The sequence below is a fragment of the Idiotropiscis lumnitzeri genome, chromosome 13 (assembly GCF_059441095.1).
Source record: "Idiotropiscis lumnitzeri isolate Australia: NSW breed Sydney's pygmy pipehorse chromosome 13, RoL_Ilum_1.0, whole genome shotgun sequence".
In the NCBI taxonomy this organism is placed as follows: domain Eukaryota; kingdom Metazoa; phylum Chordata; class Actinopteri; order Syngnathiformes; family Syngnathidae; genus Idiotropiscis; species Idiotropiscis lumnitzeri.
In genome coordinates this window covers 14,733,250-14,847,671 of record NC_142403.1, presented here as the reverse complement: position 1 = coordinate 14,847,671, position 114,422 = coordinate 14,733,250, and the positions used below count along the sequence as shown (strand labels likewise).

The following is a 114,422-nucleotide window of genomic DNA, read 5'->3' as shown; positions in this document are numbered from 1 at the left end:
CACAATAGATGTAGTTAATTTAATATTCACACTTTTTTTAGCTAGCTGGGAAAATAAAGACCAGGGATGGGAAACTGGCCTGCGATGATTAATTTATACATAATATATATGAGACGTGGGACTCGTATTGCATCACATTCTTCCAACTGCATGACCCATATGGTACATAGATCAGATTATTTCCAGACAGTAAACAAAGGCAGGCTAACGCCACGTCGCTGTGTACTGTACTGTCAATACAGGAAACACTGCTGTTGGAAAAAAAAAAAACGGGGATTTTCCACTGTATTCAACAGTTGCAACAATTAGCCTTGGGCACAGGTGGTGAAAGGACTCAGTCTCAACTTGACCTTTGCATACTTTTTATTTTCCATGTAGTTCCAAATCCATTTGGATTGAGGCCAACAATAGATTAATAATAATAAGAGTCGACAAGTTACAAAAGGCCGGGATATTAAATAATAATAAAAAAAAAAAAAAGTATTTTTACACAATTACGCAGGAGTCTGTCAGCCACAGTGAATACACTCCGAACTCGATGAACCCGTCGACCCAGCAAGGTAGTCGGCGCCGCATGCCAGCTTCAACTTGCTTTCTTCTTACAAGCTATACCGCTTGGGCCTCTTTAAGCGCCAAGGAAAATTATTAGCAAAATTTTTTTTTTTTAAAGAACAACTATTGTTGGAACTAAAACAGTCAGGGTAGTCCCAAGAGGCTTATTATAAGCTGTATTAGCGCAGGGATAAGTGTCATATTTCAAAGACTCCTATGATCAGCTTTCAGCTCCTCTCTAAAACGCGACAAATCGCTTTTGTATTATTCAGAGAAAATTTCATTTAAATTTGGCTTTGTATTCATTTTTGGCAGAGGAAAATTTGGGACAACACATAGGCAACAAAAGTGAGTACCCCCCTCAGGGAAAATGTCCAGAGTTGGTGCCAATTAGCCACTTTCAGAGCAAATACTGCATAATGACACAGGTCGCAAAGCCAACAGCTCCAGATCTTTATCGATAGTGAGATTACAAATCACTTTTTGTTGTGCCTGCAGGTCTCTTTGATGCTTAGGTGAACCAGCCAAGCTTGAAATTTCACATTGGATCATCTAGCCGGCCACATTTCTCGACATTTTTAAAACTATTTAGCTATTCACGTCATTACCTCGTCTCCACATTTCTCGACCATTTCTTCAAGTCTCCCATTCTACATTTCAACGCATCAATTAATAGACAAATTGAAATCTATGGGTCAAGAAAAACTTACTAAACAAACCAAAGTTGGAAAGCAAATGCTTTATTTCTGAGATAGCAATCCAAAAACATGTGAGACAAAGGGTGGCCAAAACGGCTCACAGACGAGCCAACTTTGAAGCCTTCAAATGACAGCCACCGGAGGTTTGCGCTGTAATCGTCATGTAAAAAGCGGCCAAGCGTGAGATGATTTGGCACATCCTTTGTTTTGATGGTAATTGGAGTCATTACTGAAATTTGAAAATCAATGAAGCCAATTTACATGTACAGTGCTTAACAACTTTATTAGTCCACTGCTCATTAAAAAAAAAGTTTGAGAGTTCTTGACATTTGACTATGACTTCAGGCATGATGGATTTTCAAACTGAATTTCCTTTCATTCTATCATGTTTAAGATAATTACAACCACCATATAACATGTTTTTTTCTGTTCGGGAACGCTTGTAAATAATAGTTCGACGTCTAAAAGTTTTAACACAAGTTGGTGCATGCCGTCTGTTTAGTGTAGCGAGCATCGTCGGAAATGCCGAGCCGTAGTTGGGCGTGTTCGTTCGATTCAACTTGTAGAATCCGGTCGGGCTGGCGGGACAAATGATCACTGTGATTGGTTGTCAGCTGGCGAATCAATGCACGGGAAAAGAACGGGAAGTGACGAATTCTATGAGCTATTTCTCATGAATTAAATGAACTTTACTCATTTTAGCATATGTTCTATGGACATAATGGCTGACTGGAGAGAAAAGCGCGAAGACGAAATAATCACTCTCATTCGGGGAAAACCGCCGTTATTCGACATCACCGTGAAAGGCAACGCAGTCACTATCGCCGCCGCTGGCAAGGAGGGGTACTACATCTGACGCATATGGGCGGGCGGTCCGGAGTAGTTGGTGTCTCCGTGGGTTGTTTGGCGTGTCGAGGTCTTTCATCAAGAAATAAAGTACTTTACACAAAACTAGTAAGAGTCGTTACAAAATGTGCCATCCACCTTCCTTGATGGAGAATCCTAAGTTGACATGATCATCAAATTTTGACAATGTGCTTTTTGCCGCAGCTTGGGAGTCCGCAAACTAATCAGCCGTAAATCATGTCAAATCATTTACAAACACAAAGTGCATACCTGGTGTGCATACATGGATAGGCGCACTAATACAAAAACACAGTAAGGCAATTAGTTCTACCTACCTTAAATCTGACACCCCTTCATGAATAGAGGCGATTTTTAAGACCCAAGCATACTGTACCACCTGCAGCATTATCATAATATTGTAATATTGCGGACGGACCCAAAAAGTTGAAGAACCTTTTACAGATTAAAAAAAAAAACATTTTGGTCATAACAATGGCGTTCATTTCGGGTTGGTGATTTAATAAATTCATTAAGCACTGTAAAATCAAATGTATCACTTTGTCATAGCTGAGAGTTGATCTCAAAAGTCTGCGTTTCACTTTTTTTTTTCAGGGCAACAGAGTCCGCGGGGTTTTATCTGTACCCGTCATCAAGAAACGCAGACCAGCTGAGATCCAGTTCAGACATTACGCAAGTGTGTGTGTGTGTGTGTTGCCGAGGCAGCGCATTGGCTGGTTAAAGCCAAGAAAAAAAAAAAATCTCAATGAGTAAGTGACGTTTAGTACGTATTAGTGACGCTCGAATGAAAAGGGAGTCTGCCTGGCACAAACGTGTCTTCCCTCCTACTTGATCTTCTCCAGGACCGAGCGCACCTCCTGTGGTTTGTAGCCCCAAGGCCCCATACCTCCCTGCAACACACACACACACACACACACACACACACACACACACACACACACACACACACACACACACACACACACACACATCTCCGTAAATGCTCATCAAAGCTGGGTGGTAATACCGTACGACATCGACTCCATTACAATAACTTAAGCAACTTTTTGGGTGAATTCTACTTTTTAGAATACTTTTCAAAGCAATATATATATTTTTTTACTCTTATGTCATTTTGTGAAGAAGAACCTACTTTTACTCCGTTACGACCACTTAATATTCGGTTTGTTATTCTCATCTATTCATTATCGTTTGTGTGTTAGTCACGTGACTGTATCACCAATCCAAAATTAATAACCAATAGCGACTCCCCCATTTGACCAATCAAACACAAGCCAGGAAGTCACATGACCACACACTAAGGACTGTATTTTTGTGACCGGCGTAAATTCTGCGGCGAGGCGGGTGAGACCCCATGTTGGTTAGCGCAGGCCAGCCGATCTGCCAGAGGGAGGGCTGCGCTACTGTGGTAGTGATCGCAGCCAACTTCAAGACTCCATCCAAATATGAGGATTCTGATGAGTCGAACCTCACTTTTCACATATTTAGGAATGAAATACCATGTGTTTCTCTTCTATTGTGATCCCATTTTGCCTAAATGAAGTAATATATTCCTCGTTTTCTGTCTTGTTTCTTTTGAAGTCCATTTTTTGGGGGGGGCATGAGGAACAACAGAAAAGACATGAATGCATTTTCTATAAAAACAATATAAGGAGCATCACGATCTTTTGGCATGGCTCGTGTCAGCCTGGGATCGAGCCAAAGAATTCCTGAGCTAATTGCATGAGCCAAGGGACGTTGACACCCTCTTGGCCGAGCTTGTAATCACGACATTTGCATGGAGGAAGGAGGCTGCCAATGGAACAGGAAAACACTTCTTTTCTTCTTCTATAGGCAAACATTAACATTTTATTTGCCGATGTTTCATCCTCCTTGTCTTGCTGAGCGAGCCGAGCTTGTTGAGAGGCTGAGCGCGCGGACGAAGACTGGCAAGATGGCACAAGAGAAGACTCAAAATGTGAGTCGTCAGCCGGCCGGGTGTTCCCATTTCAAGGATGGTGCCATCCAGCCAAATATTCCCACTTTCGGACGTCCGCTCGAATAAACGTCGGTAGCTTTCCCGCATGTGCGCTCTCCGTGTAGAATAAGGAGCGTTGCATTCGGACGAGGGCTCACCTTGTAGAGGACTTTGCCTTTGTGCAGCACGTAGAGCCTCTCGGGCAGCGCGCCGTACTCTTCGGAGGCCTTGTTGCTCATGTGGTCCACCACCACGGGGCAAAGTGGATCCTCCTTGATGAGGATCTGCGCCGCTGCCATCCTGTCCTCCAAGCTCTTGTGCTTGCGCACTTGCAAATTATTAGTGAAGGCCCAACCATCTGAAACACAGAGTACCTTAAATACATTTATTCAGGTTCGGGGGTATGTCCCAGGCCACCCACGATAGTTGAAAGCTGATATAGCAAAACCATTAAAGAAATGTAAATAGTTTTTCATCAATCTGTCGCCTCAAAGCCTTTTTTGTTAGAATTTGTTCTGTCGCTAAGTGCTTGCTCATGTGTGGTTCAGTTGGTTGTCTCACAAAATCAATTAGGAGTGTGGTTGTTGACCGCCTTGGCGTGTAAAGAAAAATATTTTCGGTTGTGAATTGGCGCTCCAAGTGATAAAATTGTCTTGACTTGCAGTCTCAGGTGGTGAAGCAACAGCCGTTCCGTGATCATCATGTGACCGACCTAGAGACATTAAGATCACTTAGGATTTGGTTTGACAATGTCTTGCACAGTTTTGGGACGCTTTCCCTGAAGCAGGTTGAAGAGCAGCGGCACTCCCAGCGACTGCATTCAAGACTCCATCAGGATTTGTTGCTTTGTTGCGTTCAAGTCTCCTCAGCTTTGGCGGTTATTGTGGCCGCGGATTGCCAGATGTTCTCCTGAGACTCGAAGCCACGCAGCCACCATCAGTTGAAAGTCGAGCGCACTAACCAGCAGGCTAAAAGCGTGTCATGGAAACCACCCGTCCCCTTCTATCATTAAAGATAGATCTTTTTAATCATCTTCAATATCATTTTATCGAGTTTGGGTTTGAAATGTCCATTTTAAAGTACAGTCCTCATTTCTTGATTAAAAAGATGAATGGTTTTGAGTGGCTGGAATGAATACATACACTGCCAGCCCAGTAAAAATGCAACTTTGCCACAGACAGCCATCATTGTCGGCGAATGACTTTAACGGTAGAAAAAGTTTTGAGATGATTTTGAGTGCTTGGTTGCATGTGCTCACCGCTTGAGTGCGCCTCGTTGATGTAAACGACAAGGAAGTCGGCCACGTCCCCGAAGTCCCGGACGAGCTGCTTGAACAGGTCCAGCTTGAACATGAACGGCGGTCAGGTGCAACTTCCAAAGTTCAGCACCAGAGGCCTCGAACCTGTATGTACAACAACACGGATTTTCACGTGCACTTCATCGTCATGGATGGAGAGTTCGTTTTTAATATTTTTTTTAAAATCTTTTTAAATCCAAAAGGTTTTTTCTACACTAAATAATTGGTTCATTGTCTTATTGCATTTACTGCCTTTGTTATTGTTTTGACAGTCTGATTTTATTCCTGATTTTCACTTGTACAGCACACAATGCAGTTGATTATTTTTACCAATAAAAATAAAAAAATACTTTAAATTCAAATAAAAGGTCAAATAAACACTGGCACCATTTAATCAAACAATTCTTGAAATGCCTAATTATACCATTATGACAGATTTTTTTTTCACGTCACCTAATGAGCAGTTCCGAGTTTCTTTCTTTTGTTTAGTTTTTTTTCCGCGTGAAGTTGGACGCACCTTTGAGGAAGTTGCAGATGCTGCTCTGGCGCTTGTCCATGGTGACCACCGGCGAGTCCGGGGCAGGCTCCCCCACGAACGCCTTCTGGCCCAGGGACGACCACATGTGCTCCGACGCGTATTTGACGAAGGCACAGGTGAGGAAGGTGGGCCCCCAGTCCTCGTATGTGAAACTGGGATTCTTGTTCATCGTTGTCCGCTCGTTCATTTTCAGGATCACCTTCTTGGCCAAGGCTGGCGAAAACGCGTTCACGACGCGAAGGACGAGGTTCGCGCAAATCACGAAGAGCAACATGGAGGCCGTGTAAATGTACAGCCACACTTTTTGCACAAACATGATTGCGGTTGCTACTCTCAAGTCCCCGAGTGGGAAACGAGTGCGAGGAAATCACAGCAGACACGCGTGATGCCTTCACGGAAGGTGTCCGCTTCCGCCTTCACGAGTGACGCCTTCACGCGCAGCTCGGAGTTTTCAAAGGGACTTGTTGCGTAAACTTATGCAACAACGTGGACGCCCTCCTCCGGGAAGGTTTAAATTTTGCTGGGATGGGCTCTTGAAATGATGCAGGGGGCCACAATTTTTCATCAGGGCTATTGGGGGTGGGCACATATTTACCACGCACTTCTTAATCAGATATATGACAAAAATACAACTTCACAATATCCACAAAATACGTGCTCACGTACAAAACACGTGCTTTTAATATATAGCATTTTTTCAGAATATATTTTCAATGCATGTATAAATCCTAACCTAACAACAAATGGTCGGAAGCAGACAACAAAATAATCACAAACTGTCATTTTTTTTCCAGTACAAAAAACTATCTTGCATACAAATTACCATTTAAAGAATGGCACAACAGTAAAGCAATAATTAATTTTGTGTATTTTTTTCATAATTTAATAATAATAATATTCAAAATCCACCCAAAATTATGAGGCTTATTTTTTTTGTAGTGCAACTAAGACACACCTGCCATCTACTGGTGAGTGGTGATATTACAACTTAAAACCTCTGATGTACATTTTCTACGAAAAGCCGCTCCTCCCAAAAACAAAACAAAGAATAAAAAAATAAGGTATTTGCTTTTAATTATTGAAAAAAAAAAATCAATGAATAAGCACGGTAGCTACAGTCGATTATATTCGCAGTTTCAGCACCCACAAATTTGCATATTCACTGATTTTCCCAAAAAAGGAGACATTTTTCAAAAAAATCCTGTTATTTTTCTAGATTTTCTGTCAATCAGGAACGTCCAATGATGCTTATATATAATTGCAAACACCATTGACGGTATAATGAATAGCGGTGACATCACCATTTAAGCAATGGATATTGAACGCAAATCACAGAGCAACAGATGTAAACAGATAATATAACAACAGGTGTATATTCTTTATCCTCTGCAAAGAGTGACTAATAACTGTGTATGTCGGGATTATACTACCCTGCAGTGGCGCATACGCCAGACGGAGCAGCACAACGTCCATTCAATTGCAGCAAACACTGTTGAATTGGTTAAATTCTATTGAATTATGTCATTATGTAAAATAGAATAACCGCCAGACCGCCTGTCAATCACTCTCCTCCGAGTCGTATTTGAAGTCCTGCATGATCTCGCTGAGCGCCTCTTGGGTCTTGATGATCCTGAACATTCCAAGCACACAAGAATCTCACATATGATTAGCGAGTCGCGTCGTAACCATGGCAACGGCGACCAAGCTTACTCGTGTTTAAGATGCTGGATTTTTTCCCCGCAGGCATCCTGGTCTTCTGGGTGGTCCTGAGCCCGCTGCCGGGCCAGCTGCAGCTGAGCTGTCTGAACGCAAAATAAAACGAAACTCCGGTCTGTCGAGGTTCGAGTCCGAAAAAGTACACGTGATATTTTTGATACTTAAATAATGATGATAAAAAAAGTTATTGTTCGCCAAACAGTGCAGTGGCCAATTTCACAAAACAAGAAAATAAATATTGTTTATTTAGCAATAAACTATTCTTCTTAATGGATTTTTTAACTGTAAGTTAAAAATGACATGGTAAATTTTGGTATTTAGCGAACAACTGAACTATACTTAGGCGGTGATTCTTTGGACAACCACTAGAGGGTGCCTGTGCACCACCAGTGATGAAGTACAATAATAATAATAATAATAATAATAATAATAATAATGCCTTTATTAGTCCCACAATGGGGAAATTCGAGATTCAAACCCAGGCCTCCTGGGGAGACTGGGTCCTGAACGCGGCGCCTTAGACCACTCGGCCATCCTGGCAGCCAATAAAAAATGTAACTTACGAGGATAGATGGGTGCAAAACATACATACCAAATGTTTCCTTCCTGTGATGATAAATTGAACATACTTATCTAAATTACACATTTTATGAATGAAAAAAAAATGATATATAAGTGGGGGAATAGCGCAACTCAATTGGAAGAAGCAAGTCAGTACCCAATCAGGATATCATTTGCATACGAAAAGACAATAATAGCTACCAGTGGGAAGAAGTTGTATTTCTTTGTGAATGTAACACTGTGTTGAGTAGTGTATTTTGTAAAGTTCTGCCCTCTTGTGGTGATTCTGAAAATTAACTAAAATTATTATGAGCACTAATATTAAACAAAAATGTGTGGCTTTTATGAAGTACTGGTGAATTTAAATTATTGTCTACATTGTGAATCCTTTATTGGCATTTTTGTTGGGTGTTACTATACTGTGCAAAACAAGCATATTTATTTAGGGTTTCATTTTTCAAGCAAATTTATTAGTCTTTATTAGTTTGTATTTTTTCTAAAATGCTTTGTTTTATTTGAGTTTTTATCAGATTTGGTTATTTTTTTGGTTGAAACCTTGGTAAAAATGCTTTGACATACCAGTTGGAGCTTGTGCTTCTCCTTGCACTGCAGCTTGTCAATGTGATCGGCGAGGTCGATCCGATCCAAGTGGAGCTGGAACTTGTCCTTGATTTCCAGAACTTCCTTGGAGATGCCGCTGAAGGCCAACGTGATTTGGTGCACTAGCTGCTTGTAGTGCTCAAAGTCATAATGGGGACCCGTCCTCAGGTAGGCCTCATGACCGCTGCAAACATGGGAAGTGATAGTTTCACTTAATTGGGTCGAAAATAAGGATTTGTGGATGACAAATAATGTATCTTTCTTCATTTGTCTATACCAAAAGACATTAAGTGACAGGCAGAACAATTAAATGTGGTTCTATTTCAGGCTTCCCCAACCTTTTAATGAGACAAGAAACATATTTTACTTAAAAAGAAAAATGAGAAAACGTATAGCGCGGATATAAAAAGTTTACACACCCCTGCTCAAATGCCAGGCTGTTGTGAGATTTAAAAAAAAAAAAACGAGACCAAGATAAATAATTAACATCTGAATGTTTTGTGCTGCTAACGCTGACTGCCCTCCACCTTGCCTAAATCCGCGTGAAGAAAAACTCAGGCCATGCTTCAAGAACAATAGCAGCAGTACACACAAACATACTCCTCAAAGAGTCGATAGGTCTCCAGACGCTCTGACTGCAGCTGGTAAAACCTTTGGATCAGCGCTTTGAAATCAGTGGAAACCTTCAAAAAACAAACCAAAAAAAAATATTAGAACTAAAATGTTATTTTAAAAATGAAAGGCACTGGTGGGAAGTAAAGTACCAATACTTTATTTATCACTTCAAAAGATTTTTAATATAAATGATTTTTCAGACATCTGTATGTTACACTTTTTTTCTGAGCACCACCAGTCGTTGTTTTTTTCTTTTTTACTCAATGAAATACATTAGAGAGTATGTACTTTTTTTATTTCACTCTTAAACCATTACTTTTACCAGTCATTTCTTATACACAGCTCAGTACTTCAGTAAATAAACTCAACAGCACACTAGTGAATTAGCTTAGCTGCACACGTGTATCGCTGCAAAATTATCTAAAGATCACAATGAGAAGTTCTTACCATTTGAACCAATTGAGAAAGAAACTTTGTTGGCAACAATAATGATACAATAACGTCACATTAATTCTAACGCCGACAATCACGTTGTTTCGTTTTGAGTCGAGTCATTTGACTTGTAGAGGCACATTTCCGCGTGGAAATGACGTCACGCTTGTTTTATTTTGAGTGGCCTTCATAATAATAGTAATAAAAAAAAACAATCTGACAATATTTAATCGTCCTTCCATGTATTTGACCATATAACGCACCAGAAATACTTATGAGTTCATTAAATAACTACTGTCAATATGAACGTTGTTTTTTTCCAGTTCCAGACGAGAGACTTGGCAGAGCTGGAAATGATGTCATGCAAATGTTGGTCGAATGACCTTCAAAATAAAAGCAACTCGGACATGAACGAAAATCTCCCCTTTTAATTTTCCCCCCCGTAAAACCCGTTGTGAATACATATACACGAATTTATAACGAAGACACAACGATTATCCTTAAAATTTGCTGCTCGTGTTTTTTTTTCTTAGTTTCACCCCACACACTTGTCGGCGTATCCACTTGATTCTACATCATGATAACGACAGTGGTTGGGTATACTAAATTGCGTGTTGTTTACCAAAAATTTACTTAAAACCTTTGTTAAAATATAATAAAATATATTAACTTTATATATTATTATACCAATCCGTATTTGTTTTTCTTCAATAAAGACGTATAAAAAATACTCTTTAACTTACGGGTGTGAAAGGTGACATTCAATCATGTCTGCAGAAGTACAGTTGATGATGATGTCACACATTAGTTGCATGGGGGTGGAGGAGAGGTGTCGGTTAAAGCTCCTCGTCTGCATCCGGGGCACTGCCCGTGAATCGCGTCGCGTTCAATTCAGCACCACACCGGGCTGAACAGCGACACGAGGAATGTCGGTGGTCGACTGACCGACGTACGCGGCCGGGGGTCGGCTGTCGGCGCCGTGTAAGAGCAGCCTCAGCATCCGATGCCCCACGTCCGACCTCCGGCATCCCGTGACATGCCAGCCCGGGCGAGGAAGGGGAAGCTCCGGGCAGGAGGGGAGCAAGCGCGTGGCTCACCGGAGAGGCAGCCCTCGCGGTGAGCGCCGCCTGGATCTGGTGGCGGTGGTCCCGGCGGCAGTGGCTGGTCGCCATGGGCTGCATCCAGAGCATCGCCTGCAACAAGCCGCGCGTCCGCAGGGAGAACGTGGTGGTGTGCGAACTGGTGGCCACCATCGACCACCGCCCCACGGCCGTGGAGGAGGACTCGGCCATCGTCCTGCGCTACAAGACGCCCTATTTCAAAGCGTCGGCCCGGGTTGTCATGCCGCCCATCCCGCGCAACGAAACCTGGATGGTGGGCTGGATCCAGGCGTGCACCCACATGGAGTTCTACAACACCTACGGGGACGTCGGCATGTGAGTGGGGTGGAGGGGAAATTGACCCTATTATTTTCCTTTTTTTTTTTTTAAATCATGGGTGTATTTTTTTATTTTGGGTCTAATTGAAAAAAAAAAGAACTTTTGTATCTTACTAAATGTATCCGTAACGACTTATTTGAGGTTTTGTAATTATTTTGTCTTAATATTTATCATTTTGGTTTATTGTTTCTGTAATGTATCTATTTATTTAGGGTGGTCAGTTTTTTGTGGCATTTTTCTCAAAATATTAGTTACATTTTGTATTTTTACTCATTTTTTTTATACCAAATTTTTTAGCATATTGTGTAAGTTTCTTCCAATATCTAATAGCCTTTCCATTTTTTTTCATTCATTTATATTTATATTAATTTATTTTTCCAAGTTATTTTCACATTCTTCCATCACATTTTTCATGTTCATATTTTTTAGTTTCTGAAAAAAAAAAGCACTTAAAAAGTCGATTAAATATTCTCATCAACAACCTCCCCATAATTCCTGGCTCCAGTTTACGCTAAGATATCTAACTATTAAGCATTGGATCAACTGGAAGCCGCCAACAGGAGCGCCCTAGAAATAATTCAGTGGGTTGATGCAACAAATAGCGATGCTCGCATGCCACTTCCTGTTGACTGTACGGCCAATTGCAGGGCACATTCAAAATAACAAGCTTTCACACTTTCATTCACACCTCACACAATTCAGTCTTCAATGAAGCTCAATTGCATTGGAATTTGGAATTACAAATCACAGTAACAAGAACACAATGTGTGGGCGTGCTTCTGAATGCGGGAGTCTCACCTGCTGCGTGCACAAATGTTCCTCTTGATGCACAACAATGGATGACTTTATCTAAAAGATCAGCGCTCACGCAGACACTCGGCGTAAGGTGTTTGATTCACGTAAATCCAAACTTTTTTTTTTTTTACCTAAAATGTTTTGATTTTCTTGGAATTTTCCAAGATTTACAGTAGTGAAATCCTTGAAGGACTCCATGTGACTGCTGTCGCCCCCCCCACAGGTCAAGTTGGGAGTTGCCCGAGCTGCGTGAAGGCCTGGTGCGGGCCATCAGCGACTCGGACGGCGTCAGCTACCCGTGGTACGGCAACACCACCGAGACGGTCACCCTTGTGGGCCCCACTTCCAAGCCATCACGCTTCACCGTCAGCATGAACGACAACTTCTACCCCAGCGTCACCTGGGCCGTGCCGGTGAGTCGATCTGACGAGCCCTCACTGACTGACATCAAGCGGGACCAAAGCTTCACCACCTGGCTTGTGGCGCTCAACGCCAACTCCGCGGAGAAGATCTTGCTGCGTGCCATCAAGTGGCGTATGAGGGTTGACATCGCAGTGGACCCGGCCCGGCCTCTGGGCTCCCGGGCACGGCTGGTGGGCCGGGTGCACCAGGAACAGCCGCGGGTTCTGAGCCACGTGGAGCCTATCCCGGTTAACGCTATGGGGAGGCCCAATGCCAATGACGCCCAAGTGCTCATGTGGAGACCCAAAAGGGGGCCACCAGTTGTCGTCATACCGCCCAAGTAGAGCTCATCGCAGGAAGCCCGTTGAGCGTTTAGTCCATATTATTGACATCCATGTGCAAGTATGCCTTCATTCCGACCTTTTAAGATAATTCAACGTATTAGTAGAATAAATAGGGATGGGTGAGTAAGGACACTAGGTATCGCCACGGGGCCGGTACAAGCCTTATTTCAAGGTATTGAGTACTCGATGCCGATACCAGCTACAGATACTTAAGGCAAAAAAATAAAGTCTTCCTGGGCAGTAGTTGGTGCCGTTTGACACAACTATAAATCATCAAGTGTGTCAGAAAAACAGGAAAGTTCACAATTATCTGTCATTGTGTTAATTGAAATTTCACAACTGCTAGTGGTATTGGTACTTGGTATTGGTATTGATGAGTAATCAACAGTGATTACTCATACTGGTATCGGTCTGAAAAAAAAAATGGTTCCACTTTTGGCCAACTAGTACGCAATTAAACCTTACTTGTAAATTATTGAGCGGCAGTAGTAACATGGCTAGTAATACTAGCCTCCTGGATCCGACTAGTAGCACCAAAATGCTCAAACAGCTTTCCATAAAACAGTTTGAGCATTTTTTACATATTCTTAATATTCGGATTAAGGTCCATGTACTAGTACATGCTTTAACCTGAGTGGTAAGACAATATTGCACTAGTAGAACATTGAAGGTATACCAGTATAGCAATTTTGTCTTTCCAATAATCTTTTCCCACTACTAGTGCCACTTTTGGCCAACTCGTATGCAATTCAACCTTACAAGAACACTACTAGGTGGCAGTAGTAAGACTACTTGGCCCCACAAGTAGACATGCGTCATGCACTAGTACCCTTAAGGACTCCTCTCCTCTGTGCACCAAAATGCCGAATCAGTTTTCCGCAAAAATATTTATTCCACAGCCTTGCTCTCTATCTTAACTTTTATGTACTAGTACACTCTTTCACCTCAAGAGTAAGACAATTAGGCATACCAGTAGAACAAGGACATAGTAGTAGAACAATTCAGTTTTTTTCCCTACCACTACTACTACCACCACTTTTGTCCAACTAGTACACAATTCAACCTTACTAGTTAACTGGTGGGCACTAGTATCCTACTGAATCCTACTAGTTGCATCATAGTGGCCACATGTAGTTTTACCTTACTAGTAACGTGTAGTTGTCGTACTTGAGATATGATCTTAAGCTAGATAAAGAAGAAATGCTCAAATGGCTTTCAATAGTCCAGACTGGTTTCCTTTTGTTTTTTTGCGGGGTGGGGGTACAACCGCCTTAACTCCCCGAGCTGCCTTGGATGATCCAGAAAGCAGAAAAGACCTCTACCGCACTTCAGCACAACTGAGCAACCATCCATCCATTTTCTATGGTCGCGTATGAAATAGAACCGATTCCCGGACTGGACCAAGATTAATCAAGCTTCTATTAAGTAAGCCTTAAAGATGACACTGGGAGGTTCTGCACTATACAGACGACAACGCCAGGACAAAGGTGTTCCGTCAAAGCCAATAAAACAGACTGAATGAGCGCGTCAATCTCGATACATTTTGATGAGTACTTTTCAACGTGTGAAGGTTGTGTGTTTTCTACAATGGAGCTTTGTTACACGAGACTGCCTCAAACGTTGCTCAAAGGACACAGCGTGGACTTCTTATATGATTGTATTCTTATTTACAGCCAGGGAGTCCTCTGTTTACGACAGTCTTTTCTTCTGAACCAACAAATATCGTTATTTGAAGTCGCAATGTATGTATGCTTACGCTGTACTGACATCATAAATATTTGTAGGAAAAACAGCATTTTAGGTTAGCTAATTTAGCATTTTAATTAGTATTTTGATTTGCCAATTATCTTACCCAATTTAGCTAATTTGGCATTTTTAAGCTAATGCAGCATTTTTTTAGGTAAAGTGACATTTTATTTTAGCTAATTTATCATTTTTTTGCTAGCTACTTTTAATTTCTTTTTTAGTTAATTCAGCATTTTTTGGTTATCATCTCACACAGCTACGGGATAATATTTTGGGAAAATGTAAAAACCTGCTTATAGCAGCAAATATTTTTTTCTTGCTAATTTAGCATTTCATCTTTTAATTTTTAGCATTTTAAGTCAGCTAATGTAACATTTTCTGAGCTAATTTAGCATTTTCTGTTCGCCAGGCGTACCAGCGCCCTCTGGTGGCCGGCTGTCACTGGCCTCCTCGAAACATTTACTTAAGGTTTGGAATCATCAATTTTTTTTTTCCAGACTTCTACTTAAGTATAGAGTGTGAGTACTTTTACTACCTGACGAAAAGCGCATGCTCCCTAAATCTAAAACAATCCAAAACTAGTAAAATACAGCGGTGTAACTTAACCGAGCGTGCCTTCTTGGGCCACGTTATGACGTATCTTCATTCTCACGCCACTGCGCAAATAAGTAAACGAAGAACCCCCTGGGTGTATATTTTTCGAAACGATTGCGATGACCACTTTTGAGAAGTTTGATTCTGGTCTTGAGAGGATGTTATGACGACGAGTCAGGAATGACTGAAAGATTTTCATGTTTACACTGAGAAAAGAATACCTCGATGGGTGATTGTATTTTGAGGGCCTCAGCTAGTGAAGGCTGCTAAATATGACATTTACTTGCAGTTATGATTTAGTTTTTGTAAATGACATTCACAATGGGGGTGAAATCAAATTGAGTGTATTATATTTAACGTTTGTACAAATTCAGTATATTAGAGTCTTTAAAAGATGATTATTAGTTTTGATCCAATTACTTGAATAATATAGGGATAACCAATAGTATACACAATTTTATTAACAATAAATTAATATTAATAATGATTGCATTTTTTTAAAGGAAGAAAAACGTTTCATGTTACGAGAATGAAGCTTGTTTTTGTTTTTTTAAAGGAAAAATGTCATCTTTACCAGAAGACATATTTTGATGGAATATAGATTCGTAATAGTGCAAGAAGTGGGTCATAATATGATAATATTACACCTCTTTTTCTGGAAAATCTCTGAAATAAAATGCGCATTTTGTACTGGGAAAAAAAACAATATATTCTTGACAAAGATGCTTTTTGGTCTCACTAACTGGAATACATAATGCACCTTTTGTAAAAAATAATGATCATAATAATTTAATATAATACTAATGAAGGTGTACATTTGAACTTTTTTGGTCTTCAATGACGCAACATAATTTATTATTTTGCGGGCCCTCAAGCTATCGCTTGGGGACGCCAATGATTTAAAATGACTTGACGATTTCAAGTGACGGTTCACTGTATCGGCATTACGTCGTGTTACAAATGAAGCACATCAAACTACAATTCTCTCAAACTGTCTGGCGTGAGCATGCAGTGCTTCGAAGTTCATTAAAACAAATGCCAAACACATTCAAGAGTCAATTTCTTCTTGTTGACAAATTTTTAAGAGATCCCAGAAAGTTGGTTTAAATTGACTTTGGATATGTACGACTTTAAAGAAGTGTATTTCAGGCTCGCTTGTAAAACGAGAACAGCAACATGTTCAACAATTATTGTGTGGATTACTGTAACCTGGACGACTGACAATATATACGTAAAAAAAACAACATTTTAGCAAAAATATAGGCCTATTTTTATTGATTCTGTGGCAGGGATTTGGCAAATTTACAACTTAATTTTTTTTTAAAGTGGAGAGACTCTGAAGAAAAGTTTTGCGATGACTATATTTCTGTATTGCAAAAGTTTTTTTTTTTCTTTTTTGGGCTGGGTTGCAGCATAATGAAAGATGACCGGGATGAGGCGCACCCCGAAACAGCACAAGCAGTCGGACAAGCTTTCCCACTTTATAAAAAGATTCTCTTAAGAGTAATTCAGACATCATTGTAAGCACACCGACAGAACAAAACAAGAATAATCATAACAGTCAAATCATACAAGTAATTGAAGCTTTTCAAAATAAAACCTCATAAATCTCTGATCAGCATAAAAAAAAAGGGGGGGGGGTGACCACATTTTCAACCCGACATTAACCACAATAAATTACATGAGCCAAAGGAATTGTCATTTAAATCTACTTAGATTAATTTATGTCATTATTTCAAAGGCGTCATTATTTACATCCACTGTAACCGACTTAGTATCTTAGTAACAACTTCAGGTAATGGCTCTCAAGTGTTTCTTAAGTGCCATGTTGAGCAAATATGGCCATTGGTTGCCTGGCAACAAGGCAAAATGGCCGCTTCAATGCCCATAACATTTTCCAGCACCAGCGTTTACCTTGCGACTCCATCCAGCTCTGGGAGATACTGAGACTCGCACGACTGAAAGCCAATTCAGAAAACAAGTCAATTTGCGGACTCAAATTTCACAATATCGGGCTTTTGGGTGAAATTGCATACATCAACAACGCTCTTTTAGCAGTAATTTAGGCAAACAAAATTAAAAATAAAATACAGAAACTTATAACCAGATCGGTTTCTAGAAAGTTCACTTTGGTTTTTCCTCCTTTGCTTCTGAACGTCGTTAGCTGTTGTGTGTGTAAAAGCTTTTAGTTGCTGTGTATTTACTTGTGTGAAGGAAATGCGTTTCAGAGCTTAGAGGAGGAAATTTCACTCAAAAGCCCATCATTCCGAACCTTTTCTGAATAAAGTGGAACCTCGGTTTTTGGGATTAAAAGAGAAATTTATGAAAATGAAAGTCATGTTTCGCATGGGAAATTACGTTAAATCAATTAGTCTGTTCCAAACGGCCCAAATTATCCGGAAAAAAACATTTGTTGGAGGATAAGTACGATAGTTTAACATACAGATATCGTTCGGTCATATTGCGTAAAAAGAGTTGCAAGCTTATGTGAAGAAGTCATGCAATAAAAACTGACAGTGGTCTCCTCGGCAGCACTCCGGCAAGTTGGGCGTAACAAATCCTTCAAAATAAAAGCAGTTTCACCACGCATTCTCTGGCCCCACTGTGGCTTGCTTAGCAGTCACGCAAAATAATTTTGAGTCGACTGCGATATGAAGCCACAATGGGGCCGAACAAAGCACGGGGAAACTCTGCTATCATACTGGGGTGCTTTTATTTTGAAGGCCGGACTTTTGACAGGTTGCAAAAGTTGCCTGTCAAGCAGACCAAAGGGGGCTGTTATTATTTTTGAGGCAATTTATCTTACACCTTGTCATCTGTTGAAGCCTTTTTCCGAAACTTACAAAATGATTTGGATCAACTCGTGGGATAACAGCGCAACGATTCCAGGAATGTCCAAGTTTTTTTTTTTTTTAAATACAAAAACAGAGTTGATGAACAAAAACTAGGTTGTAAACCCAATCGTACAAAAACTGAGGTTCCACTCGAATGTATGTCCTATGACGTAACTTGGAAGCCGTTCCCAGTACGTTCCCACATGATGACATTATTGCGACAGACGGCGTGATTATGCAAAATTTGTGATTTTCTTCTCCCAGCTGAGGCACTTAAGGTGTAGCCAGCAATCACGCTTGACCATTTTTTTTTTTTTTTTTTACTTCTTCCTATATCCCCTCACTTCCCCCTTGACTTCATTTTGGTCCTACAGGGCCCGCATTCGTGTCAGTCTCACGCCCTGCTGGGGTTGGAGGGTTTCTTGCCTTTGTAGCCGTAGAGGAACGTGGCGCCGATGACAAGGGCGGCTCCCAGGAAGAAGAAGCTGCGGACGACAGGGACAAAAGATGGCCAATTGTTTGAAGGATTACAATTTCCATTTCGGATTATGTTCAACTCATTCACTGCCGCTTGTACCTGGTGGGGTCAAAGTCCTGGAGCCAAAAGTAGGATATGAGCGTGGAGAGGATAATGGAGAGCGATGTCGCAAAGCCTTTGAGGATGTTGTCGGCGTACTTGATGACCGCCGCGATGACCAGACCACCAAGTGCCTGGCGGAAAACAAACACACGTGCACACATGGACGGAATCGGGTCGGAGGCAGTCAGCAGCCAAACGAGACTGACCTGCAGCGTGACCACGGTGCATGTGACGGCGTTATAACCCTGGAACATTCCTAAATCCATCACTTTGTCTCCGTCAAAGCTTAGCATCCCCACAAAGCTGAACACCAGGCAGAACATCCCTAAAATGTACAAAATGCATTGGAGGTTTAAGGCTCCGTCATTTATTATCATTATTATTACACGTTTATTAAACAAAATAAATCAAATAAAAAAATCAAGTTGTTGAATGACGTAAAATAGTTCAATTCAATGATCTCATTTCAATTGTATTTTACTGTTAATGATTAATTTAATCATTTCATTAAATATATTGCTCATGTCATTGTATTATTTGCAAGGGAAGAAAAGCTGCCATAGATTAAATCAGAAGCGCACACCCAAACTAACGGACTGACCGAGCTGGATGTTACGGATCCAGACGCTCTGTTTGCTCTCCTTCAGGATCTTCTCAAAGTAAACGCCGGCAAAGCCACTGGAGCAGCAAGCCACCAGAACGGCCATGACGCCCACAAACTGTGAGCCTGCCGATGTTGACGCCTTCTCCGCCACCACCGAGGAATCTGAGGGCCACTGCAGATAGAAGACAAATGCATTTGTAAGATATCCTAGGACGAGCTGGAGACAGAGCCACTATTTTCTAGAAATCACGAGTTCACACTGATTCGGGTGTTAATGATTTCAAAAGCAACGACTGTATTTTTCCAAATCGTTGAGCATCACCGGAAATGGAGAAAGTTGTCAACCTACCTGCACGAGAGCCACTCCGGCCATGAGGATGAGCAAGGAGAGCCACTGGTAGACGCCCAACCGGCGTCCCAGCATAAACACGGAGAAAACAGCCGTGGTCAGGATCTTCAGCTGGTATGTGAGCTGGCGGATGGAAGGAAGGGAAGAAGCGGCCAAAGTGAGCGGAGAGGCCAAGAGCGGAGCGGCTTTGTGGACGTACCTGGTAGGTGGCGGCATCCAGGTTGGATAGAGCGACATAGAGCAGGTTGTTCTGCAGGGTGTAGATGCCCGAGGGGACGGCCAACTTCAGGGTTTCCATGGGCTTGTGGGCGATCTCCTGGCGGAGAACGCTGTTGAACGCTCGCACGCTGTAACCTGAGGCGGGACAGTGCAGCAAGGTTTTCAATTAGTTAGAATATTTTTATGTTGTGTCTGCTTTCCCTCTCCTCTAGCCTTATTGGAAGTATGATAATAATGTCCGTCAATTATTTGAGGATTTCCGCAGGTAGGGTTAAATGGCGGTTGTCCATAATACGGCGTTTCGGGATGAGGCAAATAGTGAAAAGTGGCGACCCCAAGTGGACGCAAATCATAGGTGCATTGGCAGGATTTTTTGTCCTGAGGTTTTAAACTTTTTCAGTGTTTCAGTTTTCGTTCTTGGTTTCAGCCAAGACGTTTCATTTCAATGCATCCCTAATTATCGGGGTTGTGCAGTGGTGGGCGGAAAAGAGCTTCTTTGCTGACCTAACATAACCAAAAATCAAGGAATCAGTATCAACTCAAATTTCCCCATTGTGGGACTAATAAAGGACATCTTTATCTTTTTATCTTTATCAAATTACGATACATTTTTTTGGTTTCCCCCCCCCCCCAAGATTATACATGATAATTTTATTTTCAAAATTATTCTTCACATTCATGTTATATTATATCACAGTGTTGTATTTTGAGGGGAGAGTTTTTATCCAATCAGAATTTAGCTAGCTTGTGTTGCCAGAAAGATTTCATGATACGCCTTCAGAATGAACCGTGCTGGCGTTTGTGCTGCGTGAGTGAGCGGGCTCTTATAGTTGATAGACAGTTGCGATAGCCAATCAGATCGCGAGTTGGTGACAGTAAGGAATTCTCGCAGGCCTTACGAAGACGAATTGAGTCCTGTGATTCAATTTTGACTTGTGAGAGGGCAGCGGTATGCAGAATCAACAAATCCACACTAGACAGACTTACTCTGCGACCGTTAGGAAATCCCAAATATATTTGTGTTTTTTTTTTTTTAACCCACAATGGGTTTGTGGATAGCATTTCCTCCCAAGTATGTGTAAAGTTTGGCTTTGTGTATTTACACAGAACATAATGAGTCCGTCTGTTTACTCACTGTGGTCTTTGAAGACGAGCACCAGACAGATGACGATCTTCATGACCTCGGCCACCACTACGGCAGAGGAGGCCAGGTACCGCGGTCCCTCCGCCTGCAGAGTTCGGGAGTAGCGCATGATGAGCACCAGGGACGTGGTCTGGAACACCAGCACGGCCAGAGAGAGGTACTTGAGCCGGGATGAAGCCATGCCAGCCACTCAGTGAGGAGCCTGACGATAGAGGTCAATGGTCAATTCAGTTTATTATTTTAGTGTTTCTATGTCTATCCTTACATTCAAAACCACGCAGAAACTTAACATACAGTATATGTTAACTCCATTCTAGATAGGACATCCTCACTAATAACTACACGATTTACTCTTGGCTCAGTTCCACCATATGAGGTGGAGAAAAACTGTAGGGTGCTGGTTAACTCTAGAAACAAGTGTACTGCCAATGCTTATGTTGAGGAGCTGTTGTATCAATAAGTTGCCCGCCCCAAGACGATCAGACCAATCCCAATGAAAGATTACAAAGAAATAAGTATGATGCATAGTTTTAAGCCATGCGCTTGCAATAGATAGTCTTACTTTCATTAATAAAAACAACGCGTCACACATTGGACTGTTTGCTGGCCAATCGATTTCAGAGCGTTTATTCCACTTATGGCTTGGGTTTAACGCGTTAAGCAAATGGAATTTGGAATATAAAAAGTCGCGCTTTTGAGGAGAAAACAGTTTGACATCTCTGGAATACAGGAAGGTATTCTTATTCGTAAGTGATTCTACAAAGGATGACTTCAAAAAATTAAAGCTAAGGCAAACAATGAAATTGCATCTCACTTCTCGTCCGCCCTGACACAGCTACAAATGTTGCTTTCGTTTCGTTCCTTCTTTCATTTACGTCCTGTCGTCCGTCAAGCGGTCCTGGACATCCACCATCCGCGGGGACTCGCGCATTATGACGTACGCAGCATCTTCAAATGGCAGTTTAATTTAAACAAGCTATGCCAACACGGGAAGAGTGGGCTGAACGTTTGAGATCGCTACATATTGTTAAAAAAACAAAAACCGTCATTTCCGTGTGTCTTTCTTCTTCGTTACGTACTCGGTTGGATTGGTGCTTTTTTTGTTAGACTGCCACCCACAGGCCAGTTACCAAACTGCACCATACAATTTGCTTGGCATCCTCAACCCGACTTTAATTATCAAGCACTTGAAAATAATCGTTTCATCCGATTTGCAGTCCACGCAGAAGAAAACAGTCACACAATCAGTCGAAAGCCTGGATTAAGTGTTTTAAGAAGAAAGTGATTTCTCACTCAAATAAATATAAACGATCTGATTTGAAATTAAAGAATGGACTAAAGGAGCAAAGGAGGAACGAATAAAGAAAAAAAGAAAAAAGATGGGAATCAAGGAACCAAGGAAAAATGAATGAAGGAAGTATGAAAATAATGAATGATAGGAAAGATGGAAGGGGGGGTAAATAAGGATGGAATGAAGGAAGGAAACGGGTTCATCACCACTCGGAGAGTTTTCCTAACCCCGGTCTTGAAACCCAAATTTACGGCCAAGTCCCAAATTATTCACTTGTGGTATTAATAATTCGGACTGCATATATAAATAAAATAAAACAACACACAAACATCTTTGATGATCCAGGCTTTAATTGAGAAGAAAAACTTTTTTTAACGTCACCGGAAATGGAAACTTTGGTTGATCTTTTTCAACAACAGTCTGAACTCTAGCTTAACCAAACATGTCCGCGACTACTTCATATGGTCTAAGAAAAGAAACATGTATATACACAGACTTTATAAACACAACTTTTGCCTGCTATACGTGCAGAAATATCAACTGTCTTTCGTGGAAATTCAAACCATGACTTGCTTGATTTTATTGTCAATCGCGACCGTTGTTTTGGATGCACAATGGTAGGCAAAAGCCATTTAAGCAGTTATTTCATATTCTTAACCTTAATGTCCAGATACTACTACACTCTTTGTCTTCACTCCTAAAACAATTAAGCAGAATGATGGCCTTACGAGTAACATTGTGTCCGCTTTTGAATGATGTTTCGACACACTGGTTGAACATGTTACAAGAGAGGCAAAACTACCAGTAAAATATTGATCCTGCTACTAGTGTGCAGGAGAATTCTGATGTGTGACAGTAAGAGTTGGGACTAGTAGTTTAACTAGTGTATTTGTGTAGTTTACTCGTTAGACTTAATAAGACCAAAAGTGGAGAAAAACATTACTAGTAGGACGCCGTCATTCTACGAGTGTGCGGAATCATTTGGACTAGTACCTTCAGATGATTATCAAGGTCAAGGAATAAATGCTCAAATGGCTTTTCATAAAGAAAAGCACTTGCAGTCACAAAATACTTTGATTGACCTCTAGACTTGGCTTATGCATCATGACAACTAAAACAGACAGACAATGATTGTAACTAAGCAAAAAAACAAAAAAAGGTTACATCGTTTCGGAGAAGAAATGAAAAAAGAGGCAGTTTTTAAAAAAAAAAATCATAATCATTCAACAAGTGCGCGCTGTATTCATATAAAAAAGTAAAAAAAAAAAAAAAAGTAAAAAAAAATCTTTGCCAAGTAAAATCTCAGACTTTACAAGCAGAATGTGCTGTGCGTCCATGTATGTTTCAAAACACCGACAAGAAAAAAGACAAAACGTCCATGGAGCTTTGCGACTATGATTGTTGTTTTTGTAACATAAACTGCCAACATGCAACATGTAAAAGCTTCAGATGGTCTCATGAGTAACAAACAGGCGATCAGTCCCACACGCTTGGCCAAAAGAAGAGTGGTTTCAACATGAACACACATCATGGCATAAATATAAGAGCACTGGCAGAAAAGATTGATGCATAACATCCCCGCTCCCCATCGCAATGTCCATCTCGGTGCATGTGATTGGAAAATACCAACAAAAAGTTGATTGCCAAATGAAACTTGTGTGGGTTTGGTTGATCTACGTGGAGTTTTTGGTATACAGTGGTGCCTTGACATATCCATTTCTATATCCTCGTTCATATCATATGAATGTTCCGCTTTGAAGGCAACTGGCCTCGTCAGTGACGTCAGGAGATGGAGTCTGGCCGGCCGGTTAGTCTGTGTGAGCGTCTGGGCGTGAGTCGTGGCTTGCAGCAGCTACTAGTGAGTGTTCTCATTTTGTATTTGGGGTAAACTGCTGACTTTATCGCATCAGAAGCCAGCTTGTAACGTTAATTTTTTTTGCCTTGCGACACAAAGCAAAACAAAATAAAAAAAAAACACTAAGTTAAGGCACCACTGTTTTTGATTTCTAGCTCAGGAGATTTAAGGAACTATACACAAGTTTTCTTAAGTGCAAAGAGAGACTGCTCTAACATACGATGGGAACAAAGGAAGTGACTACACGTCAACGTGGAAGCGCATAGAACCCCCCCCCCCCCCCCCCCCCCAAGAGTCATTCTTTGGCTGCTTGGCCGCACGCCTGCCCGCCTATGCAAACACCTGCCTGCTCCCCAGGGCAGGCGGCTGCTGGGACGCCTGCTGCTGTGCCGGCTGCGCCTGCGGCTGCAGCTGCGCCTGCTCGGGAATGTGCGTGTGGCGGGCGGAGGGCAGCGCGTGGTGGCCGTTCCCCAGTGGAGTGGGGCTGGTCGTGACGTCGGACCAGTCCGAGTTGGAGTGCGGCGAAGATGACGACCAAGGGTCCGGGGATTCGGGCGAGGGCGTGAGATAGGGGTGCTCGCTGGGAGGATGCGGCGGATGGCCGGGGGTGGTGCCCTCGGAGCCGGCGGGGGTGAAGCTGTGATGGGAGGGCGGTGTGGGGTACTTATCCACCGGGTTCTGCATGGGCGGATATGAAGGCAGCGGCCCACCGTGGGTGACGGTGTGGGGGTGCTGCATGGGGTGGGGAAGCCCGATGCTCATCTGCTCAGGCATCTGGTAAATCAAGCCCTGGCTGCAGCGGAGGTGGCCGGATCCTGGTTGGGCATTCTGCGGCTGGGCCTGAGTCACCTGAACGTGGCCCTGCTGGGACTGCTTCAGCATGCCTTGGCCTCCGCCGGGTGGCATCATTTGGAAGGTGACGATGGGAGGCAGCTGCTCCCGACTCATGGTGACGTTCATGGGGGACAGCATGGGGCCCCCCTGGCCGTGGTGTTGGGCCATACCACGGTGTGTTCCCCCCATGGGGTGCGGCACCAGGCCGAACATGTGGCCGCCATAGGCGTGCTTGGTCATGCCCACCCAGGCCTGCTGCTGTTGCTGGCCCAGCATGTGACTGACGGGGGGCAGCATGGGCCTGGTTGCAGGACTACTCATGAGTGGTGGCGAGTTGGCGGTGCTGGTGGCCGCACCGGACGCGTCGCCCGCGTATGAGTGCGGCGACTCCAGGGAGTCGACGGGTGACATGGTAACGGAGCTTTCGGGAAGTCCTCCAGCTGTCTTGACACCGTTTACGCCACCCCCGCCGCCACCCGCTGGCGGGCCCTCCCCTCCGGCGGGCTTCTTTCTTCTCTTGGCCTTCATGTCTTTGGGCTCCTTAGCTCCTCCGCCGACACCTCCCATCTTGGCGCCGCCCCTCCGGCTCTTTTTCCCCTGGGGGCCGGGACGCATGCCGATGAAGGCGGCTCCGTTGGCCCCGCACATCACCGAGGAGTTTCCGCCGATGTGATTGGCTCCGTTGTGGGGGCTGTGAACCAAATTGTACTGGTCAAGCAGGCGCACTATGTCGTGGTGCATTCTTTCTTGAGCCGTGTCTCTGGGGAGACGATCCAGGTGGTCGGTGATGTCGCGGTTTGAGTAGTGGTCAAGGAGCACTTGAGCCGCCTCAAAGCTACCTTCTCTAGCTGCCAGGAACAGCGGAGTCTCCTCCTGAATGAAATAGTTCATCAAGGCGTCAGGTTGACTTGTCCACATTAAAAAAAAAATGTTTAACACATCGAGTGGTGTCTTGACTTACGTTTGATTCATGACATGACGAGGCTTGAATTCATATGGCATTAATTTAATGACGTGAAAATTGGTAGGTGCTGAGTGTTTAGCATGAGTAGACCCACAAAAAAAGCCTCAAGGAAAACACACAAAGATTTTGGGTCATTTTACTTCATTCCAGGATTTTTTTTGGGGCAGGCAGGAATTACTTAACGTTATTTCAATGTATTTGAATGGGTAAAATTGAAGTAAATTGAGTTACAATTTTGGTGACCGAGCAAATTAAACCCTTAAGTCAAGGTACCACTTTTTATGGTTGTACACCTAAATGAAGACAACAGAACCATATTTGAACTGACCTTATTGTCCTGCATGTCACGGTTGGCTCCGTTCTTCAAGAGCACAAGCGTGGCCTCCACGTTGTTAACTGCTGCAGCCCAGTGAAGAGCGGACTTGCCTAAAATGACAGAATCATTACAAAAAAGTTAACCCAGACCTACTAGGGATGGGTCCGTAACGATACGATTGGGCCAAAACCAATATTCGCCTTATTTTAAGGTATCGGGTACTGTGGAGGTTGCCGATACTAGTCACCGATACTTCAAGCAAAAAAACATAAATAAATGACTAATTCCTGATCATCAGTAGTTGGCGCTATACTTATATTATACATACATATACATATATATATTGGTGAATCATCATCTGCGTCAGAAACAAAAGTCTTTGTTCACTGTGTGTTGTCATCGTGTTACATGAAATATTATCTTATTGGTACTCGGTGGTATTGAACATAACTACTGATAATAATATAATAGTTTGACTGGATATTTGCGATTTGTTTCTCAGAGACTTTCATGTGGCATCTTGAAGCCAAGGAAATATGTTGAAGTGAGAAAAGAAGGCGTATCTATTCGACAAGCTAAAGCCGTCTTGACGGCTTGACTTTTGCCTTACTGACCATGATCATCGACTGCATTGATGTCAGCATGGCAGTGGATCAGTTCTTCCACCATGCCCTCCACAGCCAACCTGGCTGCCAGTACGAGTGGAGTGGTGCCATCATTCATTTTGGCGTCCAGATCTGTTGCACGATTGCGAATGAGAATCTATGAGGAAGAAAATATGCACGGAGAGAAAAGTGATCACTGAGTTCATGTCGCTTAGCAATTTAATAAAGACCTTTTCGTTTTCGACTGACATTTCACATGAGGAAAACTGTGACGTCATGTCCACGAAGGATGATGTTGAAGTCACTCACCTGGAAGACTCCCTGCGCGTCCGCCGCCACAGCGGCATGCAGAGGGGTTCTGCCCATGTTGTCGTGGGCGTTAGGATCAGCGCCGGCGTCCAGCAGCCTCTTGGCAGCGTCCGCCCTGGCGTAGCGGGCAGCCAGGTGGAGGGCCGTTTCTCCCGTGCGGTCCGTCTGAGCCATGAGCGAAGCGCCCTGTGCGATCAGGTCACATATAACACTCGGCCCCGGTTCATCGCCTCCGCTCTCTTCTTCCTCATCGCCGGGGAACGAGCAGTCGGGGCCTCCGCCGTTGCGCAGTGAAGCCAACATCAGCGGGGTGAAGCCATCTGGAAGAGGAGAAATATCAGAAATCAACATTAGTAGGAAGTAAGAAACAAAAAAAGCCTGTAGACTTAAAGACTTCTTGTGTTCTTACCAGGTCCTTTGACGTTGACATCCAGGCAGTCTGTATCCACGTCAGCTTGTGGCGGGGTTAGGATGACGTCAGCGGCCTTGCGATGTTGGAGGGTCCATTCCCTTCGATCAACCCCTGCGTCCGAAGTCATCAGCAAGGGCTTGTCCTCATTCTACCAAAAGGTGACGTGAAGTTGGAGTGTACATCGCAACCACCATGTTTGTCAGCGTATCTCCTCTTGTACTCACCCTTGGAATCTTAGCCGCAACCTCATCTTCCATCCACCTCTGGCCCTGACGTCCATCCATCATGGCTCCATCCTGGGTCTTGAAATTTCTGATGAAAGCATAGAAGTGTCGCCGTCAGGCAGCAGGTTAAGAAGAAGGAAATACTAAACCACGGCTGGATTTACACGACGTATAATTTCTCCTGGATCAGCACTTCTCAATTGTTCTCATCCCAGGACCGATATATTCCTATTGTTGCCACTTTTAAAAGAAGGTAAGAAAAAACGAAACTGTTGTTCAGATGTAGCTTTTGAAAAACGATGTATATCATAACATTGCAAAGTGCCTTTCACAATGAACACTGTTCAAATGAAATATCACAACTGCAAAAATATATAATTTTCGTGATTTCCGCCACACCCTTCGATTTGCAATGCAAATGCCTTGGGCATAAAAGCTTGTCCAGGTCTGATATTGTGTAAATCCAACATAAGAACTACACCAATAATTGCAGTTATCACTCCTCATTCAGCTCCACTCACTTCATGTCAAAGTCATCTTGACCAACAGGTTCTCTCCTCTTGTCATTCTTATTGGCCGAAAAGCCATCGGGCAGCCACAACAGGCCATGTTTATTTTTCCTCTTGACCGCCAGCATCCCCAACACCACAATGAGCAGAATGATGACAAAAGCAACGCCGATCACGTACATGGGAAACGTGGGCGGCTTGTTCACCGTCAGGTCACCTGGGGGTTAAACGGGAGCAGTGTGACGAGAGTGTAGGCTCTTGTTGACGAGAGCGGACAACAGCTTGACTTACTGTTAACAGAGACGAGAGGATAAGGCAGGTCGGCCTTGATGTGCGCCGCTGCGATAAAGGAAGCAGCTTCGTTGGTGTTTGAGAAACAGTCTTCGGATTTCTGGGAACATTCCCGGTTATCAATTTGTAGGTGGACCACAGAACTGACAAAAAAAAAATATTACACACAATTAATGCTGAGGAGTTTTAGAAAGTACTCGGTCTATGAGATTCTCCTTACCCTATAACCTCTCTCTCCATCTCACGCTTGCTTTTGCCCCTTTGTAAGAGGCGCCCGTGCCCATCCTCCGGCCCGTAGTATGGGTACACCATGGGTTCCTTGTTCTCATCCAGCTTCACCTTCAGGTTGGTGTGTAGCAGGGCTCCCAAGGACCGCAAGAAACCACGCAAGTCCTCAATCAGCTCCTTAGGCTGAAGTCGAACCACGATAACCAGCGTGCCCTCGATCACTTTGGCTGGAGTGTCGGTGGCGCAGTCCAGGCCGTCCCAGCCGCAGGCCTCCGTGTTGCAGCTCCAGTCACACACGAGGTTACCGTAGTGGTCTGGACAGTACTTGTCATACCTGAAAAATTTGTAGTTGGATGTTAAAGCGCTTAGGTCTTGTTCGATTTGACTATCCAGGTTTGTGGCATGAAGTTTGTAATTAACGCCACATATAAAGTAGCCATTTGTTTTAATTTCTTTTTTTGTATTTTATTATTACTCTATTTTATTTTAACAAAGAGCACATTGTAAAACAATCTGAAAAATCAAAATGACATTAATCTGTTCCAGCTCCACATTGTGCTCCTTCTATTGTATGCGCCGTAACCATGACAGAGATGGGGTCGCATGCCAAAAGAGTAATATTAATCTCATATTAGCAGTAACATTAGTCATTAGGCCCAAAGTGAACTTCCATTTCTTAAATTAAAATCAAAATGTAATTCTTCTTCATGGTCTCTGTTGTGCAGAGCGGGCTTCATACATGGTCTGTTTTTTACTCATTTTGCTATCTTGTCCGTTTAATAATAGCATAATGTGACCGAGACAATTACCATCTTGACATATGTCAAGAGTCCGATGTAACGGAGAGAAGCTGGTCATTTTTCAAAATAAAATATTTTTTCGGCCTCAAATAATAAATAAACCGGAAGTACTGCAGTCCCGGGCAGCGGCCCAGTGTTTGGGTCCACTGCGGTAAGCCATGAAAGGTCTCTTGCAAAAACTAACAATATTACATGAAATTGCTCCTTTGTCCAAAAATTTATAAAAATGTATTCGGGTAGAAAAACTTTAAAAAAAAACTTTCATGTACAAGTGAAAAAGAAACATTTTTCCCAAAATCTATGCTTAAACCCAGTTTTCCATTTCATTTTGTATTCAGCAGGCCAAAAGATGCAATTTGATATATTTTTTTCAAATCAATGGAAGGCGTGACATACTTGCAGGTGCTGGGCGCATGTTCCTGGCACTCAAAGCTATCAAAGAGGCAGCCAGGGTTGTCGCACTCCTTGTCGCAACGTCCGTTCTTAAAGTAATCCCAGCAAGGAACACTGGCGGTGCAGTTAACCCAAGGCTGCTTCCAGTTGAGCGAGCAGTCTCCGCCGTCCCATTGACACTCGTGGTTGTTACACTGCGTGTCGCACACTTTATCCCCCGACTGATGCTCACACTGGAGATACGGGCAGGAAGGTCTGCGTGGCACGGACACTTTGTTCTCGCAGTAGCGTCCGGAAAAGTGCGTGGGGCAGCGGCAGATGTACAGATACGGGTTGGAAGGGTCGTTAATGCAGGTTCCGCCGTTTTGGCAAGGCGTCGGGCATGTCTGCTTGCTCTCGCAGTGCGGCCCGCTAAAGCCTGGTTGGCACTGGCAATAGAGCTGGCCCACGGGTGACTCCACGCAGTTGCCACCATTCTGGCAGTGGAGCTTGGCACAGCTGTAGCCTTCCAGATCACTGCAGTTGAATCCAGCGAAGCCCTAAAAAAAAATGTAAAAAACAAAAAAAGTTTAGACATGTTTTGTAAAGTTGTCGTCAAAGCTTTGCGATGGCACGTCTAGGAAAGGACATTTTATTATTATTTGCAAGATGCCCAAAAATAATTTACTACTTGTCTACCATACCTCTGCCATGATTTGGCCCTCTGAAGCAAGCATGAGAATTAAAGAAGGGGACGAGGTTAGTTAAGAGAAAAACAAGCATTAAGTGATAAAAGTGCAATATGAGGAAAAAAGTGTGGGAAATAATAATAAATGAAGTGTTTTGAATAAAGAAAAGATAACACTGTTTTGGATGAAAAAAATACAATCTAATAAATAAATGAAAAGAAATAAAACTGGTTTGGTTTAATTTTTAACTTGTTTGATCCACAAAAAATAGCCCAGAGCTCATCCCTGGATTAAAAAGGAAAAACTACCACTTGATGGTTCTGCTGAAGAACTGACATGGGCAAACTTACAGGAGGACAAGAACAGGTATAGCCATGGACGGAGCTCATGTTCATGGCGCAGACGCCGCTGTTATGGCACGGCTTGGACAGACACAAATCTACCATGGACTCACAGTGGCGACCTTAGGAAAGAGAAGACACATCAGAGGAAAAATGAATGCAGCAAAAACAGTACAGTGAACACCTGCATATTCACCTTTAGCAATTTACAAATTTATGTACATACATTTACGCACATGTATATGACATTACTCTAGTGCATTTTTCATCAATTAGGTATTTGCGTTATTTTCACATCTCTAAAAAGCACAACAGAGATCAGCGACTGGCGCTTACCTGTGTATCCAAGGCGGCAGCGGCACTGATAGTCATTGACAAGCTGAACGCAGTCCAGGCTGCCCGCGGCGTGGCAGGGTCCGGACAGGCATTCGTTCAGATCGCCCTCACAATGTTCTCCAACAAAGCCCAGCGGGCAGGAGCACGTGTATCGTCCTATTCCGTCCACACACTGACCACCATTAAGACAGCGGGGCTCCCACGAGCCAGGCGTGGGCGCGCAATCGTCAATGTTTACTTCGCACTGGAGTCCTACACGACAGATGACGAGCAGATAATGCGACATTTAAAATCTGGTCCGTTTTGAGAGGGATGGTTGAAGTTAGTCGATGGACTCACCTTGTGTTCCAGGCGGGCATGCACAGGTGAAGTGGTTGATGAGGTTGATGCACGTTCCTCCATGGAGACAGGGCCTTGAGTGGCACTCATCAACATCATACTCACAGTTCACCCCCTGGTAGCCTGGCTTACACTACAGAAACAAAACGTGTGTTAAGGACAGTGGTGGGGCTTTTTTTGTTGGCTGAAACGCAATCAGAAGCACTGACCTACACTTACAACCTTGTATAAATTTAATCCCAATTGTCGAATCACTCCATTTGGTGTGTTTTTTTTTTTGGGAATTGAAGCTAATCAATCCATTAATTAAAAAAGTGAGATTTTTATTAGCTATACTGCTTCTAGTAGGTAGAAAAACAGCCCATTTACCATTTACCATATGGATAAGAGATTTTTTTAAATTTTTATTAGGGCCAATAAAATTGGATGGATTCGGAATTGATCCCGATGTTGTACATAGACAGTTGTGCACCGTTATATTGCGTTATTGTATAGTACTGATGGTTTCTAAAATTGCGACATGATGGTGGTGATAATAAGAAGAAGATTGAGTCAGAAGGCTCAGGTAGTAAGTGAAATCACACCAAGTGCAAACAAACAAAAAAAAGTGTACTTACAACACATTCATAAGTGCCCTGATAGTCCTTGCATGTTGCACCATTGCGGCAAGGATTAGACTGGCATTCATCGACCATGTCTTCACAGTAGCTACCCGTGTATCCTGGCTGGCACTGACACTGGTGGGAATTACCCACGTTCACGCATCGCCCCGCATTTTTGCAAACATTCTCTACTTCCAGACCTACGGAATCCACAAGAAAGAATGATTTCAGCCACCTAAAAGATTGAAGCCACAAACGTTCTGGGACGAGTGTACTCTGTACACGATTGCAGCGATTTGCTCACCATTCCGGGCGGCAAAGTCCTGGCAAGACATATTGGGCACGTCACAGTAAAGTCCAGTCCATCCCATTTGACAACGACACGTCCAAGAGGTTGCGGTCTGAGAGCAAGAGCCGCCGTTGTGACAGCGCACTTGGCTGCACAAGTTGACAAAGTTCTGTAAACAGAACCATGAACAAATATTTGAGTCACTGAAGAGACTACCAGGGACAGATCTTAACATGAGAGAGTACAGCGCATCGTAAGGTGTTTCAAAAGGCGCTAAAGCACGTTTTTTAGCCAAGAGGCCAGGTGAAAATACATAAATAAATCAGTCAATTCACAAGGAGCAAAATGCCCCAAAAAAGGTTTTATGGTGGCAGTCTAACAACATTTTGAAAAACTTAGAAGGCAGCAAACATCAGTGAACAGATTGTGTTTGTTCTACTCTAATTTCCCTCCTCAAATAATCAAAGACGGCTCATACCTGGCAGTTTTGTCCATTGTAGCCCACAGGACAGGTGCATCTGTAGGTGCCCAGGCCGTCTGTGCAGGTGCCGCCATTCTTACAAGGCTGGGAATCACATTCGTTCTGCTCATACTCGCAGAATTTGCCGTAGAAGCCGGGACGGCAGCGACAGGAAAAGGTGTTAATGTCATCAATACATGAGCCGTTATTCAGGCATGAACTGTGGGGGGGGGCAGAGGGAAAAAAAAAATCAAAATCAAAAACAATGCTTTGACTGTGAAGGGAAGGGATATTGGGATTTGGTGTGAAATCTTTCAACCAAAAGCATAAGCGTCATTGTACAAGAAAAGCTAGTTTGGGTGACTCATATAAAGTACATTCATTCCGCAGCTCACCTTTCGGTGCATTCTTGGATGTTGTGTTCGCACAGAATTCCATCAAAGCCTGCCCGACACTCGCAGACAAAGCTGTTGACATAATCCCGGCAGTTGGCGCCGTTCCAGCAGGGTTGGCTGGCACACTCGTCGATCTCGGTCTCACAGCGGCCCCCGTCGAAACCTGGGCGGCACTCGCAGGCAAAACCTCCCACATCGTCAACGCAGGAGCCTCCGTTCAAACACGGGTCTGAAGAGCGCAGAAGAGAGACGTCTCATTGAAAGCAAATAGAAATTGCTCATGGAAAAGTGGATCCAATAAAGAAATCCTCAGGGAACTCCCTCGGTATTTTTGTTGCTTTTAACCCACTGTTTTCTGTTTTATTTATTTATTTATTTTTATTTTTTTATAGGATACAGGCAAGTCTGAATTCAGTCTTTTAGTTCTTTAAATAATTTGGGAAGTGTAAAACTACATGACAGATTGTCACCTCTGAAATGTATCCTGGCTATAAATGGCGGTTCACTGACCACTGTACATGAAAAAGCGTAGAGGGCAAACTCACTGGGTGAGCAGTCATCAACATCTGTCTGACAGTTGTGGCCGCTGTATCCGGGCTGACATTTACACATGTAGCTGCCCGGGCTGTTCACGCAACGGCCGCCATTTCTGCAAGGATTCTTTTTGCACTCATTGACATCCTCCGTGCAGCGTGGCCCTGTGTGGAAAAAAGAGAAGTATTTTTAAGTTGCACATTGTGCGTTGTCACGCATCAAGCTAAGATGTATACCTTGCCATCCGGCGGGACACCGGCAGGTGTAGGAGCTGTAGTCTGCAGTCGGACGACACACTCCTCCCCTCTCACACGGATGAGAAGCACAAGGAACAAGCTCGTCCTTACAGTTTTTACCTATAAGGACAAATGAATTAAATAAATTAAATTTTGTCTCAAAAAAGCTAAACTGCATATATAGAGGGTGTAGAAAGTTTGACAGCTCTTGAAGATGAAACATGATATTGCACATTATGATTGAGTCACTGTCGATGGCCGGGCGACAGCGCGACTGCTGACTTGTGTGGGTGGCTCTGAATTGGTCTGAAAGTGCTGCTCAAAAAACTCACAGTCGTAATGGTGACGATGGCATGTCATCCGTTTTTATTTCATCTACGCCCACGCGTCCGCGTGTCGCGAGACGTGATCGTAGGCCACGTTGAATTAACGGCTGGCTTACTTGCTTTTCGACTGATGGAACAGCTTCAAAAGTGCATTCAGTCATTAGCACAATAGTCACATTAAATTACTCTCATTGTATTAATTGAATACAGAATTAAAATACACATGCTCCTTTATAGTCGGACAAATTGAGCCGCACACGACACTGGCGACGATTAGTGTCACTTCTGTATCCACTATGCAAGATAAGTGTGACATTTTCCAAATGGATCTCTAGGGAATTCCCATGTCTTCTAAAAAAAACTTTACGATCCAGAAATGAAGGCCACCCTCAGAATTCACTGAATCATGCCTCTCTGGTGGTTGCGCACAAATTCCAGTTTACGGATGATGGGAGTGTCAGAAGTCTGGACGGGAGAATCGCCGCACCTTGAAAATGCGTAAGCCAGGCTCATAAAAAAAAAAATTACTTAAGCACAAATTGGAGAATATGCCCCTTGATGAGCACTCAGCAGCTTTTTATGTCATCCTTTTTATATTTAGAGCAAGCTTGGAACTCTCAGTGTATTACTATTACATTGCAAATGTGTCAAAAGCGAGTGCAGCTGTGCAGTGGAACGGGGTCAGGAAATGACAACTTAGTCATTAAATATCTGGAGGCCTAACCTGAGAATGGCGGGCTACACTGGCAAGTGTAACTGTTGACCCTGTCCAAACAAATGCCTTGATTGAGGCAGGGATTGGATGCGCATTCATCGATGTTGTTCTCACAGTTCACACCTGAGAGCGGAGACAGAGAGTCAAATTAAGATGCGCTCTAAATTTTAAAGTGTGTTATAGGTTCATCCTGAAATTTCACCACAAAGTCCAATAACTTTGTGGAGTAGGGTCACACTCCTTATAACGCTACCTCTGAATCCAAGCTGGCACACGCAAGTGTACCCCTTATGCCGGTCCACGCATGAACCGCCGTTTTGGCACGGATTGGACTGGCACTCGTCCTTTTCCTGCTCACAGTGTTGTCCTCCCCAGCCGGGTTCACACTCACAATGGTACCTGGTGGCAAGGACAAGGAGGAGTTTAGAAGGAGCCAGATGGACACCACTTGTGGAAAGTAGAGTCGACCAGAGGGCTCAGACCTCATCGTGGCATATGTGAAGGGCTTACCCGTGTTGCTGCTCAATACATTCACCATGCATGCAAGGCTGGTGCTCACAGTGGTCGATCCCCGAGAGGCACAGAGGGCCGTGGGTGCTGGGCGGGCACAGGCAGTAGAACCCGTTAACCTTGTCAATGCAGGTCCCCCCGCTCATACAAGGGTTGGAGCTACACTCGTCAATGTCCACGTCACATTTGAGCCCTATTAGAGAAATGACGTCAATTATTGGGAGCATCCAAAGTGACATCAGGCAAGAGTGCAACATGAAAATTTGTTTTAATCAGCATACAATGGGATGAGTTGAATTGGTTCCGTGCCCAAGCACGTAACTCCAATTGCTAGGGCCGAATACATGTTGATAACATGACATTTATTTGTCATGTATAATTCTCTTTTCACCTGGATTTCCACCAACGAGCCAACTTATTTCTACACACAGTAATGCATGAGTCTCCAGCAACATTAGTCCACATGGAAACATGATTATTGCAAAGTAGTAGAGATTTAGGTTTGACATATTTTTTTTGTAATCAAATTAATTGATTAATTGCTTCAAGCATACCTGTATATCCTGGGGAGCACACACACTTGTACTCATTAATGCCATCTTGGCACTCTCCATACTCGCAGGGGTTGCTGGCACAGTCATCTTCATTGATTTCACAGTTCACACCTAAGGAATTTCAAATGAAACTGGATGTAGTTGAGCAGCTTCACTGTATTTCGATACATAATGTTGGGCTGATTGTTTAACAAAGTGAATATAAAGTAAAATCTTCACGATCGCCATTCACAAACCTATTTGCAGCTCAAAAACCCTGCTCCAAACTTAATTAAGAGTTTAAACACAAACTACAATTTATACGATACTAATAATATCTTAGATTCGCTTTTCGTGTGAGTGGAGGAGAAGAGAGAGAGGCAAATTTTTTTTCATATAATATTAGAACAATTTGGGAGTGTGTGGGGTCTATTTAGGATTGATTTAGGTATATATTATTAATGTAGGCAATTATTTTTAAAAAATGGGAGGGGGCGAAACCATTAATTACTTCCCAAACCTCTTCAAGGGCTCAGTGTATATAACGTAGTCTCTTTATGAATTATAGCGAGATGGCCTCCAGGGGGCGATAGAAGACAACTTTCTAAAAATGACCTAAACAGGAAGCGAAAAAATGTGGACAAACCGGTAATTCAGCAAAAGTCAAATACATTCTGAGTGTGTCACAGCATGACGAAGCTAACGCGTGAGTGCGATGCAAAGCAAACTTTCAAAAGAGGAAATTCACCAGAGAGGAAGTGAGTGTCTGTAACTGGAAAGTGAAAATGAACTATAGTACTCGACCTCTGGTCAATTTAGGACAGTTACAGGCACACGGTACCTCGGTTCAATGTACTACTCTGGAAGTAAATGTGATGGTAAAATACCAGTTAAACCAGACTTGGGATAAAAACTCATGCAGAGTGTTACATTGCAAGCTACAACGTGATAAATGTATTCTACTCCCATAATCCGTAACAATTTTCAAAACCTGAGGACAAATTCTACCTGCAGTGCCAGGTGGACAGTTACACTGGTAGGCATTGACTAGGTCAATGCAGCGTCCTCGGTTCTGACAAGGATTGCTGTGGCACTCCTGCACTTGGATGTTGCAGATGGAGCCGATGTAACCCGGGTGGCATTCGCAGGAGAAGGTGGCAATGCCGTCCTTACACACACCGTGGTGGCATGGCTCCGGCTGGCAGTCGTTGATGTTCTCCTCGCAGAGCAGACCTGTGAAGCCTAATTGGGCAAAGGAGACGGTGATGTTGGGCTAATTTTTTTTTTATGTTAGTAAGTCCTAAAGTCAGACATGAAAAATGAAATCTGACCTTCAGCACATTCACAGTCGTAGCTGTTAGGTCGGTCGATACACTTGGCTCCATTTAAACAGGGTGTACTCGAACATTCGTCGATGTCTATCTGGCACGTTTCCCCACTGAAGCCTGAAATCACAACGAAAAGAGATGAGCTCTAGTCCATAATTTAAAAATGGAAAATCGACTTGTGTGTATACCAACCTGCTGGGCACTCGCAGACAAAGCGGCTGACCTGGTCCAGACATTTTCCTTGGTTCAGACAGGGAGAGCTGAGACACTCGTTCACCTCAATCTCACAGTGGGTGCCCTCAAATCCTGCACAAAGTCAAGTCTTGTTATTGAGGTCATACGTAGGCCAACTATGCTACTGAAATTTAATAACGGTCATGACGCCGTCAATAGGAGAGCTAAATATTTCGATTATTCTATTGGAGTGACCTAGATTTCAAAGAACAAATATTTACCCAGCCTTGCACTACAAGAACAAATTATTACTTTACAAGTACATTTCTAAGATTTCACGAAGCGTACCGGGCATGCAGATGCAAGTGTAGTCGCCGATGCGATCCAAGCAAGTGCCGTCATTCTGGCAGGGGTTTGATGCACACTCGTTGACATCCTGTTCGCAGCGCGGCCCGGTGTAACCTCTCACACAATTGCACGTGAAGGAGCCATCTGTGTTCACGCACTGGCCGCCGTGCTCGCAAGGGTTGCTTCCTGAGTATCAAGAGAATTGAAGGGGTCATTGTCGGACAAGAGGAATGGCAAACGCGATGTGGGTGTACAGTCGCGACCTACATTTACAACAGACATTAAAATTCTAGGATTCATTCCCAACTGTCTACTTCCTTAATTTTCCTAGCATTTCTCTTAGCTGCATTGCGTCCAGCATTTGTCTGAGGGTGTTGGATTATTTTTTTGTTCAATCAGGTTTCAGTCAATATGTGTTGCAAAGTCAATCTAATCTTTCCAGGTGCCTTCAAAATCCGATTTTGGGGGCAGAACTAATCTTGTTAGTTAGTGAAAAATTACCTATTTGCTGTTTTTACATTCGGGCCAAAGCCAAGTATAAAGTCAACTTGATATGGTGATATTAAGAAATATATTGGGTTGGCGTAAGGAATCAAACACGCCACCTGACACTGTTGTATAAGTACATCTTTCTCACCAATGCTGCACTCGTCTCGATCAACATTGCAGGTGCTGCCCACGTAACCGGGCGGGCAGTTACAGTTGAACATGCCGCTGATGGGGTTGGTGTCACATTGGGAGCCCTCCCTGCAAGGGTTGCTGATGCAGGCGTCGTCTATGTGGCAAAGTAGACCTAAAGGGAAGAAAAAAGGAGAAGAAAATGGATGACGTTAGGCCTGAGCAGACACAGCGAGATGTGTGTAAACATTCACACACCAAAGTGCAAAAACGTCAAAATGATGATGTCACATTCACTTTGTCATCATTATCTACAGACTGGATGCGGCAAGCTAGTCAGCTGTATTGTGATCACATGAGTCCGATTCCCATGAAGCGTGGCTTGCCTCTGCCTGAGGGGAGACGGCAAGGCGGCAGTAGAATAATAAAACCATCTATATTTGGAAAATATTTTTTCTGGTTAGACCTGAGCCACAGATTGTAGGCGCCAAAGTCTAATAAACTTTCAAAGGCAAAATCATTATGTCATTCTTTATTCTGAATCCGTTATCGATTTTTCTTCTGACTACTAAATCATTGAGTCATGTACAGTGGCTCTGGGCCTTCATTTACCCACTTGTACATTATTTCAAAAAGGCACCGGTAGAGTTATTATTCGGTAGGTACTGTTCATTTAAAAAATATATAATAGAATAGAAACATAACTAAAAAAAATTAAAAATAATAAATTAATTTTCAGTCCATTTTGTTTGTAAAACGTCGAACGTTTATATAATTTTCACGATGATGTCGTCCACGATTCAACATTTTTGGAGTATCAAACATCTCTGTATAATAACCTATATGCTTGTATTAATCCACTGATGGGTAGTTTGCCATCTCATTTTGTAAAATAATTTTCTCCCCCAACTCTATAGCAGCACTTTCTCTTTCAAGTCTGCCGTAAAGTTATTTTTTGTCCTGAGGGGGTGAAGAGAGCCAACTTTATGAAGTGTGGTGTTTACTTATTCAAATAGGCGACGTGACCGGTAGTTCTAAGAGGGCTTTTGTGATTGTCTCACCCGTCTTTCCATGGGGGCAGAGGCAGATGAAAGAGGCGACACGATCGATGCACGTGGATCCCTGGGTGCAGGCGGCAGTCGCACAGTCGTCGATGTTTTCCGAGCAGTCGGGACCGCTCCAGCCATTGACGCACACGCACACATAGCCGCCGGCCAAGTTGTTGCAGGTCCCGCCGTTCTGGCAAGTGTTGGGCTGTAGACGACATTCATCCACATCCTCTGTGCAGTGCTGACCTGTGAAGGGCAGGCAGGAGGGTGGAAGAAGACGTTGAGAATATGTGCAGAAGAGAGCCTAAAAACTAGCAGAAGCACTGACATCCATTTGCAAACTAAATTCGAAGACTGTATTTGGTCTGTGTTGGCATGTGAATCTTATCCGCCCAAGGCTTTCAGAATCAGTAGCGCTGGCCCATATATCTTCAACATATTAGCAATGGGACTGTTTCTTTAACCAATCGGATGTCAAATTTAAATTGAGAGAGATGAATGAAGATCCCACAAACGGCAGCTATTCCCACTAGTGCCCAAAATACCACAGCAGCATACAAACACAGTCAACCGCGCATCGCATACGTTAATTCAGTCTTACCCGTCCATTCCGGAGGGCACTGACAGTTGTATGTGTTAACGCCATCCATACAGGTGCCACCGTTTTCACACTGATGGCCCGGGCAGTCGTCAATGTTGTTCTCGCAGTTTGTTCCATTGAATCCTGGCACCACGTACAGAGGAAGAAATGTATGCTAATCCAACTATTTTGACAAACACAATTAGAGCAATCGAGACAAAGCCTTGACAGCTTGCGAGCATATTACGGACGGCAATGAAGTTCTCACAAGGAAAGGAGAGGAAGTTTAATTGATACACACTACAATTTACGCAGCCGGTAAAATCGCCAGATAACGCTCAAGGTGCAATAAAAAGGTAAACCGACAATTAAATATGACACACAACCAATAAATAAACACTACACATAATAATAGATTAACAATACGTGAACAATAAGGATTGACATTCTTCTTGAAGCAACAGTTAAAAGTTGCATTGTAATGGTGAAAATCATTTAAAGGAAATAATTAAAAGAAAAAAAAAAATCTGACAATTTTTGCTGATTTTCTTCCATGTTGTAAAGTTAAATACTCAAAGACAAAATAATCCAAAATAGTCAAACGTTCTGCCAGTAATTCACATCTTTATTGACACAGAAGAGTAAAACGCAAAGGCTGAGATGCCGCTTCTGTAGACAAACGTCTCGTGTACATAAGAATTATGACATGCACTGATAGTGTAGAAATAGCAGCAGCGTGTTTGTGGCGTTCGCTCGCTAACTGTCGCAGAGTGACAGGACAGTGTGTTTAATACAAAACAACCTGGAGGACCTGACTATTTGCATCGCAAACCATGCAATGAATCTTGTCTCTCCTTCACCTGCTGCTGACAAAAAAAGGCTCACACTTTTTCAAAGCCTCTCAGGGCATCACATACTGAATATGAATCGTCCAGAAAATGTAACGAAGGAGCTGTACGTTGTTGCGTCCCACCACATCTAAGATTTAAACATCTCACTTGTTTTTTTTTAACTCTTCATACTCAAAACGAAAATGGGTCTCGTTGCATTTCCTGTCTTACCTGGAAGACAGTGGCATGAGTAGCTGGTTTCCGAATTCTGATGACAAGTGCCTCCGTTCAGACACGGCGAAGGAGAGCAAGGGACGTACGAGCTCTCGCAGTGTCGACCAGTGAACCCCGCGCCACAAATACATCTGTGGAGGTAAGACCTGATCAGTGGCAAGAAACACATTGGACGTTTTTTTTTTTTTTGTTTTTTTTTTAAATATGAGTTCTCCCGCTATAAGAGCTTTGCCTTTTACTTGAGAAACATGACAGCGAAAACATGAGATGCCCCCCCCCCCAAAAAAATCGTTTAACACATTTAAAGGTTTTAAAGCATGTGGGAGCAGTGAAACTATTGAAAAATGTTCTATATGGTGTCACAACATTGTACAAATGTGTAGACAGTGAAGTAGATTCTCACTTGTAGGAGCCAGGAGTGTTGACACACACTCCTTCATTCTGACATCTTGAGGGGGAGGCAACGCATTCGTTGGTGTCATTGAGGCAGCGGGGACCCGCGTAGCCAGGTGGGCAGGAGCATACGTATTTAGCACCTGGAAGAGCGCGGCATGAGCCGCCGTTGGCGCAGGGGCTTGACAGGCAGCTGTCCTCATTCTCACATCGTGGTCCTAGGAATGGGAAGGACAAGATGCAGATTGGCTTGATGTATTTTTTTCCCCTATGCTTTTCTAAGAAGCAAATCAATGTTCCCATTAATCCGTCCACAGAATAAAATAGAAGAAAAACATTTGGCTGAATGTTTGTAATGCCCGGAAATTGAATTGCGTCATACTCGCAAAAGTAATTTACGTCATGAGCACTCGTAAGCATTTTGGTGACAGAGACTCTACACGCTTTGCTTTTAAAGCCAGCGTTACATATTAAATCCGCATTCAAGTTTTTCTCCTCTCTTTTCGACAACTGTAACTTTATTCAGGACGATGAACAAACCAACCAAAGTCTACAAGCCCTGCAGAAACTGGAAACCTGAAACTGAGACGCTTTTATCTCACCTGACCATCCACGGGCGCAGTTGCAAGTGTATTTGTCGAGGGACAGCAAGGTACATTTCCCTTTGTTGGCACACGGATTATTTGGGTAGCATGTGGAGTTCTGCGGAATGTGGCAATGCTCTCCAATAAAGCCGAGAGGGCAGACGCAGGTGGCGCTGCCCGGTACAGGTACGCCGGCCAGCATGCTCACAGAGCAGTTGCCGCCGTTCAAGCAGAAGCCAGGATGACAGGGGTCCTTATGGTGGCAGTATTCACCCAGGAAGCCTGGTGCACATCTGTACAAGGATGCAAACAACAATATGTTAACATACACATTCCAAAATAGGCAGGACAGAGTGGCTGTGTTGAGTTGAGTGTTGGCAGAAGTGTCAAGACCGGTGCAAACCAGATAACACAAAACTGTAATATTGAGGGCGAGTGTTCAGAGATTACGCAGGTAATTGATGGAATAATCAATAGGGTAATTGATTCTAAAAAGATTTGACAAGCAGGAGTACGGTTGGACTTTTATAGTTAAATTACTGGTCATGATATGCCTTCCAGTACGTGGCAGCGGTATGTGGCTCTTGGATTTTTTTTTTTCAGATTTCAGCCTTGTCATGTAAATGTATTCTGCAAAGGTGGTAGAAAATGGACAGCTTGCTACTGACTTTAAAGACAAATTCCCATGCTGATATGATAAACTGGACGAAGAGGAAGTTGAGCTTGCTAAAAGGTTAAACTAAGGTCAGTCATGGTGAAGAAGAAGTTTAAAAGCAGAAGGTTGTGAGGCAACGTCAGCTGGAAGTTGTTGGCAGATGCTGGCCAGAAATGATCACGGGTAAAAAGGCTCCTTTTTCAGACACAGAAAAATAACGCAGTGATCCACCCAAAAGTTTGTTAAGTCACCCGTCAGCATTGAAGCTGCATAAAACCACAGGCAGCCACTCCCGCTAAAGCCCCTCCCAAAAGGCCAACCTCCCGATTCTGCCATCCGAACCATTCCATCTGAAGAAGCCTGTGTTTTAACTGCAATATGCCGAGTAGGTTCAAATGTTTACCACATCACATAATGGGAGCCCTCGCCACTATAACCAGTGTCGCTTTTTTGGTTTAACATACAGTATTTCATTATGGGCACGACAACATCTTGCATAGTGTATAACTGGGGGGGAAAAAAAATAACACCACTCTATGTATGATTTCTTTCCACCACGTTTGCGCCGTTCGACTATTTTTTTCTGCCGACGGGAAAGGAAATTACAACATTACACAACACAGAAAGTCCACAAAGGATCACATCAGCGACAGTGTTCCCTTTGAAACTTTCTATTCTGCATTTCTCCCTGGGTGATAGGTCCTTGCCAAGTGTATCATTTTGTCACGAGCGAATTTACAACAGTTCATACAATTTCCTTAGCGCGCCTGCATTGTTGTAGTGTGTGCAGGCATACTGCAGACACACTGTCTTGGGACTGTGGGTGATTGAGCAAACTGCTGCCTCCTACAATGGCCCCCTACAAACATGCCTCCCAGGAAAGGCTCAGGTAACATAACTGGTGAGCCCATATAGAACGTACGCCATAGTGGCTTTCACAAAAGCTGTGCTGTAGCGTGTAAAAACGGAGGCACAATGAGGGCTACCGCTATAGAATATTTTTAGAATTGAGTTAATAGTGTAATTGGATAAGAAAACGATTTTTTACAAATATTGAACACGATAACTTGTACATAGTATACGTTGTGGCAATCAGCATCTTTGTTTTCTTAGCATTTGTTCAAACAAGCGCTTGATAGTGCGCTGGCGGTTTTGTCTATGCTTGACCACTTGTGGGGGCATTATAATGCATTTTAACTTGAAATCATAGGCTATATTAACTTTTAGAACGTCGTTATAGGGGATACCAACGAGGAGTGCCGTCAACGTCAACTTTTTTTTTTTACTGGAATGGGTGGAGAAAAGCCGTGGCCAACTCTAGTTTGATTATAAAATTCTGAAAAAAACAAAACAAACACTGTGACCATCATATGATCTCTGGAAATGCAACCATTGCAAGTAGCTTGTGATGGATCAACGTGTTTTCCACATTAAATCTACGACAAAGATTGTTACAAAGGAGAGAAAGGAATGAGTTGATTGAATGAGTTAAATTAGCTAACATCAATGCATTACTTTACTAGCCTGATTAGACATGTACAGCTCGCCTGCTGACCACTTTTTTTTTCTCTTTTCTATATCAGTATATCTGCAGCAAATCAAAACACAACAAACACAAGGTCCCTCCCAAATCTAAACACAAACAAAACCGGGTCAGGAGCTCACAAAAACCGTCATTCTAAGAAATCGGAATGCTCATTTTTGTTCAGCCAGTATAATCCTTCCACTCTTTCTTGCAAGCGTAATGACAGGGTCCACTGCCGTGTGACAAACAGCACATTTGTGGACTCACACAAAGACCACGTGCGTTGCCATGTCCACACTCCACCCCGATGCTAGGTTTACGTTACAAACTTGTTCACGTCTAAAACTGCGGAGAATATGAGATGGAGCCACTAAGTGGCAAGTTAAGCAATTATGGTAAAAAGGTTCATCATGGTGATTCGCTGCAAACAAAGCATCACTATAAACAAGTAACAATGGTGTGACTTTAAGAGGTTTGCACGCCGGTGAATAAAACATATGAAATGGATAGTTTGATCAATTGGAATTTGCAATTTTACATCCCCACATGCAACAAAATAAATATAGTTACATCCTGTTTATTCCTTTAAAATGAATTTCATTTTTTAGGAATGAAAAAAAAATCGTACGTCTTTAATCACATCTTATACCTAAAAAATTATTTTTTAATTATTATTTCTTATCTGGGTGTAAAACGAATCCATCAGAGATTGTAGAGACAAAAGGCGTGACCGAGGGATGCGTCAGTCATTTGCTTCACCCACTCTCGCAAAGGAAACTTTAAAAGTTTGCTATAATTGGAAAGCTCTCTACTTCATGTCAAGGGATATAATGTTGGTGTTTGAGGCGGGGACGGCTGCATATAGATGGCGGCATACAGCTGCAACCACCGCCGCAGACCTAACGTAAATATTGGGTCATCAGCTAAGTTGATCGCCTTTATGCTGTTGTACATTGTTGGCAGAGTGGTACTACGCAGCAGTAGTATCGCGTCCAACTATTCTTCAGGATCAGCAAACCAGAATTTCTGTATTGACAGAGGAATAACTGCACACAACCTGTCTCGTCTGACAGTGTGGAAGAAGTGAAGATTTTATTCTGAGGCTACAAAGGATGAAAGGGGCGGCACATCATAAGCATGCATGTGATAAAGTATTACATCATAAACATATACATAACAAAGTAAGGACTTTGAGAGCACATCTTTAACACCCCCACTTGCTCTCACATTGTTATTTTTACCACTCTAAACATTGGGAAAAAGCTTGTATTTGAACATACCTGTTAGTTCCCAAATATGAACTTGGCAAATGTATTCAACTTAACTTTTGTTGCTGGTTTTGTCAAAACATCTGCCACCATGTGGTCGGTTGGACAGTACTCCAAACTTATTTTCCCATCATTAACAGTTGACCTGATAAAGTGGTACTTTATGTCAACATGTTTGCACCTTTGCCTTTTTACTGGGTTTTTCGCCAGTGCTATGGTGCCTTGATTATCCTCAAAGATAATTGGTCGCTCATATTGATATTTGTCAATATGGCCCAACAACTGTACTATGTACAAACATTCTTGCATTGTGGCAGCTAGAGCCATATACTCGGCCTCACATGTGGACAATGCAACGGTAGGTTGTTTCTTCGTCTTCCATGAAACAACAGGACCATTTTTGTTCAAGCTAATACAGTAACCTGTTGTGCTTCGTCTATCACTTGTGTCAGCTGCCCAATCAGCATCACTGTATGCTTGTAATCCAAGTTTGTCATCACATTTAGTGAAGCAAAGTTCCTTGCCAGTTGTACCTTTTAAGTACCTTAAGATGTGTTTTACTGTTGACCATTGTTCTTCTGTTGGCGTAGCTAAATATTGGGATAACTTACTCACAACAAAACTCAAATCAGGTCTTGTGCACGTAGTTAAATAAATTAAGCTACCCACAGCCTCTCTGTACTTTTTGACATCACAGATCTCTTCTGTGTTCCCAGTGTAGTCAAGTTTCTGTTCACATGGTGTCATTCTTGGTTTACAGTCGTGCATGTTGAATCTTTCCAGTAGTTTTTCAACATATTTTCCCTGTGTCATTTTTATACACTTGTCATTTTGTTCAAAATCAATACCTAGGTAGTGTTTCAGCTTTCCTAAGTCTTTCATCTTGAATTTTGCTGTCATCATTTCTTTCACGTTCATTAACACTTTTTCATTGCTTGCGGCAATAATCAAGTCATCAACCCATATTATCAAGATCACTTTGTCATTATTGTTCACTTTTGTATAAACACAATGGTCAGCTGGGTTTTGCACATATTTGTTTTTGTCCAAATATTCATGCAGCATTTTGTTCCAATTTCTTCCAGATTGTTTTAGTCCGTAAAGTGACTTTTGTAACTTACACACCAATTTTTCTCCAGTGCTTGATTTGACTTCATAGCCTTCTGGCTGTTCCATGTAAATTTCACAGTCAATTGGTGCATTCAAGTATGCTGTTTTGACATCCATCTGATGTAGAATCAGGTTATCTTGTACTGCTATTTGCATTAGCACTCTAATGCTAGTCATGTTTGCGGTGGGTGAAAATGTCTCATCATAATCTACACCCATCTTTTGACTATATCCCTTTGCAACATAACGTGCTTTGTAATTCTCACATCCTTCAGTATTGCTTTTCAGCGCATACACCCATCTACCCCCCACTGCTTTCTTACCTCTAGGTAAGTTAGTCAGGGTAAACGTGTTGTTGTCTTTTAGCGACTGCATCTCATCATCCATTGCATCACGCCATTGTTTTGCATTGGATGAGGTTATGGCTTCGCTGTATGTTACAGGTATGTTACACATTAACCGGTAACAGTAGTCAACACTGGTGAAAGTCTGATCATCAAATTCTTCACCACTTACATACTCGTACCAATATTTTGGTTTCTTTCTCTCTCTGGAAGGGTATCGTCTTTGTTGAGTTTCATCAGTCTGTGTTTGGTCACTCACTTCTGGTGCCAATTCTTTTTGTTCTGTTTCATCGTTTTGTGACTGGCTGTCCACATCAGGTGTCATTTTGGGTTCATGACCCTGAGTGACATTTGGGCTCACACTTATGGTTGGTCCAGATTGGTTTGCCCTTGGTTTGTTCTGTACCAGTTCGTCATCATCACTAGTGAAAGTTTGTGTTTCTTGCTCTGCTACAGCTTTTGCTACAAACTTCACTAATCTGTGTTTTTGCACTTTTTCACTGTCTGGATAGAACACCAGATAGGCAGGGCTATTTTTGTCATACCCAACAAATATTCCCTCCTCACACTTGGAGTCTAGTTTCTTTCTGTTCTGTATGTAAGCAAAACATTTAGAACCAAACTTTTGCATCCTGGAGAGGTTAGGTCGTTTCCCCGTTAGCATTTGATAAGCTGTCTGTTTTATTCTATTGTTGAAACATCTGTTTCTCACAATAGCTGCTGTCTGGACTGCATAGGTCCATAACATCTTAGGTAATCCACTCTCAATTAGCATGCATCTCGCCATGTCAAATAATGTGCGCCAATTACGTTCAGCTGTGCCATTTTGGTGTGGCGAATATGGCGCCGATGTTTCATGCTTGATGCTATTTTTAGTCAGCAAATTTAGATAGTTTTTACTTAGAAACTCTGTCCCATTGTCAGATCTGATGCATTTGACTTTGCCGTATGGGGCTGAGTCTGCCAAGAATTTCTCAGTTGCTAGTACTGTGTCACTCTTGTGTTTCATGAAATACACAAATATTGCTCCGGAGTAATCGTCGGTAAATGACAATGCAAAACGATGTCCGTCAATTGATTCAGGATCAATTGGTCCGGCTATGTCTGTGTGGATCATGTCGAGTACATTTTTAGCTCTGGTATCAGGTTCTCTATTTCTAGTTTGAATAAACTTTCCCTGAGTGCACACATCACATTGTAATGTTGCTTTGTCAATTTTACCCTTAATCACCATGCCATCGGCAACCTCTTGCAACCTTTGAATATCATCATAATTGCAGTGACCCATGATCTCATGCCATGTCTGCATGTCACAACACTTTTTGCATTGGTCATCATTTTCTCCATTCACAGTGTTTAAATAATACATCCTGTCATATTTGTAAATGTTGAATTGTGTCCCATCCTTGTGTCGTAGAACATTATGTTCTTTCTTGAAGATGACTGTCGCTCCACTGGATGTAGCAGCCTGTACCGAGAAGATATCTTGCGGAAAAGATGAAACGAATAACGCCTGTCTCAGTGTCACCTTGTGTCGTTCTCCGTTGTTGTCCATCAGGCAGACCTCCGCGTCTCCCCTGCGTTCTGCTATTCCTTTGCATCAAGTGCCATCAGCCAATTCCACGCAGTGTGTCTCGGCTTGAAAGCTGTCATCGAACGCTTTGAACTTCCCCAGATCGGTTATGATGTGTGAAGTGGCGCCCGTGTCGACCATCAGACCTGTTTTGTTGATGCTGCGCACCGGCTGGATATCTGTGTCGATGTCATTCAGGTGGAATGCGTAATCCTTGTTGTCGGTAACTTTTCGTGCGTTGTCCGACCGTTGTTTACGCCTGCAGTTTGAGTCGCGGTGCGTGGCGCTCTTGCACAAACTGCACCACTGCTTACGTTGACATTCTTTAGCTTTATGTCCTTTACGGCCACATTTAAAGCACTCAATTTCGGCACTTTCTGTTTTCGTACTTGGTCGTCCTCTTGCTTTCATGACATTGTCCTCTGATTCTTGTCTTTTTAGATTTTTGTTGTCTTCATAGTCCCGTAATCTCGTCTTGAAGTCAGCAAAAGTCATTGCCTCTTCAATTTGAGTTATGTGGACGTTGAATGGTTCAAATGATTCAGGCAGCCCATTTAATACCATTGCGATGAGCAATTCGTCATGCAATGTCTGACCAACCTTTCGAAGTGCTGTGATGACGGCTTCTGCCCGTATGATGTATTCAGTGACACTCTCACTGTTAGATTTTCTGAGCGTGGTCAACTTTTTGTAGAGGCTAAGAATGCGCGGCTTGCCAGTACCCGCATAATGCTTCCTCAATATTTGCAGTGCTTTTCGTCCATCATCTACTGCATCTTGCATTACCAGTGATAAACTGTTGTCATCCAAAAATTGTATCAGCTCTGCATATGCTTCGGCATTTTTCGCTTCAAAGACGGCTCTTTTATCATCTTCATCATCTGTCTCATTTTCAGCAGGATTGTACAGAACCGCGTCTTTGAGCCCTTGTAGTTTTAAATGACCGAAAAACTTTGTCTCCCACAGTTCATAGTTTTTCTCATCCCCGTCAAAAACGAGTCTACTCCAGCGGCTACCCGTTTCAGTCGGCCGCCGGTTCATTGCGTTAGCCATTGGCTTAGTCGCAGTTATGCTCACCAGACTCGCAGTACGTCGCGGCTTCTTTCTGGTGGTAGAGTCCAAAAATTCCTGATTTTGTCCTGGCTTCAGTTGGGTCCTGGGCCCATAACCTGTTGGCAGAGTGGTACTACGCAGCAGTAGTATCGCGTCCAACTATTCTTCAGGATCAGCAAACCAGAATTTCTGTATTGACAGAGGAATAACTGCACACAACCTGTCTCGTCTGACAGTGTGGAAGAAGTGAAGATTTTATTCTGAGGCTACAAAGGATGAAAGGGGCGGCACATCATAAGCATGCATGTGATAAAGTATTACATCATAAACATATACATAACAAAGTAAGGACTTTGAGAGCACATCTTTAACATACATTCTTCCAAAAAAAAAAGACAAGATTAGACCGGTAACATTTCGTTTTGGGCAATAATCCATCATGAACAAGTCATGCCATCAATAAAGTGTTGTTGTGTATAAACATTAGTGAGCTGCCGGCGTTGCTTTGGGCCGAAAAGCGGGGAGTGGGTGGGTAGCAAAATGAGGCAATTTTCAGTCTTGCTCGCTGCTTCAAGACGACTTACTCCAGCTCCATTTTTTCACTTGCCTCAAGCAGTGCCATAGCTTAAGATCATTCCTCAATAAAAGCTAACTTACAAACAAAATCAATCAAGTGGCGGCTCTTAACTCAAAATAGTCGTAAGTTGGGGCCCTCAAAAGTCAAGGAACCAATTGTTGATTAATCGTTTCCTGGCGAAACCGACGCATAATGGAGAGCACAAAATTGCTGCAAGCAAAGCAGGCGTTGTTGGTTCCGTCAATGTTAATTTGCTGTGTAAAGGACAAATTAATATGACATCAGTGATGAGAAGTTGAGCTTTAATTGGTGCTTTATATGACAAAACTTCCCTCAGGCTTATAAATAATCGATTATTTTTACATAAAAAAAAAATTTAACACCAAGAGGTTTTTTTTCTAGTACCCTTGACACTCAGATCAAAATGAATGTTCGAGTTCAGTGCCCTTTAATTATCCTTCATGGCAGCAGTGGCCACTAACTACAGCAAAACCTAAAAACTGACTTTGAAAGTAAAAATTTCAAAGCGTCGCTGACGGGAAGACGTTCGCTTTTGTTCCTTTTTTTTTTTTTTTTTTTTTTTTTTTAATCACTGCCGTCAACCCGTGTTGACAGAATCCAAAGAATCAGAAGACGATAACACCCTGTCCTTCTGGTTCCCGACTCAGATAGAGTGCTATCTTTATTAACCTCCTTTTCGCTCCAGCCCGTGGCAAACAGACAAGGCTGTGCATGATTCATATTATTGTCAGGGAGTGGTGTCTCACCGGGGAGGAAGTATTCTGTCAATGGATTCAACATATGTCAAACACAACAGCGCAGGCACGACTGTCTGCACATGAATGCAACTCAACTGCAGTCGACTGGAATTGTGTGACCGCTTCGTCTACGGGATTCTTTGTCCTGCTCCGTGACGGCTTTTTTTCCCCGCTTCATCTTTTCTCGATCCTTCTCTCCCGGCTTTCTTTACCTCTTTCTCACTCCTCCACCTCGCAGTTCTGGCCCACTCAAGGTGTCAGGTTTCTACAGCTGGTTCACATTAGCGCCCCCATCTTGTGCGCACACACGCACTCCTCCCTTCTCGCCGCACTCCTTCTCCCTCCTCCACCTCATGCTGACCTCAGCCTGTACCGACTGGCCGTGGGGCTTCGATGAGCAGAGAGGGTTGGGCTGAATCTCACAAATAACGTCTCCCACACTCGTTTCTTTGCTAATCCATATACCAGGCTCCTTTTGCACATTCCCCTTGTGTCCCCATCCACTTTCATTTGTGCCAATTCGGCCCCCTCCAGCAGTTCACCAGAGTTCAAGCTTCAACTGCAGACCTTCCAACCCCTAATCTAGTCTCAAAGAAGCCTAATAACTCCATCATGCTTTCCCCCTGCGGCAATCACAGGAAAGCAGTGTGTGAGTGCAAGAGTGTGTATAAATCGGCTCACATTTCAAACTATGAATGTGGCTCTGCCTTGACTAAAGTCGGTTCAATGTACAACGGCCATGTGTGTGCATGTTTAGGCGACAAAAGTCAAGTGCATAATACATTACTGGCTTTATCGAATGCCGCCATGCAGACAAAATGTCTGCTTTGGTGCCGGGGGCAAAAAAGAACAAACCGCCCCCATGCCCCAAAACACACCTGAGCGTCTTTGTTCGTATCAATGGTTGTCTGGCGCAACTGCGAGGTACTTAATGTAGGTATTATCATTACTGTATGCCCATTTTTACCTTCAGATATTTACTGTATGCCTCCACATGGGAAATACATCTTCCCTGGGTGCCACAATTTATGTAACAGTTTGGTTTTGTCTTTTAAATTCAGAAAAGCTTGCCGCCCACGTGCGAGCCAAACGGAACCCCAGAAGATAGCTGGTGGCAAGCAAATGATGCCAGTCGAATTTTCCGTGGGCCGTGGTTTGACACAGAGTGAGCTCAATCGCTGCCAGTCCAGGTAAAATTTATGTACTTTTTGGCTCCTCTACCCGTCAATGGCAATGAATGAGTTAAGAGCGGAGAGAAAGGCTTTTTTTTTCCCGCAAGATCTTCAATCCTCTTTTATATAGTTGAACATTGTTTTCTTTTCTTTGGTGTGGCAAATTTGCAAAGCATATTTATTTTCACTTGAATGGGCAAGCAAGGCCTTACTAAGGAGCTGGGCTATTTTATGCATGAGCCCAAAAAAAAAAAAGACGTCACAGAAAATCAAAACTAACCAGAATTAGAATGAAAAGAGGCCTTCAGAAAAAGCAGGGAGATGAGCAGCTTTCTTAAAAAAAAAAAAAAACGAAACATCAGAGTGGCGAGAATAAGAAGTCAAAATAGGGTGGAGTCCACAGTGGGCTTATGTGGTAAAATCTCAAGATATTTCTTTTCCTTTTTTTTTAATGACATGCTTCAAAAAGACTCATCTAAGAAACTGTGGTAGACAACATAGGACCTCTGCGTGGTGTTTAGTCATTATCTTGTCTTTGTGGTTGTAATGAGGCCTAACTATAGACCTTCAAACCTTACGAACAGTCATTGTCTTACTTACAAATTTCTGTCCAACACATGACGTAAACCAGCGTTACTCACATTAGCCGTGGTGCTGACATGAAAGAGAATGCTTCTTTGAGGTTCTTGATTTATTGTACGGCACTGTTTTGGCATGTGAAAACATTCTCCGTTGGAGTGCCACTTCAACAGATGTCAGTTTGAAATGAGCGCTTGCTGCTTAAAAGAAATTGTGTGCAAACCTTTGGAAGACCGGATTACTCCTAATATGTTTTATACTTGACCATAAGCAACTTCAAACCTACACCGAGTTACTCTTGGGCCCCCCTTGTCATCATCTGTCACTGTGGGCTGGTTGCAACATTCCCCACTGTTTTGTAAGTCTTCTTACTAGTCTTATAGCAGCCTGGTATGAAATGACTGATTAGCATTTCATGACTTGTTTGTTAGTTTGTTTTAGTGAGCGGGTGCGAGTGTTATAGTCCAGGCTCCAGAAAAAGTAAAAAAAAAAAAAAAGCTATTTATGAAATATTGTGTTTTGGGTGAGGTCAGACACGACAGACAAGCAAGCAAACCATTAAGTTATTTTTAACCAAAAGGGCTGCACGAGTTTGAATTTGCCCTCCGTTCCAAGGAAGCCTTGACTCACCAGAGAGTGAGCCACATCCTACACAAAGAAGCTCTTATCATTGTGGCTCCACTTTTGACCACATCGAGTGAGCTGGGGGGGAGACGCAGGTCTGCCAGAGATTTACAAGCTTTGACACGACGGTTTTTACTTGATCTGTCCAGTCTGATTTAATCTGCCGTACGTCACACAAGATGTCAGCATGCGATGTGAGACCACCAATGACTACATGCAGTCAATAACTATTTTAAAACTGGACTACTGGCAGTATTTGGTTTTTTAAAGGACATCCAAATGCATGCAAAACCCAGAATATACTCATATATACCCTGTTCCACCTTTTCCAACCTGAATGTTTGGCCATATACCGTAATTTTCGGACTATAGGGCTATAGGTCCAGAAAATAACAAGAAAGTAACAAACAGAAATGACATCTATTTGCGTCAGAACATTGTCCGTGAGGCGGCATTTAAATCTGGATATTCACGCATGTAAACGGGTTATTACGAATACAATCAAAAATCAGTAAACGGAATTTTGTACAAATTCTTAATCAATCCGATGTTCTGAGAATATCTTGTGAGCAAATCTACTTCTCTGCTATTTATTATCCACTGAGGGTCGGCAGAAATTCCAATAATGACGAAAGCATGCATCGTGTGAGTATGTGTTGGATGAGTGACACGTGCATTGCCAAAAGAGTAAATCTCTGAAAATGATGACAAGGCCAAAGGCTACAAGAAAACAAGTGCAAGGATAATGAGGCGAGTTGAGTTGTATCCTGAGGCATCTCAACGTCCAATGAAGTGACTCGACCATGGATGAATGAGTGACAGTCTGATGAAAGCGACGTAGCAAGAGGCAAATTATAGCCCGTCCAACAGTGCTTGCCTTGACCCCCCCCCATTCCCTTCACTTGTTGCTCTCTCATCAGTAAGAATTTGTGCTCTGGGGTAGTCCTTCTCAGATTACCTGAAAAGAGACATCCTCTTTTCTTTTGGCCCTTTCTCTTCCTCTGTCTGCCCCACAGGCAATTTCTGCCCGTCAGATCAAACAGGCAGCAGGTCTACACAACACAGTTCTTCTCTCTTTTTTTTTTTTACTGGAATCTGACTGTGAGAGAGCGACCGAGCGGGGCGGTCTGAGGTTTGCACTGTGTAGGAGGTAAAGTTCATCTGTTTCAATCATCACCTCACCATATTAGAAGAAATCTTATTTTGGGCAAAAATTATGTTTGGTAGCTCAACAGCAAATTTTCCATTGCGCGTTTTGAGATTAACATAACATTGCCACCAGAGCACAAAATACTCCCACAATGTGCTTCATCTTCATCACAGCATGGCACGGAAGCAGAGATGGAGTTACATAGTTGTAAGAGGCACAATGTATGCCTTATGTTTCGGAATTAAAACCCTGATCTGGCTTAACCTTAATAAAGACTTTAGATTGTGTAGCCAGCTGTCCTCAAATTTGAGTTTTAGGTTGAACAGTGATTTTGAAGTGGATCTCTGAATCTGCATGGTGGTTAAGTCCAGGATTTTCATCCCAGGCACCTGGCAAAGCTGAAACAGTAATCCAAGCTGGATCACTGAAGCGCACTCTACTTTTGGAGTCAGCCAGTCCTCCCTCAAAAATCTCTAGTTGCTTCAAAAAAAACATCTCCTGTGTGAAAGCCTAAACGCCAAAGATTTGAGTGCTCGAACTGTACGGTTGAGTCATTATTATTCCACTTCAATTCTGGAGGTGACAGTTTGCTGAAGAAGACTGAATGCTAATGCAAAGAATTACGCTAACAATTAAGCAAAGAATGAAGCAAACAATGGCGCTACACTCCCTCTGGAGACTTTATGACTAAGAACTTGGAATTCATCCAACTCAACAGTAAAGTAGCAAACGATCTTGAAATGTTTAAGAAAAGGTACTTTGAGATGAACCAACGGAAGCACATGCCACGTCGTGAAAAATGTATCTACAGTATGTGTCATTTCAGGAATGATGCAAGACATGAGCAGCATACCAAGAGATTTTGGGACTTCTACGGATCCTATACATGACACATACCATTTCCTTCACACCCAGACCGATGCCTTGCAGTGACACTGGTTGGGCAGCTTTTCTAAACCCTGCCCTAAAAGGTAGTTCGGCAAGCTTTCCTATTCACTTTTACTTTATGATAACATTCTTGCTGTCCGAAATGTGATCTGTAAGCTTTCCGATCATAGCAAGTAGTTCAAACTAAAGATTTAGATGATATAAAACAGATACATGCATAAGAGTAGCATTGCTCTGTTTTTCCAGGTTTCTTGAATGCCTCAGGAGGTTAATCTAAAAGCCATCAAATGCAAAAGAATCAATCTTTGTATGTTCATAACTCCTGTTTCGTTATCAGCCTTGTGCTGAGAAGAACAATACCGGCAAGATGAATTGCTCTGATGGACAGGTTCGGGGATGTTGACAGACTTCCCATCATGGACGTCATCTTACTCGCCTTGAGAACAAAATGTTCAACCTAACCATGACATTTTGCCCAAAACCCCAGAAGCTTAAAGCTAGCGTATAATGCTACACACCATAAAAAGGCGAACGGAAATTAGCATGGAGTCAATACAATACAACTTTTTTAACAAAAATAGAGCAGCAACACATACAAAGCATTCACCAATACTCATTTACGGTGGCAGAGAAAGGTCACAACAGTTTGTTTGTGTACGAATGGGGCTCAACGTGTGCAAGAGGACAGCGGTCACTTGCCTGCCACGTATTAGAAAAGGTAGAGGGGCTAAATTGCGGTTTTGATTAATCAACATCGATGGAGTGGGGGTTCGCTACACCTAAAGTTGTCTCCGTTTAATAGAATGCTTGTCCAGTCAGATCCCAAAAGCAATCCATGCGACATAATCATGCTTGCCTCGGCCAAAAGGCTGGAGTGACTGTTTACTTACAAGCGACCGCCTTAATTCGCCGAAGAGACGAGCAAATAGAAAATTACATTTGGTTAACAATGAGACCTTTGAGCAGCAGAACGGGGAAGACTGGACAGAAACGGGCAAGTGTGCGTAGAGCTGTGTATATTTAGTCCAGGTCTATGTGCAGGAAGATGGAAAAAAAAAAGTCGATTGATGAGTTAATCAGTTAAACAGTAGGCAGTCACTTGGTCAGTTGACTCTAAAACTGAAAGAGTCCTTTCTGTGCGGCTCCTTTTTTATCATTTTGATCATCATTGAATAAAACAAGGAGTCAATGTTCACAAGAGTAAGTGGAAGCAGAGGAAACCGGACGATTTCAACTCCTCTTGTGGCGTCAGATGAAAACCTTCTGATTCCAGTTAATCCTCAATTAGACGCTTGACGTTCAGGATGACCTTAAACATGTCACCTGATATTTTGCCGTTACTTTGGCTTAAGTAATCAAGACAGATACAGCGTGCAAAACACAGTTAAGCCATCCCTGATGTACTGTATCTGTTTCGGACAGAGAGAGTGTGAGAGAGGGGCCTGGATTGGTCTGAATAAATCAATGCTGTTTAATATTCACCATGACCACCAGCCAGGAATGTGACATGCTCTCGCTTTGTGGCAAGATTTATTGGCAGTCAGTTGATAATCAAACCGTGATCAAGGTGACTGATTACAGACGGGCTAATTCGTCATTGAGATTAAAGACAAATTAGAAATCAAGCCTATGAGGGACGCGCATCTCTCAAGCCACCAGACACACGCACACACACACAGAAGAATGAGACTCACTATCTGACCTTCAAGACCACAGAAAGAATGTCAAACAGTGAATAAGATATGTGGCTTGCTCCGTCTCCCCTTTTTTACAAGAGTGACGACGAGCATTCCCAAAGGTGTGGGAAACAAAACACACGGTGATTCACACTGCACCTGATGAACTATGTTTTAACGGCCGACACTGTTAATTGCATTTATGTGGTTTCTAATTAGAAGGTAAGAAAATGTGTAACAAAGCAGAGCGCATACTGTCTAAACTAGGGCTGGGTCTAAAACAAACAAAAAAAAAACGACATTTCGATTTTAATTGATTTTCCTTTTCATAGCACGATACTGATTCATATAACCATATATGGATACTTTTAATAACATCTTTTCCCCCATAAATTTACGTGACTTCACACATAACACAAGATCTTGTCACTACGTGAAAGTAGCAGATCAAAACAAAATGGCGGAAGCTGTGAAGTCAAGTCACTCATTGCAGCACTGGTCCTTCTGAGAATGCCTTCCATACCAATGTAAATTTGAATTGAATCTAAAATCAATCGAAGGGAATCGCGAATCAAAAATCTAATCGTATCGGAGCCTTGTGTATCGAATCGACTTTGGTTTGAACCTAGTCTAAACTCAACAGGACCACTCAGTCAAGCACCGAATGGTGAATTGTAGATACAAAAACACACAAATATGCTTTGTCGAAAGATAGTTGATTCTCACTCAAAGAAGAGCAACATGGGAAGTTGAACTAAATCCCAACCACAACAATCCCGAATACATACTATATTGTACATCAGTAGTGGACAAGCTTCTTGATTGGTGGGCCACAATGGGTTCTAAAATTTGACAGAGGGGCAGATGGATGGAGTGTTTTGGTAAACTCACCTCATCGGAGAAAAAAAAACCATTTAATTTTAAATGAAAATGAACAAAAACATTACAAATATCTGCGTTTGACACACCAGAGTATTTAGAAAATAAAACATGAACAAGGTTTATTCATTTCATTTTTTTTCAATTTTGGCGGGCCGGATTAAAACGTTTAACGGGCTGCATGTGGCCCCCGGGCCGTAGTTTGCCCACGCCTGCTGTACATTGAACCACTTCGCCTTAACGAACTGGTTTTACATTTGGTATTAAAAAAACAATTCCGTGGTTCTACTGTTGAAAATGAAGTTCTCAATAAACTTGAGTGATTACATTTGTTCTAAGTATGTCTTTCACCTGGGGAAAACAATAGCGGAAAATAAAATAGTGGCAATGCCAAAATCTATTAACTCTGTTGTCGGACAAATTAAAAATAACATTCTAGGTACTAAATAAAATGTTGGAAGAGGAAATGTGTGTATTGGTATTGTTCCCAGTAGCGGTGCACTTTCTCACACAGAGCAGTCCATTATTCGCCACTCTGTCTGAGCGAAACCTCATGGCGTGGAGCAGTGATTGAAAAGCCTTGTTTGTCTACTTTCTTTCACATCCAACATTGATAGTTTTCACCTTTATAGTCACAGCGAACTCGGTCTTACCTGCAGTATCCGGTGCCATTGCTAAAGGTCTCACAAGTAGCGTTGTTAACACACGGTGCTTTGTCATCCACACACTGAAGAGCTGCAAGAGACAAGTTAGAGATAAGTCGTGAATTTCTCCAGATTACTAAATTTTTCAAAGAAATGAGGCAAAAAGATGAAAAATGCACACTCTTGCAATAGCCACAAATCTGTAGTAAAAAAAAAAGGCCTGGTTTGTCAATATGCGATTTCTGTTTCCTTGGCCCATCGCAAAATCATTTGGAGAAATTGGTTTATTGTTTTTTTTTTTTTGGTAAACATTCGACTCGAGAGGAACAAATGCAACTCAAAACCTTTGCACACACGTAAACTTGGCAACCAAACCAAAACACTGTAAACGGGATGATTAAAAAACTAATTTATAAAACATTGCTGACAAGAAATGCGAGACTATCTTATAGCATCATTTGGAGAAAATGAAAAGGACGCAGTTCTCAAAATACGAGAAAAAACATGCTTGCTTTAAGCTGTTTGTCAAAGTGATGAGAAAATTAAGAGAATTAAGCGTTGCATGTTGAAAACCCCCAAATATTCAATCTAACCGTATAAATACGTTTAATGAACATCCACTAGTTTAAAGCGCACATAAAACGTGAATAGACCGACAAACATAAATGTGTAACTTTGTTCAAAAACTTCCACTTTATTTGCATTTTGAGACTTAAAAACGAGGGCGACAGGAAAGCACTTTGATCAATTTCCACTTAATGGCATCACGGAACAGGCAGGCCACACATTGCTCTTCCTTCTCCTGGTGCCAGATGAAGCAGTTGCGATTTAACGCGGAAAGGTTGGCCTCAGATTAGCGAATGGTCACAGGGCGCCCGGATGGGCTCGCAGACAGACATGAGCCTTGAGGAACGAAAACAAAAGCCCGACTATCTCCCTGCCAATGAAACACACACACCAGCCATTGTGTTTGCACCGGACCACAGCTCAAGTGGTCTTTGCAGACACCCAAGTGGCACAAGCTGGCAGAAAGACACGAAGTGTTTCAGTCTTTGTTAATCAATGCAACATGGATGCCAAGTGAAAAAAGTCACCGCGAGGCATGCCAAATTGAGTGCAACTGTGGTCAATCATAATTCGTTAGCCTAATAGCGCCACTTCCTTCGTCATTTTTGAATGTTGGCTGCCATGGGGGTGATGATTAGCGACTCGTGCTATGTTGACACCGGATGCAAAGCAAACTTTCGCCTCTTTCGGTCACGTTAGCTAGTCAGCTGTCGCTCGTGGATACCCAGGATGCCGCAAAATAGTGACATTCGGCAGCTGAAACAGCGAGGGGATGGGCAATTGTCCAACGTGGATGCACTTTTCATCGAGTTCGATTTCCCTGACAACATACGGACGATCGTACCGTTTTTTTCAGACTGTTTTCGATGATACAAATTAGTCCAAATATTGTCGACGTCAATTGCTTTACTTCTTGAAGAACACAAAAATGGTAGCTAATTTAGGATGCTAACAAACTGCAAGTTAATTACGCCGTCATTGTCTGACACAGCAGAAGTGTCTGGCGTTAGTGGCTAGCAGCTAGCTGTCAGCAATATCAACAAGTGCCCGGCTAGTAGTTCAACAGCTGTTCTTTGGTTTACTATGTTTTTGTTTTTTTTAACTTATTTTTCTATATTGTGGACCTAGATTACTTTGTAATGAACTTTCCATGTTTAAAGGACGGGAATGTGCCGATTGCACGTCAACGTCTTTTCCATTTAAAAAAAAAAAACTTGGCTTCTTTCATTTAGATAAAACACTTTTGCTCATTCAATAATTTGAAGAAAACATTCAGCTCAAAATGTCTGGCAGGATACCTTGTTATTTTATACGGTGTACCAAGTTAGCAAGTATAAAATAGGAATGTATCCAGCCTTATATTGTGTTAAATTGCGTTCTTAAATATTAAACAGCCATCTTAGGTATTAGGAGTTGATTTTTTTTTTTTTTTACAAACATTTTTTTTAAATAAACGAAGAAAAAGTTTTATTTGTTTTTGTTTTGTATTTTTGCTGACCTGAAAAAAAAAACGATCCAATCCGAACTGTGACTTAAGTGATCCATTGCACCACTATTACATACTCTTTAAGATTACAAAGTGATGGAAATTTACCTATAAAACATAAGTTTGACAATTCCTATACTTTTGCGACCAATAGTCTTAAATGTCAAAGTACGTGTGCTATAGCATTTTTGACAAAGCTGAAGCAGGGTCAGCTGATTTGAAGGAAACGCCAACAAGTAGAGTCACAGCCATACAGGAAGTATGCTGAGCAGTGGTGTTACTTCCTGTGCCGGTAATTAATCACAGGTTGACAAGAGTTCAAGAGTCTCTGTGACTAGAAGTAGACGTGATAGGATTTGTAGCAGTGGAAATCAGAAACGTGCGCTCAGTTCATTCTCAAATGGTGACTAATGCCTTCGAGACCTTCGTCTGACAGCATAGTCCATTAGACACGGGGATGCCTGTACATAAACTGGCGTGAAATTCATAATCCGAGCGTGCACACAAGCTAACATGCACACACACGCAGCTATAACAGGACAATCCACTGGGAACACTGAACTATTTCAGACTTGACTTATGTGGACAGAACACTCGGTGGAACATTTGACGGACATGCGCCGAAACTGTCAAAAAAAAAAAAGCTAGAATTTGTGTTGGATGTGTGCCTTTAAGAGGTGTGGCCTGTCGGCTGGAGTCCATGCGAGTGTTCTCATTTCATCTCAACAAATTATAAAAAAACAACAAAAAAAAAAACAACAAAAAAAACAAAGCATTGCAAAAATTATTCGAAAACATTCAAATCATATGCCTGTAAATAAAATCTATATTGCTGTAACTGTTAAGCAAAAAAAAAGTAGTTTTATTATTTATTTATTTATTTTACTTAATCAACCAATTGGAATTTTTTTGAATCACAAAAAAAAAAAAAAAAAAAGAATCCATACGGTTGGGGCCCTGGTAATTATTTTCTGCACAAATCAGCATAAATCCACATATTTACACAAGCATATCAGATGTTCTGAGGCTGACCCCACACTCTTCGCGCTCGCCGCTGCTTTGCGGATCCCCACAGAGATCCAAGAGTGAGCTTGACAGAGGGGCGTAATACAAAACAAGAGAGAGTGATTGACCTGCGAGACAGTGAGGGGGAAGTAATTACGAAAACAACACGCAAAGACTAAACACAAACCGCCGTCCCCGAGCCCTGGCACAAATCCACGCAGCCGAGGACAGGAAGTTGTTCACGCTAAGTGAGGAAGTCAAGTCATTTCCTGGAATCGCTGCACAAGCCCCTCAGATCCTGCGCTCCAAGCTGTTGCCGTGGAAACGTGCAATAAAATACCCTTAGCTCAGCATGGAAGGAGGGAGACGAGGCTCAAACTAAACACCGGTACCCTGAGGGAAGCTCTGCTGGCCCACACAAACAGCACACTCGAAATATTTGCTTCTCCAACATCACGTTCAGATTGCGAGCGGTGACTCCAAACCGAAGCGTGACACGATGTGAGAATATTTCTTTGTCCTTATACAGCAGCATGACATTAAAATCCAGCGCTACATTGACTCACAGGTGACTCGACTTACAAAACTTCACCAGAGAACAATTGTTTAAGAGGCCGAGCTGTTTATTGCCTTCCCAGATGAAGGTTAAACATAAAACAAAGAGAAATACACGCCATTTATTTAACCAAACCACAGAACTTTAAGAAAGCCAGCTGGCTGAATGCACAATGTAAAATATATAACCCTTTAAGCAACTCATATTCGAACACAAACGGTGGTGTGACGTGCTTTATGTTCTGCCAAGAACGACTACTATTACTGCAGCTTAACAGGGAATTATGACCGTCTGCATGTATGTGTCTCTGTTACGCAAAGCAAAAGTAGCAGGGAAAAATTGATTGAACTGTAGTAGAAAAGTGGCAAAAAATGTTCAATTACATTTTTATGAGGCAAAGGACTCTAGATTGCAATATTTCTGATTCTTGTTAAAAAATATATTTTTGACTGCAACGGATTAATGACATTTCTGTTCATGCACCAAATATTGCAGCTTAGAATCACTCAAATGTCAACGTCTTCTTCGCTTGTTACGTATTATATTTCCTCTAGGTGACAAAAGTGGGTTGTCAATAAATGTCAAGAAGGGGCACTGAGGCATGAAATCATGACACACAAACTGTTTTTTTTTTTCGTTTGCAATCTATTTCATCATGTTATGCCTGTATAAAGAACAAGTCTGCAGAGTTCTATTTGATGTTTAAAAAACACATTGAGAATTATATTGTAGGTTATTGGCGTGGCCCACTAATTAGGCGGTTGATGAGCCACTTGCATTTGTAATTACGCAGAGGAGTTGGTAGAGCCTGTTGAGTGGAAAATTAGCCAGCGTGTGCGTGTGTGGGTGGGGAAGAGATAAAAAAAAAAAAAAGAAAGAACTAAAACAAAAGAAAAATCGACAGACAGCGATTGTGAAAACAGACGAAAGTGTATGAGGGACTTTCCCTCCGCTCGCTCAGGTCCAAAGTTTTTGTCTGTTTTGAAGCTTATTTTACAGAAGAGGATATAAAGAACTCGATTCCGTGTAACCTTTTTTCAATTACTGCTCTCGAACAGTGACTTTTTATTAAACCATTTTTAAACATGTCACAAAGTCTGACTTTTCCATCAATTTTGATTTTAAACAACTTTGCAGCATGACTTGCGCTGACGACTGCTTACTCCGTGCACCCCGGGCCGGCTGTCTCCAGGCTGACGGGCCTATTTAGCTGAGGAATGCAGCCCGCGGTAATTCCCTCTTAATTTTCTAACCCGTTGAACAGGGCAGACACAACGCTTTGTGTAATTCCCTCAACCTTCACAGCCACAGACATCGCCTCCTGCAGTGGCACTACTCTGCAGCGCTCACACCTTTCCTCGTTCCACATTTTGTCTGGCACCCATTAAAGGCGCTGAGAGCAAACTGGTCAAACTGGCACTGGTGCAGCAAAGCAAATAAAAAAAAAATTAAATAAAAATTACTAAGACTTTAAACCAAGTCTGTGATGCATATAAAACTCTGGACCTTTATAAGTTCGAACCATCTGGAGCAGAGTCCCAAATATGAAGCTGGGGTTATCGGCCCCTCGGGGGTCCGAGAGCCATACATTGGGAGTCTGTATGAGGGCCAATGGGAGACCTGCGTCCTTAAAAATCTTGCTTAAAAAATGGTGATAAAAGAGGGATGCAACAGAAAAAAAAAGCCACTTTGGATTTGGCAAAGAAGTACAGAGATGAGCCACAAACATTTTTGAAAATGTTTTAACGGACTAATGAGAGCACGATTAAGCTCAATCAAATAAATTAATAAAATTAAAAAAAAATAAAAAACAATTGACAGAAGAATTGATAAGTAGAATAATCCTCAGTGAGCAGTGATCGATATCGGAATCAAATTTCCGATCTCACCCGTGGATAATCGATGTCGGAATCTGCAGCATAAAACCCTGATCGGAACACGCCTACTCATAACCTCACAAGTGTTTCCTTGAAAAATATACATTTGTTATCTTAATATTCTGACATTTCTCACAAAAAGACGCAACTTTTTGATTATTAGCTTTTTGAGGTAGGTCCTTGGGAAAAAAAATAAAAATTCTCCACTGCAAGGGCTCTGAGAAACCCAAAAGTTTGACGTCTGCCGTAAAGCATAGATTATGAGCCAAACTATCTGATTGCGCAACACTAAAATGTAACACTGGAGATTGTAAACAAGTAATGGCAAGAGCATGACAAAGTTAGACCACGTCATGCCACATCAACAAGAAAGCCAAAGGGCAGTGGGCAGAAGAGGGGGTCAATAAATAATGCGGTGTTGTGAGTGGCTCAACATATTGCTTTGTCTTCAGAGGGCGGGGCTGAGGCACTGCACAAATAAACCGCATTTCACACCAGACAGACGCACGCGTGGCGCAATAAGTCTTCTGTCTGCTTCTAAGGCACATTTGAGAAGGCTTTCACACAAGCGCCATTTGTTCCGTTTTAAGTCAACGAGGGCTGCAGCTTTCAAATATTTTGGTATTTGAATATCCTACTCAAATCATCAGGTATTTGGATTAAAAACATTTTTTTTTTTACAGAGACAAAAAAAACCCCACAATTCTACTTTAAAGTAAACGGTCAACTGGTTTCAATTTATTTAGACTCAAATTTAAACTGTGCATAGCGGCACACTGTTTTCCTCTCTAGAAACATTTGTGTGCAAATTTAGATCAATTTCACCCCATAAATTTTGCTCTTTAAGACAAAGCGCTACCTGCCCGGCTAGCGCGGCTAGCAACGAAACACTGCCAACAGTTGCCGTACAAAACAGTGTCAACGTAATTAATTCCTTTTTAGGCGCCTTTAATGAGCAATTGAACATTGTTTCAGGACAACGTTGGGCTGTTTTCTTTGGTAGTAATAGTTTGTGGTGGCAATAAACAACACACCAAACACAGTCTGGAACAACGTCAAGTCAGCCACAACACAAAATTAAATGTCCAAACCTTTCATAATGCCACGGCGGCTTGTAATTTTTGATCCATCATAGTACAGTTTGTTCAATACAGTTCAGTTCTATTTTAATGTGAAGTACAATACACTCTAATCATTTATTAATGTTTGTTGGAAACATGGACAGAGATTATTTATTGTTTTAATTTTGGAAGCAATACAGTACAAGTACACTTTAATTCCGTCTTTTTTTCCCCGCCACTTCACTATATTTAAGTGTTGTTTTTACGGTACTTTAAAATACACCCTTTGAGTTACGAACACATATTTTGGTTGAGTAGTTTAGCATCACCACGTAAAGAAAGATAATTAGCTTAAATTGCGCTCTTGTTTGCTCGAGTACTGCTGCCTCGTTGACCGTGCTGCTCATTAGTGAAAGTAGAAACAAACGCGAAGTTTGCCACTCATGTGTTATAGTAATGTTTAACGACATAACATTCTTTCTGTTTACACAACTTACCGATAGGCAACAGTAACAATCGGATGTGGACTGTTTTGATGCAAATCGGTTCACTTTGATTTTTTATTTTAAACCAGGAAAGGAACACATTTTTAAGTAGATATCCCGACAAGGGAAAAGGAAACGAGAGCAAAATTCCAGTCAATCAGATTGGACCAAAAAAAATTAGTTTTTCTGTTTTCATCAGGGTTGTCCCAATCCGATGGACAAGATGACGGGATGTTCAGCTGGTCAGCATCGTTAAAAAAAGATTTTTTTAATTTTTAAAGAATAAAGTTTGGTTCTTCACTTAATCTGAACCACAGCTGATTTACATGCATCCATCCTGAGCTGCTTCTCCTCACAAGGGTCTCGGGCGTGTTGGAGCCCATCCCAGCTGTCTTCGGGCAGTAGGCGGAGAACACCATGAACTGGTTGCCAGCCAATCGCAGGGCACAATGACAAACAACCACTTGCGCTCACAGTCAGAGCGAGGGACAATTTAGAGCGTCCAGTTAACCTAGCATGGTTTGGAATGTTTTAGGAAACCGGAGTACCTGGAGAAAACCCACGCACGCAAAAACGCAAACTCCACACAGGAAGGCCGGAGCTGGAATTGATCCCTGTACCTCTCTACTGTGAGGCGAAGATGCTAACCAGTCGCCCACCGTTGCCCCTGCTGATTCACAGCCATATAAAAATGTGTCATCTTGGGATACTGCATTGCAGAGGTACAATATTGGACCGGGACTTTTTATCAGCAGACACTCAAAAATTAAGTAACATTTTTATTCAGACTCAGGTGCAAAAAAATGTGACCAAGGCATCCATAGTTTTGATTTGTGTGCATGTGTCATGTGTGTTGGTCCTGAACATCTTTCTCACAAAACTGTCCTAAGGCTATGTGTCGATAGGCAGACAAGCCAAGACTACCAAATGTAGGTCAGAACAGAAGCTGTGATGCATTTTCCGATGCATATTTAAAAACCGAAAAACCCAAACAAATGCTCGAATTCTGAGCATTTACCGGCCTGAGTTTTGCAGCATGTTTCCCCCCCCACCACAAAAATAAAAAAGAATAAAAAATTATTAAGGGAGGTGCGTCTCTTTGCATCAACTCAAAAAAGAGATTTATTGGACTGTTATTGCTGCTCCGTGTATTTCAAAGTTGCATTCGTTTGAAGGTATATATTTTTATATTTTTTTGTAACATCTATGGTCATTTCTGTTAGCCTGTCTATGGCGTTTTACATCAAACAACATCAAAAAAGCAATAAGACTCTCGTTGATTATCCCAAAATTCTTCAGGTTTGAGTTAAACCTTTTGTCACTTCAATAAACAATGTTTTTTATGCATCAGCTTTACACTAAATTTTAATTGGAGTGAAAAACAGCTTGAAGCAAGCACACTCAGTCTCTTATTTGGAGAATCATTACTAAGTACGAATGTGTTTGTGGAGGAAGTTCATGGAATGGTCTCTCTAGATTACACATACTGCAGGTGAATCTGGAATGTATCCCCGACGATATACCGGAGCTCACCAGCGAATACATTCCACATCTCATCGCCATAATTAAGTTGCATTTAGAGACAATTCCAAATGCCAACCTTCTACTTCCCACACGACGCTCATAGAAAGCAAACACCTGACAGGCTTTTATTGTTGTTTTTGTCACAGTAAAAAAACATAACAAAACATACCACGCCATGCCATGAGGCGCTTGTTGACATAAGACATTTGTGAGAGCAACATGCAGACATTTCACATTTGTGTTAGCAAATGCCTTCTGATAATAAAGCAACCCTACCAGAACCTACGGCCGTAAACTGTCCAATAAGTGTTTTATAATGGGTTCATTTAATGTGAACTCGTAAAGATTTAACAGCAGCGGAGCCGACAAAGCCTTTGCCCCTCCCCTGTGATCTTTGGCACCTCTATTAAGGGGGCCCGGACCCCCAGTTTGGAAACCACTGCATGAGATAAAACCTGATTACACAGAGTTTTAAAGAAGGATATTTCACTTGTTGGGCATTTTCATCACAGGACAATAAGAAATACGGATGTGATCAATAGGAACCATCTTTTTACATTATGGTTAAGTCTTAGCTGTAATGTATGTATGCGGGGGTGTGCGTGCGTGTGTGTGTGTGTGTGTGTGAGAAAAAGCGCGAGAAAGGGGGCTGGGGAGGTGGTGGAATGTCAAACACCAACAACATTCCATCGCTACTCCTTGCACTGCCTGCAGCACTTTTACATTGTCTTTTCTCCTTTTGTGTGATTTCCAGTCATTGAGCATTCATAGTAGCGTCGCATGTATCAAATTGGAGCTAAATAAAAATTGCTTGCCTCTCATTACGGAGCTTTTTGTCCGAGCGCGTTGCTGTCGTATTAGTACTAATGATGCGTGACAAAAGTCAAAATATAATCAAGTTAGGAAGTAGCTAGAGTTAGTGTACAACTAACATCCATTGAGTTCCCGTAGAAATATAGGAGCGTTCGTATTAGATAGGACAGGAGATTTTTTGGGAAGCGGACAACTTTTCACTTTTCAAAACAGTACATTTAACTCCTCCTCCCGGTAATGCAATTGCAGCTCTAAAATTGTTTTTTTTTTTTTAATGTTTTTGAAAATAACTTTTTCCATCGAACATGCTCAGTAGGTACATTCAGTAAGAAGTCAAATGAAAATATGTTCTTCCTAAAACGAATCAAAATGTAACTCAACAAAGAAAGTATGGACTTCACAGAAAATGAATTGCTTGGTTTCTGCTCTCCTCCGTTTTGCGTAATAACCGATCTGATGTTAGCCATGCTAGTTCGCTAGTGATCCGCCTCGGTACTAAAATATATAGTATTTAGTTCACAAGGCTTGTAGGTTGTTGCAACCAATGTTTCTGGATACCGCTATGTTACAATTGTCATAAGTGTGTGCAAGTTATGCCAAATTCAAAGAAAATGAATCAGGTAACAATATTTAATATGTGAATGCTGTAATAATGCTGTAATAATCATTCGCTAATTTTGCAGTAATTAGCAAAACTATGGGAACAAAATACATTTGCTTTTCTCTGGCACTCTGTTATTAAACAATTTTCTGTCACTATTTCTATTATGGCAAGTTATCAAAATATGTATTGGGAATGTTTTTACTGTACCCAAGTAAATTTATAAGTGTATTCTTTTCTTTTAAGTAAAAGAGTTGAAGTTACGCCAGTAACAAACAAAGGCTGCTATGTGAAACACTACCGCCATTGTTTCTACATTCATTCTTGCAAACAAGGGATTGGCATAATAATTATTTAATCGTTGTGAATTGCGTCAATTGTACCGAACTGTTTGTTGGTTAGGTGTCTTGAAGTCAACGAGATAAAATGGCATGCACTACTTGACTTACTAGTTGTCAATTATAATGTCCCATTTTGCACTGTAGGAATGGCTTGAAAAATTAATCAAGCCCAGAAAAAGACTGGAGTAAAAGTACAGAATCTTTTTTTTTTAAACATAAAACGTAAAAGTAAAATGTCAGATAGCTAAATAATAAAAGGGATCGAACAGTATTTGTATTAAATAACAATGACACTATTAAGCCTTAAACAGTCATTAGTCCGATAGTTGTTCTCAGGTTTATTCACCAATAAAAGCATCCGGATCCAATGATTCTCAAAGTGTGGTACCAGTCCCACTAAAAGTACTCCTGCTCCTTCTAGCGGTACTTGAAGGAATTACTGAATTATCAGCCAGCTGCAAAGTTGTGCACATTGCGATGTGAGTGTTTTCAAAGAAATTGCCTTCAAACTTGTGTATTACTATGACCTGAAAGACTGAATGAGAATCTACATAGACATAAAAAAACAAACATAATTTTCACCAAGCATGACAGTATTTGTTTTTCTAGTTATTGTGCGAGTTGATTAAAAATTAGTTGAAAAATTATGCGAAAGTGGTAGCAAAATCGTCAAACTGTGTAATGTTACAGTGGCTTCAATTTATTTTGTTGGGTTGTACTTAACTTTGAAGTAGAATTAATTTGCTTTTAATCCTTTAGAAATGTCTGGTTTTAAACATTTGTGGATATTTTTTAATAACTTGTGCGTGCATTACGTTTAGATTTAAAAGTTTTTTAAAGACATTTTTAATTTTCATAATACTGGTGTTAGAGTGACTAACAATATTAAATTATTTTTATTAATATTTAAGTCATTTATTAGGGAGGTGGTACTTGATGTAAAGATTTAGAGACACTGGATTAAAGAAATCTAGTTTAAAACCATTTAGCCTAAAATTTAATTGCGAAAATGACGTGTAGCATTTATTGACCTTACAAAAGGTTAGTAAAATCTAAGATTTTTCCATAACATCCTGAGTATCTTAAATTTCGCCTATTGTATTTTCAGACAAAAAAGTCTGTTCAACTTTTAGAAGTTTATGTGTTTAATATTTAAAATTCGTGAAAAGGGGACTTAATCACCTGGTTAGTTTGGAGGGAAGAAAAAAAGGATGCTACGCGCTATAAAAGCGCAAAGGTGGAGGTAAAAATGTTGACAACTCGAAACTTTAACTCCGTCGTATGAAACGACACTTACCCAGGGAGAGGTGAACGAAAGCCAGGACGAAGACTAGCGACGTTCCCGAGGAGAAACCGGGTATCCTCTCCATGTTTTTTGTTGTAAAATCCACATAAGGTCGCGCGAGCCCAAAAGTTGAGCTGCCTGCCTGCTTGCTTGCCTCCCCGGACGGTGACTTCTCAACCAAAAAAAAAAGTCCGGTTTAGGCTGGGAAATGACGCGTGCGTAATTAGCAGATTAAAAAGATAAATCGACGAAGGTCAATTAAAGCATTATGCTATTTTCTTGACAAGCGGCGAACACGCGTATTTAGTCGTGGATAGCTTTTAAAAGTCCCTGTTTTGACTTGACTATGCTCCGGCGCCGCGTCGCACCTCACTACCTCTCCATTACTTGTCAACGAGTCAAGACGCCAAAGTGGGTATCCATCCGCTCTTCAAGTCAAAGTGGATCTATTTCTTACCCACAATGAGGATTCTTTTGGATCCACTGACGTTCGTTTTCTACTTATGCCAACTAAATATTTACAAAAATAATTAATTCTATTAAATACAATTGCCTGTTGGTTCGAGGGTGCTTTAGAAATAACATTGGGCGAAAGTTTTCCCTCTCGATGTGTCGCCGCAGCGGAGGAATTTTCATTTTCTCATTTTTGTGCTTGGCGGATGACTTCAGATTAACCCGTTCATTGAATCACAAAAAAAAACTACTCGTCGTTGTTTATTCAAATCATAACAATAAAGAATTTTTTTTAATGCATTTTACGGTTTTGTAGAAGACTGTGAGCAGTTTTCACGTCTAGGTGGAGGTGACTGAAAAAAGGGACCGCTCGTAAGTCAAGAAGGTTTTCAGAGGGACTTTTTTTTTTGAGGGGGGGGGGTGACTTGTTGACTTTTAAACCATAAGCAGTGCAACTGCAACTAAAAAAAAAAAGACGAAATTTGACCTAATATGATGGTGCACGTTGAGGGTAGTGGTTTGGACGTCTGCCTCACACATATGGGATTCTGAATTTGAATCCAGGCATCTTTCATGTAAGAAAGAGTATTTGGAGAAAACCCAAACTAGCATGGTCACTTTCCCACAAATAAATGTAAGATTCTTTAAGAACTCTAAATTGCCCATAAGTGTGCTGGTCACCAAGTTGGTACCCGCGGGCACCAAGTGGTCCCCAAAGACCACACGAGGGCGTGTTCACAACATTTTGAGCCACACTGTTTTTTTTCAGAAGTGTGTATCTAACTGGTAGCCCATTGCATTAATATGTATTCGGGATTGGATTAATTATTATTTATTACAAAAAATACATGTGCTAATTTCTGCAATTGCGATGTGATTTTGGCGGTATTAAGAGGTGAATTAAGTCGGATTAGTCCCCACTGAAGACCCAGGTATCAAATGCAGCGGTCATGTGATGGCTGAAAATGACGACCTGTCTGCAGCACTGCTTACTTAATGATGTCACTCCAGATGTGGCCTCAGGAAAGATGGCCTGAGAAAGGGCGCGAGCCGGCCTCGTGAGTAGCAAAACTAGGATTAGTTCCCGCCTGCAATGGACACTGATTAAAGACTTCCGAAGGAGAATAGATAAAACCATGATACTTCATATCCAGTTCAAAGAGTGTGAAAAGCAACCAAGTATCAATTATTCTATGATATGATGTTTCATGAACAGATTTGGGCAAAGTATTTCCAGAATATACTCTATTACATATTATCAGTGATTGGCATTGTAAAATAACTTGTTGCATTACAATATTACTGTTTCCGAATTTTTTACTTTAACAAAGCCAACCAACACCATACTTTAATCGCCCTTTCCTCCCAAAGAAATTATGTTACTCTTGTAAAACAGGTGTGAGTCTATGAGCACCCCAAGATTTCCAACTTGCTCTTCGGTTTCTAAAGACTGACCAAGGGTGTTTTCTTACAGCCTTCCTATTTTCTTTATTGCTGAAAATAATGCCTCTGGTCTGTTTTGTTTTTTTAATAAGATTTTGATTTGCTGTAGTTGTTAATTAGCTCTCGACAGTGACACAATATGTTGATTGAACTGCTGTCGTTTGACGACATCGATAGATCTAGCTGTGTGTCATCTGCATAACAGTGATCGCCGACATTGTCTTTCTGAAGCATTTCACACAAAGGTAACATATGCAGACTGAACAGAAGGGGTCCAAGGACGGACCCTTGAGGGACCCCATATGTCATGATCATTTGATCTGATTCAGAACTTCCAAGGGTTACAAAGTAACTCATTTCCTCCAAGTAGTACTAACACCGACACCTTCCCTGCGTCAGTGTTCAATTTTCTGACATTTAGTATTTTGCTAAAAAGCTGTTTCTGTACTTTACTCCTGATTGGAATTCAGCAAAAAGTCTGAGTGGAAGAATTTGCTGAGTTGATTAAAAAAACAGTCTCTTGACAATCTTGGTTGAGAAGGGAATGTTTGAGATGGGTCTATAATTTACTAACAAGAAGACATCCAGCGTTCCCATTTTTAGCGGCTACTTTCAGGGGTTTCGGAAACTTGCCTGACTGAAGTAAGCAGTGGATTATTTGCTGTAACTCGGTTTGAATTTCAAAATTGTTGAAAAAGTCCGATGGTGTTGAGTCAAGACAGCAAGTTGATAATTTCAACTGCAGAACTGAATCTGTTATATATTTTTTTTTGGTCTACGGTAACAAATTCTGTTATGGTAATTTAATTATTCCTGGTTGATTGTAAGTGCATCATCATATTGTCATTTTGCTAGTTTTGAATTTTGACCTGATGGATTGTACTTTTTCACTCTCCCCCGCCAAAAAAAAAAAAAAAAAACAGATGCTTCCTGACTTTTTGTTGTTACTTTTCACACTTTTCCAGTGTTTTGAAGCTGCTCTCATCAAAGTTGAAGCTCTTCACGCTAATTTGGAGCCTATCGGTCAGGTTGACTCCAGCTGTCAGGCGTCAGATTTATGCTGCAAGACTGAAGGAGGACTAGGAGGAGGAGGTTAGTTCTGGGGAGGACAGATAGGAGTGACTGATTACACCAGTGTGTGTGTGTGTGGGGGGGGGGGGTGCGCGTGTGAATGTACAAACACTAAACCATAAACACAGCATCTTCCATAGCCATGGGAAACCAAACTAGCACCTGCCATTCAGGAGGAACTGCGTGGGTTGCATACATGACGCCCTCCTACTATAGTTAGCATTCGCCTCATCATAAACAGATATAGTATAACGCAGGCAACGGGATGTCTGTCCTAGTGGTTGAACGATTTTTTTTGGGTGTTGGACAAATGTGAATAAAGACGAGTTGAATTCGATGAATCAATGATGGGTTTTTTTCAGCACGGTAGGCCTACATAAGTCCACAACCTCTCTTGCACCACCGTCACGTTTCACGTAGATTTTTTTTTTTTAGTTGACGCTAATGGACTGAAAGTCGCGTCAAAGTCGATTCATCACTCATTGTGATGAAAGTTGAGTCAAAGTAACTGATAGCATTATTTTCATCCCATGATTGCAGTCAGTAACCTTCATTGCATCATGGACCAGTTTTGGCGACAAAAGTGGAGCTCGACTTCGAGCTGCTGACCTAATTTCTTGCCGCCAGTCCCGTGCTACCGCTGGTAGGAATCTTTTGAGGCTAACCACTCTCGACATCCCCCACTTTCTTATTTTTGTATGTTCTGATCCGTGCAGAGGTATAAAACCTGTGTTGTCTTGATGGTCGGACATTCCGCTGACTCAATGGCAACAAATGGGCGAGTCGTAAGTATCTGAATTGGCCAAATGGAAGATGAGATGCCAAAAATATGCAATTAGCGATTAGTCGATTTATATCTTCAGATTCAAGTAATAAAGTCGACTAGTTCACTACTTAATTGAACTTCTAGTCATTTTATACTTTGTGTCTTTTCTAAAATCTTTTGTTAGCTGTCTGTATTCAACCTCTGTGTTTATTTTTTTTTTACTTTTTATTTAGTTAGGGTTTGTTTTTTTTTTAGTTTTTTAAGGTGAATTTCTGAACAAATACATAAGTTTGTCCTTTTACAGTTGAATCGAGTCTTGTGCATTTACCACAATCTTCATATTTTTTAAGTATCCAAACTTCTACTCAAGTACAGCATACGAGTGTACCACCTCTATGTTAAATTTAAAAGTGTACAAAAATGGACAAGCATGTTCACGAACCTGGAGCAGACGGTGCGACATTTCCTCTGGCTAATGTCGCCCGTAGCCTGTAAGCAGAGCCGGGGCGACAGGAAACGACGGGCGGGGCACTATATTTAGGACTTTTTATCACCTCATTTAAACTAACCTGAAAATGCAAATCTCTACGGAAGCGAGGCATTCTGCACTATTGATAATAAATGAAATGCTTCAAATGAAACAAGTGAACAAATAGTTGTGAGATCAAACTCCCCAAATATGGTGAAACTTAACCAAAACCTACTTTAAAATATGTACACTCCAGTATATATGCGCCGTTAAAATTATGGTGCGAGGATGGGACCCTTCCTCTGTCACCTCACACTCACAAGCTATTAATACTACGCCACACTGTGAGAAAATACTCCGTCAGGCAGCAAAGTTCAGACCACGCTGCCATTCACAACATTTTTGCACACCCTAATGTGCTTTTTGCGGTTTGAGTAAGACGGCAAATGGATGGTACTCGGAAAAAGATTTGAGAAACCCCCCGGCCGGGGTTTTCAACATACACATCCAATGTTTATTAGCGGGTCAAGTTCAAACACTCGCTACCTTGCACAATAGAAATAAACAAAATGACTTCAGCTTAATGATAAAAAACAACGCACAATGCCAAAAAGGAGCTAGCAAGTATTGTCAGCGTTGCAGTGTTGTAAGTCGTGCAACTACGACATCGGTGTAATAGAATTAGAATTAGAAATACCTTTATTGTCATTGTACTCAAGAGTGCAACGAGATTAGACGGAAACAGTTAATATATCAATATTCACGCCGACATTCTTTATCCTCTGTCAAGAGCAACTGATATTACTGCTGGGGACTCCTGCCTGCCTGCTGTGTTTTTATTGGTGGGAGTTGACAGGACTGATTTATCCAAAAAGTTAGCAGTGTGACCTCTGTCAGGGAGCAATCCACCGGCACAAATGCACACACGGATATACATATTCGGACTGAGCAAAGGTCTCGGGGGTGTGCAAGTCGAGCCGTGCCCCACAGTGGCCCCGTTTGAAGTTGTTAATGGCAAAACATAAACAGCCAAAAACACTTACACGCACTATTCCATTATATCACAGCGGCTTCGTGAGGGCATTTCAAAAGTTTATGTGAGTGAAACCTTTTTCAGTTGTGTGTGTGGTTGCGTTTCAATATATGAGAGCGTTTCAGTATATATATACCCATTATGAGAGCTAGCGTCTGTATTGTGTGTGTGAGAGCAATTAAGTCTTGAATGGGGGTAAATAATGTTTCTATTTTGAGTGTGAGAGGGTATGAGAGAGTTTCATTCATTTGTGAGAAAGTGTTTCAATTGTGTGTAAGAACGTGTCAGGATATCATATGGGTTAATTTCAGGTTCAGTAGCACCTGAGAGCTTCAATAGTGTACCCTGGGTGTGGCAGTATTTTGAATATATTATGTGAGACCAAATAAGTTGTTTCAATATCCTATATGAGAGCATTTTAATGGGTGAGAGTAAGAGTGCTTCACTGGTGTGAGTGAATGAAGGATTCAGAGTGTTTTAAAAAATCGCCTAAGAGTGTTTCAGTAGTGTTTGTGTGTGTGAGAGCGTTTCAATACATTACATGAGATCATTGCAGTATATATTAAATGACACGTGTGTCTGGAGTACGTGTGAAAATGTTTCAATTGTGCAGCTGAAAATGTTTTTGTCGTTTTGGCGGGAACATTTATGTTCCATGTTTAAAAATCTTTTAAGAAGAGAGTAATATTTCAGTTGTGTGTGAGAGTTTTTTTAGAGAGCATTTCAGTATTTTATTTCATATTAATTTTTCGTATTTAGTAGTGTGTGTGCGTGTGTGGGACTGAAACTCTCTTTCCCCGCACTATAGATACACTCCCATCCTTCACTTCCACCTCCAAAATATAAAATAAATGTCAACTTACATAAAATAATTTGTGAGGTGGTTGAGGAAGTTGTGGTCAGGTGGCTGATGTTTACCACATGGAAGCGGTAGCAAGGCAGACAGGAGTGAAGAATGGACAATACAAACACTCAGGATCGCTGCTAAGTCGCATCATCTGGTGACAATTTTGTCAGCTATATGAGAGAGCTCTTGTTTCACACACACTGTCAGGCTTTTGTGTGAAGGGGTGTGTGAGTGTGTATGCAGGAAAGGTTATTGTGAGGGGTCATCGCGAACATAATTCTGCTGATCATATGCATTACTGAAATGCTCTCATCCAATATGCCAAAACGCTCTCATTTATAGTACAGTGGAACATATTCATATTTCTCAAAAATATTGAGAAAATTGAAAACAATTTGGGGAAAAAAACTGCGTGAATACAAATCCGGGGTGCCAAAGCGCTCATAGCATATGCAGGGGGCCACTCTCTTGTGAAATACTACTAAAAAAAGTTTTACTCGCACACACTGCTTTCATTATCAACACTAAATTACTGAAACACTCCCACACTGACTACAGAAAATGATTCACTCAGACAATCACACTTCTAAAACGCTTTGATATAATGTACTGAAAAAAATCTCACACTAAGTTCACACAAAGTACTATAAAAGATTCACTCACTCATTTAATGTTCAACCTACCTCATATAGTAAACGCTCTCACACAACCACAGGAAAAAAAATCCCTTGCAAACAAATACTCTATAAAATGCTCTCATATAATATACTACACGGTCACACAAAACACAAAATAGGCTTGCTTGCACACAATACATTTGAAATGCTATCTCATGCTATAAACGACTATGCTCTCACACTAACAACTGAAAAAAATCCCTCGCACACTGACTACTGCAACTCTCGTGTATATTGTACAAATGTGTATTGAACAATCATTCACAAGTATTGAAAAACTATTAACATTCTCACTCACTCACACGCCGTTATGAAATGTTATCATATACTAATATTTATATATATTTCTACGTTTCGTTCGTGAGTATGAGTGCGAATCCCTAAGTAAAGTCCCTGCCGACAGCTCAAAGATTGTTGCACTCTGTCTGTTAACTTGCGGAGTGCAAGTGAGTATGAAGCGCACACGATATATCCCCGGGATAATTGTATAAATTCACAGGCTGCTAAAAGACAGGCATGGCAGGAATTTACACTACAATTTTCCTGCTTTCACAGGCAGAACTGTCTTGTTTGTACGTGCGCGCGCTTGCTAACAGGGCTGCCTTATTAAAGACTAGACAAACATTTCATTTGATATGTAGCATTGGTGGTTCAGTGGTAGAATTCTCGCCTGCCACGCGGGAGGCCCGGGTTCGATTCCCGGCCAATGCAACAAATCCTTTTCATGGTTACATGTTTTTTTTTATTTTTTTTTTTTTTCAAACATATGCTGCTATTGTTATACATTAACGGCTACATTACCCCGCCTTTCTGTGTGACACATATTAGGTACTGTGACACTGCAAATTACCCCATAGGGGCATTAATAAAGGCCATCTTGACAGTCTTAAAAATAAGACTGTTTTCAGCCTGATACCGAAACCTGGTATCAGTACTCGCCCATCCCTCAATAGATTAACGTAAAATCAATGTGATAATAATTACTCAAACCACCGCTCAAAATAATCCCCGTTCGATGTTCTGTTGATGATTCAATAAGTGCAAATTAAAGTGACATAAAATAAGTGTCGATCCTGATAGCCACGTACAGTAAATCCATAACTTTTAAACATGCATTTCCCATCCGTCTAACACGTGAGCAGTTGTATAGCACTCATACAAACATACCGCGATGACCAAAGGGACGTGGGGGGGGGGGGTCATTTATCTCAATGACTTTATTACTGTTAAATCACTGCTTCTATTTTATATTTTGGTGCAGCATTATGACAGCAAGGTGTGACGGGATGATAACGAGTACACAGAGTTTAGAGCAGCCCCTCCGCTGCCCCCCTGCCGTGAGAAGTTCCCTGTTCCCAGGCCCCGGTGTGTACGTTTGGGGGGCAATAACTCACCAGGTCCCCTTCACTTCCTCTTTTAGGCCCTGCGCTTTTTTATGACCCGCTCCTCTGCCGCGCATCTGCCGTCCTCACCGCTGCTATTGGACGAGGAGGAGGATGCAGCTGGGATGAGGTGGGAAGGGATGGGTACACCAGTGTGTATCACGCCAAAATAATCAGGATTGTTTTGATCAAAATTACAATTATTCATGTTAGGGAACTCATATGTGGTTTTATTGCACCACTTTTTGGAAAACTGACAAAAAAAATTACATTATTCTGTTTGACTGGACTTTAACTGAACTCGACCACCACCCGCATCATGCTCCTCATCTCCAATTTTTACTGTACTTTCTTTTCTTGCCGCATGCATCAAGTACTTGATGAGATATGCAGCAGAGCCCAGAGTGCAAACATCGCAGGTGATCAGGTTAACGATGGCTGTTTTACTATTTGTGCGTCTTAAAAAAATGTGTTCTAGTAGGCTTTTTCTGTCATTTTTTTTCAAGCGGAAGACTGAAAGTTTTGGGTTTATGTTTGAGATGTAGTCATCCATTAGTAGGCGGGGAAGGTATTGTGGCTATCGAGATAGGCATTGATGGAGGTAAGTTGGTAAGGTTTGCTGAACAGTATGAACTTTCAGTCGACTTTTTTTGCCGCGTCATTAAGTTTTACTTTAAAGAAAGTGAGCTTGACTTCTATAGGTAGACTTGACTTTGACGGTCAGAGTCGAGGTTGTATTTCAGACTCAAAGGCAGTACCGTCCCGGGCAAAGAATATTCTCATAATAATGCTACAGCTTTTCAATTTGTCCTAAATTTTGACATTACTATATGGATGATTAGCCTTAATAAAAAATTCAGAGAAAAGGGTGTATTTTTTTTACACTTTTTTTCATGTTACTACATTACAGTATTTGACTCCTGTCCTTAAATATTTAGTATGTATGATGATTCTTTTGCTGTTAGTGCAAATATCATTGTTCTATAAAAATATGCTTTCAGCAGTGGCAGCCGCTGAAGTTTTCTCCATTGGGTGAGGGCCATTATAATTATTGCCAGGGTACGAAGAGACGTAAAAACTTGAAATAAATGAATAGCAATTCCAGCCGACCACATGTGAACCTGACGACCAAAAGTCAACAAGCTACTGAATACGGAATATACCAATACCAAAATAGTGAGTTCAGAGAGCGCTGGAATGTTGCACCCCACCTTGGTCCTATCTAATGCATTAGAGGATTTATTGAGCATTTCAAACTTAAAAGAGAGCCAACAGGTGAAGATTTGTAAAGAACACTTTTCATTTGATATCAATATTTGCATTACATGCCTTGTGTTCAAGGAACATAATGTGGTGACCACAGTCAGTGTGGGGGCAGCGCCCTCTATTGCCTTGGAGTCTTTCGAGGTCCCTGCATGAACTGTGCATGTGGTGAAACAAATTGGTTGGGTCAAATGTTATAAAACGAAAAATAGTCATAAGCAAATCAAATACATGAATAACTGTAACAGATGTCTTTGTCGCCGCTGATGCGCCGTGTGGGCTTTTGAAGGAGGCCTTGTGTGTTTAGTACGTGCGCCGTGTTGCTGACCCCCTGATCGCAACAACTATTTTAATCCAATCAACTTCCTTTTCACATGACTGTCACACTCTGGCCGTTGCCACGGCGACGCGAGGGGAATGGAAAAAAAGCCGAGAAAGGTCTGCCTTGTCCTCGCTCTAAATCACTGTGACATTTAAACACACCGCCATATACACACCATATGTTGCGACTTTCTTCAGTTTTGTTAGCTCTACTGTAGTACAGTGGTACCTTGACTTATGAGTTTAATTTTTTCCGTGACCAAGCTTGTAACTCAATTTACTCCTATATCAAATCAATTCACCCCACTGAAATGAAGTAAATGTATTTAAAGTTGACCGCGCTATTCACCAATAGGAAATTGGAAACTTGTGTATAATTAATAAAAACGCTAAATAATAATGACAATTAAAATCTACCCGCCCCCCCCCCCCCCATAAAACAATATTGAAAAAAAGGATAAACCTCCAATAAGAGATTTCCACAAAAACACAGCGGCTGGCTCCCAACAAAAAAGACAAAACAAAAAAATATCTTTACATAATATTTTAAAATAAATTGAAAACAAGTATGAGAATAGGTGAACCCGCAGGTGCCGTAACACGAGTATCCGGGGATTCAGCCCCCCTAAACAACATTTTTTTAATGGAAAATATAGTACTGCAACAAATGCAAAGTGTAAGACAATAAATGTGTTTTATGACTAAATACTGTGCCTACTGTCGTATTTGGGTATTAGTTGTGTGCCTTTAAGGGGTGTGGCCTCGCAAGTGACGGTTTGAACTTGAAAAACTTTTGATGAAACTTAAATTGTGGGTCTTGTAATCTAAGGTAGTACTGTACTTTGATGCTAAATGTTGCATTGTTAGTTTATGAAAAAATTAGAGTGCATGTTAAAAGTGTTGACTGAAAACAAAGACAAAAACGGACACTTGCCAATAGCCTTTTGTAGTACAGTAGGTTTACCAATAGGTGGTGCTGTTGGCTGTGAGGAATTGCGCAACCTAAGGTGAGGCTAATTTCTGGCCCCTGCACTTGGCGTTTCGCCCGTGAATTTGAAGAGGAAGTTTCACCATGGAAACATTTTGGGATTAAATCAATTTTGGATAAATCAATGTAAATGACAGGCCAAAAATAAAGTCTCGCAACTCAAAATTTGCAAAAACCTATAAACATATATGGCCTACAAATTCGCGATGTTGGGGCGTGAATGATGAACAATATGAACAATATAATGTGAGTTCGCTTTGCCAAAAGAAGAGCAAAACTCGATGCTGTATTAAATACAAAGGAGGAGTTTCATCTTTCATATAATCAAAAACACTGCACAGTGAAACAGGATTGCACAAGCAGACAAACAGCAGATAAGTGAGACCATACATCAAAACTCACTTCCGCTCTGTGCAGAGGTGAAAAGTTGAGTCTGTGCCCTGTGGTTCTTTTCTCTCTTTTTTTGGCACGCCAACTCTCCAACCCCGTGTTAATTCTCACTTCCAAGTTGATATGCATGTTGCTTCTTGCATGGACGTACTCGTGTGTGCAGAGTTGTTTTTTTTTTTTTTTTTGCATTTGCAGCGGAAACTGCTGACTGGAGGTTGTTTTTTTTTTTTTTTTTGGGTCTGTTGAACCCCCTCTCCAAATCATTTGATTTAACGCAACACAACTCTGTCCGTCACCACTTTTCCACAAAGAATGCCACCGCTTCTTATCCATTTAAACAGTAATGCAATGCTACCATCTACTGGACAATTTGATAACTGTTTCTTGCGACTTTAATATGTATGCGGAAAAAGAGAGCATATCTAGATTTGTTTTAATTTTTAAACATTGTTTTCATTTTGAAACATGGCAGTCTTTCTTGAATTGACTTAACACAAACAAACTTGTTTTTTTGTGAAAGTCGTGTAAAACACTGTTTATAAATATTTTTCATAATATATAAAATAATTATTTTTGACCTGATACATTCAACTGTCAAAATTCAGTGACAATCCTAATCCAGACCTTTGTTTATAAATAGTACTATTAAAATACTTTTAACATATTTTATTAACACTGAACTGGTTGTTTAACGTGGTTTGTATAGCTGTCTGTCTGTCTGTCTATCTATCTATCTATCTATCTATCTTTCTATCTATCTAATTAACCATCTATCTATCTATCTCTCGCTCTTCGTCTACTTCCACACACACTTCCTGCTTCTGTGGCTCCACCCCACAGGGCTTATGGGTAATGTAGTGAATCCGTTTGCTCAGTGTAGTTACCACAAGCAAGTATTCGACCGATAGTCGGCAGAGGTCGCCATTGCAACGTATTCCAGATCTACGGTGGCCGAATGGGGGCTAAAGCTAACTGAGGTAAATTAGTTCCGCGCTGTGTGTGTATGAGAGTGCGGCAGTGTCGGCGTTGTGTGCCTCCAAAGAGTAGCTAGCCACGCAACCAGACAAGCCTCCCTCACTCTTAGAACTCGGTGAGCGACGCGTTTGGGACGTTTCAACCACGCAACTGCAAAATTCGAAAATAAAAATGGAGAATGCGTAAAAGCGACACTGGGGCATCAGCAAGTGGCACCCGTCCGGACTGACCGACTGACTGAGCGGCTAACAAGACGACGGGGACGGTCTGTGATCGCCCACCGGTTGATCCACAAGTTGCATTCCCCAGGTAAGGTGAGTTTTTTAACACAAAATCCACCGTTGTTTTGGGTAAAACTTTTAGGGGAGTTTAGTTTAGCGTTCGACACTATGACAGAGTTTTATTCGAAATGTTTAGTAGAGTTTTTGTTGCGTTTATTGGTGGACAAGATGGTCTCCCCCCCCCTTCTTTGTGTTTGTTCTCGGACTTTGTTGTGCTAAGAGCATTAAGTTGCCGTCTGGGCGATGACAACAGGTGTTAAACGCAAGCAAAATGTTTATTGTTTCGTCTTTTATGATTTAGTCGTATAATAAAAATAATAGAAAACTGTTTTCATCGTTGAAGCGTTTCATATAAAGAGCATTTGTAGTATAGAGTTAAAACTGCTTATAAAGAAATGGCAAAAGTGCTTTGTTCTTGAGAAGTAAAGATACTTGTGGAAATATTATACAATGTATAAAATACAGATTCAACTCATTTACTTGTACAAAAGTAAAATAAGTATAGACTGAATGTACTCAAGTAAAAATGAATTTTTGACAGCTTTAACAATAAAACTATGAATCGGTTCGCATCTCAATTTCTGCCCCGAGGTTCAATACTTATTTATTTAGTTTTTAAAATAAATTAGTTAATATAATCCATCCATCCATTATCCGATCCGCTTTTCCTCATGAGGGTCAGGGCATGCTGGAGCCTATCCCAGCTGTCATATATTATTTTTACAAATAACACACTACCATGTTACAAAATAAGTCAAAGAAAATGACAAGAATTCCCCACTTCACCTCCCAAAGCATATATTTTTATTTATTTATTTGTTTTATTTTATTTATAATTTTCTACTTTGATGTAATCAAATAATAAAGGCCAAAGAATTGTAAAACTTTCAAATGTTCTGTCTGTACTTTATATCTTAAATAATGCTTTAAGGGATCTAAAAAGATTGAAGATCAAATGTCGGAATCTGCATTGGCCTTAAAAAATCTAATAAAATCAGGCAGGCCCCAATATTAAGTTTGCTCTCCCTTGGTCCAAAAAGACACAATGGATGATTATCATCATTGTTTCTTTCCCTTCAAAGTGCCATGGATTCTGAGCAGTACAAGGTAGATGCACACTACATAGACGCCAGCAACAGCGGCGGCCACCACTGGCACGTCATGGCGAAAGCGGGAGATTCGGACTCCAGGGCACGAGACGGTGACGGCGGTGGCTGGAGGTTCCTGGAAGTGTCGCTCTCCGGAGGCGCGCCGTGGGGCTTTACGCTCCGCGGAGGTCTGGAGCATCGCGAGCCCCTGCTCATCACCAAAGTAAGTCGTCCCAAAACTCGGCTCATTTTAAGCAGCTGCTTTTCTGCCTCCAATGATCATGGTAACAAACGCCATACTTGACAATGCAGGAGGGGAGGGGTGAGCAGTGGCTCATTTGCATGAGGCATAAGCAGACCCTCCAAACAGACCAAATCTCCACCAGTTTTAACCAAAAACTCATGTTGCTCATGTGTGGTTCTTGTAGCTTGGACCGTTGGTGCTGTTGTGTCGTCGGTGTTGTTTCCTCTTACCAGCGTCCTTTGATAATTGCTGACAAACACTGAATGACAGGAAATATGAAAAAGCAAAATAGAGCGGAACTTATTTTCCTGTAACTCATAAAACCTTAATGTGCACGCATATGCTAGCTGCAGGTGTAAGCAACTAAACACACTGCAGTCGTTTCCCTGAGGTTGCGCAAGTCGTCAGTTTTGCTTTTTATTTTGTTTTTTTGTTATATGATGCTGTTTTTTCCAAAAACAAGGAACAACTTGTGTGTTGCACTATCCTACAAAATAGACAAAATGCTAATGTGCAATTATGATTTTTTTTTTTCTGCTTCTTCATGATGCGTTTTTTTGGATTGGAGCGATTTACAGTCAGAAAAATACGGTTGGGATTACTACTTTCCTAAAACAAAGACAGACTGTTGATGTTGCACTTTCCTAAAAAGAAGACAAACTGATTACCCCCCCACTTTCATGACTTCCCTTTCATTTCCACACAACAATGTCATAGATGGAATGTGACGTGCGTTACTATGCCGCATGTTGATACAACGCAGACTGCAGGCAGTTCCTGTCTTAGTGCGATCCGTGCTTCCATGTCGCCTGTGTAATCATTTACCACGCGAGGCCTCGCTGGGCGCTTAATTCCCGGTGCTTTACCACCATCACCTGTTTGAGTTGTGGCTGTCGTTTCGGCATCGACCCAAAAAGAGGTCCAAAGTTCAAGCCCAGGGGGGTGGCAGCGAGACTCTCGTGTAGGTTTTTTTTAACTAGATGCCCCTGCCATCATGTTAAAAAGGGTTCCTTTTGAGCACTTAATATGTGACTATGTAAAATGAACAGTTTCATCTTGACACCATTTTGCTGTTAATATTTCATGACCACATGGACATTGGAGGCGGCATTCAAAGGGGACCTGGTGAGATTTTTAACCTTTTCAGTGCCGCGATTATTTGTTTTATATGATAAACATGTTTTGGGATATGCTATAAATGGTGAAGCAACACATATAGACAGATGACGATACAATCAGGCATATATTCTTGATCCTCCAGCATGAAGAATAACTATTTTTGCATGACATAAAATACTCTAAAGTGCAGTTTTTCCGATTACTAAACATGTTTTTTTGGGAGGAGGGCTTGAACGCTTTACTGGCATTTCGACTTCAATGAGGAAGGACGATCATTTATTGAACAGGGAATGTAACCTGACACACAAATACAAAATGACACTTGCAAGGCAAGCGCAAAGCTCCTGACATCACTCGAGTAACTTCTTGCTACCCTGCAAGAAGGTAGCTCGTGGTACCAGAGGTAACATGATGGATGTCAGGTCTCTTGTTAAAGAGGCTAAAGTATCTATTTTAGTCTAGGGGGAAAAAAAAAACTTGGATAGATCAAGGAATGTATTTTATGTCGCCCAAAGCAGTAATTTCTGACATGATATATTTTCTTTTATATGTTAGTTCGATTGTGTTCTATTTAACAACGTTGTAAACTGCTCTTCCGCTCAGTTTTACCTGTTTTATCTATGTGAAATTATCATATTATACCCCAGCTGTACGTTTTTATCTGGACATCTGTCGAATATAGAGCCAAATAAGTCAAACTTGATATTCTCCTGTCCCACAAACTTGTAGATAAGTACCACAGAGCCACATACTGGGCACCATCATTTTTACATAAAAAGATTACTTTTTCCAAATTTATACAAAGGAATTCAAAGTCAAATCCCATTTTATTTATATATATATATTTTTATATATATATATATATATATATATATATATCTACAAAGATTTATGTACTTTGTATATATAAAAAAAAATATACAATGGCCCACAGTGTGAGAAGCGGTTTCGGGGGGAGATCGGTTTCCTGGATCTAATTAAAATTCTTAACATTCCTGTCATGACTCAGGTAATGCGCGAGGTCTTGGCAGCCTTAAAACTCCTCACTCAGGATAAACTTAAATAATCCCGTTTTACATGACACAGCTGGCTACGCCACCCCGTGCACACGTTTGCGTTTTGCACGACGACATAATGTTGCACAACAGAGCCTCTCTCTTTATCACACGCTGCAATAAATCAAGTGCACTTACAGCACGTTGGATTCATTATAGGATCCTTTTTGTACCGGGGGCTTTGTGGGATCACACAGACCAATGTGGCTCATCGTAGCTTATTTTTCGGGTTTGGTCGATTTTAGGGATTTAAGGAGTATTTCATTCCACCGCAAACTGCTGTAAAAATTTGGCACATGGCACGCAAACGTTCAGTCAAATTGGAGATATGACAGTGGTGGAGCGGTTTGGAACTTTGACTGCGCATCTGTAAAGATTTCATGGAGGGAGTAAATACGCTTTAAAAATTCACAAAATAATTTTTGTATTTTGGTATATTCATGACGAGACTTAGAGACGACATTGCAATGTTGCCCGTTGTCACTCTCTTGCTGTCAAGAAATCGGAGACTTCTGTCAACTTCGCTTGCTCCAAGATGTTTATTTTTATTACTCCCAGTTTACTGTCAAACGGACCCCGCCTCTCACCGAATGTCCCCTCGAACAGACTCCACCTGCGGCCCTCATATGGACAAGCTCTATAAAACAAAAACAAGGCGCTGGATCGATCCGTTTGTTTACCGGCGGCCTGTGAAGCGTCACTCAAACCAAGCCCCGACCACACGTCAGGTTTTAATGACTTGATGCCTTGTCAGCAGAAAGTCGGCATTCCTTCCTCTCGTCCCCACGCCACATCCTTCCCCTCGCATCCCCTCCGAGACACTGTTTTCACGGTCATCCAGGATAGCTGCACATTGACTGATTGGCGCCCGGAGGAAGAGCGTCAACAAAGGGCGTGCGATGTGGCCCGCGCTGATTAGGCGAGCGCGGCGCGAAGTGTTTGGAAAAGGAGCTATAAATCTCCTGGAGGGTCAGCCTTTATTTTTGTTTGCCTGGCTCCTCGTTCGTACTGCTCGCCACAATCTTGATGCCTTTACGTGGTTGGAAGCAATGAAAGACAAACTGTTGTGCAGGCTAAAGGGTGATGAGCTGTTAATTTTTTTTTTTTCTTTTCATACAACACATCATTTGTTATCCACGTATAGGAATGTGTTTCACTACCGTCGATTACATGTGCGTAAACCCGTGTAAACCGTTTAGCGGACATTCTAATTAGAGGTTTTCAGAATGGCGACCGAGGGCAGTGATTATGCTGCACTCAAACGGACGTAAATCTCGGGGCTGTAAAACACGTTGGCAGGATATTTTAAAAAGAAAAAAAAAAAAGGCCCAAAGCGCTCTTAAAACGAGGCCTCGCACTCCCCTTTTTCACGCTAGACCCTCAACTTTAATGTGTCGCTTATTTGTCCAGGACAATGATTCTCTATCAGTATGCCAAGAGATCAGGTGTGCCACTTGACATTTTATTTATTTGGCAGTAAACTTCTTTACTTCAAATAATGTATCTTTGTTCATCTAGCTATGACAGTGACATCTAGTGGCCGTCAGAACAATTACCGTAAATGCTATCCCGCTAGATGACCCCGAGTACAATTAACCCGTGTTTCTCCTTGGTACCATTCCTGCAACATAATAATTGTTTTATCTTCTACAAAACACGCCCAGTTTTTACAGTGAGATCAGTAAACTGAGATGAGATCAAGGACTTGAACTCTGATCAATCTTGATAACGCCATTTGTGTCTGCCGCGGTGTGAAAATGGCTTCAAGTGCGTCAAACCAAGGAGCTCCAAGTTCCATTTTTTTTTTTTTAACCATTTGTAAAATGTTCTTAAAAATGACACACCGTTGTCAATCCTCCCTACTTTTTTTTTTGCTTCTGGTCAACTACTGGCAAAAATGCTTGATGCTAAGCTAACTTGCTCCAAATGAGTTGCTTTTGTCGTTGCTGAGTTCTAGTGAAACCCTCAGGATATACTTTCTCTGTCTGTGCTTGAACGACTGCACTAGAATGTTGGTGTTTTCATCAATCCTGTTTTGAGAAAACAACCGTATGACAAACATGAAGCGATTTCAAATTTCCAAAATCGATTCAATTCTATACCCAAGCGTCCTTCCATCATGCAACAACCTTTGAGATCTTTTATCCAGTTTTGATAAAACTGCCGCCATGACAACATCCACGCAAATGTACCCGTATCGTATCAGCTGGTATAATTAAAAAAGTTTTCCTTCTTGAAATAAAATGACAGCAAAGAAGGTCTTTTTTTTTGGGCACAGACTGCATTCCACTGCTCAAAGGCAGCTGGGAGTCTCCGGTTTGACGTTGACACTCAGCTGCTTTGCAAAGTCTTCAAAGCCTTTAAAGACAGAAGAAAGCCACAATTACACTCCTGAAACTCGGAGCGTTGTAGAGTCGCCTGCTTCGATCGTGCAGCCGCTGCCTTCGGACTTGACGAAGAGGGTTTATTTTATCTTTTAGTACCACAGTTAAATATATCCAAAGCGCTGTTTTGCAGTTGGCAGCGCCTGATCTGCCGAGAATGCATCAGACATCGATTCAGGCTCTTCCAACAGAATACATGACCATATCAGGCCCGGGTCGGGAACCCGGCCAGCTTCCATAAACTTCCCCCTTGGAACCTCGTCTCGTAGTGGAATGAGGAACGAACGATGAAAAGACGCTAAGATGGCCGCTCGTTATCCGGACTCTCTCGTGTTGAGGATGAAGACCACGTGATGTTCTTTCAATGTACACATGCCTTCATCGTTGAGTCATCCAAAAGCTCCCCGCCGGTTCGCTGATAATCAGCTGCAGATTCTGGTGTGTTAATGTGACGAGCAGAGGCGGCAAGTCAGGCAGTTTATAAAGTCTCCTCAAAAACTATTGCAACGGCAAAGTCAATTCCTTTTGTTTTTGTTGCGTGCCGATTCAAATTTGAGATCAACAGGTGACAAAAGTTAAGAAGTCAAGCTTTCATTTTACGGTATTGACATCGAGATGTGTTAATCAACGAAGAGCACATTTTTGTTTGAAGCCGCATACTTTTTCAAATGAGCAAAAGTAGAGGAAGCCAGACGTTTTCCTGCACTTTTCTTGTTGCAAGAGAATTGTTGAACATTTTTCAAATTTCCTTTGTGACAGAAAAAAACAAAACAAAAACCTTTTTTTTTCTTTTACTCCCTAAATTTAAAAATAGAACTCCTTATGTTGTCAGAATAGCTTGTTACTTTCAACCTCCGCAGATGCCGTCTGTACTTTTTTAGTTTTGCTTCCGGAGCTGAATTAGTACTTCTTTTTTTTTTTTCTTTCAGCCTTTTTCTTCTTTTTTTTTTTTTTTAACACAAGTGTCTGTAATTAAGTCCAAAATGAAAGTACTTTTACCATCACTACCGACGAGGCCTTGTTTTCTTGAGAAGGCAGCTTTTATCGGTCTCCTGTCAGTTTAATATCACCACCAGCTGACCTTCTGTCCGACAGCCGTCTTCTCCCGGGTGTCTGTCATCAGACACACAACCGGTGTTTGACAGCCATTGAGACACTCAGTTGACCCGCTCCTCACGTCCGTTTCTTTATCCTTTGACTTAATTTTAACGTCAAAAATACCAGATGGGCTTCGGCGGAGACTTATTATTATGGAAAGCATTTTACTGTGCAAAAATATAATACAACAGTTTGTGTCACATAATCATCTGGAGCTGTTTGAAATCAATTCTTTTAACCCCTGACAAAAAAAATAATAAAAACTATATCATCCTCCCCAAAGATGCTGAATGTTAAATGTATTGACATGAACAGTCATCGTGGTCAAGTGAGCTGGGGATGAATTCAAAAATCGGAATTGTTAAAGAAAATGTCTCATTGCTCGCATTGTTTAATTTACACGTGTTAGAACTCTTAATGACCAAAGCCTTGGGTCCAATAGTACAAAACAGAATCGCTGTGCTAAAAAACTAAAAATACTGACATCATCCATTAGTCAACTTCATCTCCACTTGAATCACATAGTCGCCTACAAAAAAAATGGAAAACTTATTTTTCATGCACGCACCATATCCCTGCATGTTGAATGGTGTGCCGTGTTTGTGCGCAGGTGGAGGAGGCCAGCAAGGCGGCAGCTGTGGGCCTGCAGGCTGGAGATGAGCTCGTCAACATTAACGAGATTCCCCTGAGCGGCTTCAGGCAGGAGGCAATCTGCTTGGTGAAAGGCTCCCACCGGACGCTCAGTCTCATGGTGAAAAGGTAAGAGGGTCGCCGCGGCAACAAGTCCAGACAACAAACCCCAAGTGGCGGAAAGTGGAGGTCGCTTTAGCACGCATGCTGCGGTGTTTCCCGCCATGACCGCCGTCAAAGTTTCTTGTGAGCCGGATGATCCTGTTGGGGTTGGGTTGCGCTTTTGTGACGCGGCTTTCTGCCGCTGTCAAGGAAGACGGGTTGTGGGTGACATCATACCATAAACACACACATGCCGCTTTTGGACTTGGGTCAACTGTGAGGTAATCAAGTACATATGCTTTGCTACAGTCATCCCCCCCCTCCCATATCTTCATTATTATTTTTTTTTAACTTTTTTTTTCTGTGTTTAAAAAGAATGACTTCATTGATGAATACACTTTGACATGAGTTTTCTCACATTATATTCAACGACTCAAAAAATCTTTTGTCATTCATCCAAATATTGCCCAGTTGGTTCTTTAATATTCATTTTTCAGCAACTTTTTACTTCTACTCCCGAAATTTGAAAACTGCACTTGGTCATAACAGTCTTGTTACTTTTTTAATTATTCATTAATTAATTCATATCAAAATTGATTGATAGATTATATTTAAAGGGGAAGTCAACCGTAAAAAATTCCTAATAATATATCCCCTGCGCCTCCTCTAACGACCAATCATGACTCAGCTTCAGAAAACAGGTGTGCCGTGATTGGTCCGAGCAACTCTGATGTGATTTTCAGTCGCCAGAAAGTGACAAAATGGCCGCCCCCTGACATGGCTAAAAACGGGCAATTTTTCTGCCTGATTCATATTCCACAAATATTAATTAGAAGGCCATGTTTAGACTTGTGAAGGCACATCAAATATATTTTTGCAAAGATTTCTTTGGGGTTGACTTCCCCTTTAAGTTTTTTTTTAATTGCTTAAGGACAGTAGTTGAATCAGTGCTACTTATTTGATCACTCTTTTGTTTCTTTTTTTCCGCAAGTATCTGTACTTCTACTTAAGTCCAGACTGTGTGTACTTTTGCCACCTCTGTGCGTCACCACTTCACCTCTACGCTCCCTGACACTGTAAATATCTCTGCGGCATTCTCGTGGCCTTCATATCTTCTTTAAACTGATGAATCATTCGTCAGCTCCTTCCGCCAAACGGCCCGGCGTGTGCTCGACAATGGCGGCTTTGTCTACCCATTGCCGTCTGCTTGTCTTTCTGCGTTGTCTCATATCACATCGGAACGTAATCGCCCGCAGACGAGGCCTGCCGTATAAGGAAGGCCACTCGCTGTTGGTCTCACGACGAGCGAGCGGCTTTGAGTGGCGGCAAAATGTCGTTCAATGACAAGTGAAGTAGCGTGTGACTTTCGACTTTTAAAACAATCTTCTGTTTGGGGGAACATTACAGACTAGTGCGGTGTCAATAATCAGAATTTGTGTGCTGTAATATCTTTTTCAAGTTAGTTAATGAGTTTCACATCGTACCGAAATGTCACCAGTCATGACGTCTGCTTGCCTCAGGCAAAGCTGCACTATATTTGTTTATGTAGTAGAATTGTAACTAGAGCGAAGCTGTTGCACTTTTTGTCCTTTTGTGTTTTCTCTGTTGGTACTCGGCTGCTGCCCATTTGCGATCAATGGCATCAGTTGTGAAACAATGTGTGTGGTTGTTTTTTTTTCTGTACGCATCACAGCGGGATGCATCAAGCTCGCATCTGCTTATTGTCGCCTTCGCCACGCTAAATGAACAAAGATGTTTCCTGCAGACGCGATCTCACTGTTCTCATTGTGTCGTCGACAACCTCCGAGCCTTCTGGGACAGTCAACTTCCTTCCTGCTCTTCGTCCGCGTTCAACCATTGACTTTATCTGCCTCGGCGAGCCTGTCCAAGGTTACCCAGACAAGTTTGTCAGCTGGGTAGCCGTGACTCCATATTTGCTATTTGAGGGACGTCATGGTCATAATATAAATTGTTAGCAACAGAATGGCGTTTTGTTTTTGAAATACTTATGGGATGAAATTATACACTGAAAATATTTTTGAGAAATTTATTACTGTAGCCAACCAATGTATTAGGGCTGCAATGAAAAATCCTGGAAGTATATATATATATATATATATAAATATATAAATATATATATATATATATTATACTAAATGATATATTTTTTACTGTAATAGTTATTCCGTATTATTTACAGAAATATGTCATACCTTGAAATCCAAATAATTGAATAAATAAAATTATTATGCTATTGTTTCATCTGCCGAATGCTACAAAAACAGATGGACATTTAGACGTTTTAAAAAAGTTTTATCTCTCCACAAAGATTTACACAACGAGGATAAAAAAGGCTGTAGTAATAAATGAAATAATAATGAACAAAATATGCCAATCCAAATGACATGAATCATATTTCTTTAACTCAATGAAAATACAAACAAGGAAGCAAAAAAAAAAAAAAAGCTCTTTTTTGTTTGTTTTTTTTTGGCTATGATCGCAAGATCCCAAACAGGAAATCTAGAGTCACATTCATTTAAACACTGTCCTTCCGTAGCATCGCTGTTCTAGTCATCTCGGGAACATGTTGAACAGGAAGCTGTCAGAACCTGCTCCAGTTTCAGGTGCGGACTCTTTACAAATAGCGAGTATTCGGCATGCGGTGATGAAACTGGGATTGTTGGTGAAGTGCCATTCCAGGCTGCCACACACAAAGGTGCGGTTTGCATTTCAGCATCAGCGCAACATGCCCTGACATGGCAAATCGGCGCCTTATGCAAGAGTGTCGCTTGAATTAGTGTGACAATTTAGCAGCTTTGAATCTGTTTAAAGGAATTGAATACGTAGAATTGAATACATTTTGACGGCTTATTTATACTTGCCCATCAAAATTTGCAAGCACGTTTTATCCAATCTTTGGTACAGCCCCAAGAAAATTAAAAAAATTCTGCCCCCCCAAGCCAGTTTAACTTGGTAGCATTGAATTTGGTTGGCCTGTCTATCATGAGTAGACCCACAAAAAGTTCTCGAGAAGCCATGTCCAAAAAATGGACATAAAGTCTGCCATTGTCATTTTCTAGGCGTCCTTCCACGTTGAACTTGTCCTCGATTTTCCTCGATTGCAGTTATCTTTGAACCACGTGTTCGAGACAGACGGTGCCACAAATTTGGGCAACTTGTGAGGCTCTGAGTGTGGGTGCAGCATGACAGCAGTCCTTGATGACTCACCATAAAACGGGAAAATCTAATAGCTCCTTGATTTTGAAACCCTGAAGCCAGTTTCACTCAGCAATGTGAAATTTGTTAGGCATGTCTATTATGCGATGACCAAAAATACAAATTTCATGAAAACATTTGGCAAGTTGGTTTGAAGTGCCGTTTTGGGCTGATAAAACATGTCCCGTATCACTCCAAATCGGGAGATTTGGTTGGCCTGACGATCATTTGTGAACCCTCAAAAAGTTCTTATGAGGCCATGATGATGAGTTTGCAAGTTTTATTGAAGCGGCCATTTCGGGTCTTTTGGGCCATTTTCAGCTCTCCTCAAAGATGATCTTGATTGTCCTTGTTTTCTGTTGATGTGCCCCACTGCCCTCTTAAAGGCTCCGAAGTGGACTGATGCAGGTGTGTCAAGTTTACACTGGTCTTCATTTTTTTTCCCCTCCACTGTTTCTTTCTTCACTTCAGTGGATTTTACTGCCCACTAGCCAGACCCCTGCAGCCTGCAAACACTCTCTCTCTTTTTCTCTCTCTCTCTCTCTCTGCGTCTCTCTCTCTCTCTCTCTCTCTCTCTCTCTGCGTCTCTCTCTCTCTCTCTGCGTCTCTCTCTCTCTCTCTCTCTCTCTGCGTCTCTCTCTCTCTCTCTCTCTCTCTGCGTCTCTCTCTCTCTCTCTCTCTCTCTCTCTCTCTCTCTGCGTCTCTCTCTCTCTCTCTCTCTCTACGTCTCTCTCTTTGCGTCTCTGCGTCTCTCACTCGCTCGCCGGCTCTTGCTGGGGGGCGTTCCCACCATAGCCAAGGAACTCTGGGAATCATTAAAACTTTCCAACGTGAATGCTTGCCATTTGCTGCAGCGGTTGGCTTCCCTCTTCTGGCGTTTTTGCAGAAGTGCGCTTGTCCTGTTCTCCCGCTTTTTCTCTTATAGATGTCCACACACAGTAGTTCCATGGTTGCGCTTTCAAGCCACGTTTTTCCAACAGCGGTTCAGTCCACCATCCAGTTCTACCTGGAAAAAAGCTTATTAGACACATGTGCACAGCAGGCAAGGGCTGGGGAGGTCTGGATTTAATTTCTCTTTGTTTTTTTGGTAATAAGCCCATGCAGCATGTTCGGAATGTGCTGCGCTGAATTCCACTCGGAAGTGGATTGCTTAAAATTGTTTGCTTTTAGTGACGAGCTCACAAGCCCTCAGTATGTTCAGTGCAGTAGCCAAAAATCGGTAGTTATATTTTGATTTATATTTTCATCTGTCGGACTATTTTATGTTTGTCACTGGCTCAGTTGGAATCCAGGAGGCGGACAGGACTGATGTTACTCAAACAGGTATCTGCTACATTCTCGACAAGTTCCAAATAACTAAGTAAGGTGCTGTATCAATTACCTCCACCAAGGCTGGTGTTGCTTTTATTTTTCAATAAGTTTCAGATTGTTTATTTGTGAGTGGCATTTGGCGAAAGCTACACGTCTGATTTCCGGATACTTTTGTTGAGTGGTGACATTTTGTTGTAGTCTATATCCCGATAAAAATTGGGGATGGATGAATTTCTACCATTTTCAATTATTTTTTCAAATATGTGCCTATTAATATCGATCACCATATGGCATGTCTTTTTCAGTTGTGATTTAGTATTGACACAAAACTATTACCGTACATGTCAATATTTACATGTATGGTCATCTCTTGTGATACAGTTGGTGATACAGACATATCATATCAACACATTTTATGGTACACTCTCTGTACACCTGTTTGTTGTATCAAGATTGCATGTCTTACAATCAGAGTTGGGCACCTGACCCTTTTTTGCCAGTCAGTCCCCCGTCCTCAGGCTGTGACCTCTGTACTGTTCCGGCCTCGACCCTCCAGCCTTATTCATAAAAGTTGTCGGGCCCAAAATGGGAATCTGACCGGGCCGGTGGGCTGGACCGCTCTGCCCCCAGGACGGACTGCCCAGCTCTGCTTATAATGCGGTTCTTGCTGGTTTATCGAATGAATCTGTACAACAATTACAGACTACCTGAAGAAAACCCACTTGGAGAGCATGCACAGTTGACGACAGGGACGAGGGAGCTGAAGTTTGAGCCCCAAACGTCAAGCGAGTGAGGCAGGCGTGCTAACCACTACAGGCCACTATTTCAAACCAAAACATCTCTCCTTGTATCCGCTTCGTTGCCATCACCCTGAGTGCTTGCAAAGCTCATTAGCCAGGCTTTCTGGAAGTGGGGTGCGCCCTGGAGATCAAGCGGTTGCCATAGCGATGGCAGAAACGCACATCCGCCTCACAACTTGGGGTAAGGGTGGCAGGCGGGCGATCTTGCATTTCATCCCGACATTAGCATATTAGCTACTCTTGAGCCAATAGGGTAGAGAATCTCCAAAAGAGGGACGGGCTTTGGACAATAGCTGCCCTCCTCCTCTTCATGGTCTTAGTCTTCCACGTTTCCTCCCCCTCCTTGGGGGAACAAACTCCTTAATCACGACGGGAGTCACCACTTCTTTTTAAAAAGTTTGTTGAAGATTTTCCGGGTTTTGCGGCTGGTAACTGAGCCGGGATGCTTTGCGTGTTTGGAAGCGCTCTTACTGCGTTCACCAAGTTGCCCTCAATGTTGTCGTGTTTGGGATTGTGTGTCCTCCGCTTTGGTGAGTCAAAACAAACTTTAGTTTAGCCCGTATTGGGTTTATGACCCTAATACGTGATTGTTTTGTGAGGTCACGCTTCATTTGGGTTAAGCCACGATCAACTAGATTTTCCCTTTGCAACCTAAATTAATCTTTAGCGTGTGGTTTCAAGGGCTTATATTTGTGAATATTAACACGTCTTTGTGGCGAGGTGACAAGCATGTTTTTCAATTCGATTTTGTCATGTTCATAGGCCGAGTCTGTTAAAAGCGCAAAAGGAATTTGTCTCCAAAGATCAGCCTAGTACACAGGTGTCAAACTTGAGGCCTTGTGGAAAAGTATGTGTATTTTTTTTTTATTTTGGCATAGCACTCTGTTTTACTTCACAAAGACTTAAAGTAAGGACATGATTTAAAAGAGTGTCAAGAACGAAAGAATTGTTGCCTCATTTATTTGCTTTATTTCAATGGGCATTGTGCTGCTCCTTCTCATTGAGTATCCTGGCCACCTGGGGGCAGTATAATACAAGTTCATATTCAGTACATCCCCACTAAACTGCAGATATACTACTTGTTTTTGGAGAGGATAAAGAATATATGCGTTTGAGTGTTGTCTGTATTTGTGTTCAAATTGTTGTCGGAAGGGCGTCTAACAACCCGACACGATGCTATTCACTAGCCTGTCGAAGGCGTTTTGCGTTGTTTGTTAGCATTAAACTGAACAGGCTGTATCACAACGCACCACTATATTGCAGGCAGAACAATAAAATTCAATATCCTCAACGTTTACCGCAAACTTTTCAGATACTTTGCATCCTTACATTGTGACGATGGTGGTCTGGGACAGCCTCCCCCCCCCGCCCCCATCACGCCGCAGCCCAACTGATTCACTTTCCGAGCATATCTGCACCAGCCCAGCTGTAGCCCTGACGATAGGCCTAATAAAGCCACCCTCATTTGCATACCAATGGCCGGCGCCATGTGTGGCTGCCTGTGAGTGCCCCAGAAATGCAAGAGATGGGAGTTCCGCCACGCTAGCTTTTTCTTTGTCTTCCCAATCAGCTTTTAATGCTAATCCGCAATTATTATTATTGGGAATCATGCCAAATTCTTTTTGATTTTTAAAAAGCGGTGTTTTTGATAGTCGTATTGTAGTTTTTCACGAATTAAGGACCTACTTGCCATGGAGTCTTTGAAGGCCTTTTAGTCAAGGTGACTGAAAGGGCACAACCCCCTGAACTCAGTTTTTTTTGTTTGTTGGGTCCGAGTCTAATCGCAGTTGAAAGCTTTGTCCGAAATTCTTGACCATCGCAACATCATGCAGGCTTTTAACAACCCTCTGACTTCAGAAGCAAGCTACCATGCGCTAACGCAAACGAGCCAAGAAAGAGTTACCCAACCTGTATTCTCAAACATTTTAAGCTAAGTACTATCTAAAAAAAAATACTGCGACCATCGTGACCATCAAGTGTTCATCAAAAAAAAAACGTTTATTTGATATTATTATAAGCTACAGCAGTGTACAGTTATATGCAATTTCAACATTAGCATTGTGCTTGAATATTGGAAATAAATATACTTCAGTCATGATTCACTGAAAAGGTAAAAAGTTAAATGAAAATCGTACTTAAATGTTTAAGAACTAGCAGAGCACTCAGAAGCTCAGCTTGCCAAAGTAACGTAACCAAACCCAGAAAAGAGGTGAGCCGTGATGCTCACAAGCTAAGGCCGTTGGGTACTGTGACGTCATTATCGGTCGACAACAGGTGACAATACAGGACAAAATGGCAACCCCCTGTGATGGACAAAAACAGTTTAGTTATTTTTTATTTATTTATTTTTTTTATTTCTTCATTCACTTCTTTTCGTCATCCCTTATTCTTTGAACCCATAGTTAGAAAAAAGAAATTTGGCAAACTAGAAAAACTCAAAAATGCAAGCACAAAACAAAAATACTTTGACAAACAACTACCATGAACTGATGGTGGTCAGATGTTGTTAACTTCTCTAACGCCATCTAGAGGCAACATGTATAAAGCCCGCTCCTAAATCAGATTCTTGCTCGAACATAAATAAACCTGACTGTGTAAGAGATTCTCCCATCACTAAGCAACACCGCCCCAACGCCTCCTTCCCTCGCCGTCCACTTGCTGGACTCGTTTTTCCCTGCTGACTATATGTTCCCGTCTGTGGACATTTCCGCCAAGTCCTGTTCACATAATGAGTCCAATGGTGAAGACATCTCATCTTTTTTGCGTCAATCAACACGTTGGGAATTAGGCTTTTTTTTATGCATAAAGTGAGCCAGCAGAGGGAGCTGTAACACTTCTTTATTGTTCTCTCTGTACAAGGACGTACAGTTGTACCTTGCGTTTAATTTGCTCCATGTGGATAAAGAATAATACTGTAATACTAGATTTCTCATCACGCCACTTAACAATGTTTTTTGTTGGTGTTGATTCGGTGGCAGTATCGGATTAATGGAATTACCATTTATTTCAGTGGGGAAGTTGATTTAATAATGCCTTTATTAGTCCCACAATGGGGAAATTCGAGATTCGAACCCAGGCCTCCTGGGGAGACTGGGTCCGGAACGCGGCGCCTTAGACCACTCGGCCATCCTGGCAGCCGATACATCTACGATATATCTCGGCCACCATTCATGTTTTCTCAGGATAAGCAAAAAAACAAAAACTAAACACCACATCAGCCATGTCTCGTGAAGCCCAAAAAATTTCTGCTTCTGAGTTCTTAGTGAGTGTGTCGGTGTGTGTGTGTTCTTCCATTGCTGCCCAGGAATATGAAAATGGTGGACATTGTAGCTCACAAAATGCCCTCAGAGAATGACGTGCATGTGGCCCGAAGCTTCCTTACCAAGATATTGCGAAGTTCCATGAGGTACTGTTCTGTGGTGTCATCCAGTGACCAGTAGTATGTTAACCCTCATGTCGCCGCATACACCAACAACCTTCTTCCACGTTCATCTTTTTTTTTTTTTTCATTTTAGCTGCTGCTTCTTCCTTTTTCCGTAGCGACTTGTAGCCTTCCTCGCTGGCATATGGCTTGTCGTTAGCTTCATTTCTTCATGTAGAGCATGTATGGAGGATTTACTGGGTGTCGTCTGTTGTCATTTTTTTCTTGACACGCATCTCAGAAAGAACCACTTTATAGGGTATGTTCTTTGTGACTATTAGAAAAGTGATGTGTTGTTTTTAGATTTATCGCTAAGGGGTGGGATTTGGGAAATATTCCAAATTGGAAACTTTCCATGGTAATTACCAGAATGAATTGGGAATTGAGGCTAATGTAATTGAAAGGTATGACATTTCGTTTAGTCAGTAAATGCTAATAATTATTAATAAGCAAGAAATTAATAAAATTGCTCAAATGCGTGGGTATCACAGTGGCAAAATTGCTCTATTATTTTCTCACTTCACTGGAGTAGTGGCGAATCTGAGGCCTTCTCATATCTTAAACTTCAACACAAAATTGGATCGAGCAAAATTTGTAGCATGAAAAATGAAAGAAAACATTCTCTTAGTTTTTTCCAAAGCACAATCAAATGAATAAATTATTATTAAAAATGTAATGAAACAACTGTCGCATGGAAAAATATCATTCAAAATATCTGGTTATCCTTGCGCCCCATTCAGTCTACATTTAATCCAAATGTTCGCACTTGTACTGGGCGTAAATTGATTAGTCATGCCTGAAGCGTGAGGCACAAGGATGACCGAATAGAAAGGCCACTTTTGTTGTCTTACTCTTACGCTCACTTTGTATAGCAACGGCGTTTACCCATTATCCCACACAACAAAATAACGGTAAAAACAATAAAGGTTATCGTACGGAAAACTATGCTGTAATATCGCACTGCATTTGTCAGGATTATGCTGAAATATATTGTTCCTAACTATATTTACAGGTTCCCTATTAGGAGCAAACATTCAATTTGGCGTGAATTCCCCGTTTATTCCTAATAATTCCTGTTACTTTCCATGGAAAGTTTCCAACTCTGGAAATTCTCTGAATTTTGAAAACATGGATGTCAGTGATGTTATGATTTTTATTTAATTTTTTTTATGGACATGTGACAGGCAACATAGCTCCTACCATTTTTCCACTGCACAGCATTTACTCATCACAACGTGGCTCAACTCGCTTTTCCATCGGCAAACGCAGGTAGTGTAGGTACAGGTAGTCGGCGTGTTACCATACATAAAAAATTCCAGGTTGATAAATGACTTGGTTTTAATGTCACATTGCGTAAGTAAGGGAACAGTATACAGAAAGTCCTTATCTTTAGGTTGAATAAATAAATTAAATGAGTTAATTTATAGTTATATTAAAATAGCAATAAATGACCAAATACAAAAATAGAGATTCTCAAACAAAACTGAGTTTTGAACATCCCGTTTTTCGTTCAATGTAATGTGGTTTTCGCACTTTCCCACGGAAAACCCAAACCGAGGCGAGTTGAGCCGTGCTGTTACTGTGCAGTGGAAAAGTAATTCTTGGTACATCTTGCTTACAACGTTTAGCCTCATCTTTAGTTTATAAGCCGGAATTTCAACATTGTGCTAGAATCATTCCGCAGAGATAAGACGCACATTTTGTGTGTGTCTCTAAATCCTCTCTGCATTTTGTGAATTTCTTTTTGTGTTCAGGCGCAACGAACCCATAAGCAGGCCGCACTCCTGGCACTCCACTAAGTTCAACGAAGGACAATGCGAGTCGGCCAAAACACAAGTTTCTCCACCCTCGGCGGTTGTGTGGCACACCACGTACGATGCGAGGTAAGGCTTCCAGGATCTAAAGAAACGGAGAGAGAAGCATTTTTGGCACATGTATTCTGACCTTCGGATACATTGAATTGAAAATGTTGTTGCTTTTAAACAACTAAAGAAAGGTCTTGGTGGACCGTACTTTAAACGCAATTACACCACCAAGAATTTTGCCCTGCCCCGCCCAAAAAAGTAACTCTCTCAGCAAAATGTTTTATTAGGCTAATTACAACCATTAGTTTCTCTTCAAAGACACACGGCGATAATATTTCACATTTGATCCAAGCAAGTGAACCGTGTTGGTAATGAATTTCGGTGTTTGAAGTTTATAATGAGCAACTAACTCCCTGTTGGGTCATTTTCAACCCCCAGTTCGTCGTCAACTGACCTGTCCTCCAGTTGGGAGCAAACCAACCTCTGCAGGGTTTCCGACCAGTTCAGTTCCCTTGGCAGCATGGACAGCTTAGAGCACGTTCCCCACCCTTATCCGGCCGGTCAGCTGACCGCTGCGAAATCCAACAACAGCATGGAGCACCTTGGCGGTGGTGGCGGCAAACGAGACTCGGCCTACAGCTCCTTCTCCACCAGCTCTGGCACGCCGGATTTCACGCTTTCAAAGAGCAACGCTGCCTCCACTGAGAACGTGCTGCACAAAGTCACCCATTGGGAGGCCGGAGGACGGCCCGTCAATGTCAATGGCAGGATGGGCCAAAGTTTGATGGAGGGAGTCAAACAGGACGACAGGCTGATGTACTTTCAAATGCCGGGAGGCTGCGACGGGCCCCAAACTGACGACCAGGCTGGCACCCGCCACTCCACTTCCGGTAGAACCAGTTGTGGACCTGTCTGGCATGTTCCGGAGAAGAAGAAAAGCTCCTCCCCCTCACCTCCACCGCCGCTCCCGCCGGCACGAAGTGACAGTTTTGCCGCTACCAAGGAAAGAGGGCTTGTCATAGCTCATCCGGAACCGCTCAACTCCCGAACCTCCGGGAAGGCTTCCGCTGAAGATCGCAGTAGCCAAAACGTGTCCCCGAAACACGACAGGACTGGGCTTTACTCTCAAGTCCAGTTCAGCTCAAACAAGCAGCACTCCTTCTCCAGCTGTGATGTCCGGCAAAGTCACCCCGCACATCAGAGACATGACAGCGACAAAAGCACTTTTCCTGCACAGCCGTGGCCTGCAACTGCTCCCAAGCCTCTGAACGTCGGGGGCTACTTCTCAAGCATGCAGGAGCTGCCCACGAATGATTCTGCCCAACCTGCCAGCCACAACATGAGAAGGAATTTAAGCACATCTCAAGGAATAGCACCCAAAGACCCAAACATTGAAAGCAGCGGGCAAAGCCGGTACCACTGTGTCACTAAATGCCAGCCCGCATTGGGGAAACCAGAAGACAGGCAAAGTTTTGCTAGTCTCAACTTAACCCAAACAGGAAATGAGCAAAATTCCCAACAAGCAGTCACCAAAGCAAAATATCCTCCACAACAGCAGTTCCCCTCAAATGGGAGAGAAACTAACGGATACAATAAACACCCCATGACCTCTGCTGTGGAAACGTCACCCCCTAAAGCCATTGGCGAGGACCTCGGGAGCCATAGTTCCCAAAATGAAGAAGCTCCGTACGCAAATTGTCTTCCGATCAGACTTTCTAACCAACGGCGATCTCTTCCTCTGCAGCACAGAGAATTCCCCCAAGATACACGACACCACAGCCAGGCCAGCGACAAGATCTGCCCCCAGGCCACGCCCATCCTCCATTCGTTGTCCATGGACACCAAAGACGAGACCGTAAACGGCGCCAACCCGGATGAGACGCTCGAATCCAAGCAGATGCGACGCAACGACCGCTTCGCCACCACGTTAAAGAACGAAATCCAGTTGAGAAGAGCCAAGCTGCAGAAGAGTAAGAGCGCGGCGACTCTTCCTGACGACAACCAGGATGAGCAGGATGTGTGGAAATCCAATAAGAGCTCCACCTCAGCTGTAGCAGACAAACCCTTCACAAACACGTACAAGGAGAACTTGAAGGAAGCACAAGCTCGGGTGCTTAAAGCTACTTCCTTCAGAAGGAAAGATCTGGAACCCGTGTTGGTGGAACACTCGCCCGCCGAAGCCACACCCAGTTATCCATCTTCGGCGATGGCCAGGAAAGATCTCACTCCTCTTCCGACACTCTCAGAGGCCGGAAGCAGTAAATCTGCGCCATTGCGCATTGGTGGACGAAAACGTTTCGCAGCAGAAAAGAAGGTGAAGTCCTTTTCTGAACCGGACAAAATCCATGAAGTTGGAGTCAAAGAGGACGAAAGCACAAGCTCTTCCCAGGGCCAACTGAACGGGAAATCGACCGTCGCCGGTCACACGTCCACCAACACGGAGAATCCTCTTGACCCCGCAGTCCGACGTTTTCCCGTTGAAACGGAGCCCACGCTGAAAGGGAAAAGAAGCAGGGACGACCCCCCAAGCGCTCCAACATACTCCGTCCTGGACCAGAAGCGACTTGGCACCTTCGCCGAGTACGAGGCCAGGTGGAACATCCAGAAGAAGCCTCCTGAGACAAGAGCCTCCGGGCGATTCCGGTCCGCCGACAACATCCTGGATCCGAGCTCGAAGGAGAGCGTCACACCTGCCTGTTTCCACGAGAGATCCCGATCGTCACCCTCTGCTGACTTCTATGGACAGGTAAAGATGACTTTTTTCAAAGGTCATGGTCATCAGTCTGTTGAAGACAAACCTGCGGCACAATCAATATTTGTTCTTCACAACACGCCTCAATTTCGAGCAGAGACTGCCATCGATCTAATTCTCAGGCATACTTTTAGCAACCAGGAAATTACCAGGACCTGCTTTGAAACAAGAATGTTTCCGTTTTTAATATAATTCGACTGTTTTTCCTAGACCACTCGCGTCCCCGCAATAACGTCGGAGAAGGCACATTCCCAGGTGGAGGATAAACCTGCTGGGCCACTCAACTCTGCCTCAAGGTGTGTGTTTATTCTTTCTCATAAGAACATTTTGACATGCTACTGTAAGCATGACGATATCACGAGTGGTGTAAACTGGTACTTATTTGGGCAGAATGTTTTTTCCTGTTGTCTTTTAATTGTTACCTCTCTATTTATTTATTTTTTTGGGGGTGCTTTTAGACTTATTGTGGTTATATTACAGTTAACTTACCTTTATACTCATCGGGAACTATTATGACGTTTTGTCTTTGAAGTTCTTAAAGGTTTGTAATGGCAGCAGTTTAATCCTGAAATTATTTTTTGAAGAACTTTGAGCTCATCGCAATGCTTGACCTGGATTCACTCAATTTAGGTCCGAGGAAGCAGCCGGTCGCTCATTGATTCGTCAGTGATGTCTTTATAACGTGTCGGGGCAATGCAGCGTGATGACTTTTTGCCACAGCTGTGCCAACACGCGCCGTCTCTGTGGTGCCGCTTTGTGTCAGGAAGTAGCGGTTCCTCGAGTACGCCCTGATGATGCTTCCTGGTCACATGGGGTCCCTGTGCCTCTGTTCACTTTGGACCAGTCATTTAGGAGTCCTCTGCTTTTCGATACCCTCCACCCCATTGTAGTCACATACATAGACGTGAGACCCACCATCGGGGGTGTCGAGTATCTCGTCTTGAGCAACCCTCATTGTGTGCCTTTGCATGACAACGGCTTTTGTCATCGGGGTGTCTGGCCGATGAGCTCCGCCTAGTCCGTGATATCGATACAAGAGTAGTGAGGAGATGGCAACAGGTGGCTGCTGAGAAAGAAAGAGCTCAGTCACTTGCTACTACTATCTCACTTGCGTCACGTTGGAAATGACAAGCCTGAAGTGTCCTTTTGGGTGAGTCGTGCAACTTGTTTTGCTGTCTTTGCACGGAAAAAATATTTAGCGGTGCCTTACTAGTTTAAGACATTCCACGATCTCGCTTGTAATTTAATTGCGTAAAAAGCAAAGTAAAGATGAATGCCAAATATTTAGTTAAGTCTATAACATTGTCATTTTACATGATTCCCAAAAAAAAAGGACACCTCCAATGACAGTTTGTTTGACCGTAGGTTGCAGCAAACTGTATCTCGTGAGCGTACAATTGAAGCACTTCAGGGCTTCGTAATTGAGTTTGCGTGGTAGCGCTCACATGCATACCAACGGAATCAGCATGTCCCTGATGGATTGATGTTAGCCTGTGTGGTGATGCGTAGTAGCTTCGTACGGTGTTGACATGCCTTATGAGTCTGCGATGCAATTCAGTAGCCTATCTATCGCTTTTTTTTAAGTAGCATTTTAGCATTACACTAGCGGACATTCCAAAGGCAAAGTTGTGTGGTTGGGTGTTATAAATACTCAAAATCACTTTGGTTTATGCATATGGTTAAGTGTGTGTGTCACAGTAGTAGAAGTTGGTTCCCACTGAGAAAGTTTGACACTTCATGGCGTGAATGACAAACATGTTAAAAAAAAAAAAAAAAAAAGCCACTGACATTTAACTTGAACCATGCGGTGAGTCAGCGTCATTCATAGCGCATTTATAAATGACTCTTTTGCGGTCAGAATGTAGTTTTTGGTCTTGTTTTATAATTGTAGGTGAGCCAATGCAAAAAAAAAAAACATATATTAACCCTCAAAGCCACGGTTCTGCTTTGCTTTCACAAAAAGCACATTTTATCCGCTTTTTGGTCCACAAGAGAAGACTCTTGTAGAAGGTTCGGTGGTATTGTCGCAGAACCTGATATTCTGTGGCGCTAAAGGAGAAGTCAAAACTCTCCTCTGAAAACAACTGGCAGTGAATGAGTTAAGTATAGAAACAAAGTAATTGTACTTGGTCTCTTCTCGCCACTTGTGACACATGTGCCACGCTACCAGACAAGTTAAAAGCGCTCCGGAGGATTATTTATTCCTCCTCGCAGGCTTTTTGTGGGATCTGAAATATTCCTGGCAGCTCCAGCCAAGGGAGGAGACTTTTTTTTCTTTTTTTTTATCGCAGTGGCTGCTGGCGAGAGGAAGGCTGGCGATGATAGATTGCCCCGTGTGTAATTAAAAGCTTTTTTGTTGTCATCCTCAGCTTCCTGGAGGACTGCAAAGTGAGAGAAAAGCCTGCCGAGTGCGAGCGACCTCCTCCCGTGACGGGGCACCGAGCCTCCACGACCGCCGCAGCTGCTGTCAACCACAGAGCAGCAGAGTGCGGACGCCCTCAGGTCACGGAGCACGCCAAGCCTCCCCCGCCCAGATGCCCCGACATCAACCCCGACGAGGCGACGCTTCCCCAGAGTCACACCCTGAACAGCGAGGCTAAAAAGACAGACAGCAAAGCGCAAGTCGGAGCAGTGGCGCGTCACACGCTTGCGCACGCTTCCTCCTACAGGATGCCGGCCGCCATGGAGGCACGCCGCTCGCCTTCCCCGCAGTTTTCACCGCAGAGACTCAGCGACAAGCCGCCCATCTCACTGCAGGACCAAGACTCAAACGGGTAGGTTTTTTTTTTCTGTGCTTTGTTGGTACAAAGGAGCTTATTGAAAGTCGAAGCCTCCACAGTGTCCTAAGTATGATTTGATTTGAAGCCACATATTTGTGGTTAAGCATTTGCAAAATGCCATATTTGCAGATTTTTGTGGGGGGCAACCTACTGTGGAAAAAATACTTGTTGTGCGAGAGCAGCCTGGGCAAAAAGAATTAGCTGCATGTAAGAAAAACTTTGAAACTGAAAAAAAGAGGCTTGGTTGAAGCCAGGGTTATAATAGTTCGGGATTTTTCACTCTAGTTAGCTTTTATTTCATTTTGACTTTTATCGTAAAACTTTGTTTTAGTTTAGTTTTTTTGTTTTGTTTTCGTATTAGTTTTCCTGTATTGTATATCGACGTAAGTTAAAGTACCCTTGATTGATTTTCCTTCTACTCTATGGGTGTACAGAAATACCAAAATAAATGTAAAATGAACCCCAAAAGCTCACGTATGATCTTAATTGATAAAGGTGGTTCGGTTGAAGCTTGCTTTCAAATAAAAAAAAATATATATGATTATTTTCCTGGATTTATCCATGGTTTGCCAAGAGAGTGGGGTTAAGTTGCTTAATTCTTCGCTCATTGATGCTTGTGAAATATTTTGAGTGCCAAAAATTGAGTCACAAAAGCAACATAGTTTTCAAATTTATAGTTACATTTGAAAAAAAAAAAAAAAAAAATTAAATAATTTCAAATGAAATATTTTAAAAAGTCACAGAGAACCACAGCAGATAGATGAAAGAGCCGTATGCGACTCGAGGGCTGCAGGTTGCCAGTACTTGTCGTGAAACAAATATTTGCAGACAAGTTTTCTTCTGTACTTTAGAGGTCTGACAAGTCAATACGGAGACGTGCAAAAAAAAAAATACTAATCGGCCGGACAGACTTTGCTGCCTTTTAGAGGGAAAAAAAAATCTACAAATGATCTTGAAGGTTTCATTACATTTCATGTGCTTTGTCGTAATTTGATAGATTTATAAAGCAGTAGAATTGATATTCTCGTCACTGGGCATGGAAAAACACTCTGCCATCATGTAGTGGCATTTAAAAAAAGCACGCATGTGGCCACAGATTTTTTTTTTCCTCCTCCTCAAACTATTCTCGCTGTGTTTTCTTTCCATTCCAGGATGGAAAACGGGACCGAAAAGTCGAGCAGCGCTGTGAAGAAAGTGCCCGTCAGGATCGTGTGCTCGGAGGGAATGCTGGAGACTGAGATCGGGAGGACGTTTCCGCGACCTGACGAGACGTCTGTGGCCGGAACGGGTGGTCCTGATATTAGCAAGCTCGGCAGCTTGGGAGGCGGCGGGCAGGACTCGCTTTTCTGCACTTTCACTCGGCAGAGAGAACTTGATGAACCTGGTGTGACTTCGGACGCGCCCGAGAGAGACGCCACCGCGGGAATGTCAGAGGAGCAGAAGAGGGAGGAGCTGGCCCGCGACATCATGGACAAGGACAAGTCGCTGGCTGACATCCTGGACCAGAGCAAGATGAAGACCACCATGGACCTGATGGAGGGCCTGTTCCCTCAGGGCGAGCAGCTGCTGGAAGGAGCTCAGCAACGCAGGAAAGCACCCCCCAAACCTACGAACGCCGCCCAGCAGGCTGAAGAAAGGTCAGGAATTTTCAACTTATTCTGGAGTAGGTTTGATATGATGAATGGAATAACTCAAATAATTTGATGTTAAATTTTTTTAAAAATGCTAGGTATTATTTTTCTCAGATTGTCGGTTGAATAATCGATAGTCCCAATATTTGATAGCCGCGAGCCTAGTAGTGGTTGATTTAATAGCACAGCTTCTCTTTATCATGTTAGATATTCCAATGATGTCATGACAATGTTGCGATCTTATTTCAGGGAGAAGGAGGACAGCATGGCGGCGGCGGTTGCCATGGTGACCAGCTCTGCGTATTACAGCACGTCGGCCCCTAAAGCTGAGCTTCTCATCAAGATGAAAGACATGCAGGAGCAGAACGAGGACTATGACGACTCGGAGGACGAACTGGACTTGGATCTGGCTAACAAGAAGGTATGACACCATTTTATTTAGGAAATGTAGTGAGCTACAAGTGAAAGCTAGCAGAAATAGAAGAAGAAAGGTCACAAATATGTGAATTTATATTTACTGACATTATTACAGTCGTTGTTAAATTCCACACGTTTTCCGGTGTGTGAAAAAGTTTAAATTGACCGTTAAACGCGTTTGATGTGGTGCAGCAAGAGCTGATGGACAGCTTGAGCAAGAAGCTTCAGGTTCTACGTGAGGCCCGCCAGAGTCTGCAGGAGGACGTGCTTGACAACAACGCGCTGGGAGACGAGGTGGAGGCGCGCGTCCAGCAGGTTTGCAAACCCAACGAGCTGGACAAGTTCCGCATGTTCGTGGGCGACCTGGACAAGGTGGTGAGCCTGCTGCTGTCGCTGTCGGGCCGCCTGGCCAGGGTGGAGAACGCACTCAACAGCCTGGACGAGGAGGCCACGCCCGAGGAGCGGGTACGTACAAATCGTTGCTTGAAACAAGAAGGTGAAGAATTGAATTTGCACATACAGTAGAGAGAGAGAGAGAGAGAATTTGATATTTCAAAATCATTCATTCACTACTACCGAATCAGAATGATATACGCTTACTCAAACATTTTTTACAGAGTAGTCTGGAAAAAGTATGGAATTTCGAGATCTCTAATGTGTAGGACACCTCCAGACAGTATGTGGCTTACTCCCACCTCTAGCCCCCCCCTGACTGATGTCCCATCGGATAGCTGTTCTCCAACCTTTTTTTTTTTTTTCCTCCAGCGCACGTTGATGGAAAAGCGCAAGCTGCTGATCCGGCAACACGAGGACGCCAAAGAGCTGAAGGACAACCTGGACCGGCGCGAGCGGGCCGTCTACGACATCCTGGCCAGCTACCTGCCCGAGGACGGCATGGCTGACTACGAGCACTTTGTCAAGATGAAGTCTGCGCTCATCATCGAGCAGCGAAAGCTGGAGGACAAAATCAAACTTGGTGAAGAGCAGCTCAAGTGCCTGTTGGACAGTCTGCCCATCGAGCAGCGCTTGGCCTTTTGAGACGCTTGTTGTTAAGTGCACCTCGCGTCCACCGGGGGCCGCCAGAGACTTAGTTATTTCCCCGTCGGCTCCGACAGAACTCCCTGGAGAAAGATGCTGCTTGTTCTTGGCACCTGTGTTGAATGCAGTGAAACCCTGTTTATCGTGGGTGGGGGGGGGGTACATCCCAGACCCACCCGCGATATATGAGAGCCCGCATTTTTTTCTTTTTTCGGCATCATAAAAGATTGAATTGATGAGATTGAAACATTGCACTGTGCCTTGAGATACAAGTGACTCAATTTATGCTTTTTTTTTTTTCGGTTTTACTTTGAGTTGCAAGCACTGTATGGTGGCAGTTAACACAATACACTTGGCAACAATTAGCTGTTTAGCTGATAGTGAATTCTCTAAAAAAGAAATAAAGTTGTTAGATGCCATTCCCTTGAAATTTACACAATCGGCGTATCGACACGTAGACCAATAATATAATACAATTCTCACAGGCATATATTATTTATCCTCTCCGTAAGACAACAAATCATCGCAGCTAATTGAGTCGTGAAACTCCTTCTGTCTCTCTGACTGCGTTATACTGCCCCCAGTGGCCAAATCGTGCGCATCAGATGAAGCCAAAAATGAATTCATCATGATACAGTACAATACAACTTGCACAAACTGTTTCAGTCTTTACATTCTATTCTATTAATTATTTTATTACTGTATGGTTTTGTCAAGTATAAAATGACAGCATGCTCATTTCGTAATTGAAAAACACATTGAACGCATGATTGTATTTTTTGGGGGAGCGGTAGACTGGTATAGATTAATAATAGCACATGAGTTCATTTCAATGGGGAAAGGTGATTTGAAGTGTTTTGAGCTCCGAGCATAGTCACAGAACAAATTAAATTGTATCTCAAGGCACCCGTGCGGATTCAAAATCCAAACTATATTACAGTGAAACTCGAGTTTAATGCAAAACATGATAGAGGGACAAACTGAAATTAGCACAAAATCTTAGGACCTTCGAACAACTGCTACTTTACAACATATGGAGCAGCAACAATGCAAATAGAGCTTAAAGAAATATTCACAGGCATATATTCTTTCTGCTCTGCGGGAATGACAACTATTACTTAGTCATAAAACCCTTCTTCTATTAGGCTACATCTTTTTTACTGGGGCTCAGTGCTGCCCAGCCTATTGTGGCACAAAGTGGTACTACAATGAAGGGACACGGCTCTTAAATTTTACAAAGCCCCGATATAGCAGAGACATGGACCACGATACAACGGGGCTTCACTGTACCCTGAATTTTTTTTTTTTTTGGGGGGGCGGGGGGGTATTTTGTTTTTTTGTTTTATAGTAATTTATTGTAGCCTTTGGATTGGCACAGCAATCAGATGCTCTGATCCGCCAGGTGACCACGAAATAACCACTATTTATCATCTTCTCATGTCACATAATTTTTTTTCTTTTGTTTGGGGGCGGGGGGGGTCCAACAGCTATAGTGGCCTTGAAGTGTGACCCCGCCTCCCCCCTGTTGTTGACATTTTACAGAGCACTTGGCCGCACAGGAGGTGCACTTGACATTCAGTGCCAAGTGCCTGCCGCTCACCTCGCTGACGTCAACGTCCTCTCAAGGGTCGTGCTAAATTGAAAAAAAATGTTTATTGTTCCATATTATGAACATTTGTAACTTTTTCTAACAGTTTCTCTTGAGTTTATTTTTTTTTTATAGAATAGCATTGCTGGCCGGATCAAACTGTTCAAAAATGGCCCAACGTCTCCCACCCGTCTTTCAAGGCCTTCTTGTGCGTAGTTTCCACTCAGACACAAAAAGCATTCCCGACCCACTCGAAAGCCTTTACGGGAAAATTAAATCCAAGTGTCAAAAAAAAAACCTTCCTGTTGCCTTTTTGTTTTTGTGGATGAGTGTTGCATTTTTTTTCAGGCTTAGCTCATTGGTGTCACTCATTAACTCAGACAAGCCCTGCTGGGCTGCTGATAGTGTGACAGTTACGCGAACATCTTTTACAGTTGCAACGTGCTCTCGCTGCCGTCGGGTCATTTGGAAATTTTCACCCTGGATGGGACGTCTTTACAGGTAACTTCAGCAACTTATATTCAGTGCAAGTGTTAGGCTGCTATTCAATTCGATTGATGCGACATTAGGTACACGATCTAATGAGAGCCAATGCAAAATAATCTGCGTTGATGCACCAGATTCAACATACTGTCTCAATCTACTTGCATCAAAATATCTTCTTGTTGATATGCATACATCAATGATGCATCAAATATCGCTGTTAAAGTGGAATTTTTATTTATTTATTTATTTATTTTTTGGTAATGCTATGTCAATACGGCAGCATCACATTTTAATATTGCAATTTATCATTGTCTTGGTTTAAGTTTACTTTGTTGATGAAAATTAACACAGGGAGCCTCCGGTTTATCCACATCATAGACAGACCATATAAAAATATTATTTTTTTTTTCCTCACTCTGCTAGCTTGATGTTAATGCAAAATTTCATAGACAGAAATTAGAATTGCTACTTTGACACATATGGAGAAGCAATTCATATCATGCAGCGGAATTAAAAATCTATATCCTGCTGATGTTGTGAAGTTGATGACCAAAAATTAACATTTGAGCCGTTTTAGCTTGTTTTCATAATTGTTGACTTAAATGTTGCCACCCAGACGCGTGTGAGACGTTATGGTGGGAAAAAATGAAAAATTTCTCCGTTACAGCCGCCATCTTTAAACGTGTGCTCTATCCCCAACATCATCCTCATCATCATCATCACCGATTCATCAAAGTTGCTCTGCTGAGCGTGAATCCCTTTCTAATTAAATGGTAAATATGTCTATTTCTTATCAAAAAAGCCACAGGAAGTAAAATGTCACTCTTTTTGTCTGAGGAAAGCAAGTAATTATTTTAGTGGATGACGTCATTGCCAAATGACGGGCCTTGTAGTTATAGTTTAGTTTCAAAATCCTGGTAGTCGTCGTGATAAAAATCGAGGCCCAGTCTTGCTTGGTGAGTGACGTGGGTGTCGGCGAATGAAACAGTAGAGTAAGAGAATTAATGATACATACTTTGGTGATGATGCTTTGTTTTTATTCACACACACAGCTGTCCCGAGACAAAATTCTCCTTCGGGGGACAAATCAAGAGAAACCTTGACGTCATCATGTTGTTCTTGGCGCACACGGCCCACTGGCAGTTTTTGGGTCTGCTGTCCGGCTGCCTGGCGTGGATCCTCACCATGGCCACTGCTGGCATGGACGAGTGGCGCTTGTGGCTCGTGAACCCAGACAATTACACGTCCGTCATCACCTCGGGCGTGGCCTGGGTGGGCATCTGGCGGGCGTGCTTCCACAGCCACGTCCTGCCCAAGATGGAGAACTGCGAGACGATGGCCGTCTCAGACGGCTTCGTCCCGGTGGAAATCCGGGTGGCGCAGGTTTTAATGACCTTGGCCATGCTGGGCGGCCTGGCGGGCAACGCCGCCGCAGTCCAAGCGGTGAGGCGGGTCTACTTCTCGGTGGAGCGTCGAGGCAGCGTGCGTGCGGCCTTCGTCCTGGCGGGGGCGCTTTATCTCCTCACGGCGGCGTTGGTGCTGGTGCCCCTGGTGTGGAACGCAAGCGCGGTGGTGGACAACGCCACCATCACCTTCCCGCCTCGCTTCAGGCTTCCCGCCGCTCCCGCCGACCAGCGGGTGGGTACGGCTGTCGGAGTGGGCTTCGTGGCCGCCGTGCTCATGCTTGTCAGCGGGCTGCCGTTTCTCGCCCACAGGCACGTGTGGAAGACCCTCGGACCCGAGCTACACGGATGCCGGATGGCAGAGGAGGACAAGCAAGGCAGGGATAATCACGCCTTTCATGCCGATCAAGTGTCGTGATGGCAAAATTCAAACATGACAATCTGACCAGACCTTGACAGGAATTCTCTACGCTGGAAAACGTTTCATGGGAATACAAATGTGCAAAAATTAATTCGGCTCTTAAAGGTGAAGTCAAGTCAAAAATGTTCTTTACATTAAATTCTATGTACCAGTCTCAACACAGTATTCTGATTAATATTGCCTTTGTGGAATATGAATTAAGCAAAAAAAAAAAAATAAATCCACCCATTCTCATCTCAGGCACAGATTTACAGTATTCATGATGGACTGACAATGCCTCATGCTCGCAGAGCATTAAGTGTGTTGTACGATTTTGTCGTTAAAAATCCTACACATTCACTACCGGCCAAGTAAAAAAAAAAAAAAAAAAAAGGATCTTTGACGTCTTTAGCCGTCAATGGCAGCGAATGAGTTCAGGTATATCTCGGAGTGCTGCTCCAAGATTCGTCTGCATCATTATGTACTGAAAGTCCGTGATCTCAGGGCGGCCATATTGCATTGTATTGCAACTTGCTGTCGACTGAAAATGACATCACAGTGAGAGGTTAAATATCACATGACCAAACGCAGAAAGCAGGTGAGCCACGACGGTCGTTACCTGAGCACCAAGTGGCAGTACAAGACAAAATGGCAGCTTCTAAAATGGATTGAAATTAGTGATTTATTTTTCCTGCTTAATTCATATTCCACAAACATTTATCAGAATGGTGTGTTTAAACTGAAACATATTATTGTGAAGACAATTTTTGGAAAGGAGCGATTAAGTGCCATGTAACCTTGCAGTATCAAAACACCACTCGTCAAATAGCACAACTGCGACGTACCAAATGCACTCTTGTGATCGTGTCGCTAGACGAGCACACAA

The 114,422-nt window shown here is 42.2% G+C and overlaps 7 protein-coding genes and 1 non-coding gene across 10 annotated transcripts; 4 read left to right on the top strand and 4 right to left on the bottom strand.

Annotated features, from left to right (window-relative positions):
- Positions 1-1,276: 1,276 nt before the first annotated feature.
- dio1 (iodothyronine deiodinase 1) lies at positions 1,277-6,351 on the bottom strand. Its single transcript, XM_088313318.1, has 4 exons — positions 5,886-6,351; positions 5,330-5,473; positions 4,230-4,429; positions 1,277-3,004 (listed from the first exon to the last, which is right to left on the bottom strand). The coding sequence occupies exons 1-4, from the start codon at positions 6,220-6,222 to the stop codon at positions 2,939-2,941; spliced, it is 747 nt and encodes a 248-aa protein (XP_088169444.1). The 5' UTR covers positions 6,223-6,351; the 3' UTR covers positions 1,277-2,938.
- A 197-nt stretch (positions 6,352-6,548) lies between these two features.
- On the bottom strand, positions 6,549-9,990 carry rex1bd (required for excision 1-B domain containing). Its single transcript, XM_088313319.1, has 5 exons — positions 9,846-9,990; positions 9,384-9,466; positions 8,763-8,967; positions 7,617-7,708; positions 6,549-7,536 (listed from the first exon to the last, which is right to left on the bottom strand). The coding sequence occupies exons 1-5, from the start codon at positions 9,846-9,848 to the stop codon at positions 7,464-7,466; spliced, it is 456 nt and encodes a 151-aa protein (XP_088169445.1). The 5' UTR covers positions 9,849-9,990; the 3' UTR covers positions 6,549-7,463.
- Positions 9,991-10,715: 725 nt separating this feature from the next.
- Positions 10,716-13,902, top strand: fam78bb (family with sequence similarity 78 member Bb). The gene is made up of 2 exons (XM_088313270.1): positions 10,716-11,266; positions 12,288-13,902. The coding sequence occupies exons 1-2, from the start codon at positions 11,001-11,003 to the stop codon at positions 12,808-12,810; spliced, it is 789 nt and encodes a 262-aa protein (XP_088169396.1). The 5' UTR covers positions 10,716-11,000; the 3' UTR covers positions 12,811-13,902.
- A 2,715-nt stretch (positions 13,903-16,617) lies between these two features.
- slc35a3a (solute carrier family 35 member A3a) lies at positions 16,618-21,932 on the bottom strand. The gene is made up of 8 exons (XM_088313949.1): positions 21,695-21,932; positions 20,872-21,082; positions 19,717-19,871; positions 19,518-19,640; positions 19,166-19,340; positions 18,771-18,889; positions 18,562-18,695; positions 16,618-18,469 (listed from the first exon to the last, which is right to left on the bottom strand). Exons 2-8 carry the CDS (start codon positions 21,059-21,061, stop codon positions 18,379-18,381), a joined length of 987 nt encoding a protein of 328 aa, XP_088170075.1. The 5' UTR covers positions 21,062-21,082; positions 21,695-21,932; the 3' UTR covers positions 16,618-18,378.
- A 2,389-nt stretch (positions 21,933-24,321) lies between these two features.
- notch2 (notch receptor 2) lies at positions 24,322-70,786 on the bottom strand. The gene is made up of 35 exons (XM_088313068.1): positions 70,422-70,786; positions 58,818-58,899; positions 42,352-42,626; positions 41,760-41,967; positions 41,354-41,487; positions 40,314-40,436; positions 39,725-39,958; positions 38,683-38,838; positions 38,046-38,231; positions 37,716-37,829; positions 37,527-37,640; positions 37,204-37,437; positions 36,217-36,327; positions 35,663-35,855; positions 35,406-35,551; positions 35,162-35,275; positions 34,112-34,231; positions 33,887-34,039; positions 33,342-33,570; positions 32,965-33,166; positions 32,502-32,655; positions 32,213-32,397; positions 31,596-31,728; positions 31,257-31,508; positions 30,930-31,042; positions 29,915-30,450; positions 28,711-29,052; positions 28,491-28,633; positions 28,212-28,416; positions 27,691-27,778; positions 27,464-27,614; positions 27,055-27,374; positions 26,755-26,902; positions 26,153-26,250; positions 24,322-25,733 (listed from the first exon to the last, which is right to left on the bottom strand). The coding sequence occupies exons 1-35, from the start codon at positions 70,492-70,494 to the stop codon at positions 24,357-24,359; spliced, it is 7,446 nt and encodes a 2,481-aa protein (XP_088169194.1). The 5' UTR covers positions 70,495-70,786; the 3' UTR covers positions 24,322-24,356.
- Positions 70,787-77,808: 7,022 nt separating this feature from the next.
- Positions 77,809-77,879, top strand: trnag-gcc (transfer RNA glycine (anticodon GCC)). The gene has a single exon. It is a non-coding gene; the product is annotated as a tRNA-Gly (tRNA).
- Positions 77,880-82,519: 4,640 nt separating this feature from the next.
- On the top strand, positions 82,520-111,537 carry shroom2a (shroom family member 2a). 3 transcript variants are annotated; one of them, XM_088314115.1, is made up of 13 exons: positions 82,520-82,796; positions 83,851-84,079; positions 90,367-90,515; positions 99,120-99,221; positions 99,478-99,495; positions 100,991-101,119; positions 101,480-103,787; positions 104,004-104,089; positions 106,163-106,567; positions 107,725-108,210; positions 108,454-108,625; positions 108,814-109,086; positions 109,387-111,537. In XM_088314115.1, the coding sequence occupies exons 2-13, from the start codon at positions 83,855-83,857 to the stop codon at positions 109,657-109,659; spliced, it is 4,626 nt and encodes a 1,541-aa protein (XP_088170241.1). In that variant the 5' UTR covers positions 82,520-82,796; positions 83,851-83,854; the 3' UTR covers positions 109,660-111,537. The 3 variants fall into 3 exon arrangements, with proteins under 3 accessions (XP_088170241.1, XP_088170243.1, XP_088170244.1); XM_088314117.1 differs by having other exon boundaries at positions 82,520-82,801; XM_088314118.1 differs by lacking the exons at positions 99,120-99,221; positions 99,478-99,495.
- A 1,306-nt stretch (positions 111,538-112,843) lies between these two features.
- On the top strand, positions 112,844-113,579 carry cldn34a (claudin 34a). Its single transcript, XM_088314122.1, has one exon. The coding sequence runs from the start codon at positions 112,844-112,846 to the stop codon at positions 113,552-113,554; it is 711 nt and encodes a 236-aa protein (XP_088170248.1). The 3' UTR covers positions 113,555-113,579.
- The last annotated feature ends 843 nt before the right edge of the window (positions 113,580-114,422 follow it).

What these genes read in the sequence shown, in the direction of transcription:
- rex1bd (XM_088313319.1), bottom strand. An exon ending in ACCTATCGACTCTTTGAGGA is followed by an intron (nt 8,968 to 9,383) that starts GTATGTTTGTGT and finishes CCATGTTTGCAG; the next exon opens with CGGTCATGAGGCCTACCTGA. An exon ending in ATCCAGCATCTTAAACACGA is followed by an intron (nt 7,537 to 7,616) that starts GTAAGCTTGGTC and finishes TGGAATGTTCAG; the next exon opens with GATCATCAAGACCCAAGAGG.
- fam78bb (XM_088313270.1), top strand. Translation starts at nt 11,001, where the DNA reads ATGGGCTGCATCCAGAGCATCGCCTGCAACAAGCCGCGCGTCCGCAGG. An exon ending in ACCTACGGGGACGTCGGCAT is followed by an intron (nt 11,267 to 12,287) that starts GTGAGTGGGGTG and finishes CCCCCCCCACAG; the next exon opens with GTCAAGTTGGGAGTTGCCCG.
- slc35a3a (XM_088313949.1), bottom strand. Translation starts at nt 21,061, where the DNA reads ATGGCTTCATCCCGGCTCAAGTACCTCTCTCTGGCCGTGCTGGTGTTC. An exon ending in CCGGAGTGGCTCTCGTGCAG is followed by an intron (nt 19,341 to 19,517) that starts GTAGGTTGACAA and finishes TTCTATCTGCAG; the next exon opens with TGGCCCTCAGATTCCTCGGT. An exon ending in GCACCGTGGTCACGCTGCAG is followed by an intron (nt 18,696 to 18,770) that starts GTCAGTCTCGTT and finishes GTTTTCCGCCAG; the next exon opens with GCACTTGGTGGTCTGGTCAT.
- notch2 (XM_088313068.1), bottom strand. Translation starts at nt 70,494, where the DNA reads ATGGAGAGGATACCCGGTTTCTCCTCGGGAACGTCGCTAGTCTTCGTC. An exon ending in CACTTGCATCTGCATGCCCG is followed by an intron (nt 37,830 to 38,045) that starts GTACGCTTCGTG and finishes GACTTTGTGCAG; the next exon opens with GATTTGAGGGCACCCACTGT. An exon ending in GTGCTCCCCAGGATATACAG is followed by an intron (nt 35,856 to 36,216) that starts GTATGCTTGAAG and finishes TTTCTCTAATAG; the next exon opens with GGCTCAAATGTGACGTGGAC.
- shroom2a (XM_088314115.1), top strand. Translation starts at nt 83,855, where the DNA reads ATGGATTCTGAGCAGTACAAGGTAGATGCACACTACATAGACGCCAGC. An exon ending in CTGCTGACTTCTATGGACAG is followed by an intron (nt 103,788 to 104,003) that starts GTAAAGATGACT and finishes TGTTTTTCCTAG; the next exon opens with ACCACTCGCGTCCCCGCAAT. An exon ending in AGGCCACGCCCGAGGAGCGG is followed by an intron (nt 109,087 to 109,386) that starts GTACGTACAAAT and finishes TTTTTCCTCCAG; the next exon opens with CGCACGTTGATGGAAAAGCG.
- cldn34a (XM_088314122.1), top strand. Translation starts at nt 112,844, where the DNA reads ATGTTGTTCTTGGCGCACACGGCCCACTGGCAGTTTTTGGGTCTGCTG.